At 41.6% G+C, this 125000-nt stretch overlaps 1 long non-coding RNA gene across 3 annotated transcripts; it reads left to right on the top strand.

Moving 5' to 3' along the window:
* Positions 1–45347: 45347 nt before the first annotated feature.
* On the top strand, positions 45348–123332 carry LOC128698808 (uncharacterized). Of its 3 annotated transcripts, none has more exons than XR_011391053.1 (3): positions 45348–45493; positions 45769–46032; positions 123010–123332. It is a non-coding gene; the product is annotated as an uncharacterized lncRNA (long non-coding RNA). The 3 variants fall into 3 exon arrangements; XR_008408513.2 differs by lacking the exon at positions 123010–123332 and adding an exon at positions 82713–82851; XR_008408514.2 differs by lacking the exon at positions 123010–123332 and adding an exon at positions 82457–82538.
* Positions 123333–125000: the final 1668 nt, after the last annotated feature.

Genomic DNA, 125000 nt, shown 5'->3' with positions numbered 1-125000 from the left:
CCAGCCTAGATAAAACAAGTGACCTGAAGAGTGTCATCATGGGCTTGGCATCCCTAGTTTTGAAGGTTCTCAATATCCATCCTGTCATTTTTCTAGCAGATGCGATTGATACAATGTTATGGTCCTTGAAGGTGAGATCCTCCGACATGATCACTCCCAGGTCTTTGACGGTGGTGTTTCGCTCTATTTTGTGGCCAGAATTTTTGTACTCTGATGAAGATTTAATTTCCTCGTGTTTGCCATATCTGAGTAATTGAAATTTCTCATCGTTGAACTTCATATTGTTTTCTGCAGCCCACTGAAAGATTTGGTTGATGTCCGCCTGGAGCCTTGCAGTGTCTGCAATGGAAGACACTGTCATGCAGATTCGGGTGTCATCTGCAAAGGAAGACACGGTGCTGTGGCTGACATCCTTGTCTATGTCAGATATGAGGATGAGGAACAAGATGGGAGCGAGTATTGTGCCTTGTGGAACAGAGCTTTTCACCGTAGCTGCTTCGGACTTTACTCTGTTGACTAATACTCTCTGTGTTCTGTTAGTGAGGAAATTATAGATCCATCGACCGACTTTTCCTGTTATTCCTTTAACACGCATTTTGTGCGCTATTACGCCATGGTCACACTTGTCGAAGGCCTTTGCAAAGTCTGTATATATTACATCTGCATTCTTTTTGTCTTCTAGTGCATCTAGGACCTTGTCGTAGTGATTCAATAGTTGAGACAGACAGGAGCGACCTGTTCTAAACCCATGTTACCCTGGGTTGTGTAATTTATGGGTTTCTAGATGGGTGGTGATCTTGCTTCTTAGGACCCTTTCAAAGATTTTTATGATATGGGATGTTAGTGCTATCGGTCTGTAGTTCTTTGCTATTGCTTTACTGCCCCCTTTGTGGAGTGGGGTTATGTCTGTTGTTTTTAGTAACTTTGGGACGACCCCCGTGTCCATGCTCCCTCTCCATAGGATGGTAAAAGCTCGTGATAGGGGCTTCTTGCAGTTCTTGATGAACACGGAGTTCCATGAGTCTGGCCCTGGGGCAGAGTGCATGGGCATGTCATTTATCGCCTGTTCGAAGTCATTTGGCGTCAGGATAACATCAGATAGGCTTGTGTTAACCAAATTCTGTGGCTCTCTCATAAAGAATTCATTTTGATCTTCGACTCTCAATCTGGTTAGCGGCTTGCTAAAAACTGAGTCATATTGGGACTTGAGTAGCTCACTCATTTCCTTGCTGTCATCTGTGTAGGACCCATCTTGTTTAAGTAGGGGCCCAATACTGGACGTTGTTCTCGACTTTGATTTGGCATAGGAGAAGAAATACTTTGGGTTTCTTTCGATTTCATTTATGGCTTTTAGTTCTTCCCGCGATTCCTGACTCCTATAAGATTCTTTTAGCTTAAGTTCGATGCTTGCTATTTCTCTGACCAGTGTCTCCCTACGCATTTCAGATATATTGACCTCTTTTAGCCGCTCTGTTATTCTTTTCCATCGCCTGTAAAGGGAGCGCCTGTCTCTTTCTATTTTACATCTACTCCTCCTTTTTCTTAGAGGAATAAGCCTTGTGCATACATCGAGTGCCACCGAGTTAATCTGTTCTAGGCATAAGTTGGGGTCTGTGTTGCTTAGTATATCTTCCCAGCTTATATCGGTTAGGACTTGGTTTACTTGGTCCCACTTTATGTTTTTGTTATTAAAGTTGAATTTGGTGAATGCTCCCTCGTGACTAATCTCATTATGTCGGTCTGGGGCTCCGCGCATACATGTCTGAACCTCAATTATGTTGTGATCTGAGTATATTGCTTTTGATATGGTGACATTTCGTATCAGATCATCATTGTTAGTGAAGATGAGGTCTAGTGTATTCTCCAGTCTAGTAGGCTCTATTATTTGCTGGTTTAAATTGAATTTTGTGCAGAGATTTAAAAGCTCGTGTGAGTGTGAGTTTTCATCAGAGCTGCCTCCTGGTGTTATTACTGCAACAATATTTGCTACATTCCTCCATTTTAGGTGCCTTAAGTTGAAATCCCCCAGGAGCAAGATGTTGGGTGCAGGAGCTGGTAGATTTTCCAGTGGTCAATTTTTAACAGCTGTTCCTGGAATTGCTGGGATGTTGCATCCGGAGGCTTGTAGACTACCACAATGACTAGGTTTTGGTTCTCGATCTTTACTGCTAAAACTTCCACTACATCATTTGAGGCATTAAGCAGTTCTGTGCAAACAAGTGACTCTGCAATGTACAGGCCAACCCCCCCAACCCTTTTGCCTGTTCACTCTGTCGCATCTGTATATGTTGTAACCTGGGATCCATATTTCGTTGTCCAAGTGATCCTTTATGTGGGTCTCAGTGAAAGCCGCGAACATTGCCTTTGCCTCTGCAAGCAGTCCACGGATGAAAGGTATTTTGTTTGTTGCTGGCTTTAGACCCTGTATATTTGCAAAGAAGAATGTCATTGGACTGGTGGTATTGTTGGTACTGGGGGGGGGGATTTTTTTTCCGGCATTAGTATCTGTATCTGTTGGTTTGGAGTGGAGGCCATCGACTGTGGTTCCACTCCAGGAATGACTGGATTTGGTGTACGATTTCTGCCATTTCATGCCAGTTTTTTTTTCTTCCTGGCTCTAAAAAACCTCTCCCTCTTGAGTGGCTGTGACTAACCAGGTTTTTCCATGGCCTGGATGTTTTGTATCTTTTTGTCCCCTTTACATGGTGTGCCTGGCAATTTAAGTTATAGCACAGTCTTTCCTGTACTGAAGAGGTACACATTTCAGGGTGAAAAAGCTTACAGGAAGGGAGTTTGCATTTTCCTGTTGTCATATGGGCACGGCATTTTCTAGGGTGGTCATAGTTGCACGTCCCATCTGTTTTTCCAGATTTCCCATGCCTGCAGATACCAAGTGCATAGTATGTGCACAGGCTTGGTTTCCGTTTGCCTTGGGTTTCTGTGACTGTATTCCCTGTTGGTGCATGTTTACCTGTCTTACTTCTATCCTCCCTAGCACCAACAATGGAGCTCCCACCAGTTGTTTTTGGTAATATATCTTCACTATTGCTAGTGGAGTCCTCTTGTTTGCTATTTCCTGTGGTATTTCTAGTTTGCAATATTGGTTTTATCTTATCTTTGACATTAACATAAACGAAAAAATATGTCTTTAACGTATAAGAAAATTTTTTGAAAGGGACTTAATTTTAAATGAGTTCTTGCTAATTGATCAGTTTTACCTATTCGGCACACACACACACACACACACACACACACACACACACACACACACACACACACACACACACACACACACACACACACACACACACACACACACATTATATATATATATATATATATATATATATATATATATATATATATATATATATATATATATATATATATATATATATATATATATATATATATATATATATATATATATATATATATATATATTTATATGGAAGCAGATTCCTGTTAATGTGAGTATACTGTAGGTCTTTAAAATGCCGCCACAGAGAAAAGGCTGTGTTCCTCAGAGCACAAGTTCTCCCCCCGTCCCCAATTTTCTTGTTCATTGTCATACCTGACAGAGACGAACAAATCATAGTATCACATATTGTTGTTGATACTGTATTTCGCATGTATCGTGCATTAGGAAAACAAATCTACAAGCAAACTTAAAACAGGTCTTCCAGGAAATCAAACATTATGATCAACAAGGATAAAAATTTAAGAAATAAAAATTGGATCAGAAGAAAGGAATGCAAAGGACTCAGAAGTAACGTTGGAGGATCTTGCTTTTAATGATCACATAAGTGCTGTGACTACTGCAAGGAAGATGATAGACTGGATAACTAGAACCTTCAAAACAAGAGATGCCACATCAATAATGACATTAGGCATTTATACTTTCTACGCTGGATAACTGATGTAACCCTAAGAGCCTCATTTAAGACAGGTGAAATTGCAGGTGTGGAGAATGCACAGAGAAATTCCACTGCTCATACGAATTCAGTCAAGAACCTAAATTTCTGAGAGCATCTGAAATCGTTTCTCCCTGGAACACAGGAGCACAGCCTCTTATCCTGCTAGTGACCTTGTTGATTCTCTTGTCTCTTCTTTCTCACTGCTCCTGTCTACGCTGCTTCTACTTCTGCTGCCTCAGCTCCTGCCTCTGCTTCGGTTAATGCCTCTATCTCTGCCCTTGTCTCTGAACCTCTCAACACAGTGATAAATACTGAAACAATTTCTCTTCCACTGTAGTACCTCACTAGGGGAGAGGGAATGGAAGGGTAAAGGAATAAAGATATCTGATAATTAGAGTGAGAGAGAGAAGAGACGCGAGGGAATATGAGTCTTGGGAAATATAGGGAGAGATAGAATGAAAGAAGTGGCAGTGATACTAGAGGGTTCAGATAGTGAAGCTTCAGATGTAGAAAAATGGGAAAACAGAACGTAACGCCACAGAAAAACAAGGAAACATTCCGAGAAAACATCAGGCGGCCTGGTCCGAGACCAAGCCGTATTGGGGGGGAGGAGGAGGAGGAGATGACCCCCAGAATCATCAATAGGTAGTTAACAGGTACACAAAGGTGTCATTAACACACATGTGCAACAGTTGGATATCCTTATATCTGAAACGTTTTCCTCTACACAGTAGATTTCTTCAGTCAACAGAGGAGACAGTTTGTTAGGTAAGACACATATGCAACAGTTAGGTATCTTTATTGTGAAACGTTTCGCCTACACAGTAGGCTTCTTCAGTCAAGTACAGAAAAGTTGATAGAAGCAGAAGATACTTGAAGACGATGTAATCAGTCCATCACCCTTAAAGTTTTGAGGTGGTCAGTCCCTCAGTCTGGAGAAGAGCATTCTCAACATGCCTTCTCAACATCTGAGTTCTTACCTCTCCTAGTGGCCTACGTCTCACCTCTTGGGGCTATAAAAAGCTCCATCCTGTCACTTCTTCTCCATATTGTTTCATACTATGGAACAATGCTCTTCTCCAGACTGAGGGACTGACCACCTCAAAACTTTAAGGGTGATGGACTGATTACATCGTCTTCAAGTATCTTCTGCTTCTATCAACTTTTCTGTACTTGACTGAAGAAGCCTACTGTGTAGGCGAAACGTTTCACAATAAAGATACCTAACTGTTGCATATGTGTCTTACCTAACAACCTGTCGGTATTTTATACCATTTTAATGTTCAATCTGTCAGACACTGCAACACAAGGGTATCTTGGTACAGACCTGCAATCAACTTCGACAACTTCCACCAGTGAGAGAGGCTGGATTTGAGAGGGACCTGCCTTCTCAACATCTGAGTTCTTACCTCTCCTAGTGGCCTACGTCTCACCTCTTGGGGCTATAAAAAGCTCCATCCTGTCACTTCTTCTCCATATTGTTTCATACTATGGAACAATGCTCTTCTCCAGACTGAGGGACTGACCACCTCAAAACTTTAAGGGTGATGGACTGATTACATCGTCTTCAAGTATCTTCTGCTTCTATCAACTTTTCTGTACTTGACTGAAGAAGCCTACTGTGTAGGCGAAACGTTTCACAATAAAGATACCTAACTGTTGCATATGTGTCTTACCTAACAACCTGTCGGTATTTTATACCATTTTAATGTTCAGAGGAGACAGTAGAAGCTGTGGTGTAAAACGAAATAAAGATGCCTAACTGCTGGTGATGAATCATACTCTGTACTGCATGTCATTATTACACAGCCGGGCTGTGGCTCGTACGTTCGATTGCGTGCAGCCAGCAGTAATAGCCTGGTTGATCAGGCCCTGTTCCACCATGAGGCCTGGTCACAGACCGGGCCGCGGGGGCATTGACCCCCGGAACTCTCTCCAGGTAAACTCCAGAGGATACGAAGGCAAAACATATATGCATCACTCCTGAATTAGCCCAAAATACAGTGAGTCTACACAATCCCTTTACCCCTATATACTACACTGCTGATTAAAACTTATGAATATCAGTATTTTATTTACTTAATTTCTATGGATCTTTAATGTTTAAAGAGATCCAGTGTTTCAATTTATACAAACAAAATGAAACCGTGACCTGGTAGGCAACACTCTTGCCTCACACACTGAGTGTCCTTGGTTCGATACCCGGCTGGGTGGAAACATTGGACGTGTTTCCTGACACCTGCTGCCCTCGTTCACATAGAAAGCTAATAGGAGTAGGGAAAAAACAGAAGGTTTTTTTACAGTGAAGTCTGGATTCCAGAAACTAGTTATACAGAAGTGATGTGAGTAAATGTGTCAAGTGGCGAAGAGGAGTCAATGTCCTTTGAGAGACTGACATAAAGATAAAACTGTTGGGCTTACAAAGTGTTTTGGAATTTAAGGTCACTCTGGACTTTTGTTAAATACAAATACATACGCTGGCACTCGCAAGACAAAAGTATACTACAGCAATAAATCATTTAAACCAGTGGTTCTTAAACCAGAGGTACCCGTTCTCCCCCTCTCCATGGGGGTACGATAAAGCAAAGCTGGGGGTACGAGACACACTCATCAATTCAAAATGCTGCCTCTATGAAGGTCATTCAAAAATATTTTTTTGCTGTGACACATTCTGTTTGTTTTACTATTCTGTTTAACTTAGTGTCGCTTGCAATTTTCTTCTAAAAGCGTCGTACACCGTCATCTTTACTCGTATGGTACCTGATCACTTTCACTGCTTGCACACTTCCTTGTATATATTTACTTATTCCTCTTGTGGGTGCCGGTGTAACAGTTTTGCACTGTTAAATTCAAGTAACGTGCTATAAAATGGTGTTGGAATTTTCATGTCAACTGCTGTTCTAGAAATAAATTTTATCACAGAACACGATCCGTGAATCACCTTCTCTTTAATGCAGTTTTGTGAAACAGGAGCTGACCACAAGAGTTCTTTCCATTATAAAGTGTTTACCCCTGGCCGGGTGCTTTCTCGAGTCTTCAAACTAAACTTAGAAATTAAGCACTTTCTTAGACACCAAGACAGCAATATTGCTCACGTCTTTGCAAATAGGGAGTTCATATCGTCTCTGGCATACTGGAACACCCAGGCTTAATCTCTGTCATACTGGAGTACTTAGGCTTAGTCTCTGGCATACTTGAGCACTCAGGCTTGATCTCTGGTATACTGGAGCACTCAGGATTAGTCTCTGGCAAACTGGAGCACCCAGGCTTAATCTCTGGAATACTGGAGTACTCAAGGTTATAATTAGTGAGCATACCATCGCCCCTAAGGATGCCACTACAGCACAAGCTCTGAAGAACAAACATGCATCCAGAGCTCCCAATAACACCACTGACCTCCCTAATATATTTACACATCTCAATTAACTGAAAACTTCCATTCAAGGAACAGGAATAAATGTGATCAATGTCAACCTTCACCCAAGAAAACTTCGAATATGGACGAATCTCATTCGAAACGGAAACTGCTCGAATTTTTCCATAACTAGATGAGGCTGCTGGTGCAGGGAAAAAAAAGCTGTCCATCGTGATTGAGGTGAAAAATAATTTAGAAAAACTGTCTTTCAACGGATGTTTTCACCATGGTGAGGAATTCTGTGGCTCGGGAATAAATACGGAATCCACCTATTTTTACCATGGATTCCCTGGATGATGGTGACGTAATGAAAGGTGAACTTGTTGAACTGGAAGCTAATAAAGGAATCAGAGTGGAATTTGAATGAACGACGGCAGAAAACGTCTGGTGGATACAACTCAACAGTTCGCAGTTAAAGCTGCGGAGGTTCTCGTTCCATTGTCACCACCTATTTGTGTTAGACAACTTTTTTTCAGTACTTTTAAGCATAAACAAATGCTAGAAACAGTCTCGATGGAAGTGAGGACGTGTGTGGCTATTTCTAAAAAAAAAAATCCTCGTTTCTGCATCATAACTAATGAACGTTAATAATAAAAGAACTATTAAATAAGCCAAATGTATATTTTCTGTTTATAACTGAATGTATACAAGAAACATGAGAACGTAAGAACTGAGGAAGGTTGTAGCAGCTCTAGCGGACCATACCAAGCTGGTCCACACCCTCCTAACACAAATATTTGTTCAACCTATTATCAAGGCTACGCTAGGAATTAGCTTTGATAACTTTATTAACCCGTGTTGCGCAAGTCCCACTGAAATCTAATTCCTCTCACTCGTGTATTTATCCAACCTGTATTTATCCAACTCCTCCTACCCATATATTTATCCAACTCCTCTCATTCACATCTTTATCCAACCTGTACTTATCCAGCTCTGCTAACTAATGTTTATATCCATCTCCTCTCACTCATGTATTTATCCATCTCCTCATCTCTCACTCGTGTATTTATCCATCTCCTCTCACTCATGTATTTATCCATCTCCTCTCACTCATGTATTTAGCCATCTCCTCTCACTCATGTACTTATCCAACCCGTTTTTGAAGCCATTCAAGGTTTAGCATCAATGATCCTACTACGAAGTTTATATTTGCTGTAAAGATTAAAAAGTTTTCCGAATGAAATTAAAGTTTTAAGTTCTTTTTGACTGAGGTACGAAAAAAATAAGACAACTGATGCGGGCAACAGCCCTTAAAATGTAAAGGAATTACTGATTTAAACCAATAAATACACACAAAATAATAAATATCGCACTAAGGTAACGTGAATCAAGTAAAAAAAAGATTTATTTCCAGAGAGCCGTGGCCTGGTAGGCAACATTCCCGCCTCTCACACACACAGTGTCCGTGGTTCGATTCCCCCGGCTGGGTGGAAATACTGGGCGTGTTTCCTGGGTGTTAGTCGGCTGGTGTGTGTCGCATCCTGGGGGACAAGACTGAAGGACCCCCAATGAAAATAAGACAGTCCTCCATGACACAGACTTTCTTGGGTTATCATACCGAAGTGAGATATATGGAGGTGTCACCATGGGATACAAGTGTTACTATAGGATACAGGTGTTAACATGGGATGCAGGTGTTACCATGGGATACAGGTGTTACCAAGATATGCAGGTGTGTTAGCATGGGATACAGGTGTTACTATGGGATATAGGTGTTACCAAGGGATGCAGGTGTTACCATGGGATACAGGTGTTAATGTGGGATACAGGTGTTACCAAGAGATGCAGGTGTGTTAACATGGGATACAGGTGTTACTATGGGATGCAGGTGTTTTACCATGAAATGCATCTCGTTAATTAAGTTCAAACAAGTTTTTATAATGGCTGTGAAAATCAAAACTATTTGTTAGTGTGATTGCAAGGTCAACAAGGATCCGTAAATGCAGTTTATAAATCTCCTGTTTTATTCGCATCACTCCCATGTAAAATTATTATAGCGTTTTTTACTGTAATCCAAAACTTGGTAGGTTAATCCGGAAAGTTTAGAATCAACTGGGCTGTGAGTATTTAAAGTGTGTATGACTAGCTGACTGATCAGGCCAGCAACCTCCCCGAGATGAAAGTTAAGACACTTGTGCAACATCTGGTTATCTATATTGTAAACGTTTCGCCATCAAGTGGCTTTATCAATACAAATTCTTGGACATAATTAGAAAACAGAAGAACTATATACAAAAGATGAGGTAATCAGTCCCTCAGCCTTGGAGGTGGTGTTTACAACACAGTGGTTGTAGAGAGTTGTGGATGAGTGGAACAAACTCCCGAGTACAGTTATAGAGGCTAAAACGTTGTGTAGTTTTAAAAATAGGCTAGATAAATACATGAATGGGTGTGGGTGGGCGTGAGTTGGAACTGACTAGCTTGTGCTACTAGGTCAGTTGCCGTGTTCCTTCCTTAAGTGAATGTGACGTGACCTGACTAGGTTGGGGCATTGGCTTAAGTCAGTAGGAGACTTGGACCTGCCTCGCATGGGCCAGTAGGCCTGCTGCAGTGTTCCTTCTTTCTTATGTTCTTATATTCTTAACACCTGGCGGTCACAATGACACGGATTTAGCGAACACTTCACTGATACACTTCGTGTTTACAAACCTCTTCCTTGTTTTCCCTATTATAAAGTCTGATAGTCTTCCATTGATGACGAGGTAAGGAGGATATTTTAATTCCCTGGATACCTTAAACATGGTTTGTAATTCCACTTTCATATACACTCAGCACATTTTTAAATATTTTAAGAGTGATATAAAATACCGACAAGTTGAAAGTTAAGACACATGTGCAACATCTAGATATCTTTATTGTAGACGTTTCGCCATCCAGTGGCTTTATCAATACAGATTCTAGGACATAATAGGAAGGCAAGAAGACTGGCGGTCTTCTTGCCTTTGCTCCAGATTCTCCACCACCACGATGCTGTGAACACTAACTCCAAGGCCGAGGGACTGATTACCTCATCTTTTGTATATAGTTCTACTGTCTTCCTATTATGTCCTAGAATCTGTATTGATAAAGCCACTGGATGGCGAAACGTCTACAATAAAGATATCTAGATGTTGCACATGTGTCTTAACTTTCATATTGTCGGTATTTTATACCTTTCTTGTACCGACAAGTTGATGATTAAAACAGATGTGCAACAGTTGGGTATCTTTATTGCTGAAACGTTTCGCCTATACAGTAGGCTTCTTCAGTCAAATGGAAATAAATGGTATAAAATACCTACACAATGGAAAAATATAGACAGAAGCAGTATAATGTGATCCTTTATTGACAACGTTTCGCCCACACAATAGGCTTTATCAAGTCATTGTAATAAATTGAACATCAAAATGGTATACAATACCGACAGGTTGTTAGGTAAGACACATATGCAACAGTTAGACAACTTTATTCAGAAACGTTTCGCCTACACAGTAGGCTTCTTCAGTCGAATACAGAAAGTAGGCAGGAACAGTAGAGATGTGAAGACGATGTAATCAGTCCATCACCCTTAAAGTCGTAGAATTTGAGGTTGTCAGTCCCTCAGCCTGGAAAAGTTCAGTTCCATAGTCAGGAACTATCTGAAGATCAAGCGACAGTGCGGAGACTTAAATACTGTCGGAAGGAGAGGTGCAGGGTAGTAGTAGTAGTAGTAGTAGTAGTAGTAGTAGTAGTAGTAGTAGTGAGAGGCAACTGAGAGGTCATGTCCCTCTCAGATCCAACCCTTCTCACTTGAAAAGTTTGTCCAAGGTGTTTTCTGTACCAAGATGCCACGTGTTGCAGTGTCTGACAAGTTGAACATCAAAATGGTATACAATACCGACAGGTTGTTAGGTAAGACACATATGCAACAGTTAGACAACTTTATTCAGAAACGTTTCGCCTACACAGTAGGCTTCTTCAGTCGAATACAGAAAGTAGGCAGGAACAGTAGAGATGTGAAGACGATGTAATCAGTCCATCACAACCTGTCGGTATTGTATACCATTTTGATGTTCAACTTGTCAGACACTGCAACACGTGGCATCTTGGTACAGAAAACACCTTGGACAAACTTTTCAAGTGAGAAGGGTTGGATCTGAGAGGGACATGACCTCTCAGTTGCCTCTCACTACTACTACTACTACTACTACTACTACTACTACTACTACTACTACTACCCTGCACCTCTCCTTCCGACAGTATTTAAGTCTCCGCACTGTCGCTTGATCTTCAGATAGTTCCTGACTATGGAACTGAACTTTTCCAGGCTGAGGGACTGACAACCTCAAATTCTACGACTTTAAGGGTGATGGACTGATTACATCGTCTTCACATCTCTACTGTTCCTGCCTACTTTCTGTATTCGACTGAAGAAGCCTACTGTGTAGGCGAAACGTTTCTGAATAAAGTTGTCTAACTGTTGCATATGTGTCTTACCTAACAACCTGTCGGTATTGTATACCATTTTGATGTTCAACTTGTCAGACACTGCAACACGTGGCATCTTGGTACAGAAAACACCTTGGACAAACTTTTCAAGTGAGAAGGGTTGGATCTGAGAGGGACATGACCTCTCAGTTGCCTCTCACTACTACTACTACTACTACTACTACTACTACTACTACTACCCTGCACCTCTCCTTCCGACAGTATTTAAGTCTCCGCACTGTCGCTTGATCTTCAGATAGTTCCTGACTATGGAACTGAACTTTTCCAGGCTGAGGGACTGACAACCTCAAATTCTACGACTTCAAGGGTGATGGACTGATTACATCGTCTTCACATCTCTACTGTTCCTGCCTACTTTCTGTATTCGACTGAAGAAGCCTACTGTGTAGGCGAAACGTTTCTGAATAAAGTTGTCTAACTGTTGCATATGTGTCTTACCTAACAACCACATTGTAATAAAGTTGGTAGAATTACCGACAATATGTAAAGTAAAAGGACACAAGTGCAACTAATGTGACATTTTATTGTGGCAACGTTTCGCTCTCCAGGAGCTTTATCAAGCCATTACAAACAATACATGGACACAGAGAGTATATAAAGGCTCAGAGTGAAGTGCAATACTAGTGAGGTACCATTTCGATGTTCACTAGTGGTGGTGGTGGTGGTGGTGGTGGTGGTGGTAGTAGTAGTAGTAGTAGTAGTAGTAGTAGTAGTAGTGACAAAAGTAATACAATATGGTAGAGCAATTAATTCGTACATGAGTAAAAGGATATAAAAGCTATTACTTGGGTAACATAAAAATAGGTTGGACAAATATAGACTGGAAAGAGGCAGCCTGTTTCAGTGTTCACTCTCTGTAATGTGCTTTGTGTAGTATAACAGGAGAGACTATGTGATGGCAGGGTTTACTGTTTTCAGGAGGATTCTTGCTAAGACTTCGGAGATGGTGAAGCTGCCGTTGTTTTGTTTAATTGTATTCGAAACAGAGATCAGTGCTGATTCGAGGCACTTGCGTCTGCGGAAATTAGTTTCTTTGATCACTAATTGGGCGTCTCTGAATTTCATGAGATGATTGGTGGAATTTCGGTGTTGTACACAGGCGTTGTTCAAGATATCGTTCCTACATGCGTAAATGTGTTCATTGAGGCGGGTGTCGAGGTTTCTTGCTGTTTCACCTACGTAAATCTTGTCACAGCCTCCACAGGGTATAGTGTAAACTCCTGCACTGACTAGTTCGTGGTGAAAATATAAACACATATGCAGTATAATGTGATCCTTTATTGACAACGTTTCACCCACACAGTGGGCTTTTTCAAGTCACCCACAGATCCGTGTGTGACTTGAAAAAGCCCACTGCGTGGGTGAAACGTTGTCAATAAAGGATCATTGAGACACTTATGCAGCATATGGGAATCTTTATTCAGGAAACGTTTCGCCACGCAGTGGCTTCATCAGTCCAATACAAAGAGGAAGGCGTAAGGAGAGGAGGAGAATGAGGTAATCAGTCCCTCAATCTGGAGTCGATGTGTTCAGTCCATCAATCTTGTAGAATGTACAAGATTGATGGACTGAACACATCGACTCCAGGTTGAGGGACTGATTACCTCATTCTCCTCCTCTCCTTACGCCTTCCTCTTTGTATTGGACTGATGAAGCCACTGCGTGGCGAAACGTTTCCTGAATATAGATTCCCATATGCTGCATAAGTGTCTCAATCTTCAACATGTCGGTTTTTCAAACCATTCATCACAATAAAGGATCTATACTGCATGTGTGTGTATATTTCCATTGTGTCGGTATTTTATACCATTTATTTCCACTAGTTCGTGGTGCTTGGATTTTGTCCTGGTTAGATCCTTTATTGAAGTGCTAGAAGCGATGGCGACTCTGGTGTTAGCTTGTGAAAGTACTTTTGAGACGTTCAGTGCAACCTGGCTGTTGGGAAGAATTATAACTTTGTTGGGAGTGGTGTTGATGCGTGGAGAATTAATGATCTGAAGAGCTCTTTTCTTGCAGTCTTTGATGAAAAAAGAAGGAAAATGTAACTCAGTGAATGTTTGGTGAATGTATGTACATTCCTCATCAAGAAACTCAGGACTACAAATTCGGTATGCTCTTAGGAAAAACCCGATGATGATGCCTCTTTTGGTCTTGGTATCTTGACTGGAATAGAAGTGTGTGAGATCATTTTTATTGGTGGGTTTCCGATAAACTTGAAATCTTAGGTTGTTGTCTACTTTGTGAATGAGGACGTCGAGGAAAGGTAGCTTGTCATTGGACTCTTCTTCTAGTGTAAACTGGATCGCCGGTTCAACTGCGTTGAGCCTTGCCTGAAGATCCCGTACATCAAAACGTTTGGGAGTTATTACGAGGACGTCGTCCACGTAACGTAACCAAGTGACGCTTGAAGGGATGATGTTGGCAAAGTGTTCGGACTCTAGGTGTTCCATGTATAAGTTGGCTAGGACGGCACTGATGGGGGACCCCATTCCCATGCCGTAGGTTTGTTTGTAGAGCTTGTTATTGAAAGAAAAACAGTTGAAATTAACACAGAGTTCAATCAAGTCAACAAAATCTCCGGGAGGTAGAGGAAGATTAAGGTCCTGATTGACTTTACGTCATAGAACCTCGATGGCTTTTTTGGTAGGTACTTTTGTGAAGAGGGAAGTCACGTCCAAACTGCTTAGTTTCTTGTTACGGATGGAGAGGTTATGGATACGGTTGAGAAGGTCGCCTGAGTGTTTAAGATGAGCGGGGCTGATGGTCCCCAGAAGGCAGGAAAGATGTTTGTGTGGAGCACTGCCTATTCCTGACGTGATTGGTCTGAGAGGAATATTGTGTTTATGGGTCTTGGGTAAACCATACATGTGTGCTGGTTTAGGGTTGCTTGGTAACAAGTGCAGAAGTTTCTTCCCTTCTCTAGTGCGTTTGAGTATTTGTCTGGTTTTGTATAGAAAATCTTTGGTGAGCGTCTCCCACTGTTGTTTGTAATGTTTGTATTGTTTGTAATGGCTTGATAAAGCTCCTGGAGAGCGAAACGTTGCCACAATAAAATGTCACATTAGTTGCACTTGTGTCCTTTTACTTTATCAAGTCACAAACAGATCTACCTTGGTGAAAGGTACGTGAGTATTTATAGGATGGAGTGAGGTGGAGAAAGCTGGGTAGGTTGGATCTGAACCTGCATGAGCGAAACGTTGTCAATAAAGGCTCACATTATATTGCTTCTTCAGTCAAATACAGAGGCAGCAGGTGTAGTAGTGATATAATGATGTACTATTTCTCCATAGTTGATATACTGATTATATCATCTTCTGTAATAACTGAAGAAGTGTACTGTGTAGGCGAAACGTTTCAACAATGAAGATACCCAACTGATGCACATTTGGTTTACTCGTCAGCATTTTTCGAATCACAAAAACAAATTAGAATGAGAATACAATGTTTTATACTCATTATATGAATAACAAAAGTGACAAATAATTGAAGGTCAAAGACATTTACTAAGGAATCTTTTCGCCTCGAGTGGGTTTTTCAGTCGCCACTTGAGGCGAAATGTTTCCTCACTGTCTTGCTCAGTACACTTTTTTTTACTACATCTGGTCTATATCACCATACCCGTTCCACTACCAAATATATTCTGATACCCTCCAGTCGTCTTATCAGACGTCTAATAAACTAAAGTTCAGCTCTGCATCTGGACTGTCCTCCAGAGTCGTCCAAAATAAAATCTTTGTTTTTTTTTTTCAGCTGAATACAAGAGGAGAAAAAGTTGCATAAAACACAGGAAGACTTAAAAATATACACTCAAAATCCCATTAAAAACTTTAGTATCACCTCTCCGCTTAGCAGAGCTACAGTAGTGATCCTCACACAGTCAATGTGAAACAAATTTAAAAATTTGTTTCGTAATTCCATCAGTATTTTAAGAGCAGATGGTTGCAGACTTTTTTTTTTCAAGACTTTGATCTATTCAGTGAATTATATATAATGAATTATCAACACAAACTATACAACATCACAAGCCAGTTAGAAAACTAGAAGTTTATAGTGTATACAATAATATTTACACTATGACATTGGCTAGTTAATGGGGTTTAAGGCAATCGACTATACGAGGGTCATTAAGGATGCACGTAAACTGTTCGCCACCAATCAAGAATACTTTAATTTATAAAAAAAATAGGTAACCTCTTTGTTTATATACATCGAGTCATATACTTCTTGACGTACATACATCTTTATCATGAAAAAATCACGGAGGCTTTACGAAAGAATACAGAAATTATACAAACGGATTTTTTAAAAAATAATTTTACAAATTTAACCATGGAGTTGTGACTCATAAAATAAAAACAATATAAACATATTTTCCATATATATTTTTAGAGATTTTACGGCGAGGAGCAGATTTATTGGGCAGTGCCACTCACGCTCTGAATGACCACACTGTCATAAAGGCTACAATGGAGCCCAAATAACTGATACATCTCTGGTGGTATCAACTCTATACTTGGCTCTTCCAATATCCAGGTATTAATACTTCTAAAAATTATCAATAATTGCAACAAACCCTTCATGATGCAGACCTTCAACACAACGTGGTTACATAGTTCATATATGTCACTGATATTCTATACTGTTAAACATTATTTGTTACTAGGAGTGTCTGCGTGTTCCCCCATCTCCCCCATTAAGTTGCTACGCCAACCTCCTACATCTACAGGCTACCTAAAAGAATCCTGTCCACTGCCACCCCACTCTCTATTTCTATCTTTAATCTAAACAATGTCTCATCTAGTATAACCTTACTGTCATCCTGTACAGATTCACTATTTCTAAGTGTCTTGCAGTCTGTACAATATATTTCATAGTATATTTTCTTGTTTGTGTTGCAATCCCTGGCAGTTCACCAGCTCTGTCAATCCGTGCAGAGTTAACGTAAGATGGCAGCCACACTCTCCTACTTAATAACTGGCTTTTATCTGACATTTTTACATAGATTTCCTTAAGACACCTGCTGTCACTGTTCACTTAGCAGTAAAAATAGGTACCTGGGTGTTATCCGACTGACGTGAGTCGCATCCTGGGGACAAAACTAACCTAATTTGCCCGAAATGTTCCGTATAACAAGGGGCTTTCTATATAGTAGTTGTGAAGGCTTACTCAGCCCTGTAACAACTTCAGTCAGTATTACCAAGGCTGGCTCCTCCTCAGGAAAATTAATGAATAGAAAAAGAAATAATAACAGACAATGATAAACACTTTATTATTTAGAAACGGAAAATGTAAAACAATAAAACATTGAAAATGAAAGAAAAATGAAAAATGAAATGAAAAAAATTACATTTGAACTCAATGCTCATATAGGTATATCGTGGTAATGGGGTGCCAGGTGTTGGTGACACTGAGTGTTGTTGTAATCGTAGCCGTTGCTGATATGGGTGGGGGTGGGGTAGCAGGTGTTGGTGACCACCACTGGCTCGTTCTTCACAGAGTGTAGCCATGTGTAATTACTTCAGATGACAGGAAAACAGGTTTGTTACCACTGCTATGATGAGGGGTTAGGTCCTGTGTTGGCTTACATAACAGGTAAGTAGACTAAACATGGGACGTCTCAGGACGTTAGTCCGTCTCCTTCTATTCTTCTCGTTGGTTGGCAGGTGACCCTCTCTGTCATTCCAAGCTGTAATGAGAGACAGATTATCCACTGCTTAAGAAATCACTCTCCATGATAAGTACAATACCTAAAAGATGTGGTGATTATTAAAACATTTAACAGATAAAGAATGAAAGGACTAAGTTAATTATTTGTCAAAAGTGAAGCTTTCAAGCAATAAGCCCACTAAAATATGATCAGGCGTGTACTTACAGTAGTGTTGGGAGCTGTGAGTTGAGTGATTTACTGTTTGACCGGAGCCCCACACATCACCTTTCGGGGGGGGGGAAGGGATAGCGGGAGCTAGACTGACCCTACCTTAACAAGCAGCCGGCAATCAAACTATCACTTTCCGGGAGGGGGAATAGCGGGAGCTGGACTTACCCTACCTTAACAAGTAGCCGGCAAAGAAACTATTGTTACTATACACTCCCTCGCTTCTCCTATCTATTGAACTTTACCCTCACAGTAGTATATCATTGTTGTCAACTAGGTCGGTATACGTTGTACATATACTTGTAGAAGTAAAGATTATTATTATTATTATTTTATATTATTATTATTATAATCAAAAAGAAGCGCTAAGCCACAAGGGCTATACAGCGCTGCTATTATTTTATAGCATTTGGAATTAATTACGTTGGTTTGATATCCCATGAAATACTACTGTATCGACTCTTGCTTTCGTTATAACCTCATTTCATTTACAACCCCCAGTGAGATAATTTAAAAACAAATATTTCGATCTGTTTGATACCCGAATATTATATCTTGTAGCCGATTATAATAAGCAGTGAATGCCTAGCTATTATCAGCACAGTCTTTGGCAAGTCTTGCTTATGTATTCATTGATGGATCACTGGATCGTGAAAGTGGTCTTGCTGGATCAGCGCTTACAGCAATTACAAACCCAAATTTGTCAAACGTTGCTGATCCAGTAACACCACTTTCACGATCCAGCGATCCCTCGGACCCAAAAAAATCTGCCGCCCCGAGGCGTTTTTAGCTCGTGTGGTGACGTTTCTTAGCTCGTGTGGTGCTGTACTTAGCTCTGGAAACCTGTTTGCGCTCTCTGATGAAGCAAAATCCCCCCATCCCACAACTCCCCAACAGGGAAAAATTTGGGGTGGCGGATGGAGTTTGGCATGCCGAGAAAACAAGAAAGGGTTGGTAGTCCCCTTTTGATCCCCAGGGAAAAAAGGCTGGGCGGCTGGACGGGGGGGAACGAAGATGACGATCAAGAAGGGGGGAATGGAAAGGTAAACGATGGGAAAAAGACTGCCCTGGAAACTGCTGTGGAAAAATTTATTCTCAGTGCTCCCGAATGTGGGGTGGACTCGGGGAAAGTCGACGACGGCACCAGGAAGGGGGAATATTTTTTTGTTGGGGTGAAATTGGTATATGGATAGGGGGTTCTGCTTGGGGGGACGGGTAGGAGGCAGAGGTTTCTTTTCCCGGGGTGGGGTGGAGGGTTTGTTGCCTCTGGATGAAAACTGGGGGTAATGGGAGCATCCTATTGTCCATCCCGGGGGCAACGATGTTGGCAGCGTGGGTGAAAAAACCGTTGGGTATAGGTCATTGGGTAAACACATATGAAACATTTGGTATCTTTATTTCAAACGTTTCTCACATGAGTTTCTTTGGGAAAGGAAAAGTTGTAAACAAAAGATGCAAAGCGATGTAATCGCCCATCCCCCAAAAGTTTTAGGGGGTCGTCCCCCCAGTCTGGAAGGCATTTTCCCTTTTGGGAAAAAATTTAAAGTTAGTGACGGATGGGCCATAGTGGGGGCGGACGGGGGTTGCGTTGGGGGAGGTCCCCCAAAGACCCCGTTCTCACTAGTGAGATTGTCAAGTTGATGGTCTGCGATACCCTTGTGTTTTCGTGTCGCCCAAAATGAACTTTAAAAATGGTATAAATACCGACAGATTTTAGGTAAACACATATGCAGCATTTGGGTATCTTTTTTAAAAACTTTCGCCTCACAGTGGTTTCTTCATAGTACAGGAAATTGATAGAAGCAGAAGATGTTGAGAGTGAAATATCCATCCCCCCAAAAAGTTTTGAGGTGGTCAGCCCCCTCATTTGGAAGGCATTGTTCCTTTCTGAAACAATGGGGGTTGAGTGACGGATGGGGCCATGTGCCAGGAGGCGGACGTGGGTTTGCGTTGGAGGGGGCCCCTTAAACAGCCTTCTCACTAGTAGATTATAAAGTTGATGGTCTGTCCAAGACCCCCTTTAGTGTCTGACAGAATGAACATTAAAAGGGTAAAAATCCACAGATTTTGGAAAGACACTGCACAGTTAGGTTCTTTTTTCAAACTTTCGCCTACACATAGGCTTCTTAAAATCAGTGGAAAGTTAAAGGGCAAAAGATGCGAGACGATGTAATCATCCCCCCCCCTTAAAGTTTAGGTGGTCAGCCCCTCATTTGGAAAAAGGCTTGTTTTGTCAAAACAAATGAGTTAAATGACGGGATGGGCCTTTTTATAGTGCCGGGAGGGGGGGGCGGGATTTGGTTTGGGAGGCGGTCCCCCAACCCCGCCTTCTCACTATAGATTGTCGAAGTTGATTCTTCCAGTACCCTTGTGTTGCAGTTCACAAAATGAACATTAAAATGGTATAAATCCACATTGTTAGAAAACACATATGCACGTTGGTATCTTTATTTCAAAATTCCCTCGTAAGGCCCTTTTTATCAGTAAGGAAAGTTGTAAGCAGAAGATCGGCGTGAAATGTCCATCCCCTTAAAAGTTTTGGGGGTGGTAGTCCCTCAGTCGGGAAAGAGCATTGTTCCTTTCAAAAAATTTAAAGTTAAGTGACAGGATGGGCCATAGTGGGGGGCGGACTGGGTTTGGTTTGGGAGGCAGGTCCTCTCCCAGCCGTTCCCCACTAGTAAGTTTCAAGTTAGGTCGCCAAGATCCCCTTTGTTGCATGCCCCGGGAATGAACTTAAAAATGGTAAAAAATCCCCGACAGTTGTTGGAAAGACACATTGCAACAGTTGGTATTTTTATTTCGGGCGTTCGCCTACACAGTAGGCTTTTTCCCAATAAAGTACGGAAAAGTTGATAGGCGAAGATCTTAAAGGAGAGTAATAACCCATCCCCTTAAAGTTTTGGGGTGGTTCCCCCTCAGTCTGGAGAAGAGCATTGTTCCGTTGTCTGAAACAATATAAGGTTAAGTGACAGGATGGGGCCTTTTATAGTGCCAGGGGGGGCGGGACTGAAGTTTCGTTGGGAGGGCAGGTCCCCCCCAAACCCCAACCGTTCTCACTAGTAGAGATTGCCCAAGTTGATGGTCTGTAAAACCCCTTTTTTGCAGTGTTAAGAATGAACATTAAAATGGTAAAAAAATAAAAAACAGATTTTTAAAGGGAACATATGCAGAAATTTGGTATCTTTATTTCGGCTTTTTCGCCTAAAATTAGGCTTCCCCCAATCAGTACAGGAAAGTTGAAGGAAGCAAAAGATACTTAAAGACATGTAATCAGTCCATCACCCTTAAAGTTTTGGGGGTGGTCAGTCCCTCAGTCGGGAAGGCATTTTTCCCCGTTGTCAAAAACAATATGAAGTTGAAGTGACAGGTTTTGGACCCTTTTATAGTCCCCAGGAGGTTTGAACGTGGGTTTTGGGTTGGGGAGGCAGGCCCCTTTTAACCCCAGCCGTTCTCACTAGTTAAGGGGGGCGGTTGAGGGGTCTGTAACCTTTTCCCTTGTTTTGGGTGTCTGCCCGGGAAGGGAACATTTAAAATGGTAAAAAAATCCCGACGGATTTTTAAAAGCAAAAGACCATTGAAACATTTAAAGGTATCTTTTTTTTCCCGGAAACTTTCGCCTACACGGAAAATTTCTTCCAGTCAAAGTACGGGAAAAGTTGATAAGAAAAGGGGTCCCCAAAAGACGATGAAAATCGTCCATCCCCCTTTAAAAAGGTTTAAAAAAGGTTTGGTCACCTAAGTCTGGAAGGCATTTTTCCCTTTTCTAAAACAATAGAATTTGGGAAGTAAAGAATCGGACCATAAAAATTCTTGCTTCTACCCTTTTTCTGTCTCTTTTTGAAAAGTCCCTGTGTAGGGGGGGCGTTTAAAAAAAAAAAATCCTAACTTTGCATATTTTCTTCCCTAACAATCTGTGGGTTTTTAATCCATTTTAATGTTCTTTTTTGTCGAACTGCCACAAAACTTTTTAGACCACCCCTTTCCCAACCCTCAAAAGGTGAGAACGGCTGGGTTTGAGGATTTGCCCAAAAATGGTTCCGTCCCCCTCCGGGGCCTTAAAACCCCTTTGAATTTCATATTTTTTCCCAAAAACAGAATGCCCTTCTCCAAACTCCCCCTCAAAGTTTTTAAGGGTGGGGAACGGGTTGGGGAATTTTCCCAATGCCTTCTATCAATTTTCTGTACTAAGGAAAACCTTTTTCTGGGGGTGAAACTTTCAAAAAAGGGTTACAACCCCTTTCATGGTGCCCTTGTCGTTTTTTATACCTTTTATTTTCATTCATCGAACATTTACAAACACAAGAAGTCTTTGAACCATCCCTTCAAACCTCTACTGGTGGGGAACAACTTTAAAGGTCCCCAAAAATTTTGTGTCCCTCCTTTTTGGAAACATTCTGTCATTTCCCTTTAAATTTTGTTTCAGACAACAGGGAAAAACCTTCTCAGACTGGCCCCAAAAAAAACCCCAAGGGTAAATGAAATTTTCCCGGGCTGTCTTCTGTTTCCATCCTTTCTGTACTCACACGAAAAAAGCCTCAGGCAGGGAAGAAAGAGAAATTTTGGTTTGCATATGTTCTTCCTAAATTTGTGGGTTTTTCCTCCTTTTTAAGTTCTTTTCTAAACCCACTCCCTTTTATTTTGAACCATCCCTTCAAAAACCTTTTGGAAACTTGGTTTAAAACCTTCCCCTCCCCGTCTCCCTCTGGCCTTATAAATTCTGTCGTTTTGGTTTTGTTTCAAAAACCTGTTTAAGGACTTTTTCACCTCAAGCGGGAGGGAACTGTTACATCGTCTTAAAACCCATCTTCTGTTTTCTATCAATTTTACAACCTTAAAGAAACTGAAAAACAAACTTTTTCAAAAAAAAAAGATGCCTACTTTCCCTTGTCTTACCTAACCAATATTTTATGCCATTTTAATTTCCTTTTCCCGGGCCCCCAAAGGGTATCTTACCAGACCATCCCGTCCTCTCTGGTGAGAAAAAGGGTTTGAAAGGACCTCCCCCCAAAACAACCTAGTCTACCCCCGGGCATTAAAAAAAGGTTTCCTGCCTTCCCCGGCTTCTGTTGTTTCAACGGGGAAAATTCTGAAGGGGAAACCTGACCCTAAAACCGGGGGTAAACAAAATAACACACTAAGTATTTTCTGCTTCCCAAAACCTGCTCGACGGGCCTTTTCTGTGGGGGCAAAAAAGGAAAATTTTTCTTTTTTAAAATCTGTCGGTATTTTATTTCCGAAAATGTTCATTCTGCAGACACTACAACAAAAGGGCTATTTTTACAAAACCTCACTCAAAAAACCTCCTGGTGGGGGAAACCAGGTTAAAGGGGAACCCTCCCTAATCACGTCTCCTCAAACTTTTAAACCCGATTCTTCGCTTCAGCTTCATATTGTTTCAAGGGGGCTTTTTTCCAGACTAAAGGACGACACCTGTTTTGAAATGATGGACTGATTTCAAAGGTTTTCCCCTTTTACAGCTTTGCTTTTTTGTTTCGACGAAAAACCCCAAAATGGGCCGGAAGGGCTTTTCAAAAATAAAATTGGGGTTTGCATATTTTCTTCCCTAACAATCTGTCATTTTCCCAAAATGTTCATTCTGCCCCAACACTCGAAACTTTTTCCCGAAACCCCTTCAACAACCTCGGGCAGGAAAAGGTTTGAAAACCCCCTTCCCCGGTGGGCCGTTTTTTCCCCCCCCAACATATAAAAGGGCCCCGATTTTAACTTCAGTTTAAATATTTTTTCCCGAACAACTTTTTTAATGGGCCCAAACCACCTAAAAACGGGGTGATGGGGGGCCATCTTTTAAAATATTTTTCTTCTACCCAAGCCACCGGGCAAATTTTTACTGGGGAAAAGGGCCATTCAAAAACCAACACAATTTTAACCTTAAAACAACTTCTTATTTTATCCCCATTTTTTTCATTTTTTCCCAGCCCATTTACCAGGGTTCTTGGTCAGCCCCACCCATTTCCCCAAAAACCTCTCTAGGGGGGCGGGTGGGTTTGAGAAGGACCTGCCCTCCCAAACCCCTTTACTCTCACCTCCTGGCACTATATGGTGATTCTTCCTTAAAAATTTTTTTTCCCAAGAAAACCGGAACAATGCTCTTCTCCCAGACTGAGGGACCCCTTTAAAAATTTTAAGGGTGATGGACGGGTTAAATCTTTAAGTATCTTCTCTTCTATCAATTTTTTCTGTATCACTGAAGAAGCCTCTTGTGGGCGAAACGTTTCAAAATAAAGATCCCTAACTTTTGCATATATTTTTTACCTAAAAATCTGTCGGGTATTTTATCCTTTTTAATATTCATTCTGTCGGGCACTGAAACAAAAGGTTCTTGGTACAGCCATCACTTAACAACCTCTACTGGTAAAACGGCGGGGTTTTGGGGAAGGACTCCCCTCCCAAACCCCAAAATCACCCCCTGGCACTTTTAAACCCCGATTCTGTCATTTCCCTTCCCTTTTGTTTCAGAAAAGCGGAAACAATGCTCTTCTCTCCAGACTGAGGGCCCACCTCCAAACAAAAATTTGGGGATGGACGGGTTTAAATCGTTTTTAAGTATCTTCTGCTTCTATCCCCTTTTTTTTGTACTCATTGAAGAAGCCTCCTTTAAAGGCAAAACTTTAAAAATAAGATCCCTAACTTTTTTGCATATTTGTCTTCTAACAACCCTGTAAATTTTTTTATACCATTTTTTTCCCATTCTGCCCAGACATTTCCCCAAAAAGGGTTCTTGGTACAGACCATCCCTTCAAAAACCCTCTACTATGAGAACGGCTGGGTTTGAAAGGACCTGCCCCCCCAAATCAACCTACTCTCACCTCCCGGGAACTATAAAGGCCCGATTCTGTCACTTCAACTTCATATTTTTCAAACAACCCAAAACAATCTCTTCTCCAGACTAAAGGGACGGGCCCAAAAACCAAGGGGTGATGGACTGTTTTAATCGTCTTCAAGTATCTTCTGTTTCCCTATCAATTTTTCTGTCCCTCGACTGAAGAAGCCTACTGGGGTTAGGAAAGGGGCGTTTAAAAATAAAAGATCCCAAACCCTGTTGCATATGTTGTTTTTACCTAACAATTTTATGTTTTTACCTTTTTAAAGTTTATTCTTTAAAACCTCCCAACACAAAGGCCTTTTTTTCCAGACCACCCACTTCAACAACCTCAAAAGTGAAAACGGCTGGGTTTGAAGGACCTCCAAAAACCCAACCTACTTTCTATCCTTTATAAAAGGCCCCGATTCTGTCCTTCAATTTTGTTTTTTCAGTTTGGAACAATGCTCTTCCCCAGACTGGGGGACGGGCCACCTAAAATTTTAAAGGGTGATTTTTTAATTACATCGTCTTCAAGTATTTTTTTAACCCCCTTAAACTTTTTGTACTCGTGAAAAAGGCCTACTGTGTAGGCGAAACGTTTAAAAATAAAGATCCCAAACCCTTTGCATATGTGTCCCCTAACAATCTGTGGTAATCCCCATTTTAATTTCTTTCCCTGTCAGACATTTTAACCCAAAAGGTATCTTGGTACAGACCATCCCCCAACTTAGCCTCTACTAGTGGGGGCGGCGGGGTTTTGAGGGGACCTGCCCCCAAATCAACCGTCTCACCTCCCTTTTTTTGGGGGGGCCCCGTTCTTCACTTCAATTTCCCATATTTTTTTCAGACAACAGACAATGCTCTTCCCCCGGGCGGGGGACTGAACCTCAAAATTTTAAAGGGGGTTTTGGAAATTCATCGTCTTCAAGTATTTTTGCTTCTATCAATTTTTTCCTGTACTGGGTTTAAAAAAAAACCTGCAACCCTTAGGAAAATTTTAAAATAAAGTATTAACTGTTGCAATTTTACCAACAATCACCCGGTATTTTAAAATTTTTTTAATTTCATTTTCCCAAAGACACTCAACAAAAAAATTTTCTTGGTACAGCCCCATCCCCCCAACCTCTACAAAGTGAGAACGGCTGGGTTTGAAAGGCTGCCCCCCCAAATAAACCTTCCCCCTCCCCCCTTTTCCTGGGAATTTGGATTCTGTACTTCAACTTCATTTTTTTTAAAACCAACGGAACAATGCTCTTTTTAAACTGGGACTGACCACCTCAAAACAAAAGGGTTTGGGATTCACCCGTCTTCAAGTATCTTCTGCTTCTATAAATTTTTCTGTACTCACTAAAAAGGCCTACTGTTGGCAAACGTTTCAAAATAAAGATCCTAACTGTTGCATATGTGTCTTCCCTAACAATCTGTCGGTATTTTATACCATTTTAATGTTATTCTTCGACACCTGAAACGGGTATTTTTTTTTGCCCTCCCTTTTAAAAACCTCTACTAGTGAGAACGGCTGGGTTTAAGAAGGACCTCCCCTCCCAAATCAACCTACCCCACCCCCTGGCAATATATAAGGCCCGATTCAAAAAAACTTCCCAATTTATTTTTTTAGAAAAGGAACAATTCTTCCCCAGACAGGACGGGCCACCTAAAAATTTTAAAAGGGTGAGGGGTTTTTTTCTTTCTTCAATTTCTTCTCTTTTTCGCTTTTCTGTACTCTTGAAAAAGGGCCTCCTTGTAGGCAAAAACTTTCAAAATAAAGATCCCTAACTGTTGCATATTTTCTTACCTAACAATCTGTCGGTTTTTTATACCTTTTTAAATTTCATTCTGTCAACACTGCAACAAAAAGGGTATCGGGGGACAACCATCCATTCAACAACCTCTACTAGTGAGAAGGCTGGGTTTGAGAAGGCCTGCCCTCCCAAATAAACCTACGCCCTCCCTCCTGGGCCCCTTAAAGGGATTCTGTCACTTCAACTTCATTTTTTTTCAGCCCGGAAACCCTTGTTTTCCCAGACTGGGGAGGGACCCAAAATTTTGGGGTGATGGACGGGTTTCATCGTCTTCAAAGGTATCTTCTGCTTCTATCAATTTTTCTGTACTCTTTTTAAAAAGGCCTTGAAAGGCGAAACTTTTCAAAAAAAAGATCCCTAACTGTTGCTTGTTCTTCCCTAACAATCTGTCTTTTTTTCCATTTTAATTTCATTTTTAGACACTGCCCGGGTATCTTGGTACAAAACCCCCCCTTAACCCAACCCTTTCCTTAAAAAAGGGAACGGCTGGGTTTGGGGAAAAAGGACCTGCCCTCCCAAATCAACCATTTCCCTCGGGCCTTAAGGGGATTCTGTCATTTCCCCTTCCTTATTTTTCAGCCCCTTTGGGAAACAAGTTCTTTCAGACTGAGGACTGAGCCACCTAAAAACTTTAAATTGATGGACGGGTTCATCGTTTTTAAAAATTATCTTCTGCTTCTATAAATTTTTTCTGTATGCTGGAAGGCCTCTGTGTGGGCCCCAAAACGTTTCAAAAAAGATCCCTAATTTGCTTTGGCTTCCTAACAATCTGTCGGTTTTTTAAACCCCCCTTTTTAAAATTTTATTCTGCCCAGACACAAAAAGGGGTATCTTGGTACAGACCACCCCACTTCAAAAACCTCTACTAGTGAAAACGGCTGGGTTTGAAAAGGACCTGCCACCCCCAAAACCCAACCTCGTCTCCCTCCTGGCACTAAAAAGGCCCGATTCTGTCACTTAAACCATTTTTTTGAAAAGGAACAATGCTCTTCCCCAGACTGAGGGGGACCTAAAAATTTTAAAAATTTGAGGGTTTTTATTACATCGTTTTTAAGTATCTTCTGCTTCTATAAATTTTTTGGGCCCTCGACTAAAAAACCTCTTTTAGGCGAAACTTTTAAAAATAAAGATTTTCTTTTTGCATATTTTCCCTTCCCTAACTTTGTCAGTATTTTACCTTTTTAATTTCATTCTGTAGACACTGCAACAAAAAGGGGTATCTTGGTACAGACCACCCCTCAACCTCTACTGGGGGGCGGCGGGGTTTGGGGAAGGACCTGCCCCCCCAAATCAACCTACGTCTCACCTCCTGGCATTTTTGGGCCCGATTCTGCCCCCTTCCCTTCCCATATTTTTTCCCAACAACGGAACAATGCTCTTCCCCAGACTGAGGACGGGCCACCTCAAAACTTTAGGGTGATGGACTGATTACATCGTTTTTAAGTATCTTCTGCTTTTATCAATTTTCTGTACTCGACGGGAAAGGGCCTACTGTGTAAAGGAAATTTCAAAAAAAAGATACCAAACCTTTGCATATGTTCTTCCCTAACAAATCCTTCTTATTTTACCTTTTTAAATTTCATTCTGCCCAGACACTGCAACAAAAGGGGAATTTTATCTTGGTCGGGCCATCCCTTCAACAACCTCTATGAAAACCCGGTTTGAAAAGGACCCCCCCCCAAATAAACCCCTACTCCCCCACCCCCGGGCCTTGGGCCCCGGTTCTGCCCCTTCCTTCTTATTGTTTCCAGACAACGGAAAATCTCTTCCCCAGACGGACTGTTTAAAAAAATTTTTTGGGGTGATGGACTGATTACATCGTTTTTAAGTATCTTCTTTTCCCCTATCAACTTTTCTTACTCTTTTAAAAAAACCTCTGTAAATTTTTTAAAAAAAGATCCTAACTTTTGCATATTTCTTACCTAACAATCTGTCTTATTTTTATACCTTTTTAATGTTCATTCTGCCCAGTGCAACAAAAAGGGTATCTTGGTACGGGTTTTCCCACTTAAACAACCTCAAAGGGGGAAAACGGGGGGTTTTTGAAGGACCTGCCCCCCCCAAACCCTTTTTCTCCCCACCCCCCCGGGCCTTTAAAAGGGCCCCGATTCTTACTTCAATTTCCTTTATTTTTCAGACAAGGGGGTTGCTCTTCCCCAGACTGAGGCCCCAGCCACCTCAAAATTTTAAAGGGGTTTGATGGTTTTAATTACATCGTCTTCAAGTATCTTTTTCCCCAACTTTTTCTTTTACTCGACTGAAGAAGCCTACTGTGTAGGCAAACGTTTCAAAAAAAAAAGTTTTTTTAACTTTGCATATTTTCTTACCTAACAATCTGTCGGTATTTTATCCATTTTGTTTTCTTCCCAAAAGCCCACTGAAACCCGGGGGTTTATCTTGGTCCCAAACCCACCCACTTCAAAAACCCCCTACTAGTGGGGAACGGCGGGGTTTTTAAAGGACCTCCCCTCCCAAACCCCAACCTACGCCCACCCCTGGCAATATAAAGGCCCCGATTCTGTCACTTCAACTTCATTTTTTCAACAAGGAAACAATCTCTTCTCAGACTGGGGGACTGACCACCTCAAAATTTTGGGTGATGGCCCCATTACATCTCTTCAAGTATTTTCCCTTTTCCCTATCAACTTTTTTCTGGCCCTTAAAAACCTGCTTTTGGGCAAAAACGTTTCAAAAAAAAGATACCTAAACTTTGCAAAACCTAACACAAAAATTTATTTTTATACCTTTTTTAATGTTCATTCTATAACACTGCAACCCCGGGGGAAATCTTGGTACAGACCACCCACTTCAAAACCTCTCCCCAAAAGTGAGAACGGCTGGGTTTGGGGAAGGATGCCCCCCCAAAAATAAACCTTCTCTCACCCCCGGGCCCAAAAAAGGCCCCATTCTTCACTTCCCATATTTTTTGAACAACGGAAAATTGCTCTTCTCAGACGGGGGGGCCACCTCAAAATTTTAAAAGGGTGAGGGTTTTTATTTCGTCTTTAAAGTATCTTCTCTTCTATCAACTTTTCTGTACTCGACTAAAGGGAAGCCTCTTTTAGGCAAAACCAAAATAAAAAATCCCCTAACTGTTGCTTTGTATTTACCTAAAAATTTAAAAATTTTTTTATCCCAAATTTTTAATTTCATTCTTCAGACACTGCCCAAAAGGGGTATCTTGGTCCCAGACCATCACTTCAACAACCTCTACTAGTAAAACGGCGGGGTTTTTGGAAGGACCCCCTCCCAAATCAACCCCCATCTACCTCCTGGCACTATATAAGGCCCGATTCTTACTTCAATTTCCCCATATTTTTTCCCAGACCGGAAAAAGCCTTCCTCAGACTGAGGGCCCCCCAAAAAATTTTAAGGGTGAGGGGACGGTTACATCGTTTTCCCAAGTATCTTCTTTTTCCCTATCAATTTTTTCTGTACTCACTGAAGAAACCCCTCCCTGTGGGAAGGAAACGTTTCAAAATAAAGATCCCCCTAATTTGCATATGTGTCTTACCAAACCAATCTTGGTATTTTTCCCCCATTTTAATTTCTTTTCGAACTCCCAACACAAGGGTATCTTGGTACAGACCATCCACTTCAACCCTCTAAACGGGAACGGCTGGGTTTGAAAAGGACCTGCCCTCCCAAACCCAAACCCTGTCACCCCCGGGTTTTTTAAAAAAATTGATTTTCACTTCAATTTCCCATATTGTTTAACAAAGGAAACAATGCTTTCTCAGACTGGGGCCCCACCACCTAAAATTTTAAAGGGTGATGGACTGATTACATCGTCTTAAAAGTATCTTCTCCCTACCCAACTTTCTGTCTCATTAAAAAGGCCTCCTTTTGGGGGCCCAAACGTTTCAAAATAAAGATCCCTGCTGTTGCATATGTTTTTAAAACCTCTTCATTATTTTACCATTTTTGTTCATATTGTTGTGATAAGGGTTTTAAAAAACCGAAAAGGTTGAAGATTGAGAAAACCTTTAGCTTTAAAAGCTTTTTGGGAAACATTTCGCCCCCAAGTCCAAAAAAATTACCCTAAAAAAGGGGGCGGGGGGTTTGTTTGGAAAAATGACTCCAGGTTGGGGGACGGGTTTGCCCCATTCTCCTCCTCCCCCCTTTTTGTTTCCTCTTTGTTTTTGGGTTTTTGGGGGAAACCATTGGGGGAAACTTTCCTGAAAAAAGGGATTCCATATCTCATAAAGTCTCAATCTTCCCCTCTGCTTTTGCCGGGCCTCTAATCGGCCACGGGGCGAACGCAATGGCCTGAGTATTAGAAAATTGACCCCTAGACCGGTGAGGTTATTTTTTTCCAACCCAAACCCTGAACCCAGGTTTCTGGTAACTGCGGGGCGGGCCCAAGCTCTTTCTTTGCATCCGGCGAGCTAGCGTTCCCGGGACAACGGGTTGATCTGGCAGGAGAGACAAGGTGGCAAAGGGGCAACGACACCCCAGGGAGGGAAAAAAATGTTTAAAAAAAAGGGGAAAATAAGAACTTAAAAAAAAAAAAAAAAAAGAAAAAGAAGAATATTCAATGTTATATAAAATATATATATAAAAACAGACTACCCAACAAGCCATCCATGTAGGGTTGCTTTTCACTTTAAAAAAATACACCCCGTAGGGAGGCAGGACCCATACATAGCTTTAGAAGTGCAAACAGATGGGGGCAGGAGAAATGGAACTACTAGTAGCGATCAGCGAAGAGGGGGGGGCCGGGAGCTATGAATCGACCCTGCAACCAAATAGGTAAGAAAATAAGTAAGGTAAGATCACACACACACACACACACACACCACACACACACACACACACACACACAAATACAAAAAAAGGCCGTTTTTATCAAAATTTCCTTCAAAAATGGTAACAAAAAAGAGGTTTTGAGCGGAGGCGGGTCATAGGGTACCATCCACTAGTCGAAGTTTTCTTCGTCCAAAGGTTGAACAAGTGGAAGAATTTTTTTGAAACAAGATCCCATGAGGGCTGGGCACCCAAGAAGAGGTGTTGGAAGAATGGTTGTCCAGAAATTTGGGTTAATTGTTGGCGGGATAAACACGTAAGGATAATGCAGTACCATTCATTGACAACTGGGAAACTTTGGCCAAAATGACACCGGGGATGGTTCATTTATCCAGGCAGGTGGTTTTTGCTAACTCAGTTGGGGGGGTTGTTGGGATTTTTAAAACTGGGGATTAGTTAGAGGTGGGCTTAGAAATATTAATAATGAGAAGTATATTATTATGCCTGATATTAAGAATCTTAATAGTAATTCATGGAGAATTTGAATGATAATTTGAAAGGTAAAACAAAGATGAATGGGAAAAAATGTGAAAAAAACATGATGGTTTTTTATGCTAACAGTCGAAGTGCAAGAAATAAAATTAATGAACAGTTTGGTGAAAAAAGGGGGAACTTTGATATCATTGCATTAACTGAAACTTTATGATTTGATGGGGATATGACGTGGGAAATTTCGGGAAAAGTTGTTAAATTTTATGAGTAATGGAAGAGGGGAGGATTTTAAAATTTCAGTATTAATTGTTGCAAAAACAAAAAAAATTAAGCAAAAGTCTGTTGGGTTCGGGGGGGGTAAAGAAAACAATTTAGGTGAATATACCGACCCCAGGTTTGGATCACGATAGGGGGAACTTTTTTGGGACAAAATTTGTTGGGGCTGGAAAAGAAATAATCATATGGGGGATTTAACTTTAGTCAAATTGAGGGAATTTTTTTGATGGTAATCTAGAGTCCAGTGACTTAGGGGAAACAGTTCGGGACTCTTTCTGAAAAGAGCAAACTGACCCTACAGGGTAATAATTTCAGACCATTCCAAAAGGAAACCCCCGTGAAAATCTAGATCACTGAAGTTTTTTGGGGTGATAAAACCATACTTTAGCATTAATTGGGAATGCAAGAATAATGATAAACAGAAAAACCCCTTTTTTTTTTCGTTCGGGATTATAAGGGACTTAGGAAATCTGTCTAATCTTGATTGGGGTTATCTAGCTAATGATTTTATTGACGATAATCATAATGGGAATTGTTTTCAATAAACAACATTAGAGATATAATTCCCCAGAGAAAATTAGGTCTATAATAACGACCCCAAATTTTAAAGGAAAAAGAATTGGGGAAAAAAGGGGGGAATTTAAGGGCATCAAAAGAGGGGGGGTTAAACCCTTACTGACCAATATGTTCAGCTTAAAAGAGAAGAAAAAAGGGAAATTAAAACAAAGGGACTATAAAACAAAATGCTAATGAATCAAAGACTAACCCAAAAGGGGGTTTTTTAAATGTATGGGAGAAGGTAAGGAAAAGAGGCCCTCTAAAATTTTGGGAATGGACAGCAGGAAATGAACTGGAAAGGGCCCTTATTTAATGACTTTTTTTCATTTTTTACACGGGAAGATGAAAAATGAGATTCCAAATTAACAATTATTTATTTCCTGATGAATTTAAGTTAAAAATTACTGTACGAGGGACATGGAAAACAGATAGACAAACTAAAACAAAATAAGCCCCGGACCCGATGAGTTTTTTTCAAGGGGATTAAGGAATGCAAGATGGAGTTTTGCCCCATTAACGAGGTTTTCAATGCGTCCATCCCCCCAGTTTTTAGAGGTGAAGATGGCTAATGTGGTTCCAATTAAAATTGAAAAGTCCACCCCCTTCAAATTACCGTCCAATAAGCCGACATCATAGGGGGCGTTATTAAATCAATTATAGCTGACATTATCAGAAGTCACCTTGAAGAGCATAACGATAAATGAACCCAGCAGGGATTCACGAGGGTCGTTCCTGCCTGACAAACTTACTGAATTCTTCAATAGAACAGGGGGTTGGGAAAAGGAATATGATATTGTTTTTTTGGTTTTTAAAAAGCCTTCGACAGAGAATTCCACAAGACTTTTAAGAAAAGGGGAGAAATAGGAGGGTTCTAGCATGATTGAGGCATTTTACCAAAGAAACAGAGAGTTACCATTAATGGAGTGAAATCTGAATGGGGATTAGTCATAGTGGCGAAAGGGATCAGTTTGGGCCCTCCCCGTTCATAATTTAATTAATGACCTTGATGAAGGGATTACTATGACATGAGTGTTTGTTGATGATACAAAGATAGGCCGATAATTCACTCTGAGGAGGATACCCGAACTCCAGGACGATTTAAAAAATTTAATGTCTTTCGAAAATGGCGATGAAGTTTAAGGGGAAAATGTAAGGAGCCCGTTGAAAATAACCCTCGAAGCTATAATTATGAAGTAGAGCTTGGTCATAAGAAGGGAAAAGACGGGGAGTCATGGTAAGAGAAATCTAAACCCAAGACAGCAGTCCCTTAGGGCCAAAAACCAAAGAACTTGGATTTATCTCAAGAAGTATGAAGAACCGAATTTTTTTTTAGTTTATCACACTAGTGAGGATTTAGATTAGTGCCTTTGGTCCCATACAGGATAAATAATCTTGGGGAAATACAAAAAGGAAAAAAATGATTTACGAAGGAACCCCCCGTAGAAGATAGATTTAAAAGTTTAAATCCCCCCGAGGGCGTAAAAGGGGGATATCATTGAAGGCATAGGGATGAGGGCAAAAAAAAGGGAGACTTTAAATGTATGAGGGTGTCGAATCAGGTAAAAACCCAGGAATAATGGATTTGTTGATAAACTTTAAAAAATGGTATAAAATACCGACGGCTGGTTCGAGAAGGACCTGCCCCCCAAATAACCTACGTCCCACCCCCCCAATAAAGGCCCGTTTCTGTCACTAATTTAACAGACAACGGAAAATGCCTCTCCAGACTGAGGGACTGACCACCCAAAAAAAAAGGTGATGGAGATTACATCGTTTTAAAGCATCTTCTGCTTCTATCAACTTTTCTGTACTCGACTGAAGAAGCCTACTTTATAGGCGAAAGTTTCAAAATAAAGATACCTAACTGGCATATGTGTCTTACCTAACAAGTTGATAAATTTAGATTTAGGGACATGGGGGACTTTTTTAACAGAGTTGAAAGGGGGGAACAGTCTTCCAGGGGGATAGAGGCGGGACCTGGGTAGTTTTAAAAATGGTGTGGGTAGAAGGAGAAGTGCTTGAGTCGTGGTTGGGGTTTGAGGGGAGAGTAGAAGAGGGGGATGAATTGAAAGGGACCCCTAGTATGGGCCAAAGGCCGGCAGTGTTCCTCCTTTCTTATGTTCTTAAGAGGTAGACCAAGTGCGTGGGGAGGCCCAGGCATTGGGGGTAGGGGAGGGAGGTATGGATGGGGAGGGAGGTGCAGGGGAGGGGTTGGGGAGGGAGGGAGGTTGGCTGGCTCTGAGGGTGGAGAGAATGTCTTTTCTAGTAGGGCAGGAATTTGCAACCGCAGTGTGTGACCCGCCGCAGTTAGAACATTTAAGGGGGAGGTTGCAAGTGTTCCAGAAGTGGCCAGTTACTGAACAACTGGAGCAGGTTTGTGTGGAAGTGCATGAGATTTTGTCGTGGCCGAATTTGTAGCATTTCAGACATTGTGTGATGGGGTGAAAGTTTGGAGTGAAGAGGGTGTTTGGAGGAATGCGGATGGTCTTGGCAAGGATTCCTTGATTGAAGAGTGTAGAGGCGTCAGGAGTTGAACAGCGTATTTTGAGGATGGTAGAGTTTTCAGGTCTGTAAATATCGTCAACAGAGACTTTGCTCTTAGTACTAATGTCTTTGATTAAGTCTTCTTTGTCTGTGTCATAGGCAGTCAGGAGAGAATAGTCTACGTGTTTTGCGATCACTGTGCATTTGGCACGGTGCTCAGGAGTCCAAATAATGGTGAAGCCTGCGTTGAGAAGTTTTTGTCTGGTCTCGGTTGAGGTGTACGTTTCGTAAGAATGTCTGTCGAGAAGTAGTTTGAAGCCTGAGTTGGTTTTAAAGACTTTCAGTTGAGGAGCGCCAGTGATCTGGTACAATAAATTTCCAGGACAGATAGTGGCATGATCAGATTTAGAGTATTTAAGGTTAAGCGAGAAAGAACTGGGTTTGGAAGAGGTAGAGGCAGGAGTAGACAGAGTAGAGGCAGGTGTTGGCAGTAGAGGAGGAGTGGTAAGGGGGAAGGAAGTGGAAGGCATTGAAGGCATCGTAAATTAGATGTGGCGGCCAAATCTGTGAGAATAATTGGTTAGGCAAGTACGTGTGAAGTAGACACACATACTTGCCTGGCTATAACTTTAAAGTTTTCTTGAGGAGTCCGTCTCTGGAGGCACAGGACACTGAGGAGATGAGCTGTAGCTTGATGGAGCACTGTATGCCCTGAACGGTGAGGAGAGGCAACACTGGCTGTATGGCGTGCAGATCACACGTACTGGCTGAGGCGTGGAGATTTCAGACAGCAACAGGAGTGCAGAGGGAGGCTTATTGCCCTTGGGTAGGCAGCCACCGACGCACCAATCCTGATGGTGAAGACGAAGGTCCAGTAACCACCACTCGGTGAGGAGAGCAACTCTGACTGTGAGCGATGAGGAGAGCCAACACTAGCTGTATGGCGTGCAGACTTCACATACAGGCTGAGGTATGGAGACTTCAGACAACGGCGAGTAGAGGCAACACTAGCTGAATGAGCAGAAGGCGCTTGACGCTTATCTACTAACGTCAGGTGGTAATTGGATGGGTAGCAGACGATGGCATAGTCACTGGTAAGCGGGATTCCCCAGTGGAAGTAGGTCCTACCCAAAGGGATGGGTTAGTTGTAGTAGTAGTTGTCGTAGTCGTGAAGGTTATGTACATGTCCTCAGAATCAGATTCCATGATGTTGCAGTGTCTGACAAGTTGTGCAAGAATGGTATACAATACCGACAAGATGAAATTAAGACACATGTGCAACATCTGGGTATCTTTATTGTAGACGTTTCGCCATCCAGTGGCTTTATCAATACAAATTCCAGGACATAACTTGAAGATAGTAGAACTATGTACAAAAGATGAGGTAATCAGTCCCTCAACCTAGGAGTAGGTGCGTAGAGCACCATAGTCGTGAAGATTCTGAAGCAGAAGGCGCTTGACGCTTATATACTAACGTCAGGTGGAAATGGGACGGGTAGCAGACGAGGGCATAGTCACGGGTAGGCGGGATTCCCCAGTGGAAGTAGGTCTTACCCAAAGTAATGGGTTAGATGTAGTAGTAGTTGTAGTCGTGAAGGTTATGTACATGTCCTCAGAATAAAGATTCCATGATGTTGCAGTGTCTGACAAGTTGTGCAAGAATGGTATACAATACCGACAAGATGAAAATAAGACATCTTGTCGGTAGTGTATACCATTCTTGCACAACTTGTCAGACACTGCAACATCATGGAATCTTGATTCTGAGGACATGTACATAACCTTCACGACTACGACAACTACTACTACAACTAACCCATCCCTTGGGTAGGACCTACTTCCACTGGGGAATCCCGCCTACCAGTGACTATGCCCTCGTCTGCTACCCGTCCCATTTCCACCTGGCGTTAGTATATAACCGTCAAGCGTCTCACTTCCGCTTCAGAATCTCCACGACTATGGTGCTCTTCGCACCTACTCCTAGGTTGAGGGACTGATTACCTCATCTTCTGTACATAGTTCTACTATCTTCAAGTTATGTCCTGGATGGCAAAACGTCTACAATAAAGATACCCAGATGTTGCACATGTCTTAATTTCATCTTGTCGGTATTGTATACCATTCTTGCGCAATATCTCCCTTGTTAATGCCCGTCATCCACTTATACACTTCAATGATATCTCCCCTCATTCTACCCCTCTCCAGAGAGTGGAGATTTAAAGCTTTAAGTCTATCTTCATACGGGAGGTTCCTTACACAGTAAATCATTTTAATCATTCTTCTCTCTATGTTCTCTAATGAGTCTATATCCATCCTGTAGTAAGGGGACCAAAACTGAGCAGCACAATCTAAATGAGGCCTCAATAGTGATGTATAGAGCTATAAAATAACTTTTGGACTTCTGTTACTTATACTTCTTGAGATAAATCCAAGTAATCTGTTGGCCTTGTTGCGCACACTAAGGCACTGCAGTCTTAGCTTTAGATTTCTGCTCACCATGACTCCCAAGTCCTTTTCACATTCTGTATGACCAAGCTCTACTTCACCTAGATTATAGCTTCGAGGGTTATTTTCATTACCAAGGGCTAGTACCTTACACTTATCGACATTGAACTTCATCTGCCATTTTTCAGACCAGGACATTAATTTGTCCAAATCCTCCTGGAGTTCATTGCTATCCTCCTCAGAGTGAATTATGCGGCCTATCTTTGTATCATCAGCAAACTTACTCATGTCACTCGTAATCCCCTCATCAAGGTCATTAATGTAAATTATGAACAAGAGAGGGCCTAAAACTGATCCTTGTGGAACCCCACTAGTGACTAATCCCCACTCAGATTTCACTCCATTAATGGTAACTCTCTGCTTTCTATTGGTAAGCCATGCCTCTATCCATGCTAGAACTTTACCTCCTATACCATGAGCTGCCACTTTTTTCAAGAGTCTCCTGTGAGGTACTCTATCGAAGGCTTTACTAAAATCCAAATAAACAATATCATATTCTCGTGAATTCATGCTGAGATTCTTTATCAAGTATGCTCTTCAAGGTGACTTCTAATAATGTCAGCTATAATTGATTCTAATAACTTGCCCACTATAGATGTCAGGCTTATTGGACGGTAATTTGAAGGAACGGACTTATCCCTTGATTTGAATATAGGAACCACATTAGCCATCTTCCACAACTCTGGCACAACACCGGTAAGGATGGACGCATTAAACACACTCGTTAATGGCTGACTAAGCTCCATCTTGCATTCCTTAAGTACCCTGGAAAACAACTCATCGGGTCCCGGGGACTTATTTTGCTTCAGTTTGTCTATCTGTTTAATAACCATGTCCCTCGTGACAGTAATATTAGTTAATTTAAATTCATTAGGAACTAAATAATTGTTAATTAATGGAATCTCATTTACATCTTCCTGTGTAAAAACTGACAAAAAATAGTCATTAAATAAGGAACACATTTCCAGTTCGTTATCCGTCAGCTGTCCATTCCCAATTTTCAGAGGTCCTACTTTTTCCTTCACCTTCGTCCTATACACTTGAAAGAACCCCTTTGGATTAGTCTTTGATTCGCTAGCAACTCTAATTTCATAGTCACGTTTAGCCTTTCTAATCCCCTTTTTTACTTCCCTTTTAAGCTGAACATATTGGTCCGTAAGGTTAACCTCTCCTATTCTGATGCGCTTATAAATTCCCTTTTTCTCCCCTAATAGATGCTTTAACCTACTGTTAACCCATTTGGGATCGTTATTATTAGACCTAATATCTCTCTGGGGAATGTATATACTCTGGGCACGGTGTACATTATTAAGAAAAAAATCATAAAAGCAGATCCCTTCATAATCAAAAGTATGATCATCGCCAATAAAATCATTATCTAGATAACCCCAATCAAGATTAGACAGATGTTCCCTAAGTCCATTATAGTCGGCAGAACGGAAATCAGGGATTTTTACTGTATTATCATTATTCTTGCATTCCCAGTTAATGCTAAAAGTGATGGACTTGTGATCACTTGCGCTAAGCTCTTCAGTAATCTCCAGATTATTCACGAGTGTTTCCTTATTTGATAAGACTAGGTCTAGCAAATTATTACCACTGGTAGGCTCTGTTATGCTCTGCTTCAGAAAACAGTCCTGAACTGTTTCCATAAAGTCACTGGACTCTAGATTACCTGTCAAAGAATTCCAGTCAATTTGACTAAAGTTAAAGTCCCCTACTATGACTATGTTATTGTGTTTAGAAGCCCTAACAATTTCGTCCCAAAGAAGTCTCCCTCTATCGTGATCCAAGCCTGGAGGTCGGTATATTACACCTAGAATTAGTTTTTCTTGACCCTCTACAAACTCTACCCAAACAGACTCTGTTACTGCTCCATCTATCTTTATACCTGTTTTTATGCAACAATTAATATTTTCTCGAACATATAATGCAACTCCTCCCCCCTTCCCATTACATCTATCCACATTGAACAACTTAAATCCCTGAATATTACACTCAGCAGTCATATCCCGACTCTTTAAATCATACCAAGTTTCAGTTAATGCAATGATATCAAAGTTCCCAGCACATGCTAACAAACGTAGTTCATTAATTTTATTTCTTGCACTTCGACTGTTAGCATAAAATACCATCATATGTTTTTTCTTCTGCACATTCTTCCTATTGATCTTTGTTTTTACACAATTTCTGAAATTATCATTACCCAGAGTTACTCCATGACAGTTACTATTAAGATTCTTAGTAGTTACTATTAAGATTCTTAGTAGTTACTATTAAGATTCTTAATAGTAACTGGACTGATGAAGCCACTGTATGGCGAAACGTTTCCTCAATAAAGATACCCAAGTGTTGAACATGCGTCTAACTGGTCACTAGGTGCTGACAGACGAAACCAGGAGCTAAGAATCTTCCACTTAAACACATGATGTCTACAAACCCAGATAGAAACACTGAGAGCAATTTAAGCAGAGGTGACTACAGGCTAACATTAGACTGACGGGAGCGATGGAATCTTTGAGTGCAATACGCAAGAGAAGAGACAAGTGATGAATGAAATACATATGAAGAGTTTCCAGCCAGCAGGCAGGAGGTGTGCACCAGGCTGAATATTGCCCAGAGTACCTGGTGCTGATGGTGGGGGTGAGGGGTAGCTGGTTGTGGTGGTGATAATGTTGAAGGTAGACTGGTGGTGATATTGGTGAAGGTAGATTGGTGGTGATGGTGATGGTGACTGGAGAAGATGGTGAGGGGGACCTGGTGATGGTAGTGATGGTGAGGATGATAGTGGGAGTGGCTGTTGATGGTGGCTGGTGGTGACAGTAAGGGTGATGGTGTGAGTGGTGGTTATGGTGAGGGAAGGCTGGTGGCTGGAGATGTTTGATGTAGGGAGTGAGGCTGATGGAGATGAGAACAGGATGGTGGAGATGGAATGAATGTGTGTGTGAGAGAGAGAGAGAGAGGAGGAGGAGGAAAGAGAAAATAGTGAGATATCACCTATCAGATAATTCATTGGTGGTGACAATACAAAGTAAATACATCTTTGATATACCTTGATAAGTATCGAGAGTCTTACTACTCTCTCAGCCCGGCCATGGGCCAGGCTCGACCTACATAGAAATATAACCACCTCCTCCTCCTCCTCCCTTTACAACCCTGAAAAAAAATAGCTGGAAGAAGGTAAGCGCAGTGAGGAGAACTGAGCTGCCGATGCATTATAAAGAAAACCACAGTATTAGAAGGACAAGAATTGTTGCAATTAAGGCCATATCTAAAAGACGTCCCAAATCAAAGGCCATGTGTCACACCTATGTAGGCGTCAGCAGGAGCGTCAGGGCATGTGCCACACTTATGTAGGCGTCAGCAGTGGCATCAGGCCATGTGTGACAGCATCAGCAGTGCCGGTATCAGGTCAGTAACTCTAGTACAAATCATATTAATAAAAAATTCCAAGTCTTCAGTGGGAATAAGTCACAGCAAAATCTTAAAAGTGAAAATTTCCTTACAGGGTTGTGCGTTCAAGGTCTGGTAATGTTATGAATGATTCTTGAGACACTGTGATTTTAATACCACCCACAGCACCTTGGTGAGTAGACCTGCAGTCTTACCAGTTGCTAAAATCAGGCGAATGCATTCTTTGAGAGGGAATATGATTTTCTGGGCCCTTGTAGTCTCGCGATGAACTGTCTCAAATTGTAGTGTAGAAAAGCTGCTGTAAACCTTGGTAATAGATACCGAGAAAATGGTTTAGAAAGACACGCGAGATGATTCACTGTATAAGGAATCTCAAATATGAAGAGCCTTGAATCTGCACTCTATTAGAAAATGTTTCGGTCCTGGGACCTTGATCACATCTAACATACAGAGGTTAAAAATACATTATATACAGGTGGAGAGTGAGGTGTGAGTGACGCCATGTGTCACTCGCACCTCACTCTCTGCCTATATATACTGTCTTTCTAGACTCTGTGTTAGAAGTGATCAAGGTCCCACAACCAAAACATTTTCTAATATGTCCTAGTGTTTGTTCACGTGTCTTTCTAAATCAGAAAAGCTTCTGCTGCTGCTGCTGCTGCTGCTGCTGCTGCTGCTGCTGCTGCTGCTAATGCCTTACTTTCATCGTCTAAAAATTCGGTGTTGCAAAGTCAATAAGCTCTGAAAAAATATGCCATTCCTCTCGTTTTGTCTTCCTGTAGTAATGAGAGAAATGTACAAGGTCATTACTGGCCTTACAGTAAGACTTAAGGGGCACGTCAGTTCCCATGTCTTCTAATAATACGTTATTTTTCCCCTACAATCTACCTTGTCCATAATGACTATCGCATTTGCTTTGTCTGCTTTCGTAAGGTGAAGTCCAGGATCTTTCCTTAATTCATTGTATAACTTAACAAATCTTTGAGGACAATTGTGTTGCAGAGGTCTGAGGAAAGCTCAGATTTGTTAAGTTATACCATGAATTAAGTAAAGATCCTAGACTTCACCATACGAAACCAGACAAAGCAAATGCGATAGTAATTATGGACAAGGCAGATTATAGAGGAAAAATAAACACGATATTAGGAGACATGGAAACTCACGCGCCTCTTAAATTTCAGTAATTTATTTGTTTTACATATTCAGACACCTCGAAAAAAAAAGGCAAGTGTGTTATTCTTCTCTTCTTCAACATAGAAGGTTGAAACCTCTTCAAGGCATTAATCTTATGTTTTTAAAGTTTTAATCTTAGTTTCAAGGTTTTAATCTTAGATTTTCAAGGTATTAATCTTAGATTTTTTACAGTTTTAATCTTAGTTTCAAGGATTTAATCTTAGGTTTTCAAGGTTTTAATCTTAGATTTTCAAGGTATTAATCTTAGATTTTTTACAGTTTTAATCTTAGTTTCAAGGATTTAATCTTAGGTTTTCAAGGTTTTAATCTTAGCTTTTCAAGGTTTTAATCTTAGGTTTTCAAGGTTTTAATCTTAGCTTTTCAAGGTTTTAATCTTAGGTTTTCAAGGTATTAATCTTAGGTTTTCAAGGTATTAATCTTAGGTTTTTCAAGGTTTTAATCTTAGGTTTTTCAAGGTTTTAATCTTGGGTTTTTCAAGGTTTTAATTTTGTAGGCGTAATAACAAGGATGTTCACGAAGGATGATGTCAGCCATTACGAGGCCTGGACACAAAACCAAACACTATTATTATTACATTCATGGGGAAACGCTAAACCCATTGGGGTTATATAGCGCCTGGGGGAATTAGGAGGCACTCAGGTTCGATCCTAGGGGAGGGGAGGGCAGGTCCAATTTCTTGGATCAAGAGCTCTTCACTGGTACTAGAAGACGTCTTTTGCGGAGCAGAATCAGATAGCAGCAGTTGTTGGTGTACAGAAGTCTTGTGTTTAAACGTTCGCTTGACCTTACTGTACAACCTACTATGTTGATACCGACAAGCTGTGGAATAAGACACTTATGTGTAGTCCAGGACACTTATTATAGGAAACGTTTCACCCCGAGTGGCTTCTTGAGTCCTAATTAGAACTGAAGAAACCACTCATGGCGAAACGTTCCCGAACTTTACAAATGTGTCTTTGTTCATAACAGTGTCTGAATTTAGCTCCACAATATAAGCTTAAAAAAAATTCCAGAGGCCTGAAAGCATTTCTCAGGTTAACTAATTTTTGCATATGTCGCGTTAATGTACGATTTATATATTGTCTTGGTGATATGCTTGGAGAAGTGCTTAATCCCACATCTTTTGCCTTGCCTTATGTGTGCAGCACCTCTGCTTCCAGGCCGTATTCCACATCCGGTCTTTCCATGATTTTGCATTTATAGTACTGAACTGAAGAAGGTACATTTTTGACAACATTTGTATGAGGTACAACAATGAAGGGAGAGGAAGATGGAATGAGGGGATGAGAGAAGAGTGAGGGGTGGCTGTGTTATGCGTGTGACGGGAGGGTTATGTGTAATGGGAGGGTTATGTGTGATGGGAGGGTTGTGTGATGGGAGGGTTATGAGTGATGGGAGGGTTGTGTGTGATGGGAGGGTTATGTGTGATGGGAGGGTTGTGTGATGGGAGGGTTATGAGTGATGGGAGGGTTATGTGTGATGGGAGGGTTATGTGTGATGGGAGGGTTGTGTGTGATGGGAGGGTTATGTGTGATGGGAGGGTTATGTGTGATGGGAGGGTTGTGTGATGGGAGGGTTATGAGTGATGGGAGGGTTATGTGTGATGGGAGGGTTGTGTGTGATGGGAGGGTTATGTGTGATGGGAGGGTTGTGTGTGATGGGAGGGTTATGTGTGACGGGAGGGTTATGTGTGATGGGAGGGTTATGTGTGACGGGAGGGTTATGTGTGACGGGAGGGCTATGTGTGACGGGAGGGCTATGTGTAATGGGAGGGAGGGTTATGTGTGACGGGAGGGAGGGTTATGTGTGACGGGAGGGAGGGTTATGTGTGACGGGAGGGTTATGTGTGATGGGAGGGTTTTGTGTGACGGGAGGGTTATGTGTAATGGGAGGGAGGGAGAGTTATGTGTGACGGGAGGGCTATGTGTGACGGGAGGTTTATATGTAATGGGAGGGAGGGTTATGTGTGACGGGAGGGTTATGTGTGACGGGAGGGAGGGTTGTGACGTGAGGAAGGGTATGAGTGTAGGGAGAAATGAGAGGTGTGAGGGGTTAGGGGAGGAAAGAGCGTAAATATGAGGGGAAGCGAGAGATGGAGGGGAGATAGAACTAACACTGTATGTGAATACAAGGGATGATGATGAGGGAAGACAAGGCACCGAGGGGAACCACACACACACACACATATTTGCACCGCCTTGTACGTAAACACAGTGTCCGCCATTGTTTGTGAATACCATGTGTCCTAGCCTTATATACACAGTGTCCCACCCAGGTATACATATACAGTGTCCAAGATGTGAGAGCAGCATATAAACCTTGCTGTTTTGAAACGAGTAAAACATAATTATGTAATAAAATAAAAAATAGGTACAAAATAAAACAAAAGTATGCAATAAAACATACAATAAATTAGTACATAAACACGACCAAGAAAGGCTTTATTCTTAAAAATAAATTAATTTTAATCGCTATATATGTGTTTGTGGTGTATATAAACATTATATACTCGTATGTAGAGTATACAAACAATATCCACTCGTACGTAATGTATAGCAATTGTATACATTTGTATGTGGCGTGTATAAATAAGAAAACACAAGAAAGAAGGAACAGTGCAGCAGGCCTACTGACCCATGCGAAGCATGTCTATGTCCCCTCCCCCCGGATTAGCCCAATGACCCACCTAGTCAGGTCACTTTCCCTTAAGGAAGGAGTACGGCATCAGACCTAGTAGCACAAGCTAGTCAGGTCTAACTCTCACCCACTCATGCATTTATCTAACCTATTTTTAAAACTACACAAGGTTTTAGCCTGAATAACTGTACTCGGGAGTTTGTTCCACTCATCCACAACTCTATTACCAAACCAGTGCTTTCCTATATCTTTCCTGAATCTGAATTTTTCCAACTTGAAACCATTGCTGCGAGTCCTGTCTTGGCAGGAAATTTTCAGCACGCTATTTACATCCCCTTTATTTATTCCTGTTTTCCATTTATACACCTCGACCATATCCCCCCTAATTCTACGCCTTTCGAGAGAGTGCAGATTCAGGGCCTCAGTCTGTCCTTAAGTCAAGAACTAATATGGTTGTTCTTTTAATAATAATTGTAGGATAAATAAAACAATGAAGACCGAGGCTGGAGGTGGGAAGGTAAACATGACGTGACGGTGTGTTGACCATCCCCTTAAATATAAATATAAATATAAATATAAATATATATATATATATATATATATATATATATATATATATATATATATATATATATATATATTGTAAATCAATAATTAAAAAAAAGGTATAAAGTAATGCGAAGCGAAGTTATCATGACAGCTAACTGCTTGTCAGTAGTTAAGTCTGGGGTTAACAAGTGGAGGCGGGAAGTAAAATTAGTAGCAGTAATACCCCGCCCAGTCTCACAGCACCAGCAGTAGGGATAAGACTTTCACCAGGAGTGGGTCATAACAATAGTAGTAGTAACGCCTTCTCCAGTCTGGTAGCGACACCAGGAGGATTAAACCGTAAGATGGATAGATAGATGTATGTATGTATGTGTGTATGTATGTATATGTATGTGTGTATGTATATATGTATATATGTATGTATGTGTGTATGTATGTGTGTATGTATGTGTGTCTAAGATACTTTCCTTAGTGATTCCCTGGACAAATCGTGGTAATACAACGTTCCAACAGTAAACAATTTAACAATGGGGGCGAATAATTAAAATTGCTCAGTGTTACTGACTACCTTCAACCGTTGTAACATAACTAGTGAAGAAATCTTTCCTTTCCAGCACTCCGCGTGGAACCCTCAGCTCTAAAGCAGTTGTTAGCAGATGATCACATTAGGATGAGCAACACTGAGAAAGAGCTGGTGTAGTCATCTCTGAGGAGGACAGGAACACCATAATGATGATGGATCTCCTTAATGACGCACCTACGTCTCCATCTCTGCAGACAACCCGCTTACCGAAACGTCTTCAGAAACCGACCAGTATCTTCAAACGTTCTGAACGAGGAAGGAGGCTTACAAACCCGCTACCTGCCAACCCAAAACGGTATGATAGCATTTATCTTTGTTGGACATTTTTTTCATGTTTGTAGCTTTGTGTTCCTCTCGTGCACATGCATATATTTTACTGCCAAAATCGGTGAGGGATTTGCATGGTCAAGCTGCTGTGTAAATACCACAACCAGTACTACTACCAAAGCGACACCTGCTTAATGTTCTCTTTAACATCCACAAGGCTGAGGTACACCTGCCCTCACACCCATCACCTGGGGTACAAGCACCAGCACTCATAAATTTGAAGAGGTTCTGGCAAAATACTTTACTTTAAAATTAATCACTAAGTGGTGCACACCTTGGCAACCCCAGCGATCACTTACCACGATGACATTACTGGCACCTTCACATGCCATCCCCCCCACACTTCCTCCCACACCTCCACATGCTGCTGTATATCCCTTGTGGCTTAGCGCTTCTTTTTGATTATAATAATAATAATAATAACCTCCACATGCTACACACACACACATACACACACACACACACACACACACACACACACACACACACACACACACACACACACACACACACACACATCTCCCACCCCCACATACTACATTCCACAATTCCATCCCAACACCCTCCCCAAAACACAACATACACCACCAGACAGTAATCCCACAAGGCTAATGGAAAAGCGAGGTATTTGCCTTGCTCCCCAGTTCCTCCTAGTTATCCTGCCTTTGTCTCGTGTGCTCCAAGAAGGGTTCAGTGTACGAACTGTGGGGGTTTAACGTCTCAAGGAAGGGTTCAGGGTAAGAAATGTGGGAGGTAGGGGGGGGGGGGTTCAACATGTCAATTAAGGGCTCAGGCTACGAACTGTGGGGAGGTTCAACACGTGTCAAAGGGGGGGGGGTCAGGGTACGAACTGGGGGTGGGAGTATGGGGTTCAACCCTGGAAAGGTATAAAAGCGTCTCAAAATAATGGGTTAAATTTTACCAAGGGCTCAGAAGGCTTTAAAATGTCCCAAATGAAGAGCTCAAGGGGTGTGTAATTGCAAACGAACTATTCAAGATGCGATGTAACCACAGGGGGAGTTGAATAATAGCTCTAGGCCTTTCATGGTCACTACACATGTGCTCCTACTCATTTCTGCAACATTGCAAGCACCTGATAAATTGACTTCAATACGAAAGGCCTAGAGCAATTATTCAACTAGGGGAAGGGGGCAAACACGAGTTTTAAAAAGCGTAAGCAATGTCCTTGCTTTTCTATTACTTTTCCAAAATAGTTAAATATCGCAGCTGTTTGTGGAGTAGGCAGTTAAATCTCCCACTGCACATACTACATTCCACAATTCTCCCAACCCCTTTCCATAATAAAAATACCCACAGACAGTAATCCCAAGGCACATTGGAAAGGATGGTATTTTCTCCATCCTCCTATTATCCTGCCTGTCTCGAGGCTCAAGAAGGTCAGTGTGAACTGTGGGGCTTTAACTCTCAAGAAGGGTCAGGTAAAAATGTGGAGTAGGTTCAACATGTCATTAGGCCAGGCTAGAACTGGGAGGTCAACGTGTGGCATAGAAACTGGGTGAGTATGGTTCTACCCTGAAAGGTTGTAACAAGTTCCAAAATCTGGTAAATACAGGGCTCTCAGAAGGCTTAATGTCCTATGAGACTAAGGTGGATTGAAACGAACTACTTAAGATGCATAACAAGGGAGTTGATCTAGCTTAGCCTTCATGATGGTCCTGAATTGCACTCATCGAATACTTCGCACCTAAACTCCACACGAAAGGCCTAGAAATTTTCAACTAGGGTTAGGGGCCAACGGTTTATAAGCTCCTTCTCAGCACGTATGCCGTATTCTATTCAAGATTGATGGACTGACCACATCGACTCAAGGTTGAGGGACTGATTACCTCATTCTCCTCCTGTTCTTCAAGATTCTCCTTTGTATGGACTGATGAAGCCACTGTGTGGCGAAACGTTTCCTCAATAAAGATACCCAAGAGTTGCACATGTCTAATTTATCAACTAGATAGTTGTACAAAACGAAGTATCCTCAACATAGCTTGTTGTACAAAGCGTGATATCACTTCAGTAGTGTTGACAGTACATTAGAGCTCTAGTCAATCAACTATAAGCTTAAAGACGATATGCTTAAAATATTCACTTAACTTTATAATACTTCGCTGGATTCTGCTTGCTTTGGAGGGGTTCAAGACAGCACGAATTTAACTGACAGTTTTAAGGGAGTTTCAACCCTGAAAAGTTTTTGTAGCAAGACAAATCTACGTTATACTCTACGGTATAACCTCTAAGAACGAGAGGTGGACATTATTCCCTCGTATATATGAGAAACTAGACACAACATCAACAAGCGGTAGATTCACAATTGCCAGTGATCTTCTTGCACAGTCCCTTAACGATGTCCTCAGATAGCTCCAATGTGTCCTCAGGGAGACTTTAGATACCTCCAGAGGGTGACCTCAGATAGCTGCGGAAAGTAACCTCAGAAAGCTCCAGACGGTGACTTCAGAGCTGCTGTGGGTGACTTGAGAGCTGAAGAGGGTGTCATATTCGTGACAGATTTCGAGAGTTGTACTCTGGCAGCCCGGCCTTTGGTCAGGTTTCCTTGTTAACTGTCTGCTAGCGGTCCGCTAGCTCAGTCATCAAAACCTGGTTTATAAGGAGCTTGCAGGAGATTTTACACCTCCAGTTTCCTCTTGAAAACATTAAACAGTGTTTGGGCAATACTTTTGGTAATGTTAGTTTTGTGTAACGGATGTTTAGTGTTCAATTATTTTGCCTATTATGTTCCAGCTCTTCACTGGATCATAAGCTCCAGCTGTGGGTCACATAACTAAGACCCACGTCAGGAAATTCTTGTCATGTTTCCTGACAAACCTTACCTGGCCTTCACTACATTTTACTTGACTATGCTATCACTACAGTAAGTTATGGATTCGAGTATTCAGGTTTGAGACCTGATGTTAGTGTATCTTCCATGTATACATTATCAGGTATGCCTCTTCTCCGTTCCAGAGAGCAATTAAAGTGCTTCGAAGGGTTCCAGGTAGATCGGATTAATTCTAGAGTGATTGTGCTTGTAATATGATCTCTGTTCATTTTCTAGCTCTTTCCCGGTCTGACTTTCCGAGCCCAGACTATTTGAGTCCTTTGAGCACCATTTCTTCGCAAAATTAAAATTGTCGTTGCTACCTTGTTCAGAAAGTTATGGCCTCCCCTGACATTTTCTTAGACTGACTTCATTCCCTAACCAAGAGATCATTTGGAATAATTATTCTGGAGTCTTCACGTTCTCATTGATGGTCTACGTGATATTTTTTTTATATGGCACTCGTTTAAAAATCTTAATTCTCTTATTTGAGCATTTTCATTTGCTCACTGGAAAAACCTTGTCTAATTTTTCAGTCTTCTACTGAAGCGACTTTCATACATATTTTGGTAGTCCACAAAAATATGAAGCTACGGTTGGTGTTTACTGTCTAAAAATAAAAATGCACAATACCGTGACTGGAATAATACACAAATAACCCTCGTAGGAAAGGAGCTTACGACGACGTTTTGGTCAGACTTGGGCCATTTACAAAGTCACACTTGCAAATTGTCCAGTTCGGACTGAAACGTTGTCGTAAGCTTCTTTCCTATGAGCGAGTTATTTGTATATAGTGGAATGATAGTTACTGGCGGACGAAACGTTTCCTTGATAGTTACCTAACGATGCCCCGGTTTCTTTTATACATATAATCTAAAATCATGTTGATTTCGGTTTAGGTAATTTTTTTTTTCCATGGAAACCCTGAAATTGACGTCCGAACACTTTCAAAAATGTGATGTTAGCCAAACTGGTGTGTAATACTGAGAGTTTTGTTGCCTTGTGAGGAACGGCTACATCTGTACTTTAGGACCTCGCTAAAAGCTCCTCCAAAAACCAGATTGCACGTGCTAACCTTACTTTGCACGTCTTCATGAATGCAGAATTCCAGGCATAGGGTGTCGATGCTGCATGCATGGGCATGTTGTCCATTTCCTTTTCAGTCAGCGTGGTCTCCGATAGCTTCAGAGGTTGCTATCAGATGATGCCAGAGTGATCCCAGGCAGCTCCAAAGGGTGACCTAGCCTTCAGACAGACCTAGCCTGCACACACAAGCTTACGACGACGTTTCGGGCCGATTTGGACCATTTACAAAGTCTCACTGACACATTATTCTGAAGATGAAGTCAGATCTCCAGAATGTCCTAATTACCTTCGGTTTCTTTTATAACCCAGGATAGGATATTCGGTACACAGTGAATATTCCCGAACACTGCCCTTAGCTGTGACGTACCCGTGACCAGTGTCGAGAGCTCTTCTACCTTTGCAACCCTCCTGAAGGTAGGCTTCATTCTGCTTGATCAAACAGGCTGTTGGTGCTAGCGGCCCGCTGGCAAACGGCTATTGTAACCTGGGCGGATGAGGTACTGTCACCAGAGTCCAGCCTTCATTCGAAAGCATCTACCTTGGCACTGAAAAGCTGCTTGAGGAGGCCCACACATGCAACTTCAACAGCCTCCCAGTATGTCGTCAGTTATTAAACAGACCTACCTACTTCAGAGACTAACATTAAGACCCTTTAGATACACTGAAGATCCACCCCTCTCCCCACTAGACAAAGACGTTACCCACCCTCTGACAACCCTAAGTCATTCTTAGCCCCCCCCCCAAGGATATAAAGACGTACCCTTCTTTCGTACCATCTTCACCTACCACCTTTTTTCCACCTACCACATGCCTCCACCTACCACAAACCTCCACCTACCACACATTAACACTCCACACTCCGTCTACCCTCTCCATCCCACTCGCCTCCACCCACTTACCTGCCACCGTCTACCAGCTTGACTTGGGGCATATCTGGTGAGCCAGCTGTCTGGGCCACTGTTTATGACGCTGAGAAAATTAACGTTGGCTGTAATATATGCGTCCCCATGCTATCTTACCCAGTTCTACCTGCGTCCCCATGCTAGCTCGCCCAGCTCTACCTGCGTCCCCATGCTAGCTCGCCCAGCTCTACCTGCGTCCCCATGCTAGCTCGCCCAGCTCTACCTGCGGCTTGGTGCACGATGACCGTGTAGAGCTAGACTGCTAGCGCACTCGGCTCACACACTGAAGTCCGGGGATCGAATCTCCTCCGGTACGGCTGGGAAACATTAGGGACGTGTTTCCCAAAAGCACCTGCTGTGTCTGTCCCTGTTCACCCATGAGTTTAAAATGGGTACCTGGGTGTTAGTCGATTGGTGTGGGTCGCATCCTGGGACAAAACTGACCTAATTTGCCCTAAATTCTCAGCATAACAAGGGGCTTTCTATATAGTAGTATGTCATTGATGTCAGCTAGCACTGTATACCTTGTACATGTACTAGTAGTAAATAATTAAATTTAATTTATATTAGTTAAATTTCAAGCGCTTCCGTATTTTCTCACATTATTAAGGAACGGTGATGATGAGAAATCTCGAAAACTCTTGGAATTTCACTATTTTTTTCATCGTGGTTGTTCTGCATAGTGATATTACCTGTTTACTGTGATATTATTGCACATATATTTATATATTACTAAAGTGTAATGAGCACTTGTCATTATTCGATAATAACCAGGAGGTTGGTTGATCTGTATTTCAATCTCCTTCTGGGATCCTCTTCAGCAGATACACAAGTGAAAGGAAAACTAACTATAAATTCATGTTCTTTTACTTGTGTATGCTAAAAAGGATCCCAGAAGTGGGCTCGAAATATACAGATTAACTAACCTCCTGTCTGTGTTGTGTAATTAAGAGGTGAAGGTTTATAAGCTAAAGGAAAACGCTAAAGGAAAACTATTGGAGGATAGATGGGCTAGTGAGAGAATAGGCAATGGGGTTGATGTACAGGGTAGGTTCAAGAATGTAGTGTTAGTGTTCAGTACAAGTTTGTGGTTACAGGGAAGTGGGTGTGGGCGGGAAGAACAGCGAAGACGGTCAGCATGAGTGTTTTTTTTTTTTTTTAAATGATGCCAGGAGGGAGGAGTATATGGAGAGAATGAGTGGTTGAGTGGCGAAGCAATGTAAAAAGAGCAAATGAGTGGGTCAGATGTCAACTAATTTTGTCAAAAATAAAACAGTTTTGGAGTGAGATTAATAAGTTGAGGAAGCCTAGGGAACGAATGGATTTGGTTGTTAAAAATAGGATAGGAGAGTTAGACGTATCGGGAAGATGGAGGGAATATTTTGAGGAATTGTTAAATGATGAAGATAGGGAAGCTGTGATTTCTTGTATAGGGCAAGGAGGAATAACATCTTGTAGGAGTGAGGAGGAGCCAGTTGTGAGTCTGGGGGAAGTTCGTGAGGCAGTGGGTAGAATGAAAGGGGGTAAAACAGCTGGGATTGGTGGGAAAAATATAGAAATGTTAAAAACAGGTATGGATATAGTTTCGGAGTGGTTGGTGCTTTTATTTAATGTACCGAAGAGGGTGAGGTACCTAGGGATTGGCAGAGCATGCTTTGTATAAAGGCAAAGAGGACAGTGCAAAAATTATAAGGGAATAAGTCTGTTGAGTATACCTGGTGAAGTGTATGGAAGTAATTATTGAAAGGCATCTAGATATGAAAATGTTGTGATAATGGGTGATTTTAACTTTAGACAAATTGATTGGAACAATATGACAGGAAATCTTGAGTCTAGTGACTTTCTTGATATGGGTCAGGATTGTTTTTTAAAACAGGTTGTGACAGAACCAACTAGAGGAAACAATCTGCTTGACTTGGTACTTGCCAACAAAGATTAACTAGTTAATCTTGAGGTTAATGAGCTTGAGGAAAGTGATCACAAATCACTTAGTTTCAATATATCATGGAATTACCCAGATAACTGCAATCAAATCTGTCCCAGATTTTCGCTTGACCGACTTCATGGGACTGAAAAATTCCTTGGGTGGGCTAAATTGGGATGTCCTGACTATGGGTCAGGTAGGTGATCTTGGTTGCCAATATGACGTTTTTCAGAGCATAGTTCTAGCTGCCCAGACAACTTTTGTTCCGAGTAAGGAAATTAGACCTAACAAAAATGATCCCAAATGGATGAACAATAGATTAAAACATCTCATTGGTCAAAAGAGAGGCATATATAGGCGTATCAAAAGAGGGGATGGGCAGTTAAGAAATCATCAATATATTCAATTAAAGAGAGAAATAAAGAAAGGAATAAGAAAAGCAAAAAGAGATTATGAGGCTAAGGTCGCAAGGAATTCAAAGACTAACCCAAAAGGGTTCTTTCAGGTATACAGAAGTAAGATTAGGGACAATATTGGCCCACTTAAGAGTAACTCTGGTCAGATCACTGACAGTGATAAGGATATGTGTGAAATTCTCAATACCTACTTCCTCTCGGTTTTCACCCATGAAAATACTAGCGATATTCCTGAAATAATAGATTACGTAGAACAGGATAATAAACTATGTACGATTGCGGTAACTAGTGACATGGTCCTCAGGCAAATAGAGAAACTAAAGCCTAACAAATCCCCAGGTCCTGATGAACTGTTTGCAAGGGTGTTAAAGGAATGTAAAGAGGAACTTAGCATACCTTTGGCTAATCTTTTTAACATATCACTACAAACTGGCATAGTGCCTGATAAGTGGAAAATGGCAAATGTAATACATATTTACAAGGCAGGTGACAGGTCCTTGGCTTCGAACTATAGACCAATAAGCCTTACCTCCATAGTGGGAAAATTTATGGAATCGATAATTGCCGAAGCAATTCGTAGCCATCTTGACAGGCACAGATTGATTAATGATTCTCAACACGGTTTTACAAAGGGGCATTCCTGTTTTACGAATTTACTAACTTTTTTCACTAAGGTGTTTGAGAAGGTAGATCATGGTAATGAATATGATATTGTGTATATGGACTTCAGTAAGGCTTTCGATAGAGTTCCACACCAGAGGCTATTGAGGAAACTTACGGCACACGGAATAGGAGGAGAAATTTTTTCCTGGGTAGAGGCATGGCTGACATAGACAGCAGAGAGTTTGCATAAATGGGGAGAAATCAGAATGGGGGCACGTCACAAGCGGTGTTCCTCAGGGGTCAGTGTTGGGCCCGTTGTTCACAATTTACATAAACGACATAGATGAGGGAATAAATAACGACATAAGCAAATTTGCTGACGACGCCAAAATAGGCCGTCTAATTCATTCTAATGAGGACATTAGAGCACTCCAGGATGATTTGAATAGACTGACGCAGTGGTCGGAGAAGTGGCAGATGCAGTTTAATATTGACAAATGCAAAGTTCTAAATGTTGGACAGTTAAATAACCATGCCACATGTAAACTAAATAATGTAGATCTTAATACTACCGATTGCGAAAAGGATTTAGGAGTTCTGGTTAGCAGTAACCTAAAACCAAGACAACAGTGCATTAGTGTTCGCAATAAAGCTAACAGAATTCTTGGTTTCATATCTAGAAGTATAAATAATAGAAATCCTCAGGTTGTTGTTCAACTCTGTATATCCTTGGTTAGGCCTCATTTAGATTATGCTGCTCAGTTCTGGTCACCGTATTACAGAATGGATATAAATGCTCTGGAAAACGTACAAAGGAGGATGACGAAGATGATCCCATGTATCAGAGATCTTCCCTATGAGGATAGACTGAAGGCCCTGAATCTGCACTCTCTCGAAAGGCGTAGAATTAGGGGGGATATGATCGAGGTGTATAAATGGAAAACAGGAATAAATAAAGGGATGTAAATAGTGTGCTGAAAATTTCCAGCCAAGACAGGACTCGCAGCAATGGTTTCAAGTTGGAAAAATTCAGATTCAGGAAGGATATAGGAAAGTATTGGTTTGGTAATAGTTGTGGATGAGTGGAACAAACTCCCGAGTACAGTTATTGAGGCTAAAACGTTGTGTAGTTTTAAAAATAGGTTAGATAAATACACGAGTGGGTGTGAGTTGGACCTGACTAGCTTGTGCTGCTGGGTCTAGTGCAGTGCTCCATCCTTGAGTGGGGATGACCAGACTGGGTGGGTCATTGGGATAATCCGGTGGGGGGACATGGACCTCCTCCGCATGGGTCAGTAGGCCTGTTGCAATGTTCCTTCTTTCTTATGTTCTTAAGAGTAAGACGGAGAGTAGGATAGCAGATGAACAAGGTTTTAGGAAAGGTAGGGGGTGTGTAGACCAAGTGTTTACAGTGAAACATGAACAGTATTTACACGAGGGTAAAAAGGTTTTTGTTGCATTTATGGATTTGGTAAAGGCATATGACAGGGTGGATAAGGGGGGGGGCAATGTGGCAGATGTTGCAAATGTATGGAATAGGTAGGTTATTGAAAGTAGTGATAAGTTTTTACGAGGATAGGCTGAGTATGTAGGAGAGGGAGATAATTTCCCAGTAAAAGTAGGCCTTAGACAAGGATGTGTGATGTCACCATGGTTGTTTCAATATATTTATAGATGGGATTGTAAGGGAAATGAATGCTCGTGTGTTGGCAAGAGGTGTGGTTAAAAGATAAAGAATCTAGCAAAGTGAGAGTTGTCAGTTACTCTTGGCTGATGACACTGCTTCTGGGCGATTGTGAAGAGCATTTGTAGAGGCTGATGGATGAATTTGGTAGGATATGTAAAAAGAAAATTTAAAGTGAATATAGGAAAGAGTAAGGTGATGAGGATAAAAATTAGTTAACGAAAGATTGAATATCAGATTGGAGGGAGAGAGTATGGAGGAGGTGAATGTATTCAGATATTTAGGAGTGGACGTGTCAGCAGATGTCTATAAAAGATGAGGTGAATCATAGAACTGACGAGGAGAAAAACTTTATCCATGGGAGCAAAGAAGGGAATACGAGTCTAGTTATACCAATGCTGTTATATGGGTGTGAAGCATGGGTGATGAATGTTGCAACTAGGCTTGAGGCAGTGGAGATGTCTGAGGGCAATGTGTGGCGTGAATATAATGCAGAGAATTTATAGTTTGGAAATTAGGAGGTGCAAGATTACCAAAACTATCATCCAGTGGCCTGAGAAGGGGTTGAGGTGGTTCAAACATTTAGAGAGAATGGAATAAAATAGTGACTTGAGTGTATTTAAATCTGTAGTGGAGGGAAGGCTGGGTAGAGGTTGGCCTAGGAAAGGTTGGAGGGAGGGGGTAAAGGAGGTTTTGTGTGCAAGGAGCTTGGACTTCCATCAAGCATGCTAGCATGTTAGATAGGAAAGAATGAGGAAAATTGTTTTTTAGGGCTTGATGTGTTGGAGTGTGAGCAGGGTGAAATTTATGAAGGGATTCAGGGAAACTGGCAGATCGGACTCGAGTCCTGGAGATGGAAAGTACAGTGTCTGCACTCTGAAGGAGGGGTGTTAATGTTTCAGTTTTGTAAGTGTAGTGTAAGCGCACCTCTGGCAGGACAGCGATGAAGTGAATGATTTTTTGGGGGGTCACCCTACCTTGGTGAGAAACGGCCGATGTGTTAATAATAAATGTATACGTATAGTTGGTGACCATATGTTTGTAACATTGCTGCTGCACTGTTATAAACATACTTGTACCCAGGAGTGGGCTTTAGGTTATATGGAATTCTAAAATTTTAAATGACTGGGGCAGTTCCCCTTTTTTTGCTCTTAAGTGGCACAATTTTTAACGTTTTTAGGCCGATTGCAGTCTTCCAGAATATTAATTTAGGGACAGCGCTCATTGGTGCTTTTAAGTTGTTAGCACTTTTTTATGCACCATATTTCTTAAAACCTGAAGTTAATATATACATTTCCTCCTTGAAAGGTGTGTATAGGAAAGTTTCTCCCCCTCGCATGTTTCCTAACGGCATGTAGGGTCACACGAGTCCTTCACACCCTCATCCTGGCAGGACAGGAGAGAGGGTGAAACCCCAACACCCACCTCCTGACAAGGCAGGTGTGGGGAAAGAAACCTTTGTAAGATCTACTTAGGAAATTTTTTCATAAACTGTTAATACATATAGCTTAAGAGACTAAATATATTCGGGCAGGGCTGGGTTATTCTGCTCAATGTGGGTGCGTTTGTGCGTGTATTCGCATAATTTCTGCCAAACTGCCAGAAATAGCTGTAACAAATTCTGTCTGGCTGTTACATCGGTCTTCACACTGTAAGTTACTCTGTAAACATCTTTGTGTTCATGTTAGTGGGTGATAGATCTACTCAATCTTCAATCTTATGACAGTTTCATTATTTACTTCTATTAATATTATAACTAATGCTAGACATCGATATACACAAGTTACATTTTATATTTTCCTTCAAGGTACTTTGGCTGACTTGTCAGCTTTATCATGGAGTAACTCCATGTGTGATGGAATCTAAGAATTGTACATTATTCCTTTTAGCATCTGTACCTAACTTTTCTAATGAGTATGGCAGTATATATTGGTGGAGAGTGAGGGATGAGTGACGCATGGTGACCTGAAGAATGCCATATTGGGATAAGAACTGGTAGACGACGAGACCATGCGACTCCTGTGTTGCTGGGTAGGTGGTGCTATGCCTGGTTGAGTATCATTTATGCTAATGTGGTTTCCAGTGTTACGTTCTATTGTGACGGCGATTAGCGAGGCTTCTAAACATCGTCGGCGTCTAAGGTCTTGTTAGGTGAGAACGAGTTCTGCCTTATCCCAGTTCATCAAATGCCCAGTGGAGTCTGTGGAGGACAGATACCTTAAGTCGTCTCCATTACTGGCATTTTGATGCTCGTTCAGGCGGACCGCAAGATCTCTGCCTGTTTCACCTACATATTTCTTGGAACAGAATCCCCAGGGGATGATGAAGACGCCTGCTGTGTTAGAGGCGTGGGGCTGAGTTTCGTAGCGAGGTCTTTGACGTATTTATGGCGAAACATTTAAGTTGCTTTTAGCAAGTGCCCGGCGAGTATTCGTGGCATCATCACATGGGAGAAATATGAACTGCTTAGAGGGCTGTTCCATGAGCGGTTTGTTGAGGTTAGATTGTGCCTGTTTCGCCCATGGAACAGCCCTCTAATCCGTTCATAGTACTTCCATGTGGTGATGTTGCTGTGAAAGATTATTTGGTGATTCTGGTAGCGGGGTTCAATGATAAACGTCTTCGGAGGCTTCTTACTTCATTTGCAAAGTCGTGGTGGGTACACAGGCTTGTTGTGTTGTGCCCATGGCCCAGGAGGGCCATCCCACGAGGGAGAGCTAGTAGGACTTGTTTTGCTTCTAGGCCGCTGAGTGAGTGAGGGCGAGTGGGACCAGCGTCCCACTGACTTTGGGCTGGCCTGGAGAGGGCAGCACCTAAGTGCCGCGAAATATGAACTAAGCTGGCAGACAGTACAGGCTGTCTACATTGCCACGAATACTCGCCGGGCACTTGCTAAGAGTAACGCAAATGTTTCCACCAAAGACCTCACTACAAAACGCAGCCCCACACCTCTAACACAGCAGGCGTCTACACCCTCCCCTGGGGATTGTTTTCCAAGAAATATGAAGGCGAAACAGGCAGATCTTGCGGTCCGCCTGAACGAGCATCGAAATGCCAGTAACAGACGATTTATGGCATGCCTGTGTCCTCTACAGACTCCAAGGGGCATTTGATGAACTGGGATGAGGCACAACTTGTTCTCACCGAACAAGACCTTAGACGCCGACGGTGTCTAGAAGCCTCGCTGATTGCCGTCACCGACACGATAGAACGTAACACTGGAAACCACGAAATTTCTTGCATTAGCATACGTGATAGTCACGCAGAGCACCACTCGCCCAGCAACACAGGAGTCACGTGATCTCAGTTTACTCGTCCTCATCCCAACATTGCATTCTTCAGGTCACCATGCGTCCTCACACCTCACTCTCCGCCTATATATGTTAGTGATCAAGGTCTCAGGACCCGATCACACAGTTGCTCTACACTCAAGAAGCCTCTCTTCGACCCCGCCGGGGTGTAGAATATATATTCTACAAAACGTCACATCCTTTTCACAATGCTGTCGAATCGTGTGAAAATCAAGCCTGTGAATAGTGCAATAAATGACTCCTCGAAGTTAGCTTTAGCTACCGTCGTTAAGACCCGCCTTCAAGTCAAATTTACGGCAATCCACTCTCTGAAGGACTCCTTCATTGTCGTCTGCGCAGACGACACGGAAGCATCAAAACTAATGGACGACTCTTCAATCAGGACCCTACAAACACAATAATTCACTCTATCCCCGTCTCCATTCTTGAAGTCGAAACGTTCGGTCTTTGTGAAAAGACTGGATAATATCGTCACCTCTCTCTACTGACGCACTGAAGATATCTATTGAGGAACAAAACACCTGAGCCTCGGTAGACAGCATCTCCAAGATCCCTAACGCCTCATCTATGCTAAAGATTGAACATTCAAATGGTATAAAATACCGACAGGTTGTTAGGTAAGACACATATGCAATAGTTAGGTATCTTTATTTCGAAACGTTTCGCCTACACAGTAGGCTTCTTCAGTCGAGTACAGAAAAGTTGATAGAAGAAAAGTTGACTGAAGAAGCCTACTGTGTAGGCGAAACGTTTCGAAATAAAGATACCTAACTGTTGCATATGTGCCATGCTAAAGATTACATTCTCAGACATCTCCATGGCTGCCCAAACTCTCTGACGGTCTGGCCATCTCATATTACCACATTCACCCTAGTCGTATAGAACAAGAAAGTTTCACATATCTCCCACTGCTGGACCTGCTACTCCTATAAACACACCACCAAGGACTGCCCCATCAAGGATACAAAGTTTTGTTCAAAATGTGGGAATGATGGACACGATTTCAGATCCTGCACCATTACTACAGCACCAACATGTCTTAACTGCAAGGGGAATCATCATACCCTTGCAGCTAAGTGCCCACTCAGGAAAGAAATCCTATTGAAAAAAACTAAAGTTCTGAAGAACACCTCCAATTCACCAACATACGCTGCAATAACCAAACCACAAACACACCACCAAGACTACACGCTAAGCTACAGGCACCATCGCCCAGCAACTCCCTCTCTCCACTTCCCGACGGAGATTCCTCCAAGGTGCTGTACTGCATGGTGTATGCACAACTTGCAAATGCAGCAAACCCCGGCACTTTCAACACTACTATTCACGAACTATTCCGTCTGAACAACATGCCTGCCTTCAATTTCCCGGACTCCACACCTTCAGCAGACATCCTCAAGATCCTTCTCAACGTCCTGAACTTTACTGCACCTGTAGACCTGTCTCCTGCCCAAGCAACCGCTCCTGTAACTTCTATAACCACTTCCACCGCTGACAACGTTGATCATGTTGCCTCAACCACCGTCTCCCACCTCTCCCAGCCTGCTGTTACAACCATTACACCTCACAGCTGCTCCTGTCGACCCTCAGTCACCTGCTACCACCACTGTAGATTCTCCCAATGAATCCACTCCAAAAGAGGAAGATAACGACGACTCCAGTAAACCCTCATGGGAAAACCTTACTTTTTACACTTCTCCTTCAAATACTGACACCATGACCTGTACTGAACTCTACAAAAGCCTCGGTGCTGGAACAGTCAAATATGCCTGTGAATCACCGCTTCACTTCACACTCACCCAAGTTCTTGAGTTCATCAAGCCTCTACGTTTCACCTTCAGTAACAAGGCTAAACTATACCACCTATCTAGGAGCAGCTTTAAAAAGTTCGAAAATGGCTCCATTGCTAACCTGCCTCCACAATTACTCCTATAACTCCTATATACCATTTTAATGTTCAATGTGTTCTACCCTCTGATGTGACCTAGCCTGCTGCCAGCTACTCAAGATTCAAGACCTCAACTACCACAAGTTCAATGCAACAGTCCCTGCTATTTCTGTTCTCAAGTCTGCTCCACAATCACCTTAGCTGCTGGGTTAAGCCCTGGCTCTATTTCTACGACTAAGAACACTCCTCTCCAGAGATATTCCTCGTCTGTCCCGTCTAACCCCGCTCATCCCATTGGGATCTTACCTGAACTTGTTTGCGTCTGCGTTTTTTTTTTCTCAGGACCGAAACACTTTCTAATATATCCTAGTGTTTCCTTAAGTGTTTTTGTAAGTCAATAAAGGCTATGTACATCATTGTTAATGTTCTTACATTAGCACCATAGTTGGGGGGTTGTGACCAACACTTCTGTGAGTGTAATAAAGTTGGTAGAATTACCGACAATATGTAAAGTAAAAGGACACAAGTGCAACTGATGACATTTTGTGGCAACGTTTCGCTCTCCAGGAGCTTTGTCAAGCCGTAACGGCTTGAGACGACTGCTGGAGAGCGAAACGTTGCCACAACAAAGTGTCACATTAGTTGCACTTGTCCTTTTACTTTACAGCTCAGAGTGTATATAGCTTATCTTTGCATTTCCTACTTAGTCGTGGTATGATGGTTTTAAGAGTACCGAAGGTTACGTATACGGATATCTGAAAGATTTAACGTAGTTGTTTTCACCCTACAAACAGATAAGGTAGCATGTCGTTTGCTTGTCAATATCTTTGTTTTAGATGTAGATATAACGAGGCCTATGGAGTGTCAGGATAGTAGGTAAGACACATAGGCAACAGTTAGTTAACTTTATTCCGAAACGTTTCCCCTACACACTAGCTTTCTTCAGTCGAATACAAAAAGTAGGCAGGAACAGTAGAGATGTGAAGACGATGTAATCAGTCCATCACCCTTGAAGTCGTAGAATTTTAGTTTCAGTCCCTCAGCCTGGAGAAGTTCAGTTCCTCAGTCAGCAGATAGTTCCTGACTATGGAACTGAGCTTCTCCAGGCTGAGGGACTGACAACCTCAAATTCTACTACTTCAAGGGTGATGGACTGATTACATCGTCTTCACATCTCTACTGTTCCTGCCTACCTTCTGTATTCGACTGAAGAAGCCTACTGTGTAGGCGAAACGTTTCGGAATAAAGTTGCCTAACTGTTGCCTGTGTGTCTTGTCTACCAAGTTAAGACACATGTGCAACATCTGGTTATCTTTATTGTAGACGTTTCGCCATCCAGTGGCTTTATCAATACAGATTCTATGACATAACTAGAAGACAATTGAACTATATGCAAAAGATGAAGTAATCAGTCCCTCAACCTTGGAGTTGGTGTGAAGAGCACCGTAGTGCTCTTCACACCAACTCCAAGGCTGAGGGACTGATTACCTTATCTCCTGTAGATAGTTCTACTGTCTTCTAGTTTTGTCCTAAAATCTGTATTGATAGCCACTGGATGGCGAAAAGTCTGCAATAAAGATAACCAGATGTCGCACACGTGTCTTAACTTTCAACTTGTCAGTATTGTACAATTTTCTTGCACAACCTGACTACATAAAACACATTTACAGACACACGCGCTGTGAATCGACCCCTGCAACCACATACAGGTAAGTACACATGCTTCAGTACCCTGGCGGTGGACCAGGGGCCTCGGCGCCTTCAGTACCCTCTTTAATAGTGCTCTGGTAATCAGAGCTTATTCCTTGGGTTGAGCTGAATGTGGACTGGGCAGGTGTTTTTTTGGGGGTTTGGTTTTAGGTTTGAGGGGGACCTGCCTATTGTGGGTCAGTTGGCCAGCTGCAGTATTCCTCCTTCCTTGTGTTCTTATGAGTGAGAAGGATTTTTAAGCGTGACTTGCCCATTAGTTGAGGGAGTTAAGAGCTTATTGCTTGTGTGGCACTGAGAAGGGGTTGGGCGAATATCTTTGTTGGTGGGTTTGGATATAAGGACCTGCCCAGTATGGGCCAGCAGGCCTGTTGCAGTGTTCCTCCTTGTTCTTACAAGCACTCATGCTAGGGAGACTGTCTTTCACATACAAGAAACACGGATATTTTGAAGGCGCTGTGAATTTCCGTACGTCCAGAAGTGCACAATGATGGTGGTAGTAATGAAAACAAGATAGATAGGAAGCAGTCAGGTACGTAGAAAAGCGGCAGAAGAATCACGTCCACAGGATGAACAGTCATGTACACAGGATGAAACAATTATCACGTACACAGGATTTAGGGAGTTGCAACAATCACGTACACAATGTGAAGCTAGGCAGTCACGTACAAGGACACGATGGTAGGACGCGCCGCCACAGCAGCAGTAGCGGCCCACCACACACGCCCGCTCGTGTGGGGGTCATTCACCTGCTGCTGCTGCACGTAACGTAAGGGGCAGCAGCCACGACGGAGCAGCAGCATCGCAAGCAGTCACGACGGAGCAGCAGCATCACAAGCAGTCACAGCATTAGCAGCAACGACACTGAACACCAGCCGCGGTAGTAACGGCAACACCAGCCGCGGTAGTAACGGCAACACCAGCCGCGGTAGTACCCAAATCAAGAAGAGCAGCAGCAGGCCACTACATATCCACTGCTCCCTTTCAATACTTTCCTCAATACATCTGGATATCTTTATTGTAGACGTTTCGCCATCCAGTGGCTTTATCAATACAGATTCTAGGACATAATTAAAGACAGTAGAACTATATACAAAAGATGAGATAATCAGTCCCTCAGCTTTATACGAAAGCTGAGGGACTGATTACCTCATCTTTTGTACATAGTTCTACTGTCTTCTATTATGTCCTAAAATATGTATTGATAAAGCCACTGGATGGCGAAACGTCTACAATAAAGATATCCAGATGTTGCACATGTCTTAACCTTCATATTGTCGGTATTTTATACCTTGCACAAAAAAAATTTAACCTTTCTTTTTTTTTATATATTTTATCAGCCACTATATCTTTTGTTTGGAACACTGTGACTCGGGTGGTGATTAATTACCTTCAGTCACATTGTCGGACGTTTATTGATCGATGTTCTTGGTAATGGCAGACTTGCCCAAGTGAGGAAGATTTACCAAAGAGGTTAACCGATCTTAGCTTGTAAATTCAATATAAAGAAAAGTAGCCAACAAGGATATTTGTAAAGTAAAAGGACACAAGTGCAACTAATGTGACATTTATTGTGGCAACGTTTAGCTCTCCAGGAGCTTTATCAAGCCATTACAAACAATACATGTGTATGTATGTTCGCCAAGACCGTAGTCCTGGCACGGGTCTCAATCTTGCGATGACCCGTCTCTGGCTCCCGAGGGAGAAAGGTTTCTACAATGATGCGACATATGCTGTTCAAGCACTCTTCTGGTCAGTTCAACTGGTGCACTCCTAACTGTGGACACTAGCGAGGAGGAGGATATGTCGTTATCACAGGTAACAGCTTGTCTGGTTCGTTGACTCCATGGTACACTAGTGTGGCCGCAGTCAATACATGGACACAGAGGGTATATAAAGGCTGAGTGAGGTGAATACTAGTGAGGTACCATTTCGATGTTCACTAGTGGTGGTGGTGGTGGTGGTAGTAGTAGTAGTGGTAGTGACAAAAGTAATACAATATGGTAGAGCAATTGTTTGTAATGGCTTGATAAAGCTCCTGGAGAGCGAAACGTTGCCACAATAAATGTCACATTAGTTGCCACAATAAATGTCACATTAGTTGCACTTGTGTCCTTTTACTTTACATATTGTCGGTAATTCTACCAACTTTATTACAAGGATATTTATATCATAATGTTGACGGAACCATTCAATCACATCCATAAAATTTGCACTGTTAGTTGAACCCCAGTCAATAGATAGTTTACATACTGTTAACAGAACCCTACACTCAACATCCATACAACTTGTATACAATTAATAAAATCATACTATCAACATCCATTAAAGAATCGTGCAACAGTCGCTGAGGCTGTCATACCTGTAAGTTGAAGATTGAGACACTTGTGCAACATATGAGAATCTTTATTGAGGAAACGTTTCGTCACACAGTGGCTTCATCAGTCCAATACAAAGCAGAAAGGTGTAAGAAGAGTAGTTGTTTAAGATAATCAATCCCTCAGCCTGGAGTCGATGTGTTCAGTCTTCAATAAAGATTCCCATATGTTCGTAAGTGTTTCAATCTTCAACTTGTCGGTTTTCAAAACCATTCATCACTACTTGTAAGTTACACTGCTACATAACTTTCAACAAAAGGCAGTAGGAATCTTGATGCTTTCAACTGTAGCCCAGGGATTTTGTTGTTCTTGGAAGGACCTGCCTAATATGGGCCAGCAGGCCTATTGTAGTGTTCCTCCTTTCTTATGTTCTTATGTTAAGTGTAATCAAACAGCTAAGAGGATGAGTATTATCCTTAGGGAGGTTGAATTTCATTTTCGAGTCACGATTTAACTTCTGACATGTAAGCTAGGATAGGTTAGTGAGGAAACGGTACCTACCTTAGGTATAAGGTACGTCAAGCAACTAAAAAAAAGGGAATAAGGTGAGGTGGGGCTAAGTCTAGTTATGAGATGAAAGGGAGGGTTATCGCTTAAGAGATTGCTTTAGAATCTCAAAGACGACGAAGCTGCCTTAGCTCCGTGTAACTGGGAAATGGAGACTAATGATGTTTCACTGCACTTTCATATGTTGGTGTTTAATTCCTTAAGCACTTAGCCTCTGTCGTTCCAATTCAAGTAGCTGGTAGTGTTCAGTGTTGCACACATGCAGTGTTCAGGTGATCTCATTTGAATGCGTGTATGTCCAGACGTGTCCCTAGGTTTCACAGCCTCAGCATGGGAATTATTTAAACCATTGTTTTGACTGGTTCCAGGTTTTGCCACTTATCCTGGTGAGATCTCTGATAGATGTGCTGGTTATTATGAGTCTCGTATTATCATGTAAGAACATAAGAATGTAGGAACACTGCAGAAGGCCTACTGGCCCATACGAGGCAGGTCCTTATCCATACGAGGCAGGTCCTTATGTGCTACTATATTTTTAAACGTTCAAGGAAATTGGCTGTTGGGAAAGACGATAAATGTTCAAAGTGGTGTCACTGTGAAAAGGTGGCGTGAAGGGCAGGTTTCTTGCAGTCTGAGGAAGATGACACGGAAGTTTACCTTGAAGGTTTGGTGTATGAGAACATTTCTTGGAAAAACTCAGAAGTTGGGTGTGATGTGCTAAATTCGATGATGCCTCGTTGAGACTATCTTGACTAGAGTAGCGTATTGATTTCACATACTAAGTGTCCGGGGTTCGATCCCGGCCGGATGAAAACCTTGGGCATGATTCCTTGCACCTGCTGTCCCTGTTCACCTAGTACAGACCTGGGTGTTACACTCGTGGTTGGCATCCTGGAGGGTGGTAGTATACCTTAGATAGAGCTGGGCTTCGAAATGAGATAAGGTAAAATAACGGCTCATAGTAAAATTGATGTGCAAAAACAGAAAAAAAAAGATTTTGTGTAGGCCTCCTGTATAACTGGAATTTTAAGGCGTTTCCTTCAAATGAGGGTTGATGACTGGTAACCTGGCATTGGTCTCCAAGTATCAACTGGGCTGTGTACGAATGGTATATAATACCGACAAGATGAGAGTAAGACACATGTGCAACATCTGGGTATCTTTATTGTAGACGTTTCGCCATCCAGTGGCTTTATCAATACAAATTCCAGGACATAACTTGAAGACAGTAGAACTATGTACAGAAGATGAGGTAATCAGTCCCTCAACCTCGACTATGGTGCTGTTCGCACCTACTCCTAGGTTGAGGGACTGATTACCTCATCTTCTGTACATAGTTCTACTGTCTTCAAGTTATGTCCTGGAATTTGTATTGATAAAGCCACTGGATGGCGAAACGTCTACAATAAAGATATCCAGATGTTGCACATGTGTCTTACTCTCATCAACTGGGCTGCCGGTTCGACTTCGTTGGACCTTTTCTGCAGATTCTGGATGTCAAAACGTTTGGAAGTGACTGAGGTCGTCGGCCATGTATCCCACCCATGTGATAATGCTGGGTGGCGAAGCATTGTTTCTAGGCGTTTCATGTATAACCTCTGCAAGATGGCGCTGATGGGGCACCCATACCTATCCCCTATGTAGAGGTTATCGAAAGAGAATCGGTTAATGCAGCTGTTCAATTAGTTTGACAAAATCCCTGGGAGGCAGAGGGAAACTTAGTCTTGGGTGATTCTGCGTTAGCCAGTAGGCATTCTGCAGTGTTCCTCTTATGTTAACTGTGACCCATATGGATATAGCACTTACACAATGTAATTGTGCATTTACTGGTGTAATGTTAAAATTGCTTAAATTCGTTAATTGATGTTAATTTAAAATAAGCAAACTTTACCTGAAGAAATAACGTGTAGAGAAATTGAGCTAAAGCGTATCAAGTAAAAGATTAACTTTGTAATTCAGATGAATGGTAGCTTCAGGGGTAGCTTTAGGGGTAGCTTTGTGTTCAGCGTGGTAGAAATACATGCAATCTTGTATTCATAGAACTCTTGGAGAAAATACTCTAAAACAAGTCACTAATTTTGACTAACGTGTACTGATTGCCTGGTGTCGACCTGGTACTGACTCTACGCCGCTTTGCTTCGGTCTCTCCTACCTTCCCTACCTCCCTCACTTCCTGTACCTACAAATCTGGCCAACACACAAGGTAGTTCCAGCATTTTTTCGCCGTAATGATTTCGTGTAAGAACGCTGTCCCCAGTCCAAGCCCAGCGTGCCCTCTTACTCCAGCTCCATAATTTGGCCGCCGCCAAACTAATGCAGCTAGTAATGGACGCAATGGTAAGGAATGGGAAGCTAATGTGCGTCTGGCAGCTGATATAGATCTAATGGTCGAGTTAGGAGTAGGGGGGGGAGGGAGAGTTAGCTAGATGTTCCGTTAGCAGTAGTAATAATGGTACTAACATAAATGTTAAGTATCTTGCGAGCAGTGTAGTGAGCTATGAACATGTTCAGCAAGATGAGGTAATCAGTCCCTCGGCCTTGTGAGTTAGTGTTCACAGCATCGTGGTGGAGGAGAATCTGGAGCAAAGGCAAGAAGACTGGCGGTTATATAGGCGTCATGTTCAGCAAGGTTTGGGAGTGTTCAGCGTTACAGCTGGATATTGGCGATACAGCCAGGTGCCGGCGGTGCTAACCATTAGTGAAACTGTAGGAAATACAAAACACTTCTGGTGTAACAAAATCACATCCAGTATCATGCCTCTGATTATACATGATGGAACCTTCACCGATGACAACCAAGAAATGACAGATACCGAGGACTCGATATGACTGTTCAGTGACCATTAATCACACTACTGGTCAACAATCTGGACGAATGCGTCACGAACGAGACTCAAAACCTTGTAGATGAATGGTTCAGAGAACCGACATGTTGATAAATTAGACACATGTGCAACTCTTGGGTATCTTTATTGAGGAAACGTTTCGCCACACAGTGGCTTCATCAGTTCATACAAAGGAGAATCTTGAAGAATAGGAGGAGAATGAGGTAATCAGTCCCTCAACCTTGAGTCGATGTGGTCAGTCCATCAATCTTGAATAGAATACGGCATACGTGCTGAGAAGGAGCTTATAAACCGTTGGCAGGAGAGGTGAAGCAGTCATAGGTCGTGTAACATTTGTTCAATGTTGAAGTAGGTCGTGCCCAAGAATTAGGCAAGCGAAGATTCTCGGTTCTCTGAACCATTCATCTACAAACCTGTCAGACACTGCATCTTCTTGGGATCTTAATACTTGGGAATTCTTCGCTTGCCTAATTCTTGGGCACGACCTACTTCAACATTGAACAAATGTGACACTACCTCTGACTGCTGCACCTCTCCTGCCAACGGTTTATAAGCTCCTTCTCAGCACGTATGCCGTATTCTATTCAAGATTGATGGACTGACCACATCGACTCAAGGTTGAGGGACTGATTACCTCATTCTCCTCCTATTCTTCAAGATTCTCCTTTGTATGGACTGATGAAGCCACTGTGTGGCGAAACGTTTCCTCAATAAAGATACCCAAGAGTTGCACATGTCTAATTTATCACTCAAAACCTTGTCATTATCCCCCAAAAATTTTGGTGTAACCTAACCTCATTTGGCTTCGAAAAATACGTTACCAACACCCCCATGCACTCTGCCCCAGGCCCAGACTCTCGGAACTCCGTGTTCATAAAGAGCTGCAAGAAACTATCACCTACTTTGAGTATTCTATAAAGAGGGTTCCTAGACACGGGGGTCATTCCAGTCACTAAAAATAACGGATATAGCCCCCCCCCCCACTTCACAAAGGTGGCAGCAAAGCAATAGTTAAACTGATAAAACTAACGTCCCACATCATAAAATTCTTTGAAAGGATTCTTTGAAGCAAGGTCGCCAACAACTTGGATTCCCAAGAATTGCACAACCCAGGGCAGCATGGGTTTAGAGCCTCTCCTAACTACTGGATTACTATGACATAATCTTGGATGCACTGGAGGACAAAATGCATGTAGATAATAAATGACACGTGTGCAACGGTTAGGTATCTTCATTCCAAAACATACGAGGGAGGGAGCAGACTTGAGTTAGGGGACTGACCAGCACCATAAACTACAATTCTGCCACAATGAAGGAACTAGATTTGAACACATGAACACTGAGTTACATGGTGTGTGATGAGTGAGCACTGATGAACTGCACATAGACCCTCGCACAGTCTTACGTGTTTCCTGCCTGTTGAGGTTCCCGGGGTCAGGTCCTGGACCAAGCCTCCTGATTCAAAGCCTCATCAATCAGGCTATTGGTATTAGCAATACGCAATCAAATGTATGCGTCTCGGCCCGACTGATCAGGAACTGCAAATTCTGATTTGTGAACTTAGATTTACCATGACCTCGACGGATGTTACACTTGTACATGTTTATATTAACATCGTAGGCGAATGATGTCACGGTGCTATGACTTGTATCTTTGTCTACATCAAACCAGTCATGAAAATCGGATAAATTACAGTACCTCGTGGGACAATTTTTCAATGGTGGACTTTCACTTTTACTTATTTTTGGGTTTGATTTGGTAACAAGATCCAATTGTCCTCTGTTCTACTTATTTCGGCAGCGCTGTACGACCCTAGTGGGTTCAGCGCTTAGTTTTGATTATTTCTTCCCTGAGCGTGGGTGCGTGTGCATACATTAGTGACATGTCAACAGCTGTCGCGAAGTATAACAGGTCAGTATTTTGCTTGTTCTGAAGTGTTCACAAATTGTCGTAGGGGAATAGCAGCTGCGAGGGGCAAGGGAGACCTGCTGTACTCTCGCTGCCCCGGGTTCTGTAACTGCTGTAATTCCACGTGTTTAGCAATCCTAGAACTTCAAAAAAAAAAAAAAAAAATTGAAGTTACCTTTTAAAAATTGTGTAGTCTTTACACTAAACTTCTCGTATTTTGTGTGCGAGAGAATCTAACCTTTCAAGTATATAATTACAGATCTATATTATTCTGGAGAAACAACTGCATAGACTAGTCAGGTTAGGTTTGTCAGGAAACTAAGTTTCTTGACGCAGGTCTGTCATATAATAATCCACCGCTGGCGCTTTTAGTCGTCTGACCGAGGCCTTCCGCTGGCTTACCTGTCCACCCCCTTTAAAAATTATGAGTATGATTATACTCGACTTTCCCATGCGTATATATGTGATGTACTGACACGTGTATTAAGTCAGATGGAGCCTCTGGTGGACAAAACATCAAAATAAAATCATATAAATCGTATACTTTCAATCGTGTTAAGATTTCGTCAATCTTTGTTTTCAACTTTTTCTTTTCGAAGTTCTCATAACCTCACTGTTTGACTGTTTGGTTAATGAGGGGTCACTGTTAACTTATGTTGGTGTCAAAATTAATCTTCCTGTTTTTTCCCCTTTTACTGCCAGGAGGTTGAAGAATGACACTTGTGCAACATTTTGTTCTTTGAGGAAAAGTTTCCCCCAGCCAGTAGCTTCTTCAGTCCGATACAGAGATGAAGTGAGGAGGAGGAGTTTGAGGTAATCAGTCCCTCAGCCTGGAGTCAGTGTTCAGTCCATCAATATTGAGATTGGGCTGATCACATCAACTCCAGACTGACTGATTACCTCAAATTGCTACTTATCTTCCACCTTTCGTCTCTGTATCGGACTGAAGAAGCCACTGACTAGGGAAACTTTTTCCTCAATAAAGATAACCAAATGGAAATATAAACACACATGCAGTATAATGTGACCCTTTATTGACTACGTTTCGCCCACACAGTGGGCTTTTTCAAGTCACAAACAGAACTACCTGGGGTGGAAGGAACGCGATTTATAGTCAGGTTCAGAATGCTGAGGTCAGGTGGAGAATTCTGCATCTGATGTACCGAGTGGGATTAGTCTAAAATCTTGGGTAGCTTGGAAAGGAGATTGGACAAGTTTGTGAGCAGACCTTCTACAGTGTTCTTATGTGGGATAGCGATGAAGAAGTTTCTTGGCAAGTGGTTCAGCTATGTTATAGAAGCCATTATTCTGGTTGAAGTTGTCGGATATAGAAATAAGTGATAAGTGATACTGCATATGTGTTTATATTTCCATTGTGTCGGTATTTTATACCATTTATTTCCAAAGATAACCAAATGTTGGACGAGTCTCATTCTTCAACTTGTGGAATGTAAACTAAAAGGACACAAGTGCAACTAATGTGACATTTATTGTGGCAACGTTTCGCTCTCCAGGAGCTTTATCAAGCCATTACAAAAATACATTACAAAATACATGGACACAGAGGGTATATAAAGGCTCTGAGTGAGGTGCAATACTAGTGAGGTACCATTTCGATGTTCACTAGTGGTAGTAGTAACAAAAATAATACAATATGGAAGAGCAAATAATTCGTACATGAGTAAAAGGATATAAAAGCTATTACTTTTACTCATGTACGAATTATTTGCTCTTCCATATTGTATTATTTTTGTTACTACTACTACTACTACTACCACTAGTGAACATCGAAATGTTACCTCACTAGTATTGCACCTCACTCAGAGCCTTTATATACCCTCTGTGTCCATGTATTGTTTGTAATGGCTTGATAAAGCTCCTGGAGAGCGAAACGTTGCCACAATAAATGTCACATTAGTTGCACTTGTGTCCTTTTACTTTACATATTGTCGGTAATTCTACCAACTTTATTACAACTTGTGGAATATCTGAACCATTTACATCACATCTACCAGGACGTTTATCTCCCTGACTTGGTTTTGGCTTGCACTGCCCATATGAGAAAAAGTTTCGAGTTTCTCTCATTTTCGCTGATGGTTTTCTCTCTTCTGGACACTGTTTAATGTTTTCAGTTCTCTCTTGGTCACTGTTCGCTTGATACCGCTGTTTGAAATAGTGCGAAAGGATTTATCTCGTATCCGTGACATCACTACCATAACTTATGGCGTTTCAGTGCTCCCGCAGCTGAACCAGTCAACAGGACCAAACTGTCCCGCTGACTGATCAGCCAGGCTGCCGCTGCTCGCAACACACCTGCATCACAGCCTGGAAACTACCAGAGTTGTTTCATAAATTTGTTGGTAGAAGTTTGTAGACCATTGGAGTATAAATGATGACATAATGTTAGCTTGTAAAATACATTCAGGGACTCGGACCACTCTGGGCCCCCCCCTCCCCCGTAACCCATGGAACCAGCTAAGGAAGGGACGGGAAAGTAGAGGAGGAAATAGGGAAGGGAGGGAGGGAGAAACGAAGGAAGAGACAGAAATATTAACAGCATTGTGACGCAATCATTGGTACAAGAACACAATCTCCAATAGGAACGCCAAAAAAAAAAAGATGCAAATAAGAAAATCTTTTTCCAGGATAATGGAAGAAAAGTGAGAAAATATTTAAGGTGGGCGGGCGGGCTAACGTGCAAACTTCTACGTAATAGGGGCATTAAATCACTCTAAGATGCACTAACTTCTCGTGCTAGCTAGAAAAAAAGCACCAATTTGTTTTGGTGCGCAAAAAAAAAAAAAAGAAATAAGAGTTTGTGATAAAAAGTATAGCGGTCTTGGAGACTCCTCTCCCCCCCCTCTCTTATCAGTCTTGGAGACTTAACTGAATATCTTCAATTTACTTCGTAAATCAGCTGAGCTGTAGTATCTACGATGAAGTGCATGCGGCTAGCAACAGCAGTTAGGGTGATCAAGACTGCTATGAGAGAGGGGAGAGTGCGTGACCTCTCGAAATAGTCTTGGGATAACCTTGAGGTAGGTCTCGCTGGGTAATTCAACTAGTTTGAATATTTCAGTAGCTAACTTCACAGAGCGAATCCCAGTGCCACTTGTTCCTCATAACTTAGCTAGTTGACACCAACCATCCTGGTAGGTACTGCCCCCACTGTCATAACTTAGCTAGATGACAGCAACCATCCTGGCAGATACTAGAGGTTTGGTCTGGGACCGTGCGGAAGGGGTCGTTGACCCCCGGCAGCTTCGTTCAGGTATCTTTAAAGGCTATGCTTGGGGGGAAGACGTTGTATCAGGCTAGGGGGAGGGGGACGTTGCATCAGGAGGATTCCCTTTACCAATGTGGGTACATTTCCACATGGATGTCTTGATGCTGATGACTTCTTGATCCAGGGAATTGGAGCTACCTTCCCTTACACTGGATCAAACCTATCTTATTTTCCATCTCTTAGGTTTTGATTCTTACTGGTTTAACGTTTCCTGTAAACCTCCAGCAGATATGCAAAAAAAAAATCAAACAATGCTGGAACAAAGTTTTCAAAGCGGAAATTTAAGTACGTCCATCAGGTGCTAGATTAACCGGGCTCTGATGGCTGTGGGCCAGCGGGCAGCCAGCAGCAACAGTTTCCTTGACCAGGGAAGCCCTAGACAAGCCTGGCCCCGGGCTGCGGGAGTAGGAAAACTCTCGAAAATCGCATAGATGTTTGTTCACATAATGTGCGTTAACCCACAAGGGTCATGCAGGGCCGATTGTGGGAGTGAAGAGGATGGGTTGCAGAGTCAGTAGGTGTGTTGATTGTAGTGTATTCCCGTGTGTTTTCCCTTAAGTCGATAATTCATTCTGCAGTCATATTTATAACCTGATAACTGATTCTGCAGTTATACAATAATAACTACGATGATTTAAGCTGCTTTAAGACTAATATTGATAAGCAGCAAAACGCACCACGCACCACCACCACCCATCCACCAGCAGCAGCACCACCACCACCCATCCACCAGCAGCAGCACCACCACCACCCATCCACCAGCAGCAGCACCACCACCACCCATCCACCAGCAGCAGCACCACCACCACCCATGCACCAGCAGCAGCACCACCACCCACCAGCACCACCACCCACCAGCACCACCACCCACCAGCACCACCACCACCCATCCACCAGCACCACCACCCACCAGCACCACCACCACCCATCCACCAGCACCACCACCACCCATCCACCAGCACCACCACCACCCATCCACCAGCACCACCACCACCCATCCACCAGCAGCAGCCCCACCCATCCACCAGCACCACCACCACCCACGCACCAGCACCACCACCACCCATCCACCAGCACCACCACCGCCCATCCACCACCACCGCCCATCCACCAGCACCACCACCGCCCATCCACCACCACCGCCCATCCACCAGCACCACCACCCGCCCATCCACCAGCACCACCACCCGCCCATCCACCAGCACCACCACCCGCCCATCCACCAGCACCACCACCCAGCAGCACCACCACCCACGCACCAGCACCACCACCCACGCACCACCACCCACCCACCAGCACCACCCACCCACCAGCACCACCACCACTCGCTCAAACATCGCTCAAGCGTGTGCACACAACTGACTCGGCCAAATTTAATAAGCTGAGCCTGTGTGCGTGTACGTGTGTACATGTGTATTCATTTGTGGTTGCAGGGGTCGAGTCGCATGATCAAATATTTTAAGCAGAATCAAATCGTCAAATTCTATAAACTAAAAGTATGAAGGATCGTTGCCCCTCGACCAGGTCTCATATTAGACCTAAATTGTAAAAGATAAAATGACTAAAAACAATCGAGGAACGCTAAGGAAAATAAAGATAAATGTATATTGAATGTCAGTAGCTGTTAGTAAGATCAACTGCCATCTTGTGTCCATAAGACCGATAAAACAGGAATCCTGCCAAAGCTGGAAACATTTAACATGCTTCCGTCTGTCATAACAAATAACCCGCACACAGGAGAAAAACTTTTGATGTTTCGGTTAACTTGGATCATTAACTAGTAACACTCACACACTAAGGTAAGGGAGCCAGTATATATACGAGAGGACAGGGAAGGGACAGAGGAAGAAAATGGAAAAGTAATAGTGATGGTAGAAGGAAGGGAAAGTAGTGGTTGCGACTTCAAGACCCCTCGCTGTTTAGAAGCCAGGGAGGGGTCTTGAAGCCAGGCATAGTGCTTTGGTAATTTCTTATTTTGTATGAAGGGAGGGTGTCAAAAAGTCTGTTCCTTTACACTTGAGTTCCATCTCGATGTACTCTCAACACCCCGGCTGTTTAGTGGGGCCAGATTACACCATGTGCTAAGCCTCTTGCTTTCTCAAGACTATTTTTGGTGTGCAGATTTGGGACAAATTACTCACGGAATTTCCCAGTTGTACGTTATGATTCATCTTTCTCGCCTACGTTCTAAGGAGTACAATTTAAGACATTTACAATTTAAATGTTTGACCGAATTTATACGAGCAATGAAGGTTCTCTGAAGCCAGTTCGTAAATTATTTTGTAGACCTAAATTTGACTCTCAATTTGTAGTGGAGAGAGAGCACTATTATTTAAGTTAAACCTGCAGTTTAAGAATATTTTGGCTTGAGAACACAGAAGCTGTTTAATATGTTACGACTCTGCTGCCCACGATATATTCCTGCACTCACAACCTCGACTAATTAAATAACTTTTTTTGGAAGTCTGATAAAACGCCGCTCCACCATCACCTGGGTCGGCATTCATGGTAGATTACTAGTAGTCCGTCCTAACTAGTCCGTCCTAACTAGTCCGTCCTAACTAGTCGTCGGACATCATTCGTGCTTACCAAGATATTCAAATATATTCATACACTAAACCTATATAGATTATACAAAAGATTCAAAGACTTTCACCGGAGAGAATGAACTACCAGAAGGACATTAGTCAGAACAGATCAATAGATACCGAAGAATGAGCAGAGCCTACTTGATCTGGGTGTAACAAAAAATATGGGACCAGATAACTTGTCTCCATGAGTACTGAGGGAAGAGGCAAAACAACTGTGACTCAGTAGCAGATATTTAACCAGTCATGACAGCTGCCAGAAAACTTGAAAAAAAAGGTAAATGAGGTCCCCATTTATAAGAAAGGGGACAGACAAGAGGTCTTTAACTGTAGGTAAACATTCTTAAAATTCATTCTGTCAAGAGTTCTAGTGAAGCACTGAAGATAATTCTATACAGAAAATTAACTGGCCCGAAGCCAGGCTCGGATAGTATAAAAAAAAAAAAAAACTTAAAGGTAAATCAAAGATAGCACTCGTTTAGGGATGGAAAATCCAGAATTACAAATTTACCAAAATTTCATATTAGTGATAAAACACAGGACTGTATAATGTACTTTTTTTGGACTGTAGAAAAGCATTTGAAACTACTATACCAGAGATTAATCCAGAATTAGAAGAGCAAGAAAGATTAAAGTACAATGCTCCAGACAAACTAACAGCAAGGAATGAGACATTAGAATGTAATAGAGTAACGAGTGGGGTCCTGCAAGGATGTGTTAGAACCGCAACTGTACTTAATCCCCTTTGGCAAGTCATTTACGTAGGTTAAGTCCAGTGTGTCGTTTGCCGACTATGTGAAACTAATGGAAAGGATAAGAGGAGAGGACACTGATCAACTCCAAGGTGACTGGAGATGAATTACGTGTGCAACGTCTGAGTATCGTGTAGATGTTTCGCCAGCCAGTGGTTATCAGTACAATCCACAGACATAATCTGAATATTCTAGAAATATATACAAAGATAATGGAAAACGAGGTAATAGTCCCTCAGCCTAGGAGCAGGTGATGAACACTAGTCTTGAAGAACCTGCAGCACAGGCTGGAAGACTGAGTTTATATACTGGAGTCAGATGAAAGTGCAGCAGACGAAGGCATTGTAACTGGTAAGCTGGATTCCCCAGTAGAAGCAAGTCATGCCCAAAAGTTGGACCAGGAGTTAGAAAGTAGGTTGTAGTGGTGTCCTACCAGTGACAATGCCTTAGTATGCTGCATCTCTTCTGAATCCAATATCCAGACTCCAGTCTTCCTGCCTGTGAATCAGATTTAAGATGGCGGTGTTCGTCACTTGCGCTGAGAAACTAATTACCTCGAATCCCACTCTTTATTGTATATATTTTTGGTCTTCATATTAGGTCTATATATTGTATTGATAGTCACTGGATGGTGAAATGTCTAAGTGATACCCAGACGCTGCTCGTGTAATTCTTCATCTCGTCGGCACTGTGTACCATTCATACACAGACTGGAGATGTGGTCAGACAACTGCATTCTCGATTAAAATCCAAACAAATGCAAAGTCATGCAATCTGGAGGCGAGGACAGACAGGACACAGTACAGCATGGGCAGAGAAGTCGCAAATAAGAATGAAAGGTCCTTGGATAAATATATAAAAACAAACATATTGCCAGGAATTGAACATAAATCAGATAATGGCAGCATAGTATACAATATTAGCAAACCTCAGAAAAGAATTCAGGAACTTAACGATAACTTCAGAACTCTCTACATGACCTGTTAGGAAAATCGCTTAGTACGTCATAAAGCACGAGCATTAGCTCGAAAAGGTGCATAGGTGTACAACTGGATTTATAGCAGTACTGAGGGGACTGGCATACGAGGAGACCTTGGTGGCAAGGAGGACGATGGAAAGGGGCATGATTATGTACTGTATATATCAAATCCTGAAAGGAATTGATAGAATAAAGGGGAGGGGGATACTTTGAATTAAGAGGACCAAGATCAAGCAGGCACAGGTGGGTGAAGAGATGAGTTATAGGGATGTAGGAAAGTATTTCTTTAGTCTCAAGATGGTTATCAAGTGTAAAGACTTGGATGAGGCAGTGGTGGAGGCAAACTCAACACACAGCTTCAAGATAAGGCCAAGTGGCAAGATAACAGATACCGGTGAAAGTGGTCTAGGTCTCTAGGCGAGGCTAGGAGCACTCTCGACCCCCCCCCCCCTCAAGAGGTGAGCACATTAACCATCCACACACCCCAACCATCCACACCCTCACCAGTTACTCACCATCGTCTCTTGTGTTGACTGACACCACAAAAGTCCTACGTACCTGAGGAGAGAAAATGGTTTAATAGAAATAATTACCCACAAAAGTTGAACATTATTGTAATGTGAAAACACTCACTGGTGGCCCATAGTTCGCACTCAGCTCACACACTGAGGAGTTCGAATCTACTCCGGTACGGCTGGAAAACATTAGGAACGTGTTTCCATAAGCCACCTGCTGTCCCTGTTCACCCATCAGTGAAATGGGTACCTGGGAGTTAGTCGACTGGTGTGGGTCGCATCCTGGGACAAAACTGACCTAATTTGCCCGAAATGCTCTGCATAACAAGCGGCTTCCTATATAGTAATATGTCATGTCAGCTACGCCTGTATACCTTGTACATGTACTAAATATATATTTTAAAGCTTGGGCAATAGGAGGCAATCAGGTTTGATTCTAGGAAAGGGATGACAGTTCGAATTTAACTTTATATAGAAAGAGGTTTGGTAAGAGGCAATACGTATTTTAAGAAAGAAGATAGAGAAGTACAAGAGATGAGACATAGGGCGTAATGATAGCAATCTGTACTAGTACATAAGTTGATTTTGGATGTGCATGTTTTTAGAGGGGCGACATAAATCAGATTTAGTTCCAGCTACAGTGAGAGTAATAGACGGGATAAAAGGAGAATGTCATCAGTAAGACAGTGAGTCCATATTTTAAGACTGGGTAAAAATGTAAGCAACTGATGGAAGAAAGGTGGGCTATAGACTTCAGGAAATGTCAGAGGTATGAGGTAGATTTAAGAATGCAGTGTTAATGTGCAACAAAGTTAGTAGATCAGGAGAGAGAGTGCTGGAGGGAAGAAGCACAATTGGCGCAGTGAGGTAAAAAAGTGGTAAGAGAAAAAGTTAACATGAGGTTTCTATAAAGCAAGTGATATAAAGTGTGGATTATATGAAGAGTAAGATAGCTTGAACTAGTGACAAGAGTGTAAAAGGAAAGCAAATGAGAAAGCGAGTTTGTCAACAAATACTGCTGAGAATAAAACTTGGAGTAAAAAACATCTAGGAAACTAATATATTTAACAGTAAAGAAGTCGCTAGATGGAGGGGATGGAGAAAGTGGGAAGATGGAGGGCATATTTTAATTAACTGTTAAATGGAGAGGAAGGCAGTGATTTCATGCACTGGGCAGGGAGATTTAACATCTAGGAGTGAGGAAGAGCCATGTGTGAGGGAGGTGCGTGAAGCAGTGGGAAGATTAAAACTGGATAAAGCAACTGGGATTGACGGGATAAAGACAAATGTTAAGAGCAGGTGGGGATAGTTTAGGAGTGGTTGGTGTTTGTTCCATAAACGTATGAATAAGGGAAAGGTACCTAGGGGTTGGCAGGGAATAAACCTGCTAAACTGTGTAGTTATTATTGAATCAGATAAAACAGAGCAGGACTGCAGATGAACAGAGATTTTAGGAAGGGGGAGAAAAGCTGCAAGTGTATGGAATACTGTAGGTGGTAGGTTCTTAAAGCAGCCAAGAGTTTTTGAGGATAGTGAGGCTCAGGTTAGGGTATGTAGGAAAGAAAGGGAGATTTTCCAGCAAAAGTAGGCCTTAGAAACTTAGGTTACCATGATTGTTCAACAAATTCATAGATGAGGTTGTAAGAAGCGAATGCTAGGGCGTTAGGAGACGTGTAGGAATGAAAGATGAATCTAATACAAATTGAGTTGTCAGGTGGTTTTTACCATTGACACTTTTTGGGAGAGTATGAATAGAAGTTGCAAAGGTGGGTAGACTAATTTGGGAGGGTATTTAAAAGAAACCTGGTAGTAGGTTGGTAGACAGCAACCACCCAGGGAGGTACTACCGTCCTGCCAAGTGTAAAACGGAAACTTGTAATTATTTTACATGATGGTAGGATTGCTGGTGTCTATTATCAAACATATTGGATAACAGGTATATCTTCCTACTTCTACTTAGGTCACACTATACATTAATGTTCATGCATGTATATTTACATGCCCATCTGGCTTTTCTTCTATTTTCTTATTAGTTCTTGTGATTCTTTTTCTTCATGGGGAAGTGGAAATGAATTCATCGGTTAACCATGCAAGGAGCAAGAGGCTAGTAACCCCTTCTGTACAAATTATTAAATTTAAAAAGACACTTTAGTTTTTCTTTTTAGGTCACCCTGCCTTGGTGGAATACTGCCGGTTTGTTAAAAAAATAAATTTTAAAGAGTGAATAAATGAAATGGTAAGGTTATGAGTAACAGAAATTAAGGCAATGAAAAAATGGATATCAGATTGGAAGGAGAGTATAGAGGAAATGTGTTCAAATATTTGTAAGTGGACTTGGCGGCGGACGAGTCTGAAAGATGAGGTAAATCATAAAATTGGTTGAGGGGTAAAAACGTGGGTGGTTTATTGAGGCATCTGTGTAGAAAAAGAAAGTTATTCAGAGCCCAAGGAAAGGGAACGTAAAAGAAAAATGGTGGTACCAACACTTATATGGGTGTGAACCATGGGTTTTAAATGTTCCAGCGAGACAGTAAAGAGGTGATGTCCAAGGGCAACGTGTGGTGTGAATATTATGCAGAGAATTCACAATTTAGAGACTAGAAGGTACGGGGTTATTAAAAGTATTATCCAGAGGGCTGAGGAAGGGCCGAAGTGGTTTGGAGAGACGGCCTGTACTCGCCTAATTGTACTCACCTAATTGTGGTTGCAGGGGTCGAGACTCGGCTCCTGGCCCCGCCTCTTCGCTGATCGCTACTAGGTCCTCTCTCTGCTTCCTGAGCTGTATCATACCTCTTCTTAAAACTATGTATGGTTCCTGCCTCCACTACTTCACTTGCTAGGCTATTCCACTTCCTGACAACTCTGAAGAAATACTTCCTAACGTCCCGTGTGTGTGTGTGTGTGTGTGGGTGGGTGGGTGTGTGTAAAATATATAATGCATCCATGAATAAAGTAGTTTTAAACAAATAATACTGCAAGAAGCTGGGGCTCGAACCAGTTATATTTCAGCCCACTTTGCGGAAAGCCAGCCAAAAACAACAACTCTAATCCACTGCTCCTCAAGGAAGGTTCCTTGATGTTGGTGAGGGACTCGTTGTTCTAGGGAACGGGATCTGTGCTCCGGTTCCTTGAATTAAGTCTGAATACCTTCTACATTCTCCCCACAGGCGCTGCATAATCCTACGGGCTAAGCGCTCCCCCTTGATTATTATAATCTAATCCACTAAGCCATCAATACTTCAAACATCAGGTACCCAGTAACATTGGGCATGTCATTCCTGATGCGAGCGCGCACACATGGCTGTGGTAAGCTCAGAACTAACTTCATTCTTCTCATTTGGAACAGTCACGTATGTGCTTGCATTAGGAGTGACATGCCCAATGTTACTGGGTACCTGATGTCTGAAGTATTGATGGCTTAGTGGACTAAAGCGTCGTTGAGTTTAGCTGGCTTCCCACGAGGCGGGCTGAAATATTAAGAGTTCGATCCCCAGCTTCTTGCGGTATTTGCTTAAAAACGCCTGTTTTGTGGATGCATTAATGTGTACTACTCGTGAAACAAGTAGGCCTACTCCAAACGGAAATACCTGTCACGAGCCCATAACACCCTGTGCCTTTCTCTCTCTCTCTCTCTCTCTCTCTCTCTCTCACACACACACACACACACACACACACACACACACACACACACACACACACACACACACACACACACACACACACACACGCACGCACAAAAAAAAAAAAACGCGACTCTACCCATACTAACCTATTTCTTGAAGGTGTGTACCCTTATTTGAAACTAAAACAAAATTAATGCAATGTGCTCCTAAACTTTAACGCCCAGTCTTATCCAAGATGAACACTGGGATAAAGCTAAAATTCCAGCTAGACACTGGAATAAAAGCTACACTAGAAGGCACCATTGCAATGGTGCCTTCTAGTGTAGCTTTTAGCGTTCATGATCCAAAGTTGAATGAAGCCTGGTCTTGGAATGTTCACACTCCACACCAGATTCGCCTAAAAATCATTCATTCTCACTGGTATAGCCCCATAGTACAGAATGTCAACGGTCATTTAGAATTTCGGGAAGGGCAGTGCTAGCCTCCTAGTAGTGAGAGCTGCTTATACAGGGAATTTCCTAATTGCTGTTTATATTTCTTTCCTGGTCATTCACCTCTACCCTCTGACGATTAATGTGCAAGAAAGGACTATGCTCTCGTCTGCTGCCCGTCCTTATCCACTGACGCCTATATAACCGCCAGTCTTCTTGCCTTTGCTCCAGATTCTCCTCCACCACGATGCTGTGAACACTTACTCCAAGGCTGAGGGACTGATTACCTCATCTTTTGTATATAGTTCTACAGCCTCCTATTATGTCCTAGAATCTGTATTGATAAAGCCACTGGATGGCGAAACGTCTACAATAAAGATATCCAGATGTTGCACATGTGTCTTAACTTTCTGACGATTAATATTGGAGTAGCCTGTCTGTCACCTGCTGCTAGATGAATTTTACGCTTCTGTGTTACTGTTTGCAGACGTGATACCAATGAGACGTAACGACCAGCGAGAACTGGGGGAGACTTCATAAACTGAGGAGACTGAAATATGGACAGGAAACAGAGCTGTTAAGACACATTCTGAATATTATACAATGAATAAACCATATGCAAAAAGGATCTTGACTACGAAATACTTTACGATATTTGAAGATTCATTTAAGATACACACCTTAGGCCCTGCTTAGGCCCACATTGGGCCTGAGCAGAACCCACTTCTGATCAAGTATAACAACGCAGAAAACGTTCAAAAATTCTTGATCAGTGGCGGAATTAAAAGGGACGAACTATAGACTAGATATTTTATTTAACTAGAAGAGAAGCATTAGATATATAATAGTCTAACAAAATACTGAGGATATTAGAGTAAATAGGACTGAGCTCCAGGGAAAGGAAACCAGTGAACACAGATGGCAGCTCAAGACGTAATGTGGTAAATGACACGTACTATATAAGAGGTACAAGGCAAACTGCCTTACATAGTTTCAAGAGTAGGTATAAGAGGGACCTGGAGGCTAGAAATCTGAAATATGGTAAAGGGATAGAGCTGTGGCTCCACCGCCTGCAAACAAGAGTACGTCTTAGAGAGTACAAACATGCTCGCGAAATGAAAGGAAACCCAGAATATGGAGGTCCAACGTATTGGAAATTTCTGAATGCCGTCTCATGAACTGCCATGTGGAAGAAATTTTAATGGTTTTCCCAGAGGATTACTAGTAAAGGTTCTCTCGCTCTACTTCTCCCCCCTCTTTCTCCCTCCAGCTGTATAGTCCTTGTGGCTTAGCGCTTCTTTTTGATTAATAATAATAATTTCTCCCTCCAGCTCTCTACTCTACCTCCTCTCCCTCCCTCCCTTTCCTTCCCTCTTTTCTTCACCCTCTCACACGCAAGCGGATCCTCCAGATCGTCATTAATTATATGTACGACATAAGTTGTAAATGGCAACTTGCATCTCTATGGCAAACTGATAATTTAAATCATCGTAAATATATCATTTGTGGAATAATATATGATCAGGCCATCAAGAGGCATGGTCTGGGGGCCAGGCCGTTACCGGGAGGTTACCTGGAGGTTATTCCGGGGATCAACGCCCCCGCGGCCCGGTCCACGACCAGGCCTCCCGATGGATCAGGGCCTGATCAACTAGGCTGTTACTGCTGGCCGCACGCAGTCCAACGTACGAGCCACAGCCCGGCTGATCCGGCACTGACTTTAGGTATCTATCCAGCTCTCTTGAAGGCAGCCAGGGGTTTATTGGCAATTCCCCTGATGCTTGATGGGAGGCTGTTGAACAGTTTTGGGCCCCGGACACTTATGGTGTTTTCCCTTAGTGTACCAATGGCGCCTCTACTTTTTATTGGGGGCATTTTGCATCGCCTGCCCAGTCTTTTACTTTCGTAGGGAGTGATTTCTGTGTGCAGATTTGGGACCATTCCTTCCAAGATTTTCCAAGTGTAGATTATGATATAGCTCTCCCTCCCGCCGTGGGGGCGGTGACCCCCGGAAATCAACTACAGGTACACAACAGACTAACAAGTGACAATTTCAAAGTTGTATAAACATCAGTGTTCAAATAATCCGAAAAACGCCTATATCTATGGACATTACGGCACCTGCGATTTCATATATCCTTATCAACTTGTCATTACACAATTGTAAGTAATCTGTAGATAAGGAAAGTGTAGAGAATATATCAGTATATGAAAACTTAACTTTTAGTCTAAAGTTAGTGTATTCACTGAAAGTCACTTTAGTAGCTAAGTAACTGAAATACACCAATGTTTTAATGGAATCTCGGGAAAAAAACTGCATTAAGTTTAGGTTACTATATGGGATAATTATTATTATAATCAAAAAACTATATGGGATAATTGTGTAAATAAAATTAACTGAAATGGAAATTTCACAATACCATTTTCTTCATAAAACAAAAAAGGTACAATACCGTGACTGGTACACTACTTTTTCTTCCTCTCTCGGTCCCGTTCCTGTCCCCCTCGCCTATATATTCTGGGACGACATGAAGCTAAAGCTTCATGTCGTCCCAGACCATCATGGAGCTGAACTCTTCTCCAGGCAAAGGGACTGATCACCTCAAACACTGTTTCTCCAAGGTTGATGGACTGATAACATAATCTTTATTTCACCACTACACCTGCTGAATCTGTATTTGACTGAAGAAGTACTGTGTAGGCGAAACATTTCATCAAAAAAGATACCAAACTGTTGCACGTGTCTTAATCATCAACTTGTCGGTATTTTATACCACCTTCAACATAACACACTTGTATTGGTGCCTGAAAAGACTGGGACAAAAGCATTTACACGAGAAGTGTTTCGAGAGTTTTCCCATTCTCGAAGCCTGGCCTGAGGCAGGGCTTCCCGTTGTCTGGTCGACTACGCTGTTGCTGTTGGCAGTCTGCCGGCCCCCACACAACTTGGTTGATCTGGCACACAGTGAAGGTAGTGACTTAGTTTTCTTTTGAAAATTCGTACACTTGTTTTAGTAATGTTTGTAATACCTACATTTTAATATTTTGAATAGCCTAGTCTAAACCAACAGACGTGCTTTTCTCTCCTATCTTTCACTGGATCTATTTACACTTCCATATATCTCGCTGGTACGTTATAGTAATGCGCAGATTTGGGACTAGGCCCTCCAGTATCTACTAAGTGTATTACCCTATGCCCCTCTTAGTTTAATATGTTTATTATGCACCCATACCCATCCTGTGGGCGGCAGTCAGAAGATTAGAGGTACATAATGGGTCCAGGGACTGGACCCCAAAATTATGATAGCTGAACTAGTTACAAAGGTAATGAACTCCAGGTAGATCTGGTCACAATCATGACAAGCAGGATCTCAACACACATTTGAATAGTCATCACTAGCATTTTCTCTAGTTTTGAAAGTTCTCGTTATCCTCAGTCACTTCATTAGTGGCACACAATATTGATGAATAAGATGCATATGTAAGAATGGTACCCAATAAGTCATGTACCCAATAAGTCATGGGTATTTAAATGCTGAAACATTTCGCCTGCATAGCAGCCTTCTTCGAAGGTGATTTTTAATACCGGACACGGGAGAAATGGAGATACCCAAATGTTGTATGTCTTATTCTTCAGCTTGTTCCATGAATAATACTTATCTAACATAGCAACACAATGGTATCTTGGTACAGGAAATGTCTGTAAGTCTGTTGTTAAACACCTGTTTGGGAAGACCTACCTCCACTAGGGACTTAACTCTCCTGTTAGGTCTCGGCCACTACATCTCACTTCCATCTCCAGTATGCAAGGCTCTGTCAGAGCTGAAGTGTTTAGCACCTCAAAATTACCCAAACATTTCCACTATCACTTCTGTATTAGACTGAAGCCTACTGCACAGGTAAAATATTTAAATAGTTACCCAAATGATACATATGTCTTAGTCATTTGTCGTACTCGTGGCTGTTGTATGTTCGACGTTGTTGTGCGAAAACCGCTTTTTCGCACTTATGTTCATCTTTGTATCATCCGCCACTCTTCCTTCTATATTTCTCCATATAAAGTCATGCTGTCTGTCATTTTCAAGTTTCCTTGATTCACGCGTTTATACATTGTTTCACATAGTCTGGAACCCTGGGTGCTCTGTAATGATGTGCATCTCTCTTGGTGATAGCACAGTACCTACATTCATTAGCTAAACTACTATTTTTGATGGCGTATTGATAACTACTTGCTCTTCCATATGCAGATCCCTTTAACATACTACCTACGCCACTCAGTGTAGTCTATAGTTTTGTGTGTCTGAATTTACTTCAGCTGTTTACTTGTCTGTCGATTATCCTTCCTAAGCTTATTCTGTGTATTATCGAAACTAAGCGCTAAACCACCAGGGTCATACAGCGCTGTAATTCTGTAGAATCCTTGTACCCTGCAAATTTTGAAAATGATCTGTAAGAAATTAGTGATTACGTAAATTTGTCACTTGTAGTTGTCTGAAAAAAAAGTGGAATTGATATCTCTAAACAAGTAACTGTTCCTTTTGTATTAGTCTTAACACGTCTGATGATGATTTTATGGTTACATATATATATATACATATACACACATATACAGTATATACACACACATATATATACACATATACACATATATATACACACATACATATATAAATATATAAATATATATTGAACTCTGAGGACATCTAAGGATATGACTATATATTTTGAAGCTGCTCTTGCAGCATATCTGGTTAATGGATTGAGTAACAGCAAACAGTATGATCCAAATGAATAATAAGGAATCAAACTCTAGTTTAACATGAACCTCGGAATAGTGTTTTTCTCAGTTCTGGTCCGATAGTCCTAATAATGGTATATGTACCTAAAGGTTTAAAACTATATTCACCACCGACGTGATTACAGAAAAGGGTTGGCAGTATAATTAACTGTGCAGATATAGTTGCCAGATACAGTAAAAACAATTATTTTACTACACTTACTGAGATGTTACGATTTCTACTACCATAGACAGGGAAGGGCTGAGAACTTTTGGTATCCTTAATGACAAGTACCGATATTCTTCTAAAGTTAGGTAACTAACTTTCTCTAGTCCTTATAACGCTAAATTTTACACTTAGATAATTTTCATGCTATGAATGTAACATAACATTTAACTTACTGCACATGGAATTGCCTGATTTTCTCTTAAGAGCTTTTGTCTGAATTGTCCCCCATTTTCACTTTTTCGTTACATCCTAATAGCCTTATTTATTGTAAATGCTAATGATTAAGAGGTAACAATTAGTCTTTCAAATATATCCATAAAATTACGGGACCACTTTTTCGATTACCTTTTATGTACCAAATACCAAGCCCTTATAACCATTATATTAAGAATTTATGGAACTAAAGGAAATCAACTACCACCCAGTTATTAAAAACGTCCACTTAATTTTATATAAACTGCAAAATTTAAAATTGCTGCATCAAAACTGTTCCTCGAATTTTTAGTAGTGTATTTAAAAAGCTTTTTCTGACTTTCATGTTGGCAAACGTTTAGTCTGATATGTTTTACGTTTTCATTAACATTCTCGGTCAATAACAATGCCACATTATTTAGATATTACATTGATAAAGAAGAGCTTACCATACCACGGGTGGGGATAGAACCCGCGATCAGAGTCTCTCAAAACTCCTGACCGTCGCGTTAGCCACTGGACCAGCTAGCCACGCTAGCTGGAGATTCGTCTGTAAAAACTTGGATTTGTGGTCACAGTGGTGCCTATGCTAACCTTCCTATGGTGTAGGAATATACCTAGTTGGACGAATCTTAGTGGCTAGCTGGTCCAGCGGCTAACGCGACGGTCTGGAGTTTTGAGACTCTGATCGCGGGTTCTATCCCCACCCGTGGTATGGTTTGTTTGCAATCGTGTCATTACGATTTCGTGAGTCAAGAAGAACTTATATTTTAAGAAGCTTTTAAGTTTACTAAAGCTGTTTTCCTCTCTCAACAATCACAGGTATTGTTGCTCGTGATTGTTGATCAGCGCTATCCATAAGTTAGCGAACCTAATGTGACGCTCAGTTCTAGTGCTGTACCGTAAAAGTTTTATTGAAGAATTTAGGTAATTTGTTAATAAATGGGAGACTATAACTGGCTAGTCAATGGTCTAAGTCGGACTGAAACGTCGTCATAATTTGCCTATGTGCGGGTTATTTGTGTATTTCTCCAGTCACGGTATTATGCCTTTTATTCTTCAAAGTTTTGATGGACTTTTATCACAAACTTCAGTGCCATTAGTGTCTGAATTATCTCCATCTGTAAGGTTTACATCTGTCATTTCACATTTATTATTATTATTATAATCAAGGGGGAAGCGCTAAACCCGGAGGATTATACAGCGCCTGGGGGGGGGGATGTGGAAGGCATTCAGGCTTAATTCGGGGAACTGGAGCACAGATCCAATTCCCTAAATCAAGAGCCCCTCACCAACATCAAGGAACCTTCCTTGAGGGGTGTCATTTCACAACATTAGCAATTTATTCCATTCTAGCAACTTGTCAATATCAAATAGAAAGACCAGGATTGTTGAAGCTCTGTTTATTCAGAATGTGACTACAGAGAGATGGAAGTTAACCAGGATGTCGTTGAATGACATTAATCTTTAATGTTCCGAACCGATGAGAACATTGTCACTGCCTCTGAATATCAACAGACGTTTCTTGCGCCACAGCGTCTTAGCAAATTCTGGTTTCAACACCCAGTTCCTTGACATTCTCTGGAGTCAACTTTCGCTCTCCCAAACCCTTTAGACTATCATTATTCAGTTATATACTCTGTATGATTGTAACAGTTACTAGCAAAAATTTCATAGTACTAGATTGCATAGTCTTGCTTACGGTATTTATGTAGTGTAGATTGTACCATATAACTAGTATAGCTAAGAATAAAAAAATCGCAAGGCTGGTTGGATGCTATTGATGCCTCGCGTATCACTGTAGGATCAGGTAACTTGTGTGCTTACTAGCACGTCATGGATTTCAAAAATTTGGTATCTCGGTGGTTGTAAATATTGTCCAGCATCACGAGTATGTGATGCAACGTGGTTTAACAATGCTGAAACGGTTGTCCTCTTCAAAAGGGGATCCGTGGCACGGTGAAGAGGCTTTTGGTCTGAGGACTTGAACCTTTTGGTTTCCTTCCTCAGACCGAACCTAATTACCCCCCCAATCCCCCCTTCCTTATCCCATCCTCCCTCGCCTATTCATCCTCCCATCGCCTACCCTTACCACGTCGGATCCACTCGGTCCCAAACCTAGACGCCCAAGACCATTACCTGATGATAATTCTTCGTTTCCTTCTCATTCTTCTCAGACACGACCGGCATGTCATGCACTCCCTTCACACGCTGTTTCAAAATGCACAACGGACTAAATTTTTTACTCTACGACTGACTTCCTTTTCTGCCTATCTTTCCCACCATAGTATTGGCAAGGCGCTCCTACGCCATGTTGGTAGAGATGTATCCTTTCGTGCTCTCAAGAGCGGTACACGCATCATCACTGTCCAGAATGCTAACCAAGCTCACGATCTTTCTCTCCTTACAACTATCGATATTGGAAAAGCACCAGTCCCTCAATTCTTGTAGTGATACTGTCATTCTGCCCCATTTTGATCCTCGTACTACTCCTCTTGCATCGATCTCCCGGTCTGCTCTTCCTAGATTGTACCAGAGTTCACCTGGTCTGACCTGCCGGACTTGCATGACAGCGATCATTTTCCAATCCTTATTTCTCTTTCGTATTCGTCACCTCGTCGTACCCCACGCTGGCAATTTGACCGAGCAAATTGGGACCTTTACTAGCATCTAACTGCTTTTAGTGAGGTTCCTCCTTCGTCCATGATTGATGAGGTTTTACACCTCTACCTCGGTTTTAACCACAGCTTCACATTCTATACCCCAAACCTCGGGCAGGTATTCTCAGAAGTGCGTGCCTTGGTCTCCTGCTTGTGCTCGGGCAGTACGTTTGAAACATGCCGCCTGTGATACTCCAATACTGAAACTATGGATAGTGCCAAAACACAAGCATTCACATTGCTAAACTCACAAACTAGTATTTAGTCACTTAGCCATAATACCAACTTACCTCACAATTTTGTAATATTTTAAACTTTAGATTTAATTTAAGTCTGCCCGAAATGCCTAGCCATGCTAGGTGTTCTAGTGGTACACTCTAATTATTATTTTACTACATGTAAACCACACAATAACCAAATTCTGTAAACTCAGCATTGTAATCCTTATAGAGAATAAACTTTGAATTGAATTGAAAAAGAACCAGAGAGACTTCTTGATTTTAAGCAGAAGAGAGCAGTCGCTCGCCTTGTCATCCGTTACTCTAAACGCACTTGCTGGCGGGATTGTTTCTACCCTCACTTGCGCTTCCTCTGAGTACAGTCTGGAAAAAAGTACAGAAACGGAGTGGTAAATACTCTCCCGACCCAGCTCCTGTTCTTCGGGTTGTGGGTGTTGATATCGCACTCTTGATGTTGCCACCGAAATTGGTAATCATCTTGTCCGTATCTCTCAGGGGCTTCATCTAAGCCCCTTGTTTCATTCCTCAAAGTCTGCCAGAGAGTTAGAGCCCTTAAACTTTTCTTCTATCAGAGAAGAATCTTGTGTGACTTTTACACTTCTGGAACGGGAGGCAACACTCAGCTTGTCGGTTATCGGCAGCTGGGCCTGACGGCATTCATATTCGTATGCTACAGCATTTACATCTGTCAGCCCTTGCAGTCCTCTTACGACTCTTCAATCTTATTTGGTCACAAGTTCTTTCCTATCTGTGGAAATCTGCCATTGTTCTCCCTTTGCGCAAACCGACATGACATGACACCTTCCACTATCGTCCCATTGCTCTCACCAGTGCAGTTTGCAAGGTGATGGAACGTCTGGTAAACAGACGTTTGATGTGGTATTTTGAGACACTAGTCTCTCCACTAGTCAAGATGGCTTTTGCAAGGGCTATTCTACAACTGACTCCTTACTATGCTTAGATGGGCATGTCCGTAATGCCTTTGCCAATAACCATTCAATTTTCGCCATCTTTTTGGACCCTGAGAGGGCATATGACACATCTTGGAGGTATATCATCTTGGCCCAGGCCCACTCCTTAGGCCTCTGAGGCAATCTACCATTTTTCCTTAAAAACGTCTTAAATGAAAGACTTCCATGTTCGGGTTAATAATGTGCTTTCCCAGACTTTGTCCAAGCTGAAGGTGTCCCCCAGGGGTGTGTTCTGAGCACAACACTTTCTCCTGGCTATTAATGATCTGGCCTCTGTTGTACACAAATAACCCACTCATAGAGAGGAGCTTACGGCGACGTTTCGGTCCGACTTGGACCATTTACAAAGTTACACTAACGAGAAGTAGAGCAGGAAGGGTATATATAGACATGAAGTGGTAGTGGTGGAAGGAGTAGTGAGGATGTGAGGAGGAGCCAGTCAAATACTAAGAAAGGAGAGCACTGCAAGGGAGCTAGGTGCCCACAGAGGGGTAAGAGCAAGAACACAGTGGGGGGGGGATAAAAAAAAATAATGAAGGAACAAAAACACAAGGTGGAAGAAAGACGACCCAGAGGAGAAAAAGGAAAGAGGAAGAAGAAAAAGGAATCAGGTTAGGTCACAGGTGTTCTGAAGTTTGGAGCATTTTACAATGTAGTGGGAAAGGAAGGCATCTACAGAGACGAAGCCAGGACTAAGATTCATACAAGGAAAGTTGTGTATTAGGGAGGATTCAACCAGACGGCGACTGCTGAAGTTGGAATATTTGGTCATCACTCTGTTGATGATTTCGCTATAGCTTGTGCAGGTACTGACTGCCACCTCGTTGTAGTTTCTCTCCAGCATGCAGACAACCGTGCTTCCAACTGGGCCACCACTCGTGGCCAAGTTACTTTCACAAGACGATCAGTTGTCTCTGATCCTCCGTTGTACCTAAAGGGTTTGTGTATCCCAGAACGTCAGGTTTCTCGGCTTTGACCGTAGGTTATCCTGGAAACCTCACATTACGTCTCTGAAGGCTGAACCTTCTTAAAACACTCGCTCATCTTTCATGGGGGACTGATTGTAGAACTCTGACTATATTTAGCCCTAATTTCAGCGAAGCTCGATTATGGTGACCAGATCTATTAGGCAGCCTCTCCTGCTACTCTAGCCTTAATCCCATCCATCACCAGGGATTACATTTATGCCTCGGCATTTTTAGCTGTTCACCAGTTGTGTGTCTATGCAAAAGCGAATATTCCATCCTTGTCTGATTGCCGTGATGCTCATTATTATAATAAAAAAGAAGCGCTAAACCATAAAAGCTATACAGCGCTGCAGGGCAGGAAGGAAGCAAGGGTATCAGGTGGCAAAAGGGAGAGGGATGAGTAGTAGGTTACGGAGAACAGCGGGGCAGTGGATAGTGAAAGGGTAGAGGGCAGCAAGAGATTGAGGTAGAAAGGGCTGAGGGGAGTGCGAAAGGTATCAGTTTGTGGAGTAAATCAGTCGTTGTCAAGAAGTCAATGAGAGAGTCAGGATTAGAGGAGGATCCATCAGCAAGAAGGGAAGGTAAAGAGGGAGTAGTAGAGCAGAGATGACGTTGGAGGTAAATTCTGCGTGCTCATTGATAGAGAGGGCAGTCTAACAGAATGTGGCTAATCGATACTGGAACTTGACACTTCTCAGAGAGGAACAGGGTGCGCCTCCATGAGATACCCATGAGTAAGACGAGTGTGGCCAATGTGAAGGTGGGAGAGAGTAGTCTCCCAACCTTGGCACTGATGACAAGACGGCCAGTAACCTATACTGAATGAAATTTGTTAACGAGTAGTTGACCAACGTTGTTGCCAATGGGTGTAAAGGTGGGTAGCTATTACAGCAAAATAGTCCGGAAATGGAACACCTAAATGAAACTGGTAGGTCATGTACTGCTCACCACCCATCAGTGTGTGCCTGTTTATTGCCTCTGTCAACATGACCAGGGACCCAACAAACAACAATATCTTTATGCTTGGTAGAGACGTGATGCTCACTGCCGCCTTCGCTATTATGTTCGCTCTCGTGACCTCCACAATCCTTCCATATATAGGATAGTCACTGATGTTAGACATTTTGTTCATTGCCCCTGCTTACTCCGTCCCTTTTCTCTTTACCCACTTTTGCTTGTCTTCCCTTCAGTTGCCACCTTTCTCTGTTCATGTAGCATCTCACTTTTCCCTACCCCCTTGGGAAGTTCCAGCTGTTCGTGTCTGTTCTTTCGCACTGCCATGCACGAAAGCCCAACTGCCTACGGTAGTTTCCCCGCTCTTTTTATCGGCCACTTCTGCTATCATTCTCGTGCTGTCGCAGTGTACATTGATTGTTCTAAGTCTTCTGATGGCGTCGGATTCACAGCAGTGTTTCCAGTGTCCTGCAAGGGCATTTATCCTCAGTTAGCATTTTTACAGCTGAATTGTATGCCATTCTTGTAGCACTTATCCGTATTGCATCTATGCACATGTCACCATTTGTGGTAGTCTCAGACTCCCTTAGTGCTTTACAGGCTATACATAAATCTGATACACCTCACCCCTTAGTTCTTCGTATCCAACTTTGGTTATGCCGTATCTCTACCAAGCACAAAGATGTATTTTGTTGGGTCCCTGCTCATGTTGACGTACAGGGCAATGAACAGGCAGACACTGCTGCACGGTCAGCAGTACATGACCCAGTTTCATATAGAGGTGTTCCATTCATGGACTATTTTGCTGTAATTGCTACCCACCTTCGCACCCGTTGGCAACAACGTTGGTCTGATCTGCTCCATAACAAACTTCATTCTATTAAACCGAGTATAGATTTCTGGCCATTTTCTTGTCATCAATGTAGAGGTTGGGAGACTACTCTCTCCTGTCTTCGCATCGGCCACACTCGTCTTACTCATGGGTATCTCGTGGAGAAGTTCCCTGTTCTGTGAAAACTGTCAGGTTCCACTATCTCTTAGCCACATTCTGTTGGACTGCCCACTATCAACGAGCATGCAGAATTTACCTCTGTTGTCTCCGCTGTGCTGCCCTTTCTTTACATTTCTTTCTTGCTGATGGACCCTCATTTTATCCAGACACTGACTTTTTGACAGCAACTGATTTACTAAACAAACTCGGATGATGCCTCTAGCACTTCTGTCCTTTCTACCTCAATCTCTTGCTACCCTCTACCCCTGCACTATCCACTGCCCTGCTGTACTCCATTACCTAATAATCGTCCCTCTCCCTCTTGCTACCCAATACCCTTGCATCCTTCCCCGCCCTGCTGCGTTGTATAACCCTTGTGGTTTAGCGCTTCTTTTTATAATATAAACTAAAAACAATGAGTCATGCTGCATTTTTCTTAAATGTTTGAAATCATTCGTTGAAGCAGAAATGCACTGTACAGTGAAAATCGTATAGCACCATATTTACGAATTAAGTCAGGTGGTACTATACAAAAAAAAAAAATATAAATCAGTGATGTTTTTTGCACTCTTGAAGGTCAGGTACCGGGGCAGCTGTATGCCCCATAATTCGGCCTAGAGCACAGATCTGACTTGACCAAAGATTTCTTTATTACGCAGCAAATTTTTGTTTTATACTACAGTTTATGGAATATTTAAGCATCTAAACTTGGCACAGACCTAAAGAGAGCTTTATATTCTACGTAATTATCTGTACATTTAGTACACCAGTACAGACTTAGCACTTTTTATTATAAAAATAACCATACCAGTGTTAAAGAAACCATACCACGGGCGGTGTTAGAACTCGCAATCAGCCTCAAAACTCCAGACCGTAGCGTTAGCCACTGGGCCAACTGGCCACAATAAGATTCATCCAACTACGAAGGTTACCATAGGCACCACTGGCCACAAACGCAAGTTTTTACAGACGAATCTCCAGCTAGCGTGGCCATGACGAACTCTAGGTCGAGTCCCCTCAAAGCCGTCAACATGACCCACGAAATCATAATGACACGATCGCGCACAAACCACACCACGGGCGGGGCTAAAACCCGCGATCACTCTCTCAAAACTCCAGACTATCGCATTAGCCATTCTCTGATTGTGGGTTCTAACCCCGCCCGTGGTATGGTTTGTTTGCAATCGTGTCATTACGATTTCGCGAGTCATATCAGTCTTCACATGTGGTAAAAGGCACTAAGAATTTCGGCAGGTTTTCCTGGGATGTCATGGGGAAATTATAATCATGGTGAAGCGCTAAATCCGTAGGGTTCTAGGGAAAAAAAGTGCGTGCAGAAATTTAATACTGCCATAGAGACCCAAGTAGTCGAGGACCATTATAATGAAATCAACAGAATGAAATGTTAGTGAAAAGTATGAAGAGCGTGTGTTGCTGCAGCACATCTTTGAGTGCTATTGCAGCAGGACTTGCAGTATGACTGCAACTGGAATTACAAGTGTAAAATTGTTGAAAACCATTAAAATCTGGAGGAAAAATAAGCTTTGAAAACCAAGGTTCAAATGTTTGTATATAAAACATTGCAAAATATTGTACACGATCGTCTTTTCAGTATGATACTGACGTATTCAATGAATTCATTTCAGCATTTGGTTCCCCTTAAGGGAGGTTCCTTGATGCTGGTGAGGGGCTCTTGATCTAGGGAATTGGATCTGTGCTCCAGTTCCCCACATGAGCTGTACAATCCTATGGGTTTAGCGTTCCCCCCATGATTATAATAATACTCAGCATTTGGTTAAACATAATCTAACAATTCTTGCTTCAGGTCAGGGGTTGCTAAAGAATTTTTATATAAAAGATGTGGAGGAAAAGGTATGCAATCTGGAGACTAGGAAAAACCTGCCCTGAAGCCGAGTTATTGTTTACAGGCTGAAGATTGTGGAGGCTTCAGCCACTCTTGGTACCACCACTACTTGTTTATTCTTACATTTAATAGTTTAATTATAGTTTTTTAAAAGATATTCATTGTGGCATCTGGTGCTTGCTGAAGCATTAATTGTTACAGTATATTTTGCTAAGTGATGTACGTAATTCTTTCACTTGCATGTAGCAGGGAATTGGTGCCAAGTTGTTCATGCTGTCAGTAAAATACGGGTGGGTAGGTGTATTTCCCTAGTTGTGGTTGCAGGGGTTGATTCGTAGCTCCTGCCCCCTCCGCTGGTAGTTACTAAACCCCACTCTCCCTTTCCCACGAGCTTTATCGAACCTCTTCTTAAAGATATGTATAGATCCCGCCTCCACTTCATCACACTCCAGCTTGTTTCACTTCCTGACCACTCTGAAGAAATACTTCCTAACATCCCCGTGACCCATCAGTTTTCAACTACCAGCTGAGCTGTATGATCCTTGTAGGTTTAGCGTTTCTTTTGAATTATAATAACTATCAGCTGTGACCCCTTGTTGCTGTGTCCCATCTCTGAAACTTTCTGTTCCTATCTACGTTGTCAGTTCCTCTCAGTATTTTGTATGTAGTTACGTCCCCTCCTGTCTTCCAGTGTCGTCAGGTTGATTTCCCTTATTATAATCAAGGGGGAAGCGCTAAACCCAGAGGATTATACAGCGCCTGGGAGGGGGGGGGGTGTGGAAGGCATTCAGGCTTAATTCGGGGAACTGGAGCACAGATCCAATTCCCTAAATCAAGAGCCCCTCACCAACATCAAGGAACCTTCCTTGAGGGGTGATTTCCCTTAACCTCTCCTCGTGGGGTATACCCCTTAGCTCCGAAACCAGTCTTGCTTCAAACCATTGCACTCTAATTTCTTGACATGTTTTACCAAGTGTAGGTTCCATACTGATGCTGCATCCTCCAATACAGGCCTGACGTACAGTGTCTCGAATGGCTCCTTACTTAGATGTCGAAACGCTATTGTTAGGTTTGCCAGACGCCCATGTGCTGCAGCAGTTATTTGGTTGATATGACCAGTATGATGGTCGCCCGAAGATCCTTTTCCTTGAGTGAGTTTTGCAGCCTTTGACCTAGGCTGTACGCCGTCTGCGGTCTTTGTCCTTTCCCAAACTTCATGACTGTACTTGCTCGAGGTTAAACTCCAGGAGCCATTTGTCTGAACAGGCTTGCAGCCTGTTCAGATCTTGTAGGCCTATCTGATCCTCGTCCATTTGTATTATTCTCATTAGCTTTACATAGTAAACAGGGACACCCCTGAATGTATATTAATGCGATGCTACCTAAAGCTTGAGTTTGGGGGTGTTTCAACAGCATAAGTAAAATAATTTCATATGCCAATAGATCTGTTGATATCAATTAGATGCGGTTTCTGGGCTGATTACTGCGTTTCCTTAATATTCTATAATTTGCTTTCTGTAAACCTCTGACGTCCCCAGAAGGGTGTGATGGGGAAAGGAAGGTGTGGATAAGTGGTGGTTCTGTCTCTGATATGGGCTGCCATTGTAACCCTTTGCCTTGCCTCAGAGAATTTCTCCTCCTACGCGTTGCTGTCTTGCAACATTGCATAGCTCTTGACAGAGTGCGAAAGATCTAGAGCTAAAAGATTTCCATCCCCATAAAATTATATATAAATTTGCATAATGTCACTAGTGAATTAATTCATTTTCATATTCTAGGTATGTAGTATAGTAGTGGTAAGGAAAAGAAACACCTTAGTAATTGGTTTACCAACTCATTGCCTTACCTAAAGGCAGGTCACCACTAGCTAGGTGACCAGTGTTAACTCGTGGGGAAACTACACTCTGCAGTCTGTTGGTCTCGAAACATGACTGGGGTTGGAGGTCTTTCATGAACATCTACAAACTCATGTGCACACTCATTTTAACACTACATTCAGTTAGTGTATGGCTGGTCGTGTCTGTTCCTACTACAGAACTTTAGTTTGTGCTCATGATTTTGCGTAGTTTTGTTCCTGACATGCTGTCAGGCAGTCCCTGAGCAGAGAGGTTCATATAAGCCAATCTCCTTTCAGACTTGGACTGGTTACTCCTTACACTATTAATCTGCACTGAATATAGGAGTCTTAAGCACTTGATAGCCGTGCTTCTGACTTTGCTAGTTACTTCTAAGTGTTTATTTCCACAGAGGTCAAGAATGTCCCAAATCTTTGATAGTCAAGCTTCTGTCTGTTATTCTGGCAGTTCCCGTAAGGGAGGTTCCTTGACGCTGGTGAGGGGCTCTTTATCTAGAGAATTGGATTTGTGCTCCAGTTCCCTGAATTGAGCCTGAATGCCTTCCACTCTCCCATATGCGCTGTATAATCCTACGTGTTTAGTGCTCCCCCATGATTATAATAATTATAATATTCTGACACTTGTTAATCAGCACAGAGGGTATGTCTTAAGCCATTGATATTCCAATGTCTGACCTACCTTGGTAATATAACTGCAGTCTATACCTAGACAGTTGTGAATGCACAATCTTTAGATTCCCATGTACATTAACACATGTAAGATTTTTTTTAAGTTTTGTCCATTTCATGTTTGCCTTACATTAATGGTAATATGTTGAAATGATTCTCAAGACACAGGCTTTACGTTCTTTTTATGCACACCATTAACGGGCCCCTTGTCGGGTGAGGAGACGGGCTCCTTGTGCAACAGGGAAAGGGTTTATAACAGTATTATTCAGGACATCAGTTGGTCATTATGACAAGCTACTTCGACAACGCGAGAATAGTGTACTGTATTTACATTTAGATGTAAAAAAAAACAAAGTAAACTTTTAAAATATCAAAACATGAAAAATGATTTGTAAATGTAAAATTATGCAACTTTTGTAGCGAAATCTGAAAACCTAAAAAAATAAAAGCAGGCATTAACAAACCTTAATTATCCACCCTTACCGCGGAGAGTTCCTTCTAAACCATTAAGGCCAAAAATAAAGGATTAGAATACCAGGGTATGGTGGGTATTACAGGGACTGTTTCATCTTAATAATGCTAGGAAACCCATACCATAAGTTTTGTGAATTTTGACACAAATCTGTTTACAATGCTGTAATTATATACAGTAAACCACTGATAAAACTGTCTTGAAAATGGGCAAAATCCACTGGATAATTTGTACCTTACTTTTAGCTCATTTACTTTCAATGTTCATTGAAGTATCTGTAAATTGTGCACAGTACTATATTAATTATACAATAGAATACTTTAATGGTTTCATCAGCCCATACAGAGGAGAGCTGTGAAGAATAGAAGGAGTTTGAGGTACTCAGTCCCTCAGCCTTGAGTCGATGTGATCAGTCCAATCTTGAAAAGAATACATCATATGTGCGAAGAAGTGGCTTATATACTGTAGGCAGAGGTGCAGCAGTCGTAGGTGGTGTCACATTTTAAAAATCCAAAGTGGAAGTAGGTCAAGCAAAGCGAAGAATTCCCTGTATTAAAATCCCAAGTTGTTGCTGTGTCTGACAGAAATGTAGATGAATGGTTCAGAGAACCGACAAGTTTATAAATTACACATATGCAACACTTGGGTATCTTGAATGAGGAAACGTTTCGCCACACAGTGGCTTCATCAGTCCATACAAAGGAGTTTGAGGTATTCTTTTCAATATTGGAGTGATTACATAGACTCAAGGGTGAGGGACTGATTACCTCAAACCACTCCTGTTCTTCACCATTCTCCTTTGTATGACTGATGAAGCCACTGTGGCGAAAAGTTTCCTTGCATACCCAAGTGTTTCACCTGTCTAATTTATAAATAATTTTGTATTTCGTAACATGTATTTGAATGTACTAATATCAAAATGGTTATGAAATATAATGCATTAAAGACTATTGTATTCCATGCAAACAGTTTAAATATTGATGCAACACCTGCAGATAAAACTATCCAGCTATATAAAAGGTAATATTTAGAATCTTCTGCTAGTAAATTGAATACAATATTCTGCTAGTAAATTATATACAGTATTAGGTTTCATGTATACGGCAAGCTTTAAGTTACGTTACACAAATAACCCGCACATGGGAGAGAGGAGCTTACGGCGACGTTTCGGTCCGACTTGGACCATTTACAAACTTCAGAACACCCGACACTTGATGCTTTTTCACCCCTCCTTCCCATTTCCTCTTTCTCCTTGGGGTTTTCTTTTTTCTGCCTTGGGTTTATGGTCCATTACTATTATCCCCATCCCCCCCGTGTTCTTGTTCCTACCCTTTGTGGGCCCCTAGCTTCCTTGCAGTGCTCCTCTTTCTTAGTCTTTGATTCCACCACCATCACTATCACTGCTTCTACCACCTTTACCACTACTATCCTTCTTTTCCTACTACCTGTCTTGTCCCGTCCCTGTCTGCTGGCCTATATATACTCCCTCATTCTCTCCAAACACATCATCGTAAGACACAGTCGCTTCTCACCTCAAGAAGTGTTCCTTCGATCCCCGTCGGGGAAGGGAACCTATAGTCATCGTACCAGCGCCTGACTTACTCCTTCATGATGCTTGCAAACTGTGTGAGGATCAAACCCAACAGTGGAGTAATAAATGACTACTAAACTTGCCCTTGCTGCCGCTGTAAAGACTTGCCTACAAGTTAAATTTACAGTCATCCACTCGACGAAAGACTCGTTCATCGTCGTCTGTACTGACGATTATGAAGCCACAAAGCTGATCGCCGACACTTCTATGAAAACCCTCAGAGACCGACAGTTCACCATCTCCCCTTCACCTTTTTTGCTGGCTAAACGTTCCGTTTTCGTCAAACGGCTGGACAAACTCGTCACTTCTTTATCGACTGAGGATATCAAGACCTCTATCGAGGAACAAAATACCTGGGCGTCGATTGAACTTATCACCAAAATCCCCAACGCCTCTACAATGATCAAGCTAACCTTCTCCAACATCGAGATGGCTACTAGAGCACTGTCAGACGGCCTAGCTATCTCCTACTATCATATCCATCCAAGTCACATAGAACCCGAACGTTTCGCCCACATCTCGCCATGCTGGACCTGCTACTCCTATCACCACTCAACGCCTGACTGTCCTCTGAAAGGGAAGAAGTACTGCACAAACTGCGGTAAAGACGGCCATGACTTCAAGGAATGTTCTACTACCACTACCTCTCCTACCTGCCTCAACTGCAAGGGTACTCACCACACCCTTGCAGCAAAATGCCCTCTACGTAAAGAAGTCCTGTCTAAGAAAATCATTGAAGAAACCAAGAACAACCCTAAATCGCCAACATACGCCGCCATTGCAAAAATTCAATCAGATATCACCGAACTCCTTCAAGCTACACAACAATCGTCTCCACCCAGCCAGTCCCTCTCTGCTCTTCCTGACGCTGCTCCATCCAAGGTGCTATACTGTATGATGTATGCACACCTCACTAATGCTGCATACCCTGGCTCTTTCAACACAACAATCAATGAACTGTTTCGCCTAAACAACATGCCAAACTTCAACTTTCCAGACTCGCCACCATCACAAGACCTCAAGCTAATTCCAGACATTGCTAACTTCACCTCAACCCCTGGTCCTACTCGTATCTCTGACCAAGACTACTCCAGAACCAACACCACCGTCTACTGCCACCTCTCACCACCCACCACCAGCCCAACAAATCAAGACCGACCAATACTCCCTGCCTCCTCTCAACACAGTCACAGAAGACGAAATAGTACCAGAACATTATGAACCCTCGGACAACGACGAAGTAGTAGTCGAAGAAGAAACCATAGGCAACCGTTACCTAAGCCAAGCCTTTAATGGGTCTCTAACCTTCTACACCACCCCCAACCTCCCAACCGAAATGAGCGCAGCTATGCTCCACTTAATGAAAGAAGGAGCAGTTAAGTACACCTGCACCAAACCTCACCAAATTCCTTTTGAAAACGCACTATCTTACCTCGTGGCGAATCTAAACTGCTCCAACCTCAGAATGCAACTATTCCACATGTCCAAGAGAGACTTCAAAAGACTCAAGAGTGGCTCCATCACCAGCGAAGTGTAGCCAAACGTCACCTAGAATCATTGATAAAGCCACTGGTTGGCGAAACGTCTACAATAAAGATATCCAGATGTTGCACATGTCTTAACTTTCACACCCTTCACAACACCTGACGTTCAAACCAGCTCTTCACCTCAGCCTGAAGCATATCAGTCGGCGAGCACTGTCTGCAGTCTGCTCTCTCAATGTCCTCAACATGCCCTCTCTACACTGCCTCGCAGTGCCACGCAGCTGGGTTTAGCCCTGGCTCTTTCATCTACAACTCAAGACCTTCATCGTCTGCCCACACTTCCCCACTCACCCACCGGAGTCGCAACAGAAGAGCCTGCTGTGTGTTCTCAATGTCTGTCCCACGATCGACTTAGCTGCTGGGTTAAGCCCTGGCTCTATTTCTACAACTAAGAACACTCCTCTCCAGCACTATTCTTCGTCTGTCCCGTCTTCCCCGCTCATCCCATTTGGGATCTTACCTGAACTTTCGTTCGTTCCTTTTTGTTAGTGTGACTTTGTAAATGGTCCAAGTCGGATCAAGACGTCGTCGTAAGCTCCTCTCTATGTGCGGGTTGTGTATGAAATGGTTTTTTTTTACTTCATTAAGAATTTTCCAGTAGTGGCAGGCCAGTTTTTGGTTTACAGTAATCATACTAAATTTGTTAATCTTAAAATAGGTATATATAATGGAATATGCGATGTAGAGAAATGCTAGGCTTAACTCAGGACGTGTAGTGGTCGAAGCCATGACAGGAGAGTCCTGAAAGTCGCAGGCCAGTGTGTTAACCACTGGACCAGCTGATTCCAATAGGATTCATCCAACTACAGTATGTATATTTCTATACACCATAAAGAAGTCAGCATGGGCACCCAGTAAGAGTCAAATTTAAGACTTTTCAATGGTATATGTAGGCTAGAATAGCATGGTAAGAGAAATACCTGGGCTATGGTGATGCAGTCAACTTAATAGAAGAAATATTTGTAGAGATTATTATACAGCTTTCAGTAGAAGTATTTAACATTTCCTGTATAACGATTGTGGGCTTAGCGCTTAGTTCTGATTACCAAATCATAATTCATTAAAGATTACTTTGAGTAATCGATAATTTTTTTTATTTTCCTGGCAATTTATCCAATCTTTCATTCTGACGCCCCTTAACAAATTCTTAGTTATATGAAGGTAATTTCTGGAGATTTAACTTCATACACTTGTCCTTTTTAAATTCGGCTTTAAGTTCTCAATTCAAACAATTTTCATGCTATTCAAACATATTCTTGATATATAATAGTACTTAATAGATGTTTTGTCAGCTTGTGTACATCACAATTAAAACTACTGACGTTTTAACTGCGTTTTGGGTCGATTTGGTAGAGGGAACGAGTGATAAGGCTTCGGAGGCTTCGTTCCCTTATTTTGGGTTATTGGTGCAGAAGCAGGGTGTTTAAGCTCCCAGGCCCAGAGGGCCATGCCCGCGAGGGACAAGAGTGGAACTGTTGACTCTAGGATGCTTGGTCAAGTGAGAGCAAGGCAGGCCTGGGTATGCCCACCCAGAGACCTGCCCTCTGGTGGAAACTAGCCATGTAGGCTTACTGTCTACACTTAAAAATGTAACATCCTCATCCATCTTTCAGAGTGCAGGCACTGTACCTCCCACTAAAAGAACTAAGAGCCCAGCTACCTGTAGAAGCAAGCTGGGGCCAAGGGAAAGATATGTACATGGAAAAAGGATTACAGTACATAACACATCTACATTTTTCTAAAAATATGAAGTTTGTCTACAGGACGGAAGTTAACCACATTGAAATATGGCCGGTGTTAAAAAAAATTATGGAAGTATGACTAAATTGTGGGGTAATGTACAAGTACATTCATTAACGTATATATGGGTTTATAGTTATAACTCATTGTTTCAACCTTCATTTAGCGAGTGTTTAAAAATATATTCATGATGCTCGATAATTCTATAACTTAAAAATAATTCTGGTAAATAATCATAGCCTTTGTGGTAATATGAGAGACTGATGCCTAGTCTTCTGTGGCAGGACAACCTCTCTCTCCACTTTATAAAACTCCTACTGCATCAAATTGAATCAGTTTTCTAAATTATATAGTTACACTATCTGGAGGATTTTTTCTATATACAAGTAGCATGAAAACGCCATGCATCATGCAGCTCCCGGTCCCCAGTGACGTTTATCTCCCAAAATTTGTTGTAGGTACATATTCTTTACTACATTTTTTAATGTTTAGTAATATTTCAGTACTGTATTAATTTAAACGAGTCAGGTCTATCAGAAAGGCTAGGCATACCCGCTCCTTACCCACATCCATTAGTTTTTGTATTTTGAATACATAAATTTTCATATGAAAATTTATTTTCAGATATTTTTCCTGTTAGTAATATAGTAGATAAGGCGTAGACATATCCCATTCAGCTTCCACACACTGCTCATACTTTCTCGGTACATCATATCGTTATTACAATGCTGCATTTTCAGTATGTCATTCCTAACTGAAAAATGTGTGGTAAATGGGAAGTAGGAACTTGCCACTCCCTGGCAACACTTGTATTTCCTCAGAACACTTTCTTGTACATGCATTTCTCAGAGACCGCAACATGGCTTTGTTAATTTTCACATACTTGTTATTGAGAAACTAGATGCACATAAAAAAAAAAGCACAATACACGAATAACCTGCACACAGAATGGTACAAATCCGACAAACTTCATAACATTTTTCTTCTATGTGCGGGTTATTTCTGTAATTCTAAGTGTACAAAATACATTTAACTGTACAGACTTTCTATATTTTTCAAGTACTTTAAATAATCTAATCTCCAAGATTACTTTTACAAAAAGGCTGTATTTTACGTTAATTCTATTCAGGCCATATATTTAACAACGGGGTGTGTGTGTGTGTGTGTGTGTATATATATATATATATATATATATATATATATATATATATATATATATATATATATATATATATATATATATATATATATATATAAAATTTTTTTTTTCAACAAACCGGCCGTATCCCACCAAGGCAGGGTGGCCCAAAAAGAAAAATTTAAGTTTCTTTTTAAATTTAGTAATTTATACAATAGAAGGGGTTACTAGCCCCTTGCCCCCGGCACTTCAGTCGCCTCATACAACACGCATGGCTTACGGAGGAAGAATTCTGTTCCACTTCCCCTTGGAGATAGGAAATAAACAAAAACTAGAAAGAAAATAGAAAACCCAGAGGGGTATGTATATATATGCTTGCCCATGTATGTGTAGTGTGACCTAAGTGTTAGTAGAAGTAGCAAGACGTACCTGAAATCTTGCATGTCTGAGACAGAAAAAAAGACACCAGCAATCCTACCATCATGTAAAGCAATTACAGGCTTTCGTTTGCCACTCGCTTGGCAGGACGGTAGTACCTCCCTGGGCGGTTACTGTTTACCAACCTATTTCCTAATTATATAATATATATATATATATATATATATATATATATATATATAAATTATTTTTAGTAAAGGCTGTTTTTTAATAAACGATCATACTTTTAGTAGTTATATTTTTTGTAATTGGATGTTAACTAATAGAAAGTGAAGTGATTTAGTAAACGACAGATTTAGTGACATCCTTACTATATCTTGCAGTTTTAAGGGTAATATTGCACTTCGCACGTTTTACTACCCACACATGAAAGAAAACACTAGGGAAATGGAAAGCATCGAACACAAACTGATAAGTGTCTAGAAGCAAGAGAAAACATCCTTCAGGCATCCAATGTCAGTTTCGACACCCTCTGTTTTTCTTACACATCCGTTAGAGCAGTTTTAATATGGTACAGAGAACTTTGAAAATAACTTCAGTTAGTAATTGTAGTTTCTCCCTAAATGCATAACCTGTAGAGGTGGACGTAACATCGCAATAAAATGTACATCTCCCTGCTGATAATTTTTGATAGTTAAAAAAGATTCATGACATGACAAAGTATTTCAAAGATAAAATTGAGTGGTGTTTAAGGTGTATTGGCTAATGTAATTTTGTATTTCAAATATATGTAAGCAGTTGAAATATTAAAATACACGTTTGTTAAAAAGATACTTAAAATAGATTTGGCTATATTTAATGTTTGTATGTTTCAAATGAATTTTATTATAAAAATAAATTTTCAAATTTTAAATACATTGGAAATGTACTATGTTTAAATATATAGAAATATATTAAAATAAATTTGTAATGTCAAGATATATTTCCTATGCTGCAGTATTATATCTGAAATATTAAGCTATATTTCCTTGAAAAATATATATCTAAAGCTGAAGTATTTTAGAATGTATTTATAGTCAATGGTTGAAACTTGACTTATGAAAAAAAAAATCAGAAAAATATCTAACATCTGATATTAAAATGTGTGTATTTGAAATATCATATACTTTTTAAATAAATGAATTAAACTATATTGAAACCTCGAAAATGAGAAACATTGAATCTGAGTGAAATATATTGAAACATAATAGGGAACAGGTGGGGTTTTGCACCCCTGGGGGAGTGTCCCAAAACTCCAGACCACTGGTCTGGAGTTTGACCAATGGCATTAGCGCAACAGCAGCTTCATTAATATAGCATTAGTACCAGTATTAGCAGAATTAAAACAGCATAACAAAGCAATAGCTGTAGTATCAGTACCAACCCAGGAGTATTAGCACAGTAGCAGTCACAATGTTTATAGGAAATAAGTGCAATCTGAAACTAAGGAATTCAATTATCTATGAAATTAGGTCTGGATTTGCCACTTAATGATTATAATAATGAAAATAAGTATTCAGTAGTAATTAGGGACACGTAACTATAAACATGACTATTTAAACATGTAGATGAATACGAACCGTGCAATCCACTTTCCTGCAATTGTTACACGTGGATACTGAAGCTTTCTATAATTTTGTTACACTAGTACAATGTTGTGTTAACCACAATGACATTTTGACAGGCACAGACCAGCGGCTTCAGTCAGGTCTCAGTCTAGGCCTAACAAATGAAAAACAAATTCTCAAACAATTTGCAAGCAAAAATGGAAGTGAATGATTAAAAAACATACTCGTTTATTTTCGTGAGGTAAAGGTGAAAGACAAGTATTGTATGTAAAAAATTGCCCTGAGCCACACAAGTGTGTGGTGAAAGCCACAATTTTATAACTGAAATTAAAAGTGATATTGGAGGCGCAGGGATTGCCATGTGCCACTCAAGTGCAGTGTGTGACCAAAGAAACAGTAAATAGGATTATATTATATATATAAAGAGAAAGAAGGTGGAGACACCAGAACATCACAATGAGCTGGACAGTCGGCAGGCTTCATCGCAAGTATTTTCATCTATGCGTGGTTTTCGGGAAGTCAGATGTTCGGTTTCCAGGTATCGCCACCTGATTTGTGGACGGTCCACCCTCCTTGTATGAAAAAGAATAGGTTAATAATTAATAACGAATAGTAAATGGTAATTTAAAGCAGAACCAGGGTGGGTAGACAGGTGTAAATTAGACTAGGATAAGCATAGAAGGCATAAGCTAGGAGGGGGATGTGGGTCAGAGCAAACCAGAGGAGCACTGCAGACCACGTGTAACACACACACCTCTCTTCCCCTCCCTCCTTTTCCTCTCCCTCTTTCCCCCTGTCAATCTCTCCCCTTATTCCTTCCTCTTTTCCTCTCCACATTTGCCTCCCTCTGCTCCACACACTCAAACACATCATAACCACACAGAAATATACAAGTTTTTCATAGTGGCAACCCCAAAAAAATGGGTTGCCAGAGAGCAGGACGGGGTAAAGGAGGTTTTGTGTGAGAGGGGCTTGGACTTCAGTAAGCATGCGTGAGCGTATTCAAAAGGAGTGAATGGAGACCAATGGTTTTTAATACTTGAAGTGCTGTTGGAGTATGAGCAAAGTAACATTTATGAAGGGATTCAGAGAAACCGGCAGGCCGGACGAGTCCTGAAGATGGGAAGTACAGTGCCAGCACTCTGAAGGAGGGGTGTTAAAGCTGCAGTTTCATAACTGTAGTGTAAAGCACACCTCTGGCAAGACAGTGATGGAGTGAATGATGAAAGTTTTTCTTTTTGGGTCACCCTGCCTGGTGGGAATCGCCCGATGTGTTAAAAAAAAGTGGGGGGGGGGGGGGTAGGCTCAGCTACAATACAAAAGTGACACAGCATCGAAAGTCAAGCCTGACCTGAAGCTCTTGTATACCCACATCAGGAGGAAAACAATCAAGGACCAGGTAATCAGGCTGAGGAAGGAAGGTGGGGAGTTCACAAGAAATGACCAAGTATGTGAGCTCAACATGAAATTTAAAGAAGTATTTACAGTGGAGACAGGAAGGGCTCCAGGACGTCAGAATAGGGATGTACACCAACAAGGGTTGGATGAAATACACAACCGTGGAGGTGAAGAAGCTATGTGAACTTGATTCCTCAAAGGCGGCGGGACCAGACATCTCTCAAATATCTTCAACACATCCACTGAAACTCGACAACTACCTGAGGTATGGAAGATGGCAAACGTAGTCCCAATTTTTAAGAAAGGAGACAGACACGAGGCATTAAACTACAGACCTGTCACTGATGTGTATATGCAAAGTCTGGAGATTATCAGGAGGAGAGTGGTGGAGCACCTAGAAAGATGCAAGCTTATGAACGACAACCAGCACAGTTTCAGGGAAGAAAAATCCTGTTGTAAACCTACTAGAGTTTTATGACAAATGGTGGATAGACTGCATTTTCTCGGACTTCAAGAAGAAGGCCTTCGACACAGTTCCTCACAAGAGGCTAATGCAAAAGCTAGAGGATCAGGCACTGCAATGGATCCGAGAATATCTGACAGGGAGGCAACAACGAGTCATGGTATGTGACGATGTGTCAGTGGGAGTCTGTGACGAGTGGGGTTCCACAAGTGTCGGTCGTAGGACCTGGTATAAGTGAATGACATGACGGAAGTGATACAAGTGTCTTTGTTTGCAGATGATGTGAAGTTAATGAGGAGAATTAAATCAGATGAGGATCAGGGAGGACTACAGAGACCTGGACAGGCTATAAGCCTGGTCCAGCAACTGACTCCTTGAATTTAACCCCACGAAATCCAAAGTCATGAAGATCGGGGAAGGGCAAAAAAAGACCACAGACAGTATAGTCTAGGTGGCCAAAGACTGCATACCTCGCTCAAGAAAAAGGATCTTGGGGCGAGTATAATACCGAGCACATTTCCTGAGGCGCACATTAACCAGATAACTGCTGCAGCAAATGGGCGCCTGGCAAACCTAAGAAGAGCATTCCGATACCTCATTAAGGAATCTTTAAGAGACTGTACACCATGGAGTATGCAGCACCAGTCTGGAATCCACACCTGGTCAAGCACGTCAAGAAATTAGAGAAAGTGCAAAGGTTTGCAACAAGACTAGTCCCAGAGCTAAGGGGAGTGTCCTATGAAGAAAGGTTAAGGGAAAGCGGCCTGACAATACTGGAGGACAGGGGAGACAACGACATACAAAATACTGCGAGGAATTGACAAGGTGTACAAAGACAGAATGTTCCACAGAAGGGACACAGAAAGGGGTCACAAGTTGAAGACTCCGATGAGTCGAAGGGACGTTAGGAAATATTCAGTCAGTTGTCAGGTAGTGGAATAGCCTAGAAAGTGACGTAGTGGAGGCAGGAACCATACATAGTTTAAAGACTAAGTTTGATAAAGCTCAGGGCGAGAGAGGACCTAGTAGCAATCAGTGAAGAGGCGGGGCCAGGAGCTTTGACTCAACCTCTGCAATCACAAATAGGTGAAATTATATATATTATACACACACACACATATATACACACGATTTTATCTTGACAATTTCCTGTCTCATTTTCATGCCATCGCAGTGTACACAGATTCTAAATCCTCTGAGAGTGTCGGGTTTACAGCGGTGCTCCCGGACAGCTAACATTCTTTACAGCTGAACTGTATGCAATTCTCACTGCAATTATCCATATTGCGTGTATGCCTTCGTAACGGTCTGTAGTAGTCTAAGACCCTTTAGTGCTTTGCAAGCAATTAAAAAATCTGATTCGCCTCATCCCCTAGTTTTTCGTATATAACTTTGGTTGCACCGCATTTCTAGCAAAAACAATGAAATCATTTTCTCCCGGGTCTCTGGTCATGTTGATGTCCCGGGTAAAGAGCTGCACGGTCAGCAATACACGACCACCCGGTTTTAAATAGAGGTATTCCATTTTCAGACTATTTTGCTGTAATCCCTAACCACCTTTGCAACTGTTGGCAACGTTGGTCCAATATAACTCATGACAAATTGCATTTTGTCAAACCAAGTTTAGATTAATGGCCTTGTCATCGATGCCAAGGATGGAAGACTACGCTCTCCCGTCTTAGCATCAGGCACACCCATCTTAATCGTGGGTATCTCATGGAGAGGCACCCTGTGAGCATTTAGTTCCAATTTCAGTTTGCCATGTTCTATTGGACTGTCCCGTGTTTTAATTTTCCTCTAACACTCTTACTTTATCTTCCCTCCTTGTTGACAGCCCCACCTTTGACACAGACTCCCGCTTTGAATTTTTGAGAACCGATTACACAAACTTCGATAATACTTCCTTAGCACTCCTCACAGCCCTTTCTAACTACTTCTGTTATCCTGTTCCCCCAGGTACAGTTCTCCATCCTTATTTTCATCTTCATATCTGACAAAGATGAAAACCATAGCATTATCTTCCTTTGCTGATACTTTAATTTGCACAAGTATTTTTATTCATTGTAGCCACTGCAAATCTCCAAGCGGATATAAACAAGGTCTTCGATGGCCCACAAAGTATGAAGTTCACTGATGACAAATTTGTTACTCAGTTATGGAAAACTTTAGTTAGTAAAAGCTACATCACAGTATAAAACATTAAGATGGAAAAACCAATTTGAAGGAATTAGGACTGATAATGAGAGTATCAATATCCATTAAGAACCTTCAAAACAAGGGATGCCAAGCGAATGATCCTCTTTTAGTCACATTTTCACCAGGCTGGAATAATGCTGAATACTAACGACCCCTTTCAAGGAAGGCGAAATTGCTTAGCTGGAGAATATGCAGAGAACTTTCGCTGCACATATAACTAGTTAAGCACCTCAATTATCATGACTGAAATCCCGTGACCTCTAATCCTTGGAATGCAGGCAAGAAAGATGCATCATAGTTAACACCTGGAAAGTCCTAATTCTGCACAGAAATCACTCCTGCCAGACTCGGCAGGTGGTGCAACACACCCCAGTGAAAAGCAAAGGTCCCACGAGTACACTAAGATATAAGTGTTAGGGGTCATGACTATTCAACTGTCTTACCAATAGACCCCTGGTTGACCAGCCAGGTTGTGATCTCACGTCGGATAGCGTGCGGCCAGCAGTAACAGCCTGGTTGATCAGACCTTCATCCACAGGCCTGATCATGAACCGTGGGCACTGACCCCCAGAACACCAGGGATACTTTACATTAGCCCACCAGAGACCGACGAGGTTAATAGGAAACTTAAAGGTAGTTTGAAAGTCATTCCCAAAGTTTGAAAGTGATTTGGTGGAACATTTAATGATGGTTTTAAAATTTGTAGCAGCGCTGTATAGCCCTTGTGGCTTAGCGCTTCTTTTTGATTATAATAAATTTAAAATTTATTCCATGTAGTAACTAAGTGGGCTTAGACGTCCAGACGGAGCTTGAAGGTGGCTTTGTGGTGGTGCGACTATATCATCTTTATTTCTACAAGTACATGGTATACAAGCTTAGCTGACATTGACATACTAGTATATAGAAAGCCGCTTGTTTTCCGGAACATTTCGGGCAAATTAGGTCAAATTAGTCCCGGGATGCGACCCACACCAGTCGACTTAGTTACTCATTTTTACTGACGGGTGAACATGGACAACCGGTGTGAGGAAACACGGCCAATGTTTTCACCCTTTACCGGGAATCTAACCTGGACCCTCACAGCCCTTTCTCCCTCAGTCTCTTGCTACCCTCTACCCCTGCACTTTCCACTTCCCCGCTGCACTCCATGCCCTAATTATCCCTCTTGCTACCTAATATCCCTGCATCCTTCCCTTCCCTGCTGCGCTGTATGACCCTTGTAGGTTTAGCGCTTCTTTTTGATTATAATAACCCGGACCCCTCACCGTGTTAAGCGAGAGCTTTTACCACCAGGCCACAGGCCAACGTGTATAACTCTCAGGAGGGTTTTAGGTGTTGTAATTACTTAGTTCACTCTACGAGGTTTGAGTCTCAGCTCCTAGGGCTCCTACACTGCTTTAGATTAAGAAAATATGTGCAGCAGCTGGGTATCTTTCTTTTCAAAACGTTTCGACTGCATATTGGGCTTCTTCAGTAATACAGAGGTGACTAAATATGGAGACAGCAAAGACAGTAGCGAGGTCTCGTAAGTCAGCAAACGTGTTTCTGCGTTGACGTTGTAAAAATGTATTCTGACCTCAGGATATTTGGTTATTCAGTTTTCAGTTATGTCCTCTCCTTGATCCTATTATGTTGCCTACAGACTCTTAAATGGACTGTGTACATTTGTTTTTGTATTATACTGTACGTGTGGCCGGTTTCAACGCATCTTTCTCCATTTGTGAAGTCAGCGAGTCACACTTGAACCTAATTTTCTTTGTTGTTTTCGAGTCACCTACGGTAACTATTTTGTTGTTCCTTTGAGTTTTAATTTTCTTTATTTTATATGGTATATTTACTTGTCAGTGGCACGTGCTAAAAGATTGGTCTAGCAAATATTTTCTTATTCTTAAAGCTTTCTTATATAGGCCTCAGGGGGTGGTCCAGCTCTTGCTTGAATGACATTCAAAAATTTTTTTCCGTTTAACTGGGTTTCTAACGATAGATGTATCTCTGTTTCTAACTCCATGATATATTTTATTTGGTGTTCTTGCTCTCTTGTTCATTATCAATACTTTGTATTTGCTGAAGCTGACTGCAAGCAGACATTTTTCTGACTATTCCCAAAGTTAAAAGTAATCATGCGGTTCTTGACCTTTGCAACTCATTAGTTCTGTATCTGCAAACACTGACACTAAATATTTTAGACGTCCTTCAATGTGACTTGAATATTAATATGAATTTCAGAACATGTTCTCTATTTAGATATTTCTCAAAGAATTTTCTATCATTTAGGTATGCCTCTATATTTCTTTTCTTTTTTACTTTCCCTCTTACATTAGCCTGTGTTCTGCGCAGTACCATGTCAATGGTAATCTTGCAATCAAGGAATATTCAGGCTGACTATCCCTTTCATTAATGTCTATCCGTCAGAGGTTCATAAGTCGAGACTTTTCATCTCTAGAACACAGCTGTTTCGAAATCAATTCTATTCTATCTAGGTATTGTACAAATCTTAAAATTTTAACACCCGAAAACATTCTTCAGGTACCGCTTTGCATGGGATTCTGGTCAGAAATACTGGTTTGTAATTCCGTGTTGTCTTGAAAACTGGCATGTTGATACTTTTTCAAACATGGGGCAAGATTTCTGTTAACAAAGATTTGTTGAAATTTTGGTATATGATCTGTTCAGTCCTTACAGCCCCGTTCCTTCAATATATTATCTGGTCCCAGTGCCACTCATGTGCTCCAATCGGCTAATTTTTTTTTTTACTTCCTTATCTATTGATTTATTTGCTTGTTCTTGCCTATTTTCCCTTCTGTTTCAATGGAAAGCTTTAGTTCAAGTTTTGCTTTTCCTATTTTGTATTTTTTTTCTCTCGGCTTTCTTGATTCTAATTAGTTTTTCACTATGTTCTGTTATTTGGTCATTATTCTGCACTTTATTCTTTCTCTGATTTTTACTCTCGTCGTATGCACCACCAGCAGAATCTCGACTTAATCTCTGAGTTTCTTGTATCTCTTTGTATGGAGACAACCATACTGTTTTCCACCAAGTTTGGGCGAAGTAATCCATAACTTGTGGGATTTCCCTGCAAACTATTTCCATAGTCTCGTTTAGAAAATTTATTATTTCACTGTAGTGACATTACATGGTGGTTACTTGCTCATCATACATCCCTCTGGATTGTGTTTTTGGGTTTGTGATGTCGAAAGTTAACACAATGGTCACTATGGAGGGGAAGGGGGGGATACTATTTTCCCGGTTATGTTCCTCTAGGGCAAGGGTTCTTAATCAGGGGCAATTCATATATTTAATATGGTTTCACATCTACCATCATCAGTGTAGAAGGCCTCAGTCTGTTATTGTACCAAAGCTGTCAAATGATTCTATGAAACCAACAAAGTTGAAACATTGCGAAATGTTCATCCTCGACACAAGGACAAGGACAACCTTTTTTGAACGCCATGGGATGTTCTCAAAAAGATGGAACAAGATACAACAGGGGTATTCCAAGAAATGAACCAAAAGGTTACTGAAGCTTCTTACGTTGCAGCATTGGAGATAGCAAAGCAGTAAAAAAAAACATACAATTGCGGAAACCTTGTGCTCTCAACCCCTCAAGGAAGGTTCCTTGATGTTGGTGAGGGGCTCTTGATTTAGAGAATTGGATCTGTGCTCCAGTTCCCCGAATTAAGCCTGAATGCCTTCCACATCCCCCCCCCCAGGCGCTGTATAATCCTCCGGGTTTAGCGCTTCCCCCTTGATTATAATAATAATTGTGCTCTCAAAATGCTGGAAACTGAGTTGGGAAATGGACTGGAGAAACTTGCAGCAGTTTCACTATCAAACAGTACTGTTCAAAGGAGGATCTTCAACATGGCCACTGACATCAAGGATGAAGTTATAAAACATTTGGCTTATTTTCAATTCAACTTTATGCATTTACTGATGTGGTATCGTGTTCCCAGTTGCTGGTGTTTGCAAGATATCTTCACTCAGGTTTATTTACAGGAGTTTCTATTTTGTTCTCTTGAAACAACTACAAAAGCCTCATATTTTTCTATCAAAATTTTTTTTGTGGGATAATATCTGTGGGTGTTGTATAGATGGAGCACCAGCTATGTTGGGGACAAAAATCTAGAGTTCAAGTTTTTAAGAAAAAGCGAGCTCCAAAAGTGAAAGGTATTCAATGAGCCATCGTCAAACACTGCCCTCAACAACTTCCAGTTCCGCTACAGAAGATTTTGAATCAAACAATTCAAGCTGTGAATTTTGTCAGAGGAGCAGCTCTCGACTGACGACTTTTCAGACAGTTATATATTGACATGGATGCAGACCATCATTTGCTTCTTTTCCACACAAATGTTCGATGGCTTTCAAGAGGAAATGTAACTGAGCGAGTATTTGAGCTTAGACATGAGCTCAAATTATTTTTTGAAGTTCGGAGTAAGATGCATTTTTCGAGCAGCTGAAAAGTCAATCTTCAGATGCAAGGCAAGAATACAAACATAAAATTCATGGATTCCTTGCAAGCTTTCATGAGTAACAATTTTGCAATGTTTCAGAAACTGCCATCAATTCTTGTTGCTGGTGAAGACAAAAAAAATAAATGAAATGTTTGACAGCACTGGAAAATGAATTCAGTCACTATCTTCCTAAACTCGGGGATGAGTTGGATTTAGTGTGAAATCCATTTACATTGTCCGTTGAAAAGTTCCTGATTGTCAAGATGAATTTCTGGAGCGAAAGACTTATTCGGGAGCAAGAGATGTGTTTAATGAGAAATCAATCTCAGAATTTTGGTCCTTTGTGTTATTCCTACCCAAAAGTGGCAGGAAGAGCTACACATGCAGTGCTTCCATTTGTCAATGTTTTTGTGAGTAAGGCTTTAACTCTGCAAATGAAAACGAAGCAACGAAGTTAATTGGAGGAGGTTGTGCCCTTTCAAGAAGTTCTCCGTGTATCCAAGAACTGGACTGACTGTAATCTTCATCAGAATAAAATGAATTACAATATCCTGGCATTCTATTGAACTTTTTGTTTATTGAAGTATGCTTCAATAGTCTGTTAAGTAATTAGTTATGAATATAAAAAAAAATACTTTTATTCAAGTTTTAAACTCCATCAGCCTTTTCTGTTATTAAATTTGTAAAACTCCTATAAAAATAATCCAAGTAAATGTATATGTACTAATATAGAAAAAAAGATACACAATATTATATGTACATTATCTAGAACGCAACTTTTTGAGTCAGACAATCTTGGAAAGGGAAATGACATTCTGACACATGGTGAAAAGGGGGACTTGGGCAAAAAAGGGGTTGATAACCACGGTGCAAGGGGGACTACCAAGTCTTTAATGATCCCAGTGTTGTCACCACCTCTCACCCGCGTTGACTCCCGTAAATATTAACTCTCCACATTACCTGATAGACTCAATTTTTACACGATTAACAATTTGGAGCCAGTTCTGTCACTTATTCTCATCTTTCTTCTATCATTGCCAAGTTCTTTATATTTTTCTTCTTTTTGGGCATTACTGTGGGGAGGTATGTGTCTGTGATTGCTGGTCTGGGATCTCCTCTTTTACTTTATCGACATTTTGATATGGGACTTTTTTTTTTTACCCTACTGCCTCTTTTGTTTCCTCTTATTTTATATCCTGGGAAAACTGCATCAGTTGTGTATATAAATTTAGTTTCTACACTAATACTTGTATCTAGACTTTCCTAATTGTTCCTGGACCTTCATACTCTAATTTGACAATGAGATTAACAGCATTACCTCCAGTCTGATTTTTTTTTTTTTGCGGGGGGGGGGGGGGGGATCTTTCCACTTCGTGTCTTAGTTCTTTTCTCTTTGACAGTAGTTGTGAGGGTCAGACAGTGTGTTGTGGAATTGTGGGTGGCGGTAATGTGTGTATGGTTCTATGGAATTGTGGACGGTATGTAATTGCTAGTGGTTCTGTGGAATTTTGAGTGGTGAGAAAGATTGCCATGAATGGCGATCTTGCAAGAATGAGTCTAATAAAGTTGGTAGAATTACCGACAATATGTAAAGTAAAAGGACACAAGTGCAACTAATGTGACAACAACCTAAGATTTCAAGTTTATCGGAAACCCACCAATAAAAATGATCTCTCACACTTCTATTCCAGTCAAGATACCAAGACCAAAAGAGGCATCATCATCGGGTTTTTCCTAAGAGCATACCGAATTTGTAGTCCTGAGTTTCTTGACGAGGAATGTACATACATTCACCAAACATTCACTGAGTTACAGTTTCCTTCTTTTTTCATCAAAGACTGCAAGAAAAGAGCTCTTCAGATCATTAATTCTCCACGCACCAACACCACTCCCAACAAAGCTATAATTCTTCCCAACAGCCAGGTTGCACTGAACGTCTCAAAAGTACTTTCACAAGCTAACACCAGAGTCGCCATCGCTTCTAGCACTTCAATAAAGGATCTAACCAGGACAAAATCCAAGCATCACGAACCAGTCAATGCAGGAGTTTACACTATACCCTGTGGAGGCTGTGACAAGATTTACGTAGGTGAAACAGCAAGAAACCTTGACACCCGCCTCAATGAACACATTTACGCATGTAGGAACGATAACTTGAACAACGCCTGTGTACAACACCGAAATTCCACCAATCATCTCATGAAATTCAGAGACGCCCAATTAGTGATCAAAGAAACTAATTTCCGTAGACGCAAGTGCCTCGAATCAGCACTGATCGCTGTTTCGAATACAATTAAACAAAACAACGGCAGTTTCACCATCTCCGAAGTCTTAGCAAGAATCCTCCTGAAAACAGTAAACCCTGCCATCACATAGTCTCTCCTGTTATACTACACAAGCACATACAAGGAGTGAACACAAACAAGCTGCCTCTTTCCAGTCTATATTTGTCCAACCTATTTTTATGTTACCCAAGTAATAGCTTTTATATCCTTTTTCTCATGTACGAATTAATTGCTCTACCATATTGTATTACTTTTGTCACCACTACTACTACTACTACTACTACTACTACTACTACTACTACTACCACTACTACCACTACTACCACTACTACCACCACTAGTGAACATCGAAATGGTACCTCACTAGTATTGCACCTCACTCTGATCCTGTATATACCCTCTGTATCCATGTATTGTTTGCAATGGCTTGATAAAGCTCCTGGAGAGCGAAACGTTGCCACTATAAAATGTCACATTAGTTGCACTTGTGTCCTTTTACTTTACAAGAATGAGTGTATGAAACACACACACACACACACACACACACACACACACACACACACACACACACACACACACACACACACAGGTAAGGAGATAACAAGGAGGGACACAAGACACTCCCGTCAACACCTCACAATCATCGGCCAATATTTGGCTCCCAGAGACTTCGAAAACCAATATTTAATTTCCTTACTCAAACATACCTCAGTGCAAGATAAGTCCAGAAAGGACGCCTGTGTTTTGATTACAAAATATCCTCCCCCTCACACCCCCCTTCTAAAAAAAAATGGAGACGGAGTTGGTGGGTGCTGGGGCGGCGCCAGAATTTCTGTATTAGGGGTTGCTAACTGATTGGAAGAGGGGGGCTAGGAGATTTGTTTTGAAGGTGTTACTAGTATTGGGGGGGGGGGTGAAGCACCAAAATCCACCGTGCCCCCTTCCCTCCGATGGGGAGAAACTTTCAGAGGCCCCGAGTTGGTATAACGTGTGGGTAACCGCATACCTGCCTGATGCTAGCCTGCGGTGCTCTATTAAATACCCATGGCTTGTTTCGAGGGTTTTTATCATTTTTCAGGGTGAAGCTACAATTAATCATCTAGCTCACATAGCCAACACAACCTGATTGATCTACCACTTAGCAGACTGTTTCCTCTTTACAACATTTAAATTTGTTCTGGAAGCATTTCTGATAGTTATTGGTAGCAGGTTGAAGAGTCTTGGATCACATATGTTAACACAGTATCGCTGCTTTTCACTCGATGCATTTTACATCCTTCATCTTTTTTTTTTTCACTCCCGTACTTTGTGTAGATCTGGGACCTCCAATGTCTTCCTGGTATATATTATCAAGCAGTTATCTTTTCTTCATTTCGGAGAGCACAATTTCTGAAACATTCCTACCGGGAAAGTGAACGATCTATTAAATTTACAATCTCGCCTTAGAGTTGTGAACACCGATCAATATTTTGGACGCGAGTCGAGTATTTGAATAGTAACACCTGCGTTATTTTGTTTCGAAGATTATAATTATCCACCCTATCATTTTCTAACAGTTTGCAACATTTGCTTCGTGTTCTCTGTATGGCAGGTCATCTGACATTATTTCTAAGTTTTTACCTGTTTCAGATGGCTTGCATACATTCTATATTCTGTCGTTTTGAGTTCTTTCTTCCCATATTTAAGCAAATGAAATTTGCAATCAGCTTCGTGTTATCTGCATTTCCCCAGGAAAGTCTTCGCTGATCTGTCAATTTTCCGTGTCTTCCACGAAGGCGACTTTCATACTTCATTTAATATCGTCCACAAAGGAAAATACGAAGCTGTGGTTAGTGTATTTCATTAATCTGTGAAAAAAGAGAAATGGTAAAGGAGACAGGACCGTACCATGGGACTAACTTCTTAATTTGCTTAAGGGTCACCTGTTTAACCTAGATATAGCTTACCTATAGACAATTCCAAGGATCCATCCCGTAGCCCATTCCATGACCAGGACTCCTGGTTGTCAAAGCAACTAGGTTGTTGGTGCTAGCCTCATGCAGTATGTATGCAGCACAGCCCGGTTGGTCACGAGCTCAAACTTATCCAGTTCTCTCTTGAAGACAGCCAGAACTGCCAGCAATTTCCCTTACGAAGGGAAGGTGCTGAACAGTTTTAGTAAGCAAAAAACGTTTTCATTTAACACTGCATCTGCCAGGGGGGGAGAGCATCTGCCAGGGTAATACATCTGCCAGGGGGAGAATGAATCTGCCAGGGGGAGAGAGCATCTGCCAGGTAATAATCTGCCAGGGGAAGAGAGCATCTGCCAGGGTAATACATCTGGCAGGGAGAGAGACCATCTGCCAGGGTAACATATCTGTCAGGGAGAGAGAGCAACTGCCAAGAGGGGAGAGTATCTACCAGGGTAATACATCTACCAGGGGGAGGAGAGCATCTGCCAATGTAATACATTTGCCAGGGGAAGAACATCTACCAAGGAGAGAGGATCTGCCAAGGGGGGAGAGCATCTGGAAGGGTAATACATCTGCCAGGGTAATACATTTGCCAGGGGGAGAGCACTGCCAGGCTGGTCAAGGGTCAACACTCCCTCTCAAAAGGCTTTACTGTAACAAGAGCCATCATTAAGTGCCACATAAGAGCCATGAAACACATCAAGACATTGAGTGCCGCGAAACAACAGCCACGAAAATTAATTAAAATGCACATTTTAGTAATATACTTTAAATATAAGAAATGGCAGCAAAAAAAAAATATACTACTTAGTGTTATATGTTTTGACGATATCTACTGTTGATGAGTTTCGAGTCTGTACTCCCGGAGCCCGGCCATGGGCCAGACTCGTTTACAAATTATCCAGTTATTTGTCCAATAAATAAAATTATATATATATATATATATATATATATATATATATATATATATATATATATATATATATATATATATATATATATATATATATTATATTAATGCTGAATAAATAAAATTGGTCAATTAGCAAGAACTGATTTAAAATCGTCCTTTCTAAAATTTTCTTATACGTTTAAATATGTATTTTTTTCTGTTAAACGAACCTTAGAAAACATACCTAACTTTATTATAACACCCGCAATTTAATCTAGCCTAATCCAACTAAATAGATCTATTGCTCTTCATCACTTGGACCAACTTAAATCTACAAATAAAATTCTCTACTACAATGATGCAAACAAGAGCCTTCAACAGTTTGAATGCCATTAAGACATTTGTTAAAAAATATTTCGGACGATACCCAGATAAAAACATTGATATTTACAAAATTCCCTTCGCCGACTCTGATAAGTGTTATTTATATCTTGGAGAAACGATTTTAAACATCGCGACTTTATCAGCACAGATACTACGTATTGTGAACAACAATAATACTGTATTTCCACACGCAAGAAAAGAGAATCGAAGATTATATTGAAGTAGCAACAGCACAGCAGAGGAAGAATAAGGAATGGGTGATAATAATTTCACATAAACACTACGAACAAGAATGTCAAGCCTCTACTCAATGTTTCTTCTTAAATTCGAAAAACCATGAAGATAACTGACCAACAAAAAGAATGACTGAAACCTCCGTAAAAATTGTTCGATTATCCGTCCTTTATAAATTTGGTTAAGATGGATTACTACGATTGTGAAAAGTGTAGGAAGGTATTCGTTTAGAAAGTTGTGGATGTGAGAGGACGTTGATAGGTAGTCACTGAGAATGGAGCATTAGGCCTACTGCAGTGCTTTTGTGTTCACCCCTGACTTATTTCCATACATAAATAAGGTCTAGACCTAAAATATTCGTGTTTTATACTGTTGAACGTGTGTTATTCACTGTGTTGAAAAGATAAAGCTCGCAGCCTAGCAGTGAAGGCACCACTTGGTGGGGATTTCTCTGACTGGGGGTTGGCACCAACAACCTAGTCGATCGGGTCAGCAACCAGGAGGGATGGTCTGGGACCAAACCGCAGGTGGCAGTGACCCCTCCCTGAAATAGATGGTTATTTACTTAAAACCACTTGTTCTTGGATGCATTAAATGTAAACTGCTTGTGTAACTGGTATTCCAAATGAGGAGAATGAAATTAGTCCTTAAACTGCCACAGCCACGTATGCGTCAGCAACAGTGACGTCTAGTGCTAATAGGAGCCTGTTGTGACACTGATGGTTCAGTGGTTTAGGGAGTCTCGAAATTTAAAAGGGTGGTGTAGTAAGGATCTCTCTGAATGGCGTTCAGAGAGATCCTGGTGGGTGTCACCCACGCTACCACACTGGAAAAAAAATGCACAATTGCACAGTTCCTGATGATGCATTGAGAAGTATGAAAGTACTTGAGGTTAAGATTTCCACCCCACCGTGACTTGTAAACAAACACAATGAAATATTTTTTTTTTTCGTTAGGTTCAGAATATTTTTTGCGAAATTATTGCAAGCACAAAGTTTCGTTTGTCTTATTCAGCAAGAAGAGCGTTGTTATTTAAGCCAAAATTGCCAGTTTTACTTGGGCATATATATTATATAATTAAAAACGTATTGCTCAAAATCAGAATAAAATATATCCGATAAAAAATACCCGGAAAAACTCATTCAGAGAAATGCGTGAAAAATAGGAAGGATGAGAAAACTTTGGTACACTCTACAACATTGGTAAGATTGCATGAATAAGTAAGGCAAGGCGTCTCTTGCTCCGGCTTACCTGCACACTCCTACCTCATTTGCATACCAACCCAATTTCCAAATGTAAGTGAAAAACGAAATAAATGTTAATATACAGCATATTTTTTTGCATGGCTATATAACGGTGCTGACATGATTCAAATTATATTTATAAATATGATTTACATTAATATAAAATTATTTTACGAATGAAAAAATTAATATACCGAGAGAAATTGTACACAAATAATATATATAATGAGCCCTTGTGAGCGTGAGTGCGTGCTATGTACACCTCAACGCTCGTGTACTAAACCTTCCCGCACTGCAAGAACAAGATTATGACTTAAAAAAAATACACAAGCCAGCCTAAATTTAGGATACGTTACCTAAACCTCGGTAGGTAATTACATATAGGTAATTACAATCACAAACACCTGTGTACTCTACCTTACAATCAATATTTATTTCTTTTTAAGCCCTGGGATACATGGTACCATCACCTCTTGGAATGAGAAATGGAAAACAATAATCTTATGGGAGTAGGTTAAGAGAGGTGAGCTGTCTACCTGAGAACTATACTGCCAGATGTATTCGTCATCCGCAACTGTAACACCAAGATGGTGTTGGCAAGAAGATCTGACAGGCGTAAACCCAGGTATTTCTAGGCAAAGTGTAAACGAGTTTGGGAAATGACAGGAAATTTCCACTATCACTGTTTTCAGCAAACATTTCGCAACCATAACAGCAAATTTCAATATATTCTGGCCAGTAACGAATTCGCTAATACATGAGAATATACACAAATAACCCGCACATAAAAGAGAGAAGCTTACGACGACGTTTCGGTCCGACTTGGACCATTGACAAAGTCGCGACTTTGTCAATGGTCCAAGTCGGACCGAAACGTCGTCGTAAGCTTCTCTTTTATGTGCGGGTTATTTGTGTATCGTTCCAGTCACGGTAATGTGCCTTTTTGTTATTTATATATACATGAGAATATAAACCAACAAGAGAATGGTTCGCTTATTTAAAACGGTGGTTGAGAGATTTTAATCATAAGGCGATTCCCTAGAAGAATTGGAACCCTAATTGGGAACGACGACAAAAAAAAAAACAAAAAAAAACAATGAAAAACTTTCCAAGTCAGCATATATAAGAAACAAAATAACGAGAGGCATAGATGAGGCATAACACTATTTTCCAAACCTAGGAAACCACTAGGTGCTTTCCTAGGTTTGGAAAATAGTGTTACGGCTGATGAAAGTGAGAATGGAGAAAAGGAAGAGCCACTTAATATGAAACTAGATTCCAGAAAGGAGGGTAGGCTGGGTAGCTTCGTCATTTTGTAGGTATTAGCAAGAATTCTACTCGAACAATAAACCCTGCCATCACACAGCAACCTAGTTAACTCGTACTACTACCACCTTTTGCCTCGTGTGGCACAGCCTGACAAAGCTCCTGGAGAGCGAAACGTTGCCACAATAAACTGTCACATTAGTTGCATCTGTGTTCATTTACCTATAGAAAAGATGACTAATGATAGCATGAACACTAAAATAGTAACTCGAGCAGTGCGTCTGAGCCCCGGTACCTCCGACCCACAGTTTCCTCACCCACTACCCGGCGTAATTTAACCGCAGGCAAATGTATGGCACACTGCATATACGTAATGAAATTATGCACACAACTTAAAATATATATTTTATATGTAACAATTAGTTAATACAGAACGCCAGTACAAGTTCAGGAATTACATAGCACAGAAGAACTTCCTACCCAGATTTTAAACTTCACCTCAAGAGCTTTAATCACACGGCCTGACATGTCTTCCCATATGCTGACCTGGCGCTCCACGCTGACCCACACAGTTGAAAGGCATAACCTCAATGTAAATTCATGTTTCCTTTTATGTATCGGCCGAAGAGGACCCCAGAAGGGGGTCGAAATATACACGTCAATTAATTTTCAGTTTTTATCTCCATGAGGGTTATTACTGAGCACCGACAAGTGTTTATTAGTAAACTATGAATAACTAATATACATTATAAATTTGCGTATATAACGAACTTCGATAAAAACAGGTTTGTGTAACCTTAATCTACAGAGCATTTACTGTACGGAAGTGCTAGCAACACCCGCTCATAAGACACCCAGTGTGCAGGATAGTTTGTATGACACTATTATAACACAGAAGCATTGACAACAGTACGTTATGGAAGCAGTACTGAAGAGAAACGTGTTATGACAGCCACAAAAACCAGATTACAAACGAGAGAGACTACAAATTTTGCGAATTACCCGAAGGAAAAATTAAAGAGCTATTCGGTATGACGACACAAGATATGATGGACATAATGGACGCTAAATCAAGGGTGATCAATTAGAGGGGCCACACTTCTATGTAAAATTATAAATATTTAATTAAAATCCATATCTTTTATTTGTACATAGAAAAGATTAAGATATG

The sequence above is a fragment of the Cherax quadricarinatus genome, unplaced genomic scaffold, assembly GCF_038502225.1.
Source record: "Cherax quadricarinatus isolate ZL_2023a unplaced genomic scaffold, ASM3850222v1 Contig87, whole genome shotgun sequence".
NCBI lineage: Eukaryota > Metazoa > Arthropoda > Malacostraca > Decapoda > Parastacidae > Cherax > Cherax quadricarinatus.
The sequence above is the reverse complement of the archived record's forward strand: the minus strand, read 5'-3'. Positions and strand labels throughout refer to the sequence as shown.